Here is a 144179-nt window from a genome sequence, read left to right on the forward strand (position 1 = left end):
TTTACAACAAAAAAAATTCCTTAATAATTTTTGTTGGAATACAAAATTGTTTTGGTTCAGTTAAGTAAGGTTGTGTTTGGATCCTCTAGAGTTTTACAAGAACTCTACAATGTAGAGTTTGAGCAATGTCAACATTGAATAAAAAAATCAATAGCTCATATATTATCTTTCCAAAACCCACTCTTCATTTTCTCATCAAAACCCACCCCCTTATTTCCCCCCTTTCACCAATACACGCTCTTGATTTTAAAACATGGTTCATATACAAATCTACCTTGCAGAATTTTATTAAAACTCTAGAGGATCCGAGCTCGTAAGACTAATTAAGGTTTTGAAAGATAATATCTTTAATCATGTAAGTTGAGAATATAATAAAATGCTATAGTCACATACATTACACTATAGTTATAACTATTATTATATTTATCTAAAAGAAAGATTAAATAATGTTTTACCATTCATCTAGTTAAATATATTTTTATGAGTTCTAAAACTATATTGTAAATGGGTCTTATTTTGAAGTATATTTCAAGCACTATCAAATGGTGAAAAATTATAATATTTTGAATTAGGTAGCAAAAATTATATTCAATTTATATAATATAATAATTTAGGTTGTTTATTCAAAAAAAAACTCTCATTTCTCGTGATCCACAACTCCTTTTATGTATTTAAATATATGTTCGACTCTATTTTTTAAAATATTTAAAATTAAAATTAATGACATGACAATCCTACGTAGTGCTCTCTATTTCATAAGTTGTAAACTATATTGTAAATAATCTGACTTGTGTGGACCCGGTTCACGTTAACATTAGTGTGCGCCAGGCGAAACAACATATCATTACTGACAATCCACTATATTATGCGAAAACCCACTATATTATGCAGAAATCCACTAGCTATATCATTCAGACCCACACTATATCATGCAGAAACTTACTATATTATTCAGACACACTCGCTATATCATACAGAAACTCACTATATCATTCAGACACACACTATTTCATACAGAAACTCACTATATCATTCAAAAACACACTATATCATGTAGAAACTCACTATATCATTCAAACACACACTATATCAAGCAGAAACTCACTATATCATTCAGATACTCATTATATCATGGAGAAACTAAATCATTCCATATGTTAGAACACGTGTCATGATATATACTACGCAACTTAGATATTCTTGTATGTTAAAACATTTTAATTAATTCCTCTATTATATTGCATATAATTTCACATTATGTTTTCCGTTAATGAAATATACTATATTGTATATAAGTTCACTATATCTCTGTAGAATTCACTATATGAAGTTAATATCTTACCAACCCGGTGCATACTAAGTTAGTGTGCACCGGGTCCATTTGAGTTTTTTTATATTGTAAATGAATCTTATTTAGGAGCATATTTCGAGCACTATCCAGTTGAACAAAAATTATAATTTTTCAAATAACGTTGCAAAAGTTATACATAATATAATAATTTAGATTGTTCATGCAAAATCAAACTCTAATTCTAGCTTATCTAGAACTTCTTATGTGTATTTAAATCTATGTACTCCCTCCGTTTCCTAAAGATCTTCCCTCTTTCCGTTTAAGTGTGTTTCCAAAAGATCTTCCCTCTTTTACTTTATTCCTTATTTAAAAAAAAATTCCCCCTTTTTACCCTCTTAGGTCCCTATCATATGGTCCACCATTAAATTATTAATTCAATTTTACTCCCTTTCGCTCTCCTACTTTACCCACCCCACACCCCCATACAAATGGATCCTCCTTGGTATCTGCAGGAACAGTAACAACGAAGATCTTTAGGAAACGGAGGGAGTAGAACTCTATTTCTAAAAAAATTTAAAATAAAAATTAATGACATGATAATCCTACGTGGCGCTCTCTATTTCATAAGTTGTGGAACTATATTGTAAATATGAAAGAAAATTATAATATTTTGAATTACGTAGCAAAAGTTATACACAATTTAATAATTTTGGTTGTTCATCCAAAATCAACTCTAATTTTCATTTATCTAGAACTCCTTATATATTTAAATCTATGTAGAACTCTATTTTTGTAAAAGACTTCTCATTATCCAAAACTCCTTTTATGTATTTAAATATCTGTAGGACTCTTTTTTAAAATATTTAAATTAAAATTAATGACATGACAATCCTGCGCGATGCTCTCTATTTCATAAGCTGTAGAACTATATTGTAAATGGATCTTATTTCGGAGCATATTTCAAACACTATCAAATAGAACAAAAAATATAATATTTCAAATTACGTAGCAAGACTTATACACAATTTACATAATATAATAATTTAGGTTGTTCATGAAAAATCAAACTCTACTTTTAGCTAATCTAGAACTTCTTATGCGTATTTAAATCTATGTAGAACTCTATTTTTTAAAATATTTAAAATAAAAATTAATGATATGACAATCCTATGTGGCAATCTTTATTTCATAAGTTGTAGAACTATATTGTAAATGAATTTTATTTTAGAACATATTTCGAGCACTATCCAATGGAACAAAAAGTATAATATTCCGAATTACGTAGCAAAAGTTATACATAATTTACATAATATAATAATTTAGGTTATCATGCAAAATCAAACTCTAATTTTTTAGCTTAGAACTATTTAAATCTATATAGAAGTCTATTTTTATAGAAGATTATAATAAAATTTGATGACATGACAATCCTACGTGACACGCTCTATAACTCGAAATCTTGAGAAACTCCCTATGCTCCCGAGAAGTTTCTCCTTTATTTATATATATTGATTTTTTGAGTTCACAATTACCGTTTACATTAGTTGTGATTTTTAGGTTAATATTAAGGGCTTTTTAGTTATTACTGTAGTTATCTTTTCTTGCCATTAGAATATTAGATATGGTTTTTTTTTTTTTTGACATCGAGAAAATTTACATTAATTAAAAAGCGAGGTTACAGCCTAAGGATATTGCATCCATTCTAAAAAACAAAGAAACTAAAGCAAACAAAGCATTACAAGCTCTTAAAGAACAAGTACAATAATGTAAATAACGGAAGCTGCGAGAAATCTGCTTGCATTGGAGGTCATGAAAGTTGGATAACTGGATGACTTTGTTGCTGACAGGATGGGAGCAACAAAGACCTGAGCAGAGGAGTGGGAAGGGTGAACTTGCTCCACGATCGGGGCGACAAAGAAACAGCGAGTTGAGAAACTCGCAACAGAACCAAGTCACAATCCTTTGTGACTGAATACCCTATGGAATGGGTATTTCTGGCTTCTCCGGTGAGGAGAAGCTCGAATTCGTTGACGTGCTATAAACCCAATTAACAAATTGGGGAGCCGTCTTCAGATATCGTTTTGTCAAGGCAATGATCAAGTAGGTCACTACCAAGTGAGACAGAGATCTAAACATTTTTAGATCTCGAACAAACCTCCGATTCACAAAATCGGAGAGAACAAACCCCATCCATGAAACCACGTGCCACACCAACCTAAACCAATCGTACAGACCAGACCCAACAATTTGACGATAAAAACTACCTCCAACAAGAACCAAAAATACCAAGCAGATAAAGAAAGCAAAACACATTACCACTACCAAGAGCCGGACAACACAGAAAACACCTAGGGCCGACACTAACAATTCGAACCGGGGACGGGGAAGGGAAGCCACCAACTAAGACCACAACACTGACAGGGGGAGGGGGAGGGAAGCCCAAGACAACTACACCGAAAAGTTACAAGATAGGGTAGGGGAAAGGGGAAGCCCACAGCACCACCACTAATACTGACCGGGGAAGGGGAGGGGATACTAAAACAAAAACTAACTCTAACCAGGGGGATGGGGGAGGGGAAGCCAAACCAACACAATAAGAAAATAGGGGAGGGGGAGGGGAGGCCAAACCGACAGCAACGTTAACAACAAACACCAACGAAAAAAAAACTAACCTTAGGCGACGACTCTGTGTGGCGATAAACGAGAAACAAGGGGGAAAAGGAACCGAAAACAAACGATTGAGGATGGAACCGGACGAGCTTGATGCCGCCACCGTCGGAAAGTGACGCTGCACACGGCGAGAAAGGACAAAGAAACGCGAAAAAGAAGATCGAAACCCATAAGCGCAAACGAAATTGCGTTTAAAAAAGTAAAGCAACTCGTCGGAGGGCCACCGGAGGCCGAAGCGGCACAGAAACTCTGGTGAGTTCCTAGGGTTTGTGTTTTTAGAGAGAGGTCAGAGCTTTTGGTTTTTAGAGAGAGAGTTTTTTTTTTTATTAGATATGGTTTTAGTGTTGTTAGTTATGGTTTTGGATTTGTCGTTAACGTATTTGCTTAAATAGTGTGCTTTCAAGGATCATACTTTTTGTTTTGGTTTAGTAGTGATGGTATTTGGGTAGCTTTTTATGATTTTTAGGATAAATAGTTTTTGTCATATCGTAAAGGATTTAGGGTTATTAACTATGAATTTGGAGTTGATAGTTACAGTTTTGGGTTAATATTTATGGTATTTGGTTAATATTATGTTTTTGACTAAATAGTTATGGTATTTGCGTAAATACTTCTGATTTTTAGATTAGTAGTATAGCTTGTATAGTTATGATTTGGATTATTTGCCTTTTAACTAATCTTGTACAGTTAATTTTATTTAAATAACCGCATTATACACTTTTATTTAAATAACCATCTTAGATTTTTTTTTTTTTTAATTTTAAATTGTCAGCACTTGGTAGATGCTGTGAGAAAGATGCAAAGTTTCTCATGGGCTAGTTACACCAAATCATGCATGCATCAAGTATTCAAGTATAAATAAATTCACCATAAGACCATTTTACTCTTAACCCAAAATTGTCACTTTTTAATCAAAAGAAGTGTTTTTTCAATCAATGCGTCTTTTTCAGACAAAGATCGCCTTCACATTTTATCTTACAAGAGTCACTTATATCATGAGTGTTAGTTTACAATTGATTAAAATCATATTGAACAAGTGAGCTAGCACTGGACCAGCAGACATAAGGGCCTGAATGACGTGCCTGGGGCACGGTTTGGCTTTGCGGCTGGAATGGGACTACCGGGTTGTACGAGCTATGATCCCTGGCAATAAGCTGTGAAGTTACTCTATCAAAGAACACATAAATATGATAACAATAATAATAAGCACCAATAGCACGCATTATTCAAATGCAATATCTTGTTTAATCAATTGAAAGAAAATGTTACTGACAATGTAAAACTTGTTACTGAGCTTACATAATTTACAGGAGATATTTATAGAAAAAAAAAAGCCTCTAACAAGTGTGTTGAGTATACTGATACTAGAAAGATAGTGTGGCTGTGTGAGAAACAATCACCCAAGAAATTTGGGTTGTGTTGATTATGTTACTGAATTAGTATGAACAAGAGATGTTGGATCCCAGCAATTATGCTAGACCCAAGAAGATTTAATGTACGTATACTCAAGGCAAGACTGCATGTTGATCTTGCTCTTCTATTTAAAAAAAAAAAAAGGATGATTGATTTTTTATCTCATGATCCCACAAGACCTTTATAACGAGCATATGAAATTATGAATATAAATAGTATCGCAGAAAGAAATCCTGTGATGATGACTACCTACAAAAAGCACATGAAAACTCGATTAATATAGTTAAATTGGGCAACATCTAGTAGCTCAAGATATATAAGCTCCGATTATATGTACCCATTTGAAGAGGAAACCGTAATTCTCCATCCAAGTATAAGGTATATTCATGCCAAAAATTGCAGCCACCAAAGAGTAAACAGATAAGCAAACTGTTCCTGAACTCAAGAAGAGCTCCAACTGCATGATAAGTAGCCACAAACAAAATTAATCACAACATAAATCAAAATCATAATAAACTAGTAAGGTCAATCTCAATCATCAGATGACGCGAAGAATCAGATATGTTCGAGTTATGGAACTTCTTGAATTACAAATAAAACCCAATCACAAACCAAGTTTCCAACAATGAGATATGTTGCAACCTCTCAAAACAATCACACTCTTGTTCCCCATAGTGCCATTAAAGACCAAGAACCGACATTCCTAGAACTTCCTTTGAGATTCAAAATTCATAAGTCCCTAATTTTCTCGCTAAAAATCTGTAAGGAAGTGTCAATCTAGGTCTTAGGCACACAAGAATTGGACCATGCCCACACTCACCTAATTTTCCTTTATTTCATGAAAGGACCATATTAGTTTAGATAGATTAAGTTCATGCCAAAAAGAGCTACCTAACTTCAAATTTCAATACGCCAATATGATATTTAAGTTCCGATAAGTTTACACAAGTTCAGGGACAAGATTTCAAGTGGTGTATTTATGGGTCTTTAACACACATGAATCTTTAATCTTTGGCCACATCACTCATATGACTACTCCTGAAACACACATGATCCCAACTTTAATATCGTAGTGGATTCATCTTTAAAAGGAAGGCAGTGATCGAGAAAGTTGACAATGGAGCTCTTTATATTGTCTAACTCCTCTGCACTTAATTAGATTACCCAAGCACTCTTTGCAGAGGTCTTGAAACAAAAAAAAAATGACGTTATGACCACTAAAAAGTTCTTCACCACAACTCCGTTCTCCCAGTGGTTTCATCTCAAAATGTAGAATATACAATAATCATTTTCCTATTCTTCTAACTTCAACTATGCGTATCTCTCCAAGTTTACACTTTTTGACATTGCAAATTCTGTTACTCAGAGACCTTCAGTCATACTCTTGGGAAGGACAAGCGCAGAACTGTGAAGCAAACTTGAACATAGTGGTCACTGGCATTTATCAACTGGAATTACTAGTTTCAAGTATAGTTGGCAAACTAGGATGGGAAAAATCTGAATTTATGATGCTCATCCTCTCAACAAGTAGCTGTCACGTCCACATGGTTACAACACGACTAGAATAAAAAAAATAAAAGAATAGATGCAAGGAGTATGGAGTGCTCTCAGCTTAGCACAACCACTGCCACCTGCTTGTGTTAAAGGAGAAAGATCTACGGTTTACATTCAAAGACCTTAGACAAAAAAAATGACCAATTGAACAACAAATGTAAAAAGGGGATATAAGGAGATTTGATCCTTAAAGAGGGGTACAGTGAGAGTGCTATTCTCGAGTATGGATGTATGTGCATTTTTGCCATGTCCTAATGTTGTAATAATCAATATCCAAGTCCAATAGCCGTATCATGGGTGGTAACACCAAAGGATAACATCTCAAACTATAGTCAGGTAAAAAAAACTGGAAATTAGTACCTCAAATTGAATCCCACCACTAATACAGAAGGTAGAGAACAGAGAAAAGTAAGCAACCCCCTGGTCCTGACTCTCAGAGCATGTAAACTTGTAAAGGAAAACCATGTTTTTTTTGGTGGGGGGGGGGGGGGGGGGACGCACCTGAATTAACTGATTTCGATGATTGTCGAGCTGCACAAACAAGATCAAGAATCAGTACATGCAACGTATTCATATTTCAGAATATTATATTTCAAAACATTATTTTCTAGGTTGAAACAATATCAACAGATTGACTCACCTGAATGTTAATGTAATCCTCAGTGTCATCTATGTATTCACGAAGCTGCAAGTTCCAGTTCAAGATCATCAACTAATGGTAAAAAAAGATTGCAGTATGCAGAATGCAAACATCACGATCCAGAACCAACTTCATTCACTCCTAACTCCTTTACCAAAATAACCAATAACCAACAATGATATGCTACATCCAACCAATTCAAGGTACACTCCATCTTCTTCCCTGGCCCATGTGAAGAGAAACATTGTAGGTTATATTTCTAGTAAATAAGCTATTTGAAAGATAGAACGGTGAACCATTTCCCATGAGGTTAATATCATCATCTACCAAATAGATGTTGACTCAGTCCCTAAGATGCTAGAAATTGTGTGCAAAGCACGAATCCTTTTCTGCACCATAGGCAACAGTGACGGAAAAAGGAAATAGCGACTTTTATTGGCAAAATATGGTTGAAAGGTGAGTTGCACAGCTGATACTTCAGAACTTCCATTCCCACTGAACCAAGGCATAATTTGTGTGATGAACAATGAATCTCCTATTGAACAAAGCCATACTTCTCCTTACTATAATAGTATTCAGGGTCACTATTACTAGCACATTCTATTATCACTCTACTAATATTAGGAAATTTGCTGCAACTCACAGACCAGCAACCACTTCTATTGCAACTCAGAAAGACAACAGAAATTAGCTCAAAGTAAATAAAGCAAGCATGGCACCATATTATGAGGTTCCATTAGGAGTTCACACTTACAGCCTCTTTGGTTTGTTTTCAGTAAAGAAAAGGAAGGGAAGAGAAAGGAACGGAAGAGAAAGGAACGGAAGAGAAAGGAACGGAAGAGAAAGGAAGATAAGAGAAGTTTACACAATTTCCGATGCTTGGTTTAAGTTTTCTCTTTCCTCGCGAGTTCCTCCAATTTTGGGAGAAGAGGAAAATGAAACTTTTGAAAAGAGGCTTTTACTTCCACTTCATTCCATTTCCTATAACTTATAGTGTTATTTTTGAACCAAACATTCGAAACTAAAATATACCTTCCAATTCCTTTCTTTTCTTTCCAAGTGCCTTCTACCAAACAAGTTGTTAAACAACTTGCAGCACATCAGCCTAACACTAGACAGCTCATCACATATACGAGGAGGGGCAAGAATGACAATAGACCAGAAATAGACAAATGACGTAAGGGTCACTCGTCAGAAGATCCACATGGCAAGAATAGAGAGGTTTAGGACAACTGCCAGGAGAGAATTATTCTCCACTACTACCTGGTACTGATTTTGGCTAATGATTGCTAGGTGAGAGTAGTGGTGCTGAAGTAGTATAAATAGTAGGAAAGAAGAAAGAAGGAGGCATCCAGAAAATTACTTGTTTATGTTATAGTATATTGGGAGAGTCTCACCTCTCGAATGTGAGCCTAGTTGTGTAAAAGTGTTGATCTTTGATCCATTTAATACAACATATCTTAACCTTTCTGCCTAATATTTCTTCTGTCTTGAGTATTTGAGCTGGTTTATAGCAGTTGGTATCAGAGCAAGGTGGTCATCCATGGCTCCTACGCAACTACAAAGGGTGGAACAGCTAGAACAAGACTTCGCAGGGTTGCACGCCACCTTCAATGAGGTGATGTTGAACAAGCAAACCATGGGAGAGAAGCTATCTGGAGAGATGGCTCAGATGAGTCAACGCTTGGAGGGAAGAGTGGACAGAGATAGGGAGAATCATGACTTGGCAATGAACCAGTTGAGAGAAGAACAACGAAAGTTCATGGCAGACATGAAGGAGGTGCTTTCAAATGCGAGAACACCAGGCCAAGATTCTTCGGCCACCCACAGCATCCGACAACCTCAGGCCTTCCAACCCCAACTCCACCCTAACCCCCCATTTAATCCTCCGAATCGACCCACTTTTCAACATCAGCCACCACCACCGCCATACAATCAACCCACCCCACCACCTAACCAACCACAACCCACATTTCAGCCCCCAAATCCTAACCAAACCTTTAACCCCCCCCCCCCTTCAACCCACCATTCGTACCGGAATATCAAGAAGAAATATTCCAACCCCCACCCGCATACACCCCAAACACCCCCGCATCAACCCTAGGCAACTGGAGATTTAAAAAATTGGACTTACCTCTCTTCGACGGAGCCAACCCAGATTGGTGGATATTAAGAGCTGAGAGGTATTTTCGATTTTACCGACTTGAAGTAACGGAGAAGGTGGAGGCGGCGGTCGCCGGTCGTGTCCTTAGAGGGCGACGTCTTGTTGTGGTTCCAGTGGGAGAAGGAAAATTGTAAGGTGGGAAGAGCTCAAGGGTTTGATACTCCGGCGGTTTCGACCAGCAGCACAAGGAGTTTACACGAGCTCGCCCATGAGCAGGAGGGAAGCGTGGTAGAATACAGACGGAGGTTTATAGAACTCTTGGTCCCTTAGAGGGAATACCTGAAGAGGTGGCTAAAGGTCAGTTCATCAATAAACTGAACGGAGATATTAGGGCTGAAGTAAGGCTCCTAAACCCTTCTACCCTGGATATGGCAATGGACATGGCTGTTAAGGTAGAGGACAAACTCAAGTGGGCCGGCCCACGAAAATTAACCCCAGCCCAAAACCGCTCCCTAAATTATCACTCAACCCAATACACTTACCCAAAGCCCACCACCACAAATTACAACCCCAGCACCCCAAATTACAACCCGTACCAAAGTGGATCTAACATTCTGCCCAGATCCACAGCTTCGTCCCAACCACTCTCTTCAAGAAATTTTCCCACCACCCATACCGCGTGAGGCGGTGCCGAAGTGAGGAGGCTGAGCAAACGAGAGATGCAACAAAAACGAGAAAAAGGCTTGTGTTTCCATTGCGATGAGAAGTGGAACGTCGGACATAGATGTCACTGGCGAGAATTGAATGTTTTAGTGAGTGCTGAGGAGGAAGAGGATGAAGTAGAGGTAGTTTTGGGTGACATGGAGGTCGAGGAGGTGGGAGAAGACAACCCAGCAACCCAACCGGAGATCTCATTAAATTCCGTGTTGGGGATCAACACACCCACGACGATGAAGATGAGGCGGCAGATTCTGGGTCAAGCAGTGGTGGTCATGATAGACGCGGGCGCCACACACAACTTCTTGTCCAAGGCCACTATACAGAAGCTAGACATCCCTATCACTCCTACCAAGGGGTTTGGTGTAACCCTCGGAATTGGTGAAGCCATCCACGGCCAAGGTGAGTGCAAATTTGTCCCATTATAATTGCAAGGAGTAGAAATAGTGGAGGATTATTTACCCCTTGAACTGGGAAATTCTGATTTAATTTTGGGTATTCAATGGTTAGAAAAACTTGGCACCATGACCAACAATTGGAAAACTCAAACTCTAAAGTATAATGTTGGGAAGGAGGTAGTGACATTAAAAGGGGACCCTTCTCTGGGTAGGACCCTTATCTCTCTGAAAAACATGGTAAGAACCCGGGCTGAGGAGGGAGGAGGATACTTGGTGGAATTAAACCGAATGGAGGGTGATGGAGTTGACAGGCAACCTGAGATTCCTTGTTTTTGAGGAAGGTAGTGCAGGAGAATGAAGGGGTTTTTGCAGCCCTGGGGGATCTGCCACCTTACCGGGGACACGAGCATGCCATCGTTTTGAAGGAGGGGTGTGATCTGGTGAGTGTTCGCCCATACCGATACCCACAAATCCAAAAAAAAATGAGATTGAAAACCTTATTGAAGACATGTTGAAAGCTAGCCTCATTAGACCCTCAAGCAGCCCCTTTTCTTGCCCGGTACTTTTAGTGAAGAAGAAGAATGGGAGTTGGCGATTTTGTGTAGACTATAGAGCCTCGAACAAATCCACCGTTCCCCATAAATATCCGATCCCCATTATTGATGAGCTACTTGATGAACTCAAGGGTGCAACGGTGTTCACAAAGCTGTATTTGAAATCCGGGTATCACCAAATTCGAATGCGAGAGGGGGATGAGCACAAAACAGCTTTCCGAACCCACCAAGGGCACTATGAATTCATGGTGATGCCCTTTGGTCTCACCAATGCCCCGGCCACCTTTCAATCCTTAATGAACGATGTGTTCAAACCATACCTACGGAAATTTGTGTTGGTTTTCTTTGATGATATTCTTATTTACAGCCCCACCAAAGAATCCCATAAACACCACTTATACATCGTACTCCGGACATTAAGTCACTATAAGTTGTTGGCTAACCGCCAAAAATGTGATTTTGGTAAATCTGAAATTGCCTACCTAGGCCACACCATATCTGCCGCTGGGTAGCAATTCACCAGGAGAAAATCAGAGCCATGACATCATGGCCCTTCCACAAAACATTAAAGAGCTTCGAGGTTTCCTTGGTCTCACAGGCTACTATCGGAAATTCGTGGCAGGTTATGCTAAAATCGCCCACCCTCTCACCCGACTCCTCAAGAGAGACAACTTCTCTTGGTCTTCCGAAGCCACACAAGCCTTTGACAACTTGAAGCATGCAATGACCACCGTGCCCATATTAGCCCTTCCGGATTTCACAAAGGTTTTTACGGTGGAAACCGATGCTTGCAGCTATGGTCTTGGGGCTGTCCTATCCCAAGAGAATCATCCAATTGCATACTTTAGCGAAACCTTGGGGCCAAGGGCCAAGCTTAAGTCTATCTATGAAAAGGAGCTCATGGCGATTGTGATGGCAGTGCTGAAATGGAGATATTACCTCCTAGGGAGGAGATTCGTCATCAAAACAGATCAACAAAGCCTCAAATTTTTGATGGAGAAGCGGGAGATTGGTCCGGAATACCAACGTTGGGTGAGTAAACTTATGGGGTTTACATTTGACATTAGCTACAGGTCGGGCGTCACCAACACAGTAGCCGATGCTCTGTCAAGGCAAGTAAACCATGCTGTTGAGTGCAGCACTATGAGCACTTCGTACAAATTTGCTTGGGATCAATGGCTGCCACAAATCAAACAAGACCCCTTTGTGAAGCAGGTTACTCAAGACCTTTTGGCAGGAAAGCCCACTCCCAAGGGATACTCGGTTCATCAGGGCCAATTACTATACAAAGGCAGGTTAGTTTTGCCCGCAAAATCCCCCCTTATTTCTCTATTGTTAAGGGAATATCATGATAGTCCCACCGGAGGACACTCGGGAGACTTAAAGACGTATTAGAGACTAGCCACAGAGTGGTTATGGCTAGGAATGAGGAGAGAAGTCTGGAGGTATGTGCAAGCTTGTAGCGTCTGTCAACAAAACAAGAACTCATCCCTTAGCCCTAGGGGCTTACTCCAGCCCCTGCCATTCAGCAGCAAGTTTGGGAGGAAATCAGCCTTGATTTTGTGGAAGGGCTACCACCTTCCCATGGGAAAGATACAGTATTAGTGGTGGTTGACAGACTCACCAAATACAGTATGAAACAGTATGAAACACCCCTTCACAGCACCAATAGTGGCAGAAGTTTTCACGAAGGAAATCATTCGGTTGCATGGCACTCCCATCAGCATAGTATCCGACAGAGACAAGGTATTCCTTAGTTTATTTTGGAGAGAAATCTTCAAAATACAAGGGATCTCCCTTGAGTACAGTATAGCCTACCACCCTCAATCACATGGGCAGACTGAGGTGGTAAACAAATGCCTTGAGTTCTATCTTCGATGCTTCATCAATGGGAAACCGAGGACTTGGAGTAAATGGTTACACTGGGCAGAATACTGGTACAACACCAGAACTGCACCCCCTTCAAAGCTCTATATGGGAGAGACCCCCACAACTTACTAAGTATAACAGGGGTCAAACACCAGTTTCAACTATGGAGGAACAATTGGTGGAGAGAGATGCAATTTTGGATGACCTTGAAGCCCACCTACTGAAATCTCAGCATAAGATGAAGTTGTATGAGGATGGCAAAAGGAGAGAAGTGAACTTGGAGGTAGGTGATATGGTGTACCTCAAACTTCAGCCCTATCGATAGAGCTCTTTAGCCAAGCGAGCTAATGATAAGCTATCAGCAAGGTACTATGGACCTTTCCCAATTCTGCAGAAGGTGGGCAAGGTGGCCTAAAGGTTACAATTGCCGAAGGAAAGCAGAATACATCCTGTGTTCCACATATCACAGTTGAAGATAGCAATTCGTACCAACACAGCCAATCCCAACATCCCTCCCCAACTCTCCCCTGACTTAGTCATGGAAACTGAACCTGAAGAACTCTTGGGCATCAGATCAAAAAACCACACTCCCTATCATCCTTCAAAAGTTTTGATTAAATGGAAACATTTGCCTGCATATGAAGCTACATGGGAGAACTTTTCAGCCGTTTCTGACAGATTCCCTAGCTTCCACCTTGAGGACAAGGTGGCTCTTTGGGGGCAGGGTAATGCAGCACATCAGCCTAACAATAGACAGCTCATCACATATAAGAGGAGGGGCAAGAATGACAATAGACCAGAAATAGACAAATGACGTAAGGGTCACTCGTCAGAAGATCCACATGGCAAGAATAGAGAGGTTTAGGACAACTGCCAGGAGAGAATTATTCTCCACTACTACCTGGTACTGATTTTGGCTAATGATTGCTAGGTGAGAGTAGTGGTGCTGAAGTAGTATAAATAGTAGGAAAGAAGAAAGAAGGAGGCATCCAGAAAATTACTTGTTTATGTTATAGTATAGTGGGAGAGTCTCACCTCTCGAATGTGAGCCTAGTTGTGTAAAAGTGTTGATCTTTGATCCATTTAATACAACATATCTTAACCTTTCTGCCTAATATTTCTTCTGTCTCGAGTATTTGAGCTGGTTTACAGCACAACTCTCTAGGAGTAATCATAACAAGCTTCATAGACTATATTACTGGGGTTTACTATATAATAAGTTAGATAAGCTTCCAAGACAACTTAGATGGAAAAGACCAAGAAAGCCAAGAACAAAGTCGATAGAAATAGAGCTAAAGGCCTAAAGATGATGCCTTATATGATAAGTTCATTGAGAATATTCTCTTCTTTGCCTATTTCTCTCATATCTTCACTAGTTCAGTCTATTTCCTTCTAAATCCCCTTATTTTTTATGGCATTCAAACTTGTCTTACTTTCAGCTGCCATCCCTGAATCTCTTAGAGTTCCGACCAATCTCACATCTTCTGCTAACGTTCAAGCAGACTCTAACATGATTAAAAAAAAAAAAAGAACATATTTTCACATTGATACAAGCAGAGTCACTAAGGAATGATATTACAAAATAAATACATACCGTAGTTAGTTTATTCAATGTCCCGTCAATTTGCATGAAGTAAGCCTGCAAATCAAATTCCTTATATGATCAAGATTATAGTTCTTCACACCACAGTGGGCTCATTTGCGATTTAAACTGATAAGATAAATAATGCATGCTAAGAGGCAGAATTAAGTCAGTCATCTCTTTAACATAAACTACAGAGGACATTATTAAAACCTCGAGCAACATTTCAAGTTCCTCAACATCATTCTCATCACCACGAGCTGTGACCACACTTGCTCTGCTTGCTCTTGATATCTTAGATCCAAAGGTAGGCGAACTGGGGAACCAGGCAGCTCCTGATCCACTAAGTGGTGAAGCAGGTGCAGCCTTTCTCGACAAATAAAGGTCGGCCATATCATCATCATCATCCAAAAGTTGTTCAAGCTCATCCCTCACCTACAATCAATCAGATAATTGAAATCACAAAGCATAAACAAACATACAAATTTAACTACATTCTAATGGGTAATGAAAGAACAAAACTTCTAGTCTTAAAGCTCAAACGATGAACATGATAAATGTGAAAACAAAGTCCCTTTTTGCACAAAATTAGAACTACCCCTACGTTCAAGGATTTTTCGCATCAACAAATCATCATTGTAGAACACAATTAACATCTCTAATGAATAGATACTATAGATATCTTTGTTGATCTCAAGCATACAAAGACTAGAAAACTCAGAGCACCAGTCTCCAATCACCTTATAAGTTATAATTGGTCAGTATATAATAGAGCAAACACCAGAAGTTGTATCTAGCAAAAAATGTAACGATAAAAGAGAAAGTAGCACCTTTTGAACACGAGCAGTCAATCTTGTCATTGCACTCTTCAATTTTCTTACTCTGTCCAAGTTCCGGCTGCTTATCTGCAAATTAAACAAGACATTATAAAAGGGACAAAGATTGCATAAAGATTGAAGAGTAATAATAATCAACAACAATTTCCATTACTAAATCTTATATGAAGGACAAAAAAGAATCATACAACACATCATCGGGAAAAAATGGATTAGCTTGATAAAATCATTTTTATTAACCTATAAATTAATAACAAAATTGTATCACTTAAGCGAGCAAAAATATGTAGCTTACATTAGCTTTTTGTACGATTAAGGTATTAAGTACAACAAAAAGGATGTAGCTTCCCCAATGCTACTAAAAATATAGAAAGGAATATCGTACCAAGGGTGGACCAATAAAGCAAAAACTTATACTATAACTCTCCAAGGCCCAATTGCATGAAAACTTAATTAACTTAGAGATAATTAAAGATTTTGCAACCAAAAAGATATGGCTTATTCAAGTTGGTATGTCCTCATAGCCTTTTATGAAGTGATGTTTTTTTCAATATGAACACACGGCGGAAGCGTAATCAAAATTTTCTTAGAATCTATCCACATTCAATTAAGAATGCCCCACATTTGCACATTTATTGTCATTTTCTTTATATGAAACAGATGAGTCAAGGACTTCATTAGGCTATTACTAATCTAATGGACAACAAGTGTTTCATGCGGCAACCAACAACTATGTGGCCACGCGCGCGTGAAAGACAAACTAACTATATTAAGACATAAGTAATCCCTTCAAGTTATATATGTAATCACTAATAATTGTGAGAACCCCAAAAAATATAAGAAACCCCAAAAAAATTATAGGTAACCCCTAGTATACTAAAAACTAACCCCTAAGATAAGTAACCCCGACAATGGACATAAGTAACCCCAACAATTATAAGTAAGCCCTACTATATTAATAAGTAACCACAAGAATTATAAGTAACTCCTAATATATTAATTAGTGACATCAAGATACAATAATTAGCCTTATATGTGTACTGGCTGCATCGTTAACTAACGGTATAGACGGCCACATATAAAACCTAGCGATTCGTATATGTATACTCCATACATGTTAAAAACATAGCTATTTCAATCAAAATGGTTGTCAATTTTCATACACAAAAAAAATCTCACAAGTCACATTAGGATAACTAACATAAGGCTACAATTAACACTATGCAAACTAGTCTTATATGCAAGCTATGTATGCGAAATCATTATCAAAGTAATATTAATTGCGTAATTACATCTAGCAATAGTTTGCAAAAGAAATTGTTTACAAAGTTTTGTCAAAGTAAAACATTTCATAGTGCAATAATATAATAACAAATAAAGTAAATAAACATTTGAAATAGTTAAGCTACAACTGTACTTAGGTTACCTAATAAGTCATTGTCATATTACAACTATTCAAAAATATTAACACCTATATGTTTATAATTATGAATTTTAAAGTTTTTATAAGGTTTTTGGTTGCTTTATATGGCTTTTTGTTGTTTTTGTAGTAACCTGATTCGAATTGTAGTCCGAGCTCAATACTTCGATTATGAGTTTATGAATCAAATGACATTCACATTTCCAGTATAAAGAAATAGGCATTTATTAAATCATTTATCACAAATAAAGTCGATACTTGACCTTTTTAAATTGTTAACTTTAAAATAGGCAACTTAAATAGTTCATTCAGATTAAAACTTCAAAATTATTTTAAAAATAATTTAAACTAATTAAAATATATTATAATATAGGGTTTACATAACCCTACTACAGATTAATGCAACTTATAACCTATCATTATTCTAATATTCATATAAATATCTTATGTCCAGTTGTAAGATTAAAATTAATGAAGTGCAAGTTGTACCAAGGTACAAAGGTTTTATATTTATTTTTATTTTTCCAAATTAAAATTAGCGCAATTTATAGAATTAAAATTGAAAAAACTATGAATTTAGTCGTGTACTCGTGTGTAAGAAAACAATGCAGTTTTACCAAGATATCAATTTGAAGTAGTGGTATCTTGTACGGTTGTACTTTTATCATGTTGTGCAAAATTGCAAATTATACTCTCCCTCTCTCTTTGTTTTACCCAGTTCTCTCTAACATCAATCATATTCCCCACCCCTTCTCCCTTCCACCTCCACAACCACCCCACCTTCCACCACCACTGAGTAACTAAGTTTCTCCTAAAAAAAAAACCCTACAAAATTAGTCAGCCCTCTCCTTCACATATCTCTCCCCCTTCGCTACTCTAATTTGTATATGGCTATTTCTTTCTATTTTGCATATAATTGAATGGAGATTTTGTAGATAAAAAAGATGGAGAAGAGGATGTAGAGAAACTAACATTGGTTTTTTTGTTGTGCTCTAGTTGGTTTTTTAAATAACAAACAGCACGGCATTTTTTTCTTTTTGTGTTGTAGTTAAGTTTTGTATTTCCTCATTTTATCTGGGCATATATTGGGAAAAAAGGGTGGACACCAAAGTCCTCCCCTCTTCCTATATATAATAGAGATACTTAATTTCGGTACATTAAAAAAATCCATCAATTTGTTACAGTAGAAAGATAAAAAGATGTTTTTGGGATACTTAAGAGTTTCCATATATAACACAATTAGATGTCGTCACAAGTGATCCAAAACCAGACATAAAAAGATAGAAATTCTAGTATGAACATGCCAAACATGCAATGCGAAAACAAATTTCATACAAATTACATCCAAAATTTTTCTGATGCATGAATCTGAATTTTAGAAGCAGTCATCAAAATCTTAAACAACTTTATTTAAAGTTCTCATAAGTTTAGCATATTCACCTTGGACGTCAGCTCATCCAATGCGGGATAAGCAGCAGTTTCAAGTTCAGTAGTACGTGCAGCAAGAAAGCTACATATTGAATCCAAAGCCACCTCAAGAGCACGAAATTCAAAAGGAGATTCTACAACATTGATAAAGATGGTCAGCTAAAATAGAACCAAAATAAAAGAGTGAATCACTTGAATACGAATTACCATAAAAGCCATCATTATTCATTCCAGCCTCATGACTGAATTGAAAAAAAGTGGCTCACCATCTTCATCGTTAGCTTCAACATCATGTCCCCCCGACTCTTTCCCATCCCCTTGAATTCTATGCTGAGCACTTTCAGGACATAACCGCCTCTGAAGTTCCTGAACAACAGGAATTACATTTTCTTCTGAAGGATCTCGAAGTAAGACCTATTAGTATACAAGCAGTTCACCAACCGTAAGCTTCACTTTTCACACAAATAACAATGTTTGAAAATGAGAAACAATAAGTGGGCATCAGCGGCATGGAACTATACATGGTCATTTACACGATTGCTACCCTCCCAAAATTACCAACCAATATAAACCCAAAACTAGCAAATAATTTGTTAGAATGATTCAATTTATAGTGTCATCCGTGAGCTAAGCACCATACGAAATCACTTCCAGTGTGACTATAAAGGGTGGCTTAGACAATCTTCCCCTAACCACTCCCTAGTCCCTCACCCTTACCTCTTAAAAAACGTAACAAAAATAACAACAGTAACAAAACTGACCTCATAAGTAATGCAATAACATAGGGAACTAAATTATCAGAATATCAAACAGATCTTCCTGCTGAAAACAAGATAAAAAGCAAATATATATCACATGTTTTTGTTCAGTGCATTATTATGGAGAAATGCCCAGTTAAAATTTACTATAGATGCTACAATTTATAACAATGTTTGCTAGCATATTGTGTAAACAAAAAGGCAGTATATAATGTAGTATGTTAAATAAAAAATAGTAGTATTCAGAGACAAACACAATATAAACATATGTTAGCAACACTAAGACAACACTATTTTGGCTGATGCTATGAGGGATTACTTGGTGTTTAGTTAAGGCTTTTAGCTATTCTATATTGTGTGCTCTTGGTTGCTCATGTGCTTTCCTCTTGTACAACCCTTCCTAGAAGGTAGAAGGTAGAAGGTGAGTACTTAGGAGCCTTTTGTGCATCATTCGCCTTTCATCTAGTGTATTGGTGCTTGTATCTCTTTCTTTTGGTCATTAATAAAATTTTAATTGCCGAAAAGAAAAAGAAAAAACACAGAATTTTTTGTTTCACTATAATACATTTCATTGTAATATATTACTTTCTTGACATAATATATGGTCTACAACTTATTTTGTTGTTATAAACATTGTAGTGTTTATAGCAAATGAAAAAATAAGGAAAGCACATTATCACGTAACACAAAAGTTTAAACACAATCTTGCATTAAGTTAGGCAAATTAAAAAAGGCGGGACATTAACACTTTTTTTTTAATAAGAGGAATTGGAGAGAAAGAGAGGGAAGGGAAACAGAGGAAATAATTTTGTTGTCTGGATAAGAGGTTAGGGAAAGCAAGGGAAGGGTCCTCTTTAACAAAGACCATCACTCCATCATTGCAGAGATTTAGAGAGAAAATATAGCTCAACCATTCACCTCCATTTATCTCCGAAAAACTAAAGACTCCAAGAAATGCATTTTGGTAATTTTACGGGTTAAAGAAATAAAGATAACAACTTAGAGTGGAGTTAGTATCAAATTTTTTCTCTTTGGTATGGTACCATGTTAGAAATTTGGTACCAAATACGAGAGCATGATTCTAATTTGGAACCAACTTAACTCAGAAATTGGTACCAAATTATTATTGGAGTCTCCGAAGGACTCCAACTATTAGACACCACTCAAAGCTCCTTTCTTCCCCTTCCCCTTCCTCCTCTTTCCCTCCCTGTCCTTTGCTTCTATATTGGTGTCCTAACAAAGTGTAAAATAAATTGAACAAAACCCACAAAAAATTTACTTAAAAAGAAAAATCAAAACAAATAGTAATTACTGGCAGTACCTCATCAGCAGTAATAATTGCCTTAATATGCTGCACACCCAAAAAAGACAAGAGGAATTATATACAATATATATTATAGCACAAAACAACCCAAAACAAAAAAATTTAAAAAAATAAAATAATTAGAAAAAAAACCTCCAAATTGAGAACAATGGCTTTCTCACGTCCCAAAATAGTGGAAGGGTAAGACAGAAGAGGATCCAAAATCCGAAGATCACGAGCATGGATATGAACACGGTGCATAATAGCGTATTTATCAAGATCAAGAACAGTACCCTGGCCCAACAAATCAAGTAAAACCCAATTGCGCGACCCGACAGGTTTCTTCTTCAGGCCTACACTCAACCCCATTTGAGGGTCCACTGGAACTATGTATCCTTCTTTCCCCATCACTAAAAATTGTCTTTATTTCTCTATCTTTGATGAAGAACTGCAGTGGCGGATATAAGATTTCAAGTGAGGAATGGCGTAATTTTGTGATACTATCAAATACCCAAAAAATCAACAGCTACTAAATTCAAAATGTTACGAAATTCATATACAACCTCGAATTACAATAATAAAAGAAAATTACAATTGTTCATAATGATATCTCAAAATTATGGAGCCCATTTACAATCCAAATACTACTTGGTGGAGAAGAATTTTGTTAGCTCGGTTGTTTTGGAGGAAGTTTTGGATTTGACTCAACTTGATTTTTAATCTTCATCTCCCCGACTCCATCTTTATCTCTCTCCCCTCACTTTATGTGTTATTTAGCAAAATGGGCATCCCATCAAATTAGAATCATCATCCTAAACTATTAGTCCTATTTATTAATTTTGCTCATCAAAAAATATTAATCTTATGATTGATCAAACTTGGAGAGATAATCTGTCTTCTCCATCTCTATTAATTAGTAAAATGCTCAGTGAGTTTGATAAGAGTAAGTATGGGTCTGAAAAGCTATGAAAATCCTCAGACATGCTTCCACATTGAGTTAATTTTCAAATAACAATGGAAGAGAAATTGTCGAAATGTAACATTATGTCTATTTCTTTTTGCATGGAAAAAAGTTGATTTTAAAATAAAGAAGACTTCTATCTCCTTCCTCAAGTGCTCATTTCCCTGTTCTTCTTCTCTTGGGTCCACCATTAGTATGACTTATTCGTTATATACCTTTTTTAGAGGAGTTTTCTGTTATATACAATGGTGGATCCATGGTTTTGGTAGAAGGGTGGCATAACTTTACGATAGTATGAATTTTTTTTAAAAGAAAAAACAATTAGTACTAAATTCAAAATTTTACAAAATTCAAAGTACTTTGATAAAAAAAAAAGGAAAATCAAATTTAGTTCACGATGAGGTTTTAAAATTAATATGTGGTTTACAAGCACATTAATACTTAAATTTGTAAATAATATCTCAAGATAAGGGACTAAACTACTGTTAAACAATTCACATGGGTTTGCAATTTACACAAATTCATAATTCACTACCAATTCAAATAAGTCGTGAAATACTAACAATACACAATTAATAATTCACTAACAGGTAACAATTGACCAACTGTAAATTTGAAGACTGTAATTAAAAGTCTATAAATTAACAAATTAAAATCAACCACAACTCCACAACTCCACAACCACACAATTGACAATTCAGTAACAATTCAAACTGTATATCATAAGTCTACAAATCAACAGATTACAATTAGGTAGAATAAGGAGTGTAAGTAATTATAAGAAAGAAAGAAAAAGCACACTAGCCAGCACACAGGTGATGCAGATAATAAATAAATAACTAATTGACAATGAACTCAAATCAAAATTAGCATCCTTGTTAACTTGATTAAATTTGATTCACTTACAGCAAGCAATTGATAACCCTCGGTTTATAATTTCTTAAAATAAAAATTCGATATGAATCCGTGGCGGACTAATGAATTTAAAAATAGGGAATGTTCAATACATAAGTCTTACCACCAAAATATCCAATATTTGTTTCTTTGGGTCTATATGACTATATCTCAATTATGATAACCTGAATGATTTCTTTGTTTAACTTAATCTTGTCTCATAAATATTCAATGTCATACTCTTTGTCATTTTAAAGTATTTAATTGTTTGTAAACTACTCTTTGACAGTATTAAATTTTATGCAATAATATACATGATTTTAATTTCGATTTCAATATTGCAAAATGATCCCCTAACTAAATTGCAAAATCCTAAAAAGTGAAAATTATATTGATTTCAATTTCAATAAGCCCCTAATCAATGAATAATATCAACAATTCAAATAATCTAAAATGCAATATATATAAACTAAAATAAAACTTATTGTTTATGGTGACTGCCAACGGCGACTGACGGGCAGCTGTGACGGTCGGCAGTATGCGGTCGGCCGTGACCGTGGTGTATTGTTAACTATAGTACATGTGTTTGAGAATTAGAGAGGGAAGAGGGTTTTCAGTGAGAAGTTAAGCGTGATTAGTACAAGAACACTTGAGAACAACGAGAGCAGTGGCGGATCCAGGAATTTTTTAATGGTGGTTCACCATAAATTACCGTTCACTAAATCAAAATAATTTTTAATAAAAAATACTCCAAACTAAATTTCAATCGAAAAGAAAATAAATATATATGGAGAGGAATGTTGTTCGCTTGCTAGTTGAGGAGACAGAATTTGTTCACTTTGTGTTGGATGTGGAGGAGAATTTGGAGTTGGATTTTTCTTAGTGAAGAAACTAGCAATGTTTTGCATTTTGTTTGGAGTACGTTTTCTCTTCATTATCAAATCTGAAAATCAAGTAACAATTGAACTAAATTTGATGTATCTCACGAAATGAAACATATGTCAATTTGTCATAACTCATAAGCCATAAACTATCATCAACAAAATCAACAATAAAGTGATAACACTCAATTTAAATATAATGTAATTTCAATAATCAAACACCTATAACACACAAATCAAAATACAACAACAAAATCAACATTTATAACAATTCTACATTACATAATCTGATATATAAACACCTATAACAACTGAAATTGCAATTTATTTTTCAATTCTCATGAAATTGATAAACCCTAATCTATAAAGTAAAACAAGAAATCAAGCAAATTGAGCAGATTAAGATGTACCTAGAGTAAAACAAGAAATCCGGCCACTGTCGTCCACCAAGGAATCTGATTTCCGACCACTTGAAGAGTTGAAGCCACGAATTCCGACCACGTACTTGAAGCCACGAATCTCCCACGAAGGACGAAGCCACCAGCCCACCAGCAGTGACGAATCGACCACGAAGGCGCCGCCGGTGAGGTCGCCGGACGAAACCAGTCAAGCCAGCAACGAAAACGTTTGAGGTTTTATGAGAGAGAAAGAAGTCTGCGATTGTGAGTGAGAGAAAAGAAGTTTGTGACTACAGCCAAGAGCCAACCAGCGTGATTTTTTTGAAATTTTTTTAATATTTTTTTTTTTTTTTATTGCTGGTGCACCAGCGTGGTATGAGGTAAATCCGCCACTGAAGAGAGAAAGAAAGGGAAAGAAGTTCAATTAGGAAAAAGGGGCGAAGGAGGCTACCTGATTATGTAATGTACCCAATTAAATTTATGAGTGACGAAACAACGTTTTTGTCCCAAAAAGAATCGGATTCTGATACAAGTATAACTGTACAAGTGTACAACTAACCCCAATTTCTAATTTCTTATTCATATTTATTTACTTAATGTTGGGTTGTTATTTGGCATTTTACTACTACTTTAGGCTCATATTTGACATCTTAGGATCGTTTTGGTGTTTTACTTGGCTTTTTTTCTCTTTGGCATCTTCTGTGTAATTTTATTGATGATCCTGCTTTTTGTTCAGTAAATAACAATAAGAAAACCGAAATTACTATTTCGTCCTACACACTTGAAACTCTTAAAAGTTGTTATAGTTTGTTATATATTCGGTTATTCCTCATATATTAACTATTGTATTTGAGTTTTCTAATTAATATTTCCTCCGTTTTTTAATAAGTGATATAGAGGGAAAGTGGGGGAATACCAAGGAGTTTAGAGAGACAAAGTTGGGACCATTTATACAACCAATGAAATTTGAGTATTGGATAAAGTGGGTTGGTGGAACAATTAAATGATGGCAAAGATATAATAAAAGAGAAGTATGTTTTACTACTTTGAGCTATGTGTCACTTATTATGACATTTCCCTAAAAGGAAAGCGTGTCACTCATTATAAAACGGAGGAGTATATTAGAGCCTAGAGGTAGATCATTCATCATATACGCGGATGTACTATGTGTATGGTATATCAAGACTAATTTTTGTTCATGGTTCATTTGTTCATTTGAAACTCTTCTTTTCTACTACATTTTTGCTCAATTGGATGATTTCAAATGAGTAATAAGCAAAAAAAAATAATTAACTTTGGGTGTATATGCTCACGATACACTGAGGGTATGATAATAATTTTGTATCAAAGGTTTACTTTATAATTGTTGACTACTTATAAATATTAGGGTTACCTAAATCTCTTGTTACGGTTTGTTATAATTTTTCAAATGTGTAGATGATGCACACATCCATATGTAGAGGACCGGGGCACGAAACAAAACGCAGCCTGAAGGAATATGTCCTTAGACATCCCGACAATTACTAAATATTAATAGGAATAATATTATGAAGATAATAAAGTTAATTATTTTAGTAATCGTATTTTTTTGCTAGAGAATAAATATAATTAATAGGACAATATCGATTGGGCCTATAACTAAAATAGATTAATCCTATGAGGTCACACATTGTAGCACAAGTTAGACAGAGCATTCCAAATCCATTTAGGATTAGGAATGGGTCGATCCAAATGGCAATAGGAAGAGAATTAGTTCTCGTAACTATCCTATGACTCTTCTATTATATATAGTGTTGTAGCCTAAAAATCAACGGCTATAGACGTGACACATGGCCTCATCACAGCCTTACAGTGGCACTCTTTTTGCTGTTGTAAAGTACATGGACCAGAAGTTCATCGCAGGATGGGGCGCCGCCCAATATCCAAGGCCGCTACAGGAAATTTGGCCGGCTTCTCCCTCGAAGAGGGAACCTCTGGATATTATTGATTGTCCAGAAAAACAACAGATTGATTCTCGGACGAATATCGTGGGATTGAAGAAGGTCGACCATATTGATTTTTGGTCCTTTTTCGTTTTAAAGAGAGGTTCGTCCAATCAAATTGTTTCTTGGACGTCTTCCGTTTTAAACAGAGGTTCGTCCCTCAAATTGTTTCTTGGACGCCTTCCGTTTTAAGGAGAGGATCGTCCACAAAATTGTTTCTTGGACGCCTTCCATTTTAAGAAGAGGTTCGTCCACAAAAAAAAAGAGAAAAATAATATATATATATATATATATATATATATATATATATATATATACTAAGCACAATACCAAGTTGTCCGTCTTCTTTTCAGAATCGGACTTGATGTACTCCTTCCATAGATTATATGTGAACTTGGACATACTAACGTTTCCCGTCCAAGATTTCTTCAAGGCAGCTCTAGCCGAATCGGCATGAAAAGAAAGGACATGGTTAGGCAGCTATAGTCATTGGACGAGGGCATTTACTTGGAAAAAAGAGTGGTATACCTCTATCCTCGGCCTGCGGCGACCAAGAAGTTATCATGGTAAAACATCTCTTTAAAAGGAATCCAGTTGGACGGACCCTTAAAAGAGGAATTGTTTATAGAATACTCCGATACTCTAATGTATTCAATCATCTCCTCAGCTGAATCGTTCTCCTGCTCGAAGTAAGACGTCGTTCGGCCAGTATTGGTAGTCGCCTGGCTAAAATATCGATACCGTCTGGCCACAACTTCGTTAGGCGCTTGGACGAACAAGGATTCTTCCTCTCAGGCATGGATCTTAGATGTTTTGTCCCAAGATGTCAAGAAGCCCTGGCGGTTGCATACACTAAACCAGGCTCCGTCCACGGTTTTAGGAACCTTAGATACGTAGTGTATTTGGGAGAAGGCAGCCAATGAAGGGGCGACGCCTTTCAGCTCGCAAACGGCCAAGAACATCAAGATGTTTTGCCAGGAATTTGGGGCAAGCTGGTTGTGGCCGATGCTGTAATATTGAAGAAGGCGACTTATAAAAGGATGCAAGGGAAATCGTAACCCTGCATCCAATGCCAGCCGGTAGACAGCGAAATGGCAGGGAGGAGCACTAAGTATAGTGTCTTCCCGGCCAGGAAGAACAAAGCGGTACCCCGACATAGGCATAGCAGCGGAAAAGTGTTTAAGGTCTGGGCCTACTCGTCCGAGCCAACTATTGTCGGCCAGGATGAACCTAGGGTATGACAGAGGGTCTAGGCGGCGTCTAATTTCAGAAGATGTAGTGGACGGTTCCTCCGAGTCACAAGATGAGTTAGAGGAGACCTCCACTTCATTGCCTCGTCCGTCGCCATATCTTGTCCGGACGGGCTGGGTATTGAAGGCTTTTCGATGATACTTTCCTCCTGGACGTTTTCCGGAGAAGTATTTTGGTTCGCTGGCCGGGCGCTTTGAACTTCATGTTCCTCGTCAGCTGGAATTCGGCCGGTTAATACCTCCATTTCTGAGCTGGAGGCCGGAAGGTTCACCCCTCGTCTAATGCGAGTTGTTTGCTTGACGCGCGCCAGATTCACCCAGACTGGGTCGTCTGACTTTGCCGTCCATGTCCAAAATTAATAAAATACATGGCCGGCCAAGATAGTCCCAAGTGTAGAATGTGCCGAAGAAGAAAGGCTCTTTGTTCTAGGGTCAAGACCACCTTGAGCGGCCGGGAATATTTGATGAAGAAGACGAATCTATTTTTTCTTAAAAAGTGTGAAAGAAAAGTGCAAAATAAGAATTAAACAGGGGAAAGGGATACCTGTTGAATTACTCGGACGGATGGAGAGAACGAACTAAACGTAACCTTGGACGAATTAAGGAAACTTAGTAAAATCTTGGACGAATGCTCTTTCTCTATCAAAAGTTCAGTAAAAATGGGGCAGAGTCTCTCTCTCTAGAAATTCTCTAAAGGATGTAAAAGTGATTTCAGAAACGACAAAGGGGCATATTTATAGAGAGGTAAAAATGACCTCCCCCTCCGGTAATATGATCGTTGCAGGCCAAAGGCCTCTTGAGGGTTGACTTGTTGAGACCGGCTAGATGGCACCCTTCCTATTTTGAAAAAGAGTGGGGCAGTTCCCATCGGTTAAAAGAGAATTCCAACTGTCTTGGCGCTTAAGCGATAAAAATCCTCTTTCAAGGGGCAAATGTTGTAGCCTAAAAATCAACGCTTATAGACGTGACACATGGCCTCATCACAACCTTACAGGTGGCACTCTTTTTGCTGTTGTAAAGTAATGGACCAGAAATTTATAGGGGGTAAAGTACATTTTTCTGAATAAAGAAAGGTATACTAAGCCTTCTCATGGCCCAATCTGTACTTAGGCCCAGTAAACACAAAAAACACCTTTATAAAGGGTGATGTGTACTCTCCAATCAGTGATTGTCACGTGTCATAGCATTATTGCTTAGCCAATCAGGTGCTCCCAAATTAGGGTGACATCAAGGTACAACAGTCATTTCAGACACTATAAATAGTCCTTGAAATCAGGGAAAAGGTACGTTTTACGGAGCATAGTACTGTTATTTTGCCATAAATACTCTCTCTCTCTCTACTTTCTCTCTCTAAAAGTTCATTTTCTACTCCTGATACCTGACTTAAGCTTCGGAGGGGAAATACCACCCAAACCTCCAGAGTGGGTCCCTTTTTGCAGGTCTGAAGGCGGAGCTAGGGTTCAGGATTTGAGCTCTGACATTGGTGCACAAGTCTCCTATTGTTCAACCTACTGTTGGGGATAGTCACTAGTAGAATAAATGCTTATTCATGCGGTCACTAAGTGGCCTATTGCAGCGGTTTTGACCGCGCAACAATTAATGGAGCAGCAATAGGTAAATAATATATTGCTACGGTTTCTAGTGTAAACCGCAGCAATATAATCATTTTATACCAGAAAAATCTAGTATATTGCTGCAGTTTCTAGCCAAAACCGCAGCAATATGTCCCTGTACAGGTAATTTTTTTTTTTTTTTTTTTTGCATTTGTCAATTAAATTTGAAATATTAAAACCAAACAATTAACCCATTCATTTTCCATTAAATTCGCAGGCAAACTGAAGATAAAATAACATGAATCTCATTAATATATTAATATATAAAGATGAAAAATTTAATTACATGAATATTACAAAATAATAAAATGTAAAATGAAAAAACAATCTAAAAAACTATCTAAAATGAAAAATATAAAAGCAAAAAAAAAAGATCTACAAGCTAAAAAACAACAAACAGATCTAAAAAGTAACCGGAAATAAATGAAAAAAAAAATGAAAAGACAAAATCGAATATCTACCCCCAAAAAAATGATCGCATGTGGAATTTGGCGATCGAATATATACGAAAAACGAAAAAAACGATCGAATATCTACAAAGAAACGAAAAAAAGGATGTACAAGGAAAAACAAACACAACCAGATCTAAAAAGTAATTGAAAAAAAATGAAAAAAAGGAAAAAAAAAGATCGAATATCTAAATGAAAAAAAACGATCGAATGTGGAATTTGGCGATCGAATATCTACAAAAACTAAAATCACGATCGAAAAATAAACGATCGAAACAAACAGATCGAATATCTAAAAAAAACGATCGAAAATATTCCAAAAAAACGAACGGCTTGAAGGTTGAATCAGGCGATTGAAGACGAACGGTGTGAAGGGTTGAATCTGGCGATTGAAGACGAATGGCATGAAGGATTGAATCTGGCGAACAGCCAACACGCGTAAAGATGGTTGAAGACGAACGGTGGTGGTTGATAAGAGGCAGATAGGAGGAGAGAGAGGGGACCGGTCTGAAACTGATGATGAGGAAAAGAGAAGGAGAGAGAGAAAGGGGAACCGTCGTGAGAGACGAAAGGAGGAGAGAGAGAGAGAGAGAGAGAGAGAGAGAAGAGAGGAGAGAGAAAACTTAAGAGGCGTTACATGAGGAGAGCGATAGAAGTGCTTAAAACCCTAAAATTATTTTATTATTACTTTTAAAAACCTATTGCTGCGGTTTTTTGTAGGAACCGCAGCAATATGTTCAAATTATAATTTTTTATTTATTTAAATATATTGTTGCGGTTCTTACCGAAAACCGCAGCAATATTTGGTCAAATAGTCAAAAAAATTCGTCTAAACCATATTGCTGCGTTTTTTTTTGTAGAAACCGCAGCAATATGGTTATTTTATATTTTTTTCTTTTTTTTTACGATATATATTGCTGCGTATGGGTAAAACCGCAGCAATAAACAATTATTCTACTAGTGAGTAGTATTATTTACGAGTCTAGCACTATGTAACATATAATATATTATAATAGGGTTTAGGGGATCGATTCAATTAATCAGTTTCTTTTTGCAAGAGAGAGAAAGTGAAACCCTAAAACTATTCCGTCTAATAGTCCAGAGCGTATACCATCAAAAGCAAGAGAATTTATACTCTTCCGTTCTAGCAAACATTGGTGTTCAACTGGTGCTCGTGGAATGATTAGAGGAGCAACGCTTGGGGGTCTCAAATCTTCAAAGCTCGCATACAATAGGAAAATCACGCTACAAAGGTTTGATATTTAATCCATATTGAATGATTCATGTGTTTGATTATTTTTGCAATTCCATGATAGATGTTAGGAAATTGTTTCTTGAAATTCCGCTATATGCATCTAAATATTCCTACAGTGGTATCAGTTTTGCCTAATTCATAATATTCATATGATCATGTTTGTATGCAAAGTTATTATTTTTATTCAATTAAGGGGGATTTATTTATGGCTTGAATTTGCATAACCAATATTTGATATTAATTGATACATACTGATTAAGAATTCAAGAGCATTCGAACAAGTAAGTAAGAACAAAGAAAGAGAACATAAGATGTTTGTAACAAACCGATTCAATTAGATTGAACAACCACCACTTTCACTAACCCAAATACCACCAATCAAAGACTAAGCTATAACAATAAGCTTCTAGCTTGAGTCTACTTTGTGATTCAATCACTAAATCAACGTTTAAGTGAAAGAACTAAGCAAAGATTTGATAAAGGTCTAAACTGACCCGGTAGAACACTTAGCACACAGCTGAGTATTTTGAGCATAAAACTCTCAATTTTCATTCAAATGATCTAATTCCAAAAAGAGTACAAAGCTAACATATTTGTTTACATTGTGTCCAAAAATCAGCTGATTTGGACCACAAGAGCTACGCCAACTAAGCTAATAAAAAACATGAAACAAATATTACAACCATTCCAGCACACCTCCTACAAACTAGCTTAGCCACCCTATTGGAAGTACAAAACAGAAGAACTACCAATGGAATACTAAAGTAAACATATTAAACTATAACTCCTCAAAAGCTTGTACCATTTGCAGCACAAATCATTGCTGCCCAAAGCTTCAAAGAGAGCATGCTGGGACGCTGGAGCTGGGCAGAAGGCATTCCTTGCCTTGAAGTCTTCTTCTTTCATTGGATATGGCCTCCCTTGCCCATGTGATCTTCATATGGGTTCATACACTTCCCAAGGACTTCAATTCAGCTGGAGGTGGCAACCAAAAGCAGCAAAAACATCTCCTAAAACTAGCTTAAAGAACCGGATTACAAGAGCTTAAACTAGCTTAGCTCCTAAAGCATGATTAACATAACTTAAGCATGTATTTAGGCTACTAATCACTTACTAAACTTGATTACCAATACATAATGATGATTAAGGTGTCATTAGTATTAGCTAATCTTGCTTAAGTAGAGATTAACATAGGATTAGCCTAATCAAGTTGCTTAAGTAAGGTTTTAGAATAAACCGAGCTAGTTAGGCTTAGAAATTGAACCTCCTTTACCATGTTCTCCTTTTGATCATGTAGAAGAAGACCTTAGTTGCTTAAGCTAGATGCTCCTGCATCTTTAATTAATTGGAAATTGTAAATAATCGATTTATTTGTGATTTATGCTCAAAATAATTTATAAAGGTCCGAAATTTTTATTATTTATAATTTTCGGATTTAAAATATATAATTTATTAGATTTAAAATTATTTTACGTTTAATTTGATTAATCATTGAAATAATTTGTTAAAAATTAAAGATTTCATTTTTGAATTGTTAAAGAAATCTAATGTTCATCACCAACATATATATTGAATAATATGATAGCTTAAAATATTTTTCGGAATTTTCCCACTATTTTTCGGAGTATTTATCATATTATTTGTGATTTTTTGTTAAATTTTATGTTTATTTTGATTATTCATAGAATTTAAGGATAAAAATTAAAATATTTGATTTTATATGTGAAGTTAATTCAGAAGATCACCCTAAAAAGTATTTTCAAATTTTTCAAATTTTAATTGTTAATTTTCTAAATTTTTTTGATATAATTTTGATTTTTGCTCTTACCTTGAATTCTTGTTAGATTTAGTTTTTAATGGAGATATTCATTAAAATCTAATCTCAACAAACCTAATAATTTATTTAAGATTATGATTGATTCAAAAATTTTGCCATAATTTTTGGATTACTAAAACTCAATTAAATCCTAAATCTTTAAATAAATGGTTGGTTAAAGATTAATTGGAATTTTGGTAAATTGTTACAAAATTCAAAAGGGTTGCCTACCATGGCTGGGTGGTACCAATAGCATTGGTGGAGCCACGGTGGAGCGCGATTTTGGGTCGGCAAGAATAGGGGTTAAGTCGACGGCGTAGAGTGGTGGGGAAGAATGGGGACGCGCGTGCGACGGATGCTAGGCTGGTTCCGCTAGCGGTTTGTTCTGCTAGTGAGGGACTCGACGGTTATGACAGGCGAAGCTATGTGGAGGTGCGATGTGCGTGGGTTTTGGCCAGCGGTCTAGTTTCGACAGCGGGTTGGTGTCCTAGTGCTGGCATGGCAGGCGGTGGTGGGCTTGGTGTCTACTGTTGGGCTTCCATGCTTGTCATCATTTACAGGCAGTAACTGACTGTAGTTTTAATAAAACAAGAAAAAAAATTGGGAATCCAGTTTTTAATGTTGAGCATAAATCCATAATTTCCTCTATTTTGCAAATTTGTGAATATTAAAGATTATGGTCATATTTAAATAAGTAATTGAATTAAAATAATAAAGTTTCCTAAATAATTTCTATCTTAAATTTGTTAAGTTTTATGATTATTATGAAATGTTTTATTTGCTTATTAATTGTTAATAAGTAAATAGTTTGTGTTTATTTTATTTTGATATTATAAATGTGTGGATGTTGAATATAATATGTACGATATTATACATTGCATGTGATGACTAGTATGGCCCAAATTAGGATAGTAAATACGATATGTGAATAATTATATTTGAATGTAAATTAGATACGATATGCGAATCGTTTGTATTTTTGTAACTTTAAATTTTAGATATTTATTTAATTCAAATTATGTAATCAAGCGTGAGGATCCAAGGAGTTTCAAGGATGGTGATCCATGGAGATTCAAGAGAAGATTTATCGAAGATTAGTTTTCCTCCTAAGTTTAAGGGGCATAGTAGATCATTTTAATTATTACTTCTATTAATTTCTTGCATTTATTTTGTTTTCACTGTTTAAGTTTGCTCGTTCTTCATCTGCTCGCCAGCGTCATCAAAGAGTCGGCGCTTCGTTCTTCATCTGCTCGCCGGCGTTTGCTTTTCTTCTCGCAAATCGTCGTCGCCCAGAAGACCTCACAAGTCGTCGTCGCTCAGTGCGAAGCCTCGCCGTCGCTCAGTCCGAAACCTCGTCGTCGCTCACAATTCGAGATCTCGCCATTGCTTTCTTTAGATCTGATTTTTTTTCCTTTTTCTAAGTTTTTTTCATTTTTATTTAGATCTTATGTTTAGATCTCTTTTCCCTTTTTTTGTTTTCGATAAATTATGTTAAGTGCAGAGTTATTGATAAATTAGTTTAATTTTGGCTTTTGATGCTGATTTCATTTTTTAGATCTAGTTTGGTTATTGATGTTAATTTCATTTTTTAGATCTGGTTTGATTATAGTTTGGTTTCATTTTTTAAGATCTGGTTATTGATGTTAAATTATGTTCGACATTGTGGAGTTGCGAATTGAAATCGCAGTTGCGAATTGAAATCTGGGTACCAACGACGATTTTCGTTTTTTTCTTCTATTTTTTAATTTTTTTTAAGAATAATTTTTTTTTTACCTGTCTAGTGCATATTGTTGCGGGTCCTACCATATAAACCGCAGCAAGGTTACCTTTTTGTTTTTTAATTTATAATATTGCTGCGGTTTTGGGCCAAAAACCGCAGCAATATTACATGTTAAACAGGTAAAAAATTATAATATTGCTGCGGTTTGACCTAAGAACCGCAGCAATATTTGAAGATATTGCTGTGGTTTAAAACCGCAGCAATATTATTAATACCTATTGCTGCCCCTTTAATTGCTGCGCGCCCAAAACCGCAGCAATAGGGCACTTTTTAACCGCAGCAAATAGCAATTATTCTACTAGTGTTAGGTCCCCAAAAGTAATATTGAGTTATAATTGCTTTTCCAAACAACACCTATAAAGCCTTAGATAATGAGTGATAGGTTCTGCCAAAGTGGGGTCTTACTCATAATTTCGGGGATAGTAGGGTAGTTTTTTGAAACTTACATGTTAATGTTTGGTTTAACTCAAGAAAATCATCAAAAGACAAAGTTTTGGGTTTTGAAGCTAAGAGATAAGAGTAAACAAGGAGTTGTTAACCTGTCTATCAAGAATTATAATTAGTAAAGTGTTTACTTACCTCAACTACTATAAATTGAAGGCAGGGCCAAAGTTCGTTTGATTAAAGTGGGAGAAGATCTTAGTTATTTCTTTATTCAATAGGGGACTTTCATATTGAATAAAAGGGTAGTAATTAATTAAAATTTGTTTAGTTGTTGCTTTCTTGATAAACATTGATTGAATCTTGCTTTATTATTTTGTTGTAGTAATTATGTCTAGTTACAACAACATCAACACCAACAATTCTACTTGTAATTTGTGCTCCATCCTTTCTAAGGACAAATTGAATGTTGAACGTTTCATTGCAAGTGAGAGGGAAATGATAATCGTTCTTAGAACTGATAAGTTTAACGACTTTCACATGCAAGGGGAGGAAGCAACAATGAAAGAGATGCATGAAAGGCTAACTCAGACTGAGCAAAACATCCCTAACGAGCCAGGAAAAGAATATGAGGATGTTCTCGTGGTTAGTAAAGGGAAATCGCTTAATAGGATTGGGACTGCTATTAAGAAGGACAAAAGGAAACAAGTTGCCAAGTATGAAGCTTCTGAAAAGCAAAAGACTAGACCAAAACCAAAAGTTGTTGATGAGCACTATTGTTACACCTGCAACAAGGTTGGTCATTGGAAAAGTAGTCGTCGCAAGTATCTGAAGGATCAAAATAAGGGAGTTTCTAGTTCAGATATGTATGTTATAGAAGTTAACTTAGCAACTTCTGCTTCTTGGGTATTTGATACCGCTTGTGGTTCACACATTATTTGTAATATGCAAGGCCTCAAAAGAAGTAGAATATTGGGAAAGGGAAAATTAGATCTTCGCGTTGGCAATGGAGCACGAGTTCTAGCTATATTGGCACTGTGGGTATATAGTCTACTTTTACCTTCAGGATTAATTGGTTTTAGAACTTAATAATTGTTATCATGTTCCTGCTATCACAAAGAACATTATTTCGATTCCTATTTTGGATTCTGAAGGTTGTTCATTCACAATAAAGAAAAATTGTTGTATTGCGTATTTGAATGATATGTTCTATGTATCCGCTAAGTTATCAAATGGCTTATATGTGCTAGACTTAGAAACCCACATCTATAACATAATCGACAATGCCATAGGTATGTAGGGTTTGAATCATTTGCTTTATGTTTCTAGCAGCACATAAGCTCAAAGCGCATTGAGAAGCTCATAAAGATGGAATTCTCAAATCATTTGATTTCGAATCATTTGATACTTGTGAGTTTTGCTTGATGGGAGAAATGACAAAGTCTTCTTTCACAGGTTCAAGTGAAAGGGCCAATGACATTTTAGCCCTCATACATACGGATGTGTGTGGACCTATGATTAATTTGGCTAGGGGAGGGTACATTACTTCATTACTTTTACTGATGATGTAAGCATATTTGGATTTGTTTACCTCATGCGACATAAGTCAGAATCCTTTGAAAGTTTTAAGGAATTCCAGAATGAAGTACAAAACCAACTTGTGAAGAAAATTAAGGCAATGCGATCCGATCGTGGTGGTGAATATTATCTCAAGAATTTGGTGATCATTTGAAGGATTATGAAATACTTCCACAATAGACTCCACTAGGTACACCACAGTTTAATGGCGTTTCCGAAAGAAGGAATCGAACTCTACTTGATATGGTTCGATCCATGATGAGTCTTGTTGATCATCCTATTTCATTTTGGGGATTTGCGCATGAAACAATGACATTCACACTTAACAGAGCACCATCCAAAGCAGTTGAAAAGACACCATACGACGTAATGATTAATTTAATTTGTTATTAGAAAGGAGTTAAATGTTTATCTTATAATTTTCTACAAAGTAATAATATGATATGTAACCATACATCGCATGGGTATTAGACTAGAAATAAGGATACTATTTGAGATAGATGAATCAACAAAATGAGATAATTTTTTAGCATTATATGTCAAAAGAGGGATTGTAAATATTCAATATTAGTTGGTTTTACTCCCAATAAATAAATATTAAGTTTGGTCACTTTTTAAGTTTATGGTTTTCTAGAGAGAAAGATGAATGGAAAGAATGAATCCGTTTTTTGGGATGTTGAGAGACAAAGGGAGTGTAACTGTTTTGAAAGGATTAGATAGAGTTATTGAATTGGAGTTTCTATTTTGCCTATATACTTTTGTTTTCACTTTTTCTTATACAAAGGATAGCCATGAAATGTAAATTATATTGGGAACCTATAAAACACACATATACAATACACTATTACGTATTTATATGTTCTAAATTAGTTTAATAAATATTAAAACTTGTGTTGACTTGATTTATTTACAAAAATTCTACCTTCATGTTTTTAGTTCTTCCGAATTGCTTTTTGGAAGAAATTAATGAGTAAGGCTTGACGGTGGGCTATTGGAGCCAGTCGGGATAATTTTTCGGAGGGAAAAGTCAAGTGGGAAGAACGAAATGTTAAACCCAGAAAAGACATTATTAGGAGGAACAAAAACCAACAGCGGAAAAATTATATTTATCATTTTTTTAATCACTCCGATTCATTATATGTAGTATCAAAATTTTACAATAAATGAAAATAAAAATGAGAGTATAGCACTAAATACTAAACAAAGATTGAAATTTGTACACAATAGTAACCTTTTAAGGGTTCACAATATAACATAAAAATAAAAACAGGGTAATGACTAATTTTGGATTGTAAATAGTAACGTAAACTATGATCAATATTCTGATTTGATATTTTGATCAGCATCCTTGTCATAATAAAACTATGGATGATAGGTAAGTTATTCAACTTTACACACAAGACTAAATATCATGGCAAGGGTTCTACATACTCATTGTCAATTTTATAGATGTTGGAAGTGATCCTATATCAAGGTATAGTGGAAAACATATATTTGGCCACCTTAAGGATCATTTAGAAGAACCTAATTATTTTCAAACGGGGCTATTCTTGATTCGACTAATGAGATGGTGAAAATGGTGAATGATCATGGGTTGTCTGAATTACCTGAGAAATTACTATAGTATATTTAAGTTTGAATGCAATTTCCAAAGAAAAGTGCAACTTAAAAGTACATGAAATCTACTCTACTAAATTCCTAAATACTATTTGATGTTTCCGCCTACTGAATCACTATTTAAACTGAAAAAGTGAAGTTTGGTACACCAATGATGCTACTAAGAAAGATTGACGCAACATGTGGTTTGTTTAATAGTATTAGGCTAATAATCAAGTATGTAGGAAATCATCCAAGTTGTGGTCATTTTAGGTAGTAACAAGGAATAAGGTATTTATGACTTGTATGATACTCATTCTGTCAGATGGAACATAATTTCCTATGAGGTTTCAAAAAAGGCAGTTTCCTTTTGCAGTGTTAGAAGTCAAGGACATATCATATCATATGGTGGGTTTTATCTCCCCATACCAGTTCTCGCCGTGGCCAATTTTATGTAGTCATTTCCAGAATCACGAGTAAGTGCTTAATAGTACTAATTTGTTAGAAATCATATGGGATGTCTAATACTACGAGTAATGCAGCATATAAGAAGTCTTCCAAAATATAAGAGTATTATGTATGTGCTAAACAACTTTATAATTAATATAAATGTGCATTTCTATTATACAAGAAAGTTTTTGATCGAGTAGTGTTTCAATGTAATTGATTTATAAATATTCTTATTAAGCTAAAAAGTTATTGTGCATTATGCATAGGTCCAGGACCTAGTTTATTATATGGGGGTGTGTAAGATTGGTAGGAATATAGTTCATGGCACTTCATGCAGCAGATGTCTTAGCTATTGAGGCGAGGGCATGGTAGGATGATGTTGTTTTTGTCTGTTGTATTTGCTTTTTTTTTTTTTTGCTTGACTTTTTGTTGTATGTAGTTGCCAAAAAAGAAAGTTTAATTTTGTTAATTGAAAGTGACCATCGGCTTGTTTCTCATAAGAGCATTTCCAACATTAGAAAACCCTCTAACCGTGATTTGAGAGTAATTTATCCTAGTTCTTGCAAGTTTTCCGATTCTGTTCAAGATTGGCAAATTACACAACTCATCTCATGTCACTAAGGCAGTAGGCATAAATTATTTTTTTGTCCAGCAACATACCGCCTGCAACGTTATGCTGGGTAATATGTGTGCATAGGCTTGGATCACCAAATCTAATACTCATAGTCCCTGTTGCCCTCCGAAACAAAAATATTGATTGTGTGTGCCTTCATTAGTCACTATGTAATACTGTGCAATCACATCAATTACAGTTCAGTTCACTATTGAAAAATCTCATTCAACTTCTAAACAAAAACAGAAGCTTCATGAAAAAAAAGATGAAAAGTTACTACAGAAAGCCTGTACAGTGTATTCACATCAAAACTGTTTACACTTTCACAAATGAAAACACTCGTTCAAGTTCTAAACCAAAACAAAAGCTTCATTAACATAACATATGAAAAGTACCTAAGTCAGCATGTACAATGTATTCAATCCTCATCCATGTCAAGTACACAGAGCTGTTCATCAGTCCATTCCTGAATTGCAGTTCTAGATATCAGTGCCAACCTTTGCTTCTTTACTCCATTTGCTCCTCTAGAATCTTGACCATCGTCTTTGGTCTCTGTCTGCTGTGTCAACTTTACACCACCATTTAATTCAAACACGTCTCTCTTAGCCAGGTTCTCAGCCATGCCTGGTGCATAACCAATGCCCCTGAGCTGTTGTTGCTTGTCGAAATCATCTGCACTACATATGTGAAGATCATCAGCATTCTTAGGCATCCTTGAGCTTGTGCCAGCTGGCGCATGCACAGTAGTCTCAACTTTCTCAGTTGCACTCATGCTACAGTTATTTGCCCGCAGCAGCCTTTCAACTTGAACAGCATTTGCCTGCCAGTTTCGGTCACCCAGGTTCTCAATATTGCCAGGGGCAGAGCTATGTTCTCTCATCTTCCTATGCTTGGCATTAGTATCAAGGTCCTGAAGGTTCCTAAATATCCCTTCCAATGAGCCAGGACCTGGTTGTCTGGTTCCAACTGAGTTGCATTCTTGCTGTTTGTTGTAGCGACCATAAGCACTATAGCCAGAATCAACTAGATCAATATGAACGGTATGCTTGGAGTTATTTTCAGCTACACTTTTGATCTGTCTGCCGTTATTGCTGCTGCTGGACTGGGTATAGTTTTCCTGTCCCGTAAGCTCTTGAATTATTTCTTTTCCTTTTGAATTAGAGATTCGACGCACATCTCCAACAACTCTTTCAGTTCTTCCAGATACAGGGGCAAAAGTGTTTTCTGGTGTTACTGATTTTATGCTTGGTACTAATAATAAAAGATTGGTGTTATTGACCAGTAAAGAGGATTGTAGAACCTCAACAAGTAGCAAGTTAAATTGTACTTAATAGGATCAGGTAAGAGATCAGTAGAAGACTGTTTCCAGTTCATTAAAAGTGAATTTGGCATGAGACTTATAGTTTAATGATACTCATGGGTCACATAAGTGTCACAGATGAATCTACAAGCATAATTTGCGTTTTTGTTTATGAAAGCTGACTATTGGAGCATGTTCAAGTATAATTGGTAGCTGACCGTAAAAATGGGAATATTAATTCAACTCCAACATTGGTAATGCATGACAATGTTTCTAATTTTAGTTCTGATGGTACAAAATATGCCCATATATGGATATAATGAGCAAATTCAGTGTTCATAGGGAGAATACTGATGAAATTCCAAAAGGCTCTGCTTCTGCAGCCCACAGTTTTTGGTACATCATTAAACGAGCAAGTATAGGAAGGCATATCAGCTTTGCTACTACTACCTCAAATCAGCATCAGCAGTAAGAGAGTACCAGATATGGACAAAGAAAATGATACACGCAATGAAGCTCTATCTTCTCACATAAGGGTTTTAGATCAATAATTTATTTCTTAAGACAACGCAATATACAAGGTCATAATACTGGAATAGTTTATCCTGATGAGCTACTAAAAATATCCTAGAGCTCTGATGCAGATCTCCTACAGCTCTTTAACTAGTCGTAGATACAAACAGGATATACATAATAAATGCAAAGAAAAAAATTGAAACGCTTCCCAAAGATTGTGCTGCTCGTAAAACACCCAAAGTAGGAGATTTTATTTACGTTAGCATCAAATATATCAGAAAGAGGAGATGATGAATGCTACCTGGAGTACTGTCTAGGTTAGCTTCAGGAAAATTTTGGACTTCACAGTCTACAGAAATTACCTGCAGTGAGAAGTGGGTATTCCTTGAGATATTTGCTGGTACAAGTTAGCAATAGATACCAGTCCAAACGATGCAGCAATTTAGCATAATGTATCATCATTACTCATATAACTGCATAAACAGCATCAGATGAATGCCTAAAAATACGTTAATAACTTCAATTTCAAGTGGCAGATGCTGTATTATCCCAAAGTTCTCAAAGAATATGGTCTTCATGTTTCAAATTATTTCTATCATCTTCTCATTACACCCCTCTAAATTGCACCTTTATGTACCATTGCTTTGCCACTAAAATGCAGTAATACAGAACTCAGACTAAGACACATATACAGCTCTTCACTTATCAGCATCAAATTTCACATCAAAGTTTACAAGTATTCCAATTTCCAAGCTCCTGAAATCAATCACATGAGAGTACCTTTGCAATATTGCTTCTCGTAATATTAAGATAGCAAGATCTGCATGAAGAGGAAAATGCAACAACCTGGAATTGTCCTGCTTCATGTTAGTCCCAAAAAACAGCACATAGTGAATGTTTAGTTGCAATTTAGAGCAAGCCACTAACAAATGAGTACATAGAAAAAGAAATACGAGGAACTGATAATTCACCAACCACCAATAACATTAAAATCAAACCTTCTTCAGTATCAAAACTGAGCCAACAGCAAGCATTTTTCCAAACTCTTCTAAACTGAGAACTTTCCTATGAATACTAGCACTAATAGTACCAGTTGGATCCTACAAGTCAAGTTGCAATCAACCATTAAAAGACAATAGAATGTCAACATTAAATCAGACATACACATGTAGCCTGTAGGAGATGCAAAAACATGAAAATCTTAGGACAAAACATGGTGTGTATACCTTAAGAGTAATCATCACATCACCCAGACCATTTGGTGCACAAGATTTCACAATTGCAACAACCTATAAAGCAAAGAAAGCCATGACAATAACTAGTAAGATAGCTGCGTTGAGAGGACAACTAAGTTAACTGGCTAACTGCTGTAATCAGTTCGAAACGTACCACTCTAATATAGTTTTTTCCATACTACCCAAAAGAACCCATATGATATGTTTGATATGTTTTACTTATTCAACAGAGAAGTGTTTTACTTATTTCAGAATGGAGGAAGTATAACAAACAGTTAGGAATTGAGAACAAATTGGATAAAGAAAACTCACAGGAAACCGCATATATATATATATATATATATATATATATATATATATATATATATATATATATATACTTCTTCCGTTTCTAAATAAGTGCAATATTTGCATAGTGTTTACTATTCACAGTTTAAACTTTAATTAGCTTTGGTGATTTACATTTTAGGAAAAACATAGTCATGTGGGATCTTGTTAGATTCGTTTGAATGTGAACTTTTTTAATATCAACTTTTTATTATTATTACTTATTGATAATTGAAGATATTAATGGTTAAAATAATGCATTGGCAAACGTGAAAACAAAGTGTTGCACTTATTTAGCGGATGAAGTATATATATACTTACATAACCTTTGTGCATCAGGATGAAGGTAACAAGACCACACAAGCAACTAATATCACTCAAACCCTAATTAGGAAAAAAAAAAAGTTTGCAATGCTAACCCAGTAACCCAAATTATAGTTGAAACCTAAAAAACTAGATTTCGCATTGAATGAATCACATACGCCATTTGACCTAATTCTCAATTCTCATACATAGAAAATAAGTTTACAATACCTTGTCGATTCTTTGAGCATTCACACACTTCTTGATTGCACTTACAGGAGTCGTATCAGCCATACCTTAAAAATGAAACCACAATAAAGGAATTTTAAAAGATGAAAAAGCAACTAAATTATGCAGAAATGAAATTACCATGACGGTGAAGAAATTCAAGGGCAAAAACCCAGGGACGTCGGGAAAATTCTTCCCCAGAATCCTCCTCAACTCTGCGAATGTACTCCTGAGTAGAAATCTCTGAGGGTTGATTTGCGTTGTTGTGTCGATGCATAGCGGCTTGGATGGCCGCAGCAGGGCCAGGAATGAGGCGATGGATGGTTGATGGCTGTTGTTGTGGTGGTTGAGAAGTGATGTTAGAGAGGCGAGGTTGGTGGGTGCAATGACGGAGTAACGAGGTTGAAGAAGAGAGGTCTGTGTCGTCTGTGTCTAGCGCTTCCCATGGCTCCTCCACCTCCATGATTTCTACCACACTCTTGGAGTGGAGTCGATTTCCCGCCCTTTTATTGAGTTTCTTTTTTTTTTCTAAAGTAAACACGATTAGGGGGCAGTCTTTGTTTCAAAATGCGTACAACGCGTGATAACAAATCTATCTATATCTATATTCTATATATATATATAAAGCAAAGTCATATTAGCTTACGTGTCAACCTCTTAAACAGTTTGCCAAATGTCGCTTCTAAATTGATCCTCCACTTTCAATCGCCACGTGTATAGTACCATTCATGTCCATATTTGTTGATGTGTCGGTTCCATATAAAAATAGGCGTGTGCCACTCAATCTATATTTTAGGAAATCAATCCCCGCATAATCCTCAATTGCTTTAAATAGGAATGGTATCTTTGGACTCCCTATCATATCCCATAATTCACGGCTATGATCTTAATAACATTGAAAAACAGTGAATTTCATATACAAAAGATTATGCACGGAAATATATATATAAAGCAAAGTCATATTAGCTTACGTGTCAACCTCTTAAACAGTTTGCCAAATGTCGCTTCTAAATTGATCCTCCACTTTCAATCGCCACGTGTATAGTACCATTCATGTCCATATTTGTTGATGTGTCGGTTCCATATAAAAATAGGCGTGTGCCACTCAATCTATATTTTAGGAAATCAATCCCCGCATAATCCTCAATTGCTTTAAATAGGAATGGTATCTTTGGACTCCCTATCATATCCCATAATTCACGGCTATGATCTTAATAACATTGAAAAACAGTGAATTTCATATACAAAAGATTATGCACGGAAATATATTGATCTTATTGGTAAGTTTCTATTTTCATTGTTGTAATTATGCACGTATGTAAAATGAAATTAAGTATCAGTAATAAAAACCATAATAATTTTTGCCTCCACAAAACCGTATTATATTGGTCAAGTTATGCTATAAATAGCTATTATTTGCTTAAATTATTAATTACGTTTTTTGGCAGAGCAAGTAAAATTAAATATAAAAAAATGAAAAATGTCAAAGCTAGCAATAGCAACTTGCTTAGAAGTTGAGGAAGAGATAACATGAAAAGCCCGGTTGAGATGAACAGGAGAACAACCAACAATGCAAGATCATGGAACAATTTGAGTGTGCAATGTTTTATTGACAATTTTATAAGTTTGGTATACGTTTAACTCAAGCAAATGGAGTTTTTGGAGCCTAATGATAAATTTGGTAAGTTATAGCTGAATCTTTGGAGTTCTGCCTATAACTTCTATACAAGAAAAGCATAAATCTTTATAGCATTAATTTGGTAAACAAGTTGCTATTGCTCACGGCACAGTTGCATAATATTAACAAATAATATTAATATTGATTGATATAACTTACCATTATTTTACATTACCATTTATGTAACTTACAAAAAAAAATGTTATTATATAAGATGTTCATGTACAAACCCTAATATAAACTTATTTTATTCCACTTCTTTCTTTACACGAAAAATTAAAAAAATTCAAATTGACAAAATGCTCCAAGACAAACAAGGACGACCTACAACTAAGGGTCTGTTCTCTTTGGCATAAAACAGCTGAACTGAACTGAACTGAATTGAACTGAACTGAATTGAACTGAACTGAATTGAACTGAACTGAACTGAACTGATCTGAACTGAACTGATCTGAACTAAACTGAATTGAACTGAACTGGACTGAAATGAATAGTGATATGTGAGAGTAAAAGTATTGTCAAGAGCTGAACTGAACTGAACTGAACTGAACTGATCTGAACTGATCTGAACTGAACTGAACTGAACTGAACTGAACTGAACTGAACTGAACTGAACTGAACTGAACTGAACTGAACTGAACTGAAAATAAGCTGGGGAGAACAGGCCCTAAAGGAGTTGTCAATCTTCGCAGAATCATGTCCATTGAAAATGTTGAACATGTATTAATAAGTAAGTGATTACTACTATTTTGATAAATTTTACTTTAATCATGTCCATTTGAGTTTTTTCTTTTTGAATGCTAGGTATAATTGGTATTGTTATATATGCAAGCCCCATCACATTGGCCAAAGATAATGTCACATACCTACAAGATATTGTACTAATTGATAAAAGGTAAATTTTTTCTCAAAGTTTTTACTGTCAATACATATAATATAATTATCAATTACATAAAAGTGTAATTAAAATTATGACTTATATGAATTATGTGTTTAGTTGCTTTGCAGTTATGTTGACTATATCAAGTCATTTCATATATGGGCCGAATGCACTGGACAATATTAAGGATGCAATTCCTTTCTTAATATGTGGATTAACTGTGGAGAAGAATAATGGTAATTGCCTACTCACTATATAATATTCATTAAACTTATTTTACTAATGGTGTTGTTCCAACATTGCGGTATCAATAATGTGACATGTGACATTTTTTATTGAAATAGATGGAATTTCATTACGTTGTGGTATTGATACAACTATAACAATTGATCCAGATGTAAAAAGGCAAGAAGAAGTTCTATGTATAAACTATTCAAGCGTAATGGCGCAATTTATCATTTTTTCATGATCTCATCTATTTTAATTGAAACAGGTTTTTGAAACATCGGTTTGCCCAACACAAAGTAAATTGGATAAAAAGAAACTCATTTTCGTTATTTATAACTCTAAAAATATCTAATGCAAGGCGAACAACAATCAACGAATTCATGAACATGGACCATGTATGGCTGTATTTAAATTATAGCAACTTGAAGTTAAGTTTTATACATTCTATTGTTTTAATTTTTAACTAATATACAAAAAAAAAATTAATGCAGGAAATCAATTGTCGAATCATTGGACGATTAGTTGGCGTAAATTTGGAGAGTATGCAATGGTGTGATGCATGTTTTTTTTGTAATCAAAGAGTCAATTTTGTGGGCCCACAAAGTAATTGTGTTTTCTGCCGCAACAAAAATTTGCCCCAAAAAATGGTATAGCTACATATGTCCCAATTTATTAAAATTATATTTTAAACATAATATTTGTTATAACGTACTTCTTCCTATTATTTGTTTTTAGCATGTCACTAAAAGTTACAATTAAGGACAAAAGTGGAACTATAGATGTCACTCTATGGGACAAGCAAATTGATTTTTTATTACCGATGTATAAATCGGTATTACAATATGACAATGTTGAGGTACCATGTCATTTCCTTTTTGTCCTTTTAGTTTTGATTCTAATTATATCATAATCATTTCTACACTCAATATTCATTTTTTTAATTCTTTGGCACACTTAGTGTATAGGACTGCAAAATACACGTAAGATACTCGAAACACGTATAGGAGACGGTTTCATTTTCTTACTACGATCAACAATCTGTAATTCAAAATTACCAGATTTTAAGGTTATTCACATAACACATGTTGATTGGGCTGAAGAATGTGCTTATCTTTTTAGGTATGTTAATATATATATATATATATATGCAATTTGAACTTTTTTTTATATATAGATTCATGTTATTTTGGATTATTACTTACTTTATTAATTTGGGTTTGTAAATAGGGATCGAAATTATGTAAACAAAAAGCAAGGAACATCTATCCAAGGTAAATCTATAAAAAAGGAAGTTATCATGCACGTGAAAATCAAGGGATATCTAAAGAAGCTATGATGGATTATGCCAACTCATTGTAATTGAATGGTGTACTTATTCACCAAATCATTCTATTGATAAATATGAGACAAAATTACCATGATTCAAGGAGATTTGATTCCAAATTTTAGAACTTCCTGTGATTCACGGATATGGTGATTAAGTTGGCATATTTTGATGATTTGAAATCATATAATCTAATTTCAAAGATATGTAATCTCATTTTATAGAATATTATCTAACTCCATATTATATCGATCATAAATCATAATAAAATCATACTTTTATATACTTTCCTAATTGACGGATTTCTAATCATCTATTAGATTATAATGTATGAGAATCAAACATAGCAGAATATCTTAACCTTATATATAATATATAGATAAATATAAATTCTAATTAAAATATCTAGACATCATACCCTAGCAGAACCTATGTCTATATATATATAGATAAACATAATTTTTTTACCATACTATCAATTCAACATTGTTTAGAACTCTAAAAAACTTTTAATTATCGTCTTTAAACTGAAACAAAAAATGTCTTCCGGTGAAGGGAGGAAACCAGATGTGATGAAAATTGCTGACATAACTAAGACTACCAAACGCAGCACAATCAAAGGTAGAATTATAAGGAGTTGGTCAGTGATGGATTTCAAGAAGCCCGATGTTGTGAATAGCATGGATATTGTGCTGATGGATATTCAGGTATATTATTATGATATTTTATTTTAATTTTAAATATTTTGTATTACCAATAAGTTATTCATCTTATATTATATAATATACATCCATTTATATATGAGTATTACTTATACATGTCTAAATTTTATAGGGAGGAAAAATCCAAGTTTCTTGCAAGAAATCCTTAATGTCGACTTTTTCTGGAAATTTGAGTCACGGGATGTTCATTGAGATTACAAATTTCGGAGTGCGTGAAAATACCGGGCTAGATCGACCTACTAAGCACTGTTTCATGTTACACCTTAACTATTCTTCTCACATTGAACAGTGCGAGGCCTTGGAAATTGACTTGCATGGATGGGATTTAGTTTCTTTTAGCGATTCATTGTCTAAAAAAGAGTCTGATGTTTATTTGCTAGGTAATTTTAATTTCGATTCAGTGTAACTAAAAAAAAAAACTACACTGTTCATTATCATATATTTCAATTTATTTTTAATAAAAACAATGCTAATAAACTAACTTTTTATTGTGTTTCAAGATTTTGTTGGCGAGATCATTGGATTTACTCCGATTGAGAAAAAAACAAGTTCAAAATTGATGACTATAGAGCTAATGGATCTTGAGTAAGTTGGTATTATTGAAAATAGGTATAAAAATATCATCTTGAATAGTTTGTAAATAATAATTAAAATCTTTTTTTTTTTTGCAGAAACAACTTTGTTACTTTTGTGTTGTGGGGTGAATATGCAGATCAACTAACTTCTTTTCTTAATAAGAGAAATAATGAGTTGAATATTGTTATTGCAGTGCAGTTAGCAAAGCGTATTATATACCATGGTATTTGTTATTTACAAATTTAATTGATCTTCATAAATCATTGCTTCTGTTTTTAAGTACATAATCTTTGTAGTTCTTTTTATAATTTTGTTTTGTAGGGGAGGTCCGTCTTACAACCTCGCGATTTGTGACAAAGTTGTTCCTAGATTCTGACATTCCACAAATAACCGATTTTAAAAAAAGGTATGACATGTATGCCATTTTCGGATGATTCTGTTTTAAAAAACAAATATAATTACGAACAATGTTAATGTTCAAAGAATAAGAATAATTCCAACGTGGACTATATTACCAACTTCTTAAATAATGCCTAGGTCCACGTTTCTTTCAATACATAATACTTATAGATGATATCCCCTTCACATATAATAACATATAACATATAAAATATACCTTAACCAAATGGTCAAAATTGAACAAAATCTATAATATTACGTTTTATTGTACTAAAGTCCACTAAAAAAAATTTCACTAAAAATTTTCCTCCAGATCTTTCGTAAACAATTTAAATTAATGTATTCCATTCAACTACTTTAAAAGTCAACATATTAATTGAAAGTATAGTCAACTTATATTAGACCTCAAAAAATGATCAAATTATATTAACGATATACTATATATATGATCACACAAGTAAACATATGATCACACAAGTATATATATGATCACACAAGGTCAATGAAAACTTTTTTGTTCACGATATAGATGATGCTTCATTTGTGGAATTATATATGGTGGTAGTCTGTAGGTATATAGTACTTATTAATAATTATATACATTAATTTTTTGGACAAGTTTTTCAATATTCTTTTTACTCTTATGAAACATAATAGCTCTGACCCAAAATTATATTCATATTAATAGTATTATGTTCTACATCCACCAAACCCTAACCCATATAATATTATTATATTTTACCTGAATTATTTAACATACTTTTCATACATGTAAGGAATTATCTTTATCATTAATATTACAGCAAGACTGCTAAAGGAGACTCGGCCATTTCACAAAAACCAAGCGAATTTTCAACAGGGACATCAGAGTTTTTAAAGGAAGACACCATCAAAGATATTTGCGATCTTCTAATGTCTGAAGGGGTATGGAAAAAAACATATTTTAATTAACAACCATAGAAAATACAATTATGCGAAATGCACGTGATTTTTTGTTCTTATATTCTAATCTCATTTATCTACCTATAGCCTGGGATGTGTGTTTGTCTTGGTACTATTGAAGACGTTGACACTGAATTCAATTGGTATTATGAGGCGTGTAAAAAATGTTGTAGTGCTGTCAAAAAAGAAGGTGACATTGTCAAGTGCAAGAAGGAAAATAAAGTCCTTAAGTCAACCGTGCCAAGGTAAATATTTATAAATCTATTCTCATACACATTGATATAGACATTGTACATGATGTATAATGTACTTTTTTCGTATTATAGGTTTAGGTTGAAAATAATCGTGTCTGATAACACGGATGATGCTACCTTCGTGCTTTTTGAAAAAGAAGTTCAAAAGATGTTGAATAAATCTGCTTCTGAACTATTAGATATTCAAGAGATGGTATTGATTTTATTTTTCTAAGTAAAACATAAATATTGTTTTTTTTCATTCGTATACATGATCCACTAGAAGTTTCATATTTAGTTAATATTGATCTCATTTCAAATTCTACTGTTTAATTTTATAGAAAGGGATAAGTACGGATTTCCTGAAGCGTTTACACAGCTCCTTGGCAAAAAGTTACTATTCAAAGTTGATATCCCATCCAAGCATACATCCGGTACTAATAGAAACTTCACTGTTATAAATTCTACGGATGATCAAAAATTAATTGACAAATGGATGGGGCTCTACATGAAAATAGAGGTTTGTGATATTTTTATATATAGATTGATACTGTAGAGTTACTATTTGGTCTTCTTATTTTTTTGTGTTTATTTATGTACTAATATCTTAAATTAATAAAACAAATATTTACTCACTACGCACTAATATTGACTTATTTTTACCATTAATGAAGTCTGAAAGATACAAGCAAGAGCAAATTGAATATGAGAGCGTAAAGGATGTTGAAGGAGAAAATGTATGTTATCTATTTATATTTAGATATTTTAGTTCTTATTAAATTTATTTGAGATTCAATTGATTTTTATGTGGTAAAATGTATTCTTATTTGGGTAATTCATTTACGTAGGATACCAAATCAATTGATAATGAAGGTTCGCCAAGTTCCATCACACCTCAAAAAAGAGTCCATGTTGATAATGAAGGATCATTAGCAAATTCTCCATTGGATGCACAACTCTCTACTAACAAGAAGCAGATTATTGCAAAAGAATGAGAAGGATTTAAAGAAGTAGATACAATGCAATGACACCATATTCGAATGATGAAGTTTTTTGAGATACTTTAAATTTAAGGGCTTATGCTTTTTGTTCAATATGCTTAAGTACCTTTGTTCAATTTTGTGTTTTTCAATAACAGTTGTTAAGTTGGTTTTTGAAGTTTGTTTACAACAACTACTAAGTTGGATTAATAAATTTTTGGCTGTTAAGTTTATGTCACTTAAAAAAGTACTACTTATTGCTTAATTGTCCACAAAACCCATATAGGCCATATTGAGGTTTCCTACTTTCTTTGACTATCTTATTTAAAACATGATGTCCACTAAGCAATTGATTAATAATCTATTTTAAAACATGTTAGATATGAGCCAATATCCATCTTTGTAGAGAAAGCATTATCATCCACTATGTATGATTCCTTTTATTTCCCTAAAAAAAGTATTATTCCTTTTAAAAAATTGGTCAACATTAATGATTTTTAACATTCCAAAGGATGGATATCGACTCCCCTATATGTGCAACATATATCTGACTTACTACAATTTTTTAGGTTACTACATCTTTGTAGTGATAATGCACGTTTCTTTCAATACATAATACTTATGCAAATCACTATATATAATATGATATTTCACATATAATAACATATAATAACATATAAATAATTCACATCAACCAAATGGTCAAAATTGGACAAAAACTATAATGTTTAGGTTTTATTATACTGAAGTCGATTCCAATTTTTTCACTAAAAGTTGAAAGTAATCATATGTCATAGATTAATGGTTCTCAAGTATATAAGAGTAACTATAATATTTCCATTAATTAATATCCGTCTCAATTTCTACGGCAGCACACTAATAGTTATTGTTCGCATTCACTCTCTAAATATCCAATTCCATTGACTTAAGCCAAACACGAACGAACTATTTGATCCATCTAAAAGTTCAACTTATGTAAATGGATTACAAGGCAACAAACATAATCCATAATGAAAAAAAATTAAAGAATGAGATATCACTAAAACACAAAAATGATTTCAACCACCATGTACACGATTTCACATTGAATTTTTTTGATATACAAACTATCTATCTATATCTATATCTATATATATATATATATAAAACAAGGTTCATTCTTGCCACATGTCAGTTAACCAATTCATTTTGCCACGTGTCATGATTCTTGCTGCTACATGCCACGTGTCTTGCGGGAAGGAGTGCAAGTGAGCATCATCCTTCTTTAATAATGTCAATTATTACGGGTTTCCATATACGATTAGTATAACTGATTGACAATCATAATCAATTAATGCACCAATTGCAAATTCTTTTTATGGGAGGTTTTTTTTATATGGAATTTATTATAATGTCCTTCATTTAGCTCTATAAATATACATGAAATGATATTCAGTCTACAAAAATCAGTAAAGGAAAAAATAAAATAAAAGTCCCCAATTTTCAACCATCCTACTTTCACCATATCATTGCTTAATGCTTACACCTTTCTTTCTTAAATTGTTTCGTATAGCAGTAATTATGTAATCATATATAAAGGTTTACATATATTGCTTTCACCAATTTATTGCTTACATACACTTTCTTCTATAAACGCAAATGACTGAAAATGGTTATGCACCTTTTTGTGTGGTTATATCCATATTGCCACAGTTGGAAAGTAAGAGCTAGGTTATTGAGGTTATCTGATGAAATTTACATGGAATAATTCAATCCGCAAAATAGTTGATTTTTAAATGAACTATACTAATTTAAATTAAGCTGTACTTTTCTGTATAAATCTAAATATCATAAACTCAAATTAGATATGAAGTTATGTGCATGCGAATTAAGGTGTCATTGAGGTTACAATTCGTCAACAAATAACTTAATATGTCATTGAGGTTATAATTAGTCGATTAATGTATTATGGGTTTCTTTAACATGTGGAATTAGATATTAATTTGTTTTTTCTTTGCTCAACAAAATTGATATATATATATATATATATATATATATATATATATATATATATATATATATATATATATATATATATATATATATATATATATATATATATATATATATATATATATAATATCATAAATTACGGGTATTAATAAGTTGTATTTTACCCAGACTTTTAGCCTTATTTAATGATAGATAAACAAGACTTTTACATAGAGTTTTATTGAGTGATAGCCTTGAAATATCTTTTTAATTTTCATCAAACTTTATACATTAGAATAATGTTAATAGATTAAAAGGATTTTTACATTCCTTTAATTAAATGAACAAAAATTTATATTTCAACGTGAATAATGTAAAATTTTGATTTTGTGAAGTACTTTTAGTTGTACTTATAGATAGATAACATTTTGGAGTTATTTTTCTAAAATAATATGAATTTATTTATCAATTTTTAACTTCTAAATCATCACTTATGATATGTAGAACCATGGGTATGGTTTCTGACATTACTGGGACTAATCGTAATGCGTGGGTGCAACCATAAATATTTCTCTAGGCTAATACACTTGCTAACAAGATAACATATATACATGAGTTATATTATCACACCATGCACATTTGACATAATATCCATAGACTTTCCACACCGAGGTCTTTTTTTTTGCAATTTTAATTAATAGTTTAACACTAACTTAATATATCAAAATCGAACATAGTTATTACAACTTAGAAAATTCATGATAACAAATTCATTAGAACATAATAATAAAGCTATAACTTCTACTTTACTCATGTTGCTCTATTCATTTATTTAATATAAATTATAAAGTTTTTGTTTCTTTTAGCAAACTACCTGTTTTATAATTACAAAAGTCACTGAGTTGGTGCTTGAAATCTTGATCTCAATTTTGTAAGGAGCAGTCAATGTGAGATATAAATAATGAAATATATTGTTTATACATGTAATAAGTCAAACTTATTTTTAAATAAATTTAATTGGAAAATGTCTTTTTACTTTATTTTTTGTTAATTTATATTTAGTACATAGGATAAATTACAATGTCACGACTTTTAAGTCAACAATTTCTAACTAAATATTTATTATTTACACAGGATTTCAAGGAACATATTGTAAAATATTTAAAAACTAAAATTTGAGGTGAAATATTAATCAACTTTTCGATCTGATTGAACACAAGTAACCATCACAACATATATATAAATGATGTAAATAATATCGAATCTCAAATATCAAACAAACTGAAAATAGAATTGATAAAAATTAAGTATTTTTTTAGGTGCAAAAAATCGAAATATCATTTGTCAAAAAATAGATCAACAAATTTAAGGTTGTAATTTTTGGCAATTTCGTACGAAAAAAATTGAGTTTTGACAATTTTGAAGGGAAAGATAGAGAATGAGGGAAGAGGAACGGGGAACGAGGGTATATAACGCAGTGGTGGATGATTAGAGTGTTAGGTTAGTAGGTTTTATATTCAATTACTATTATGTGTATTGGGAGTACAATAAGTTTATGTCTAAATATTTCACTTTTGGTCAAAACAAGTCACTTTCACGTCCAAATGAGTTACTTTTAAATTCGGAATGGGTCACTTTTAATGTTAAACAAGTCAGTTTTGTATAAGTAAATTGATCCATTTAGGGAATAAATTACCCATTTTTTTCAGCTGTGTTATGTATTCAACCACGGACAATTATATGTTACTATTTCAAGAGTTACAAGCAAAAAGGTTATGAAAATCTTAATATGTGATAAAGATTGCGGAAACTCATATGTTTCAACCAATGTGGTTTATAAGGAAGTTTCTCAAAATGTTTAAATTGTGTTGTAATTGACCCAATTTTATATGTATCAATTTAGATAGTGTAATTATTTGTTTGGTTTTTAATTTTATCATAATGTGTTGTCAATTCAATTTGATTTCAATCAATCTCATTAAAGAAAAATGTTGCTGACATTAATAAAATTTCTCTTTTTATCTGATAAATAATTTATAATATCACATATAAATATGGCCTCCCGTGCATTTTTGCACGGGTTAAAAGCTAGTATATTTATAAAATAAGGTTCATTTTGCCTATGTGTCAAGTTAAAAATGTATAAAATTTTCATGTAAAAATGTAATCATCGCAATTTTAGTTAGTAGGTAACATAAATGTGAAGTCTATATTGTAATATATTCTCTGTATATCAACAAATATATTATTTAAGGGAAGTAGAATCAATATCATGAGATACATAATCAATGCCAATTATAATTCCTACTTTGCCGCACATATATGATAAAGTCAATCATATATTATTACAACAACCAATCCTCTAATCATAAAACACTAAAATAATCAACTCAAAATAGTGTGGAAACACAATCATATTCAAGAGTTTCAAAGGTATATAGTTAGTGCTTCAACAATGGATGAGCAACGAGTGAGGAACGCACGTGAAAGAAGAAAAAAATTGTTATCAGAAAAACGGTGTAAATCCATTAAACAAATACAAGGTAATAAATTCTTTTCATTGACAATTATAATTGAACATGAAAATTACCAAATTATTCGTATGAAATTATTCTGTCACTCACATGCGAACATATAAAAATCATCCTAATTTCAATCTTAATTCTAAATTCCTAATTGACAGTTATACTACTAATATATCGAATTAATTTTCACTAACGGTTAGAACTGCACCGGATATTGATTTTTTCAATAGACTTCTCACATGAAAGAAAATGTATCATAAATGATATAAAAATTGCCAATGAAAAGGGTGATGTATCAACGCAGTTTGATAAATAACTAAAAAAAGCACTTTGTTTTAAACTTTTCATACCCAAAAAAGAAGAAAAAAAATGTTTAAACATGCTAAAAAACTACATGCATTTTTTACCCTTATCTCAAAGCAGTTTACCAATCCTTTCGCAGAAAAAGACGAGTTTTTGCCCAAAATCATATTTTTAGCAGTTTATAAAAAAATTCAGAATATTTCATTGTATAAATTTCGTATATAATATTGATTTGGAAAAAAATCAGTATAAATGACCCTAAATTAAGAATAATTCCGTTTTTAGCATTATTCAATGTATATATACCTAATGAGGAGCAGTTGACCTGGCACAATTCAGGAACACTTGGATATGAGAAACTAAATTAAAATCTAATTTAATAGCATACAATTAGAAAGTAGAATATGACAAAACCTATGATAGAAGAACTATAATCAGTGGAGTAAAATAAACAAGAATAATAATGCAATGGACCTTGGATTTATCTATAACATGAATTCCACTTAAAATGACTTGCAGTTCCCATAAATTTTGTCGTTTTGTTGCATGCAATTTGACAGATAAATTATTCAAAGTTCCAACTCTTTTTAACCAAAACAAAAGGAAAAATAAAAAAGATACTACAAACAAAAACAAGAGCTTCTTTTCAAAGAATTAGTTGAATCCTGATAAGACTATGGTGTATTGTAAGCCCGCCACGATGTGGTCCTCTATGCAGATCAGGATCGAAAACCATATAGCAACAAATAACATATAATATATTGAATATTGGGTTAGAGAGAAAATTGCATAATTATATTGAAGCCCGCCACGAGTTTCTGGGTATCAAATATGCTAAAAACTACATGCAAACATAAAATCAGTTCAATTTCATCATAATTAGTCAAAAATCAGATTTATTTTTTAAAAGAACTTACCAAATAATTTCAACCTATATTGACCCATTTAGAAAATTTCTTCAAACTCCATATCAATCCAACTCGATATATTTGCGATTTTGCATGCGGTCTTTAAATCTTCTTCACTTTGTAGATCAAATGATTCTACACCTTGGTTGTATCAAGGAATTATAGTAACCATGCTTCAAATGCAAAGAACATGAAGATCAAAAGCTTAATTTCTTCATAAAACCCACATGCATGAGTTTTATATTTGTTGTTGATGCAAAAATCGATGACTTAGAGTATAATTTTGATGGATAATTTGTGGCTTTAAAGTATAAAAAAAATGTAGATAAGAGAGATTTTCAAAGAAACGTATGTAGAGAAGGTAATAAGATAGGTTTGGGTTGTAGAGAAGGTATATAAGTTACGTTGTATGCAAGAGAAGGTAATAAGATAGATTTGGGTTGTAATAAGTTTTAGAATCATCTAGGTGTGGGTTGTAATAAGATATAGATTGTATGTAGAGAGAGATTTTTATGGAGAAGATGATGTATGTATGTAGTTGTAATCATCTTATATGTATGTAATAAGATATGTATGTATGTAGATTTTTATGGGTTGTAATAAGATTATTTTATGGAGATTTTTGGAAAAAACGTATGATGTATGTATGTAGTTGTAATAAGTAGATTGTATAATATTTTTTATTAAGTTAGAAAACATAGTGGATTTGGAGCATCATTTTACAACCAAGGCCCAAATTATTTGAAGCATCAATATAGTAAAGTGGTATGCTCATTTATGGATTGTTTTTGGAGCAAATGTTGGTAAAAAGTTACGGGTTGAACGAGAAATGTGAAAGTTAGCGAGGAAAAATTTGAGCCATTGTGTCCAAATATAAGAAAATATAACTTTTACGATTAAAGTTAATCTTTAAATAAACACTATTTTACTAACATTATATGGACTTGGTCCACACTAAAATCGTACGGATCTATGCTAATTCATGTTATTTATAAAAAAAAAGTCACTAAAAAAAATAGATATAATATGAGAGTAAATATAGATTGTAAAGTTTGATGCTGTGTAAAAAAAAAAGAAGCTACTATATCACAACAGTACGTAAAGGTCATTTTTGTTCTCTTGATAAGACGTTCATAAGCGGTAAAAGTTATTCAAATCAATTGCGTTGTCTAACTGATTGTGTCCAATGTAATGCACATATCATTGCTATTGTTAAAGAAATTGTTGCTCATATGTTTACAATTCTGACTATCGGTTTTTTTAATTCATTGAAGTTTGCACGCCAACAAGCATACAAGCAACAAGCGGTATGAATTAATGTACAAGTGTTGTGATCTAATATAATGTCTTTCTTTTTGGTTCATGTCATGTTTTATATGTCTTTGTCTAGGTGAAAAAAATAATCCAGGCCAAGAAAATCAATTACATACACCTACAAATGTTTTTCGTAGAGATCTAACACCGCTAAACAACATTACTAATGGTGAGTGTGGGAACAAAATATGATTTGTTGTGTGATTATGTTGAAAGTTTTTCTCAATCAATTTAGCTATACAATTCTCAAACATTCTTCTTTAAAAATAGGGCTTATGAATATCAGTTCGGCACATAGCGAGTCAGCGAAGATTGCGAGACAAAAAAGGAAGATAATATTGAAAGAACGGCGTGATGGTCGAGTTCGTTCACCGGAAAACACAATGAGAAACGACAAAAGTTCTCTTACTCAAATTAGTTGTCTTACAAATAGCCTCCATTGTAATGCGCATATCATTAGTGTTGTTACCAAAAATAATTGTTGTATAGCTAATTCTATTTCTAACTATATTTCCAATTTTCTTGAATATAAGTTTGCACACCAACAAGCTTAGAAGCAAGAAGCGGTTTCGGTCTCCATACAAGACAAATCACAAATAGTAATGGTTTCTTATAAATCCATATCACCATGAAATAATATGATAATATTAATGATTGTTTGATTATAATATATATGTCATTCTTCGTACAGGTGGAAGTTATTTTTCAGACAAAGAAAATCAATTACATCCAGCTGCCAACATGCTCAATATTGATGTACCATCCGTCGGCAACATTTCCACTGGTGAGTATATAATAAGACAAAATGAAAATTGTTATTTGAGATCAACGTTATACTTAAAACAAATAGGAGTTTTTGTGCTATAGAAAATAATATTTTAGTTTTTGATATTATCATTAATGAAGGAGACTACCAAACTACAAAGGTTAACAAGCACAAACGAAGGGCATTAATGAATGTGAAGCATTCCACAAGTAAGTACTTAAATATAAAATATTAACGTGAGTTGTATTTCATTAGGAAAATCAAATATACTATGTTAATTTAAATTATGTTGTTTACTAACTTGGATGGTGTTTTCTCAACTATTCATAAAGATATTGAGGAAGCGTGCATTTATCCAACCATCACAAGTGAAAAAAGTTACCCTCAAAAAGGTGCCCCGCAGAATGGTATGAGTTATATTATCATTGTGCCATTTAATGTGTTGAATAAAAATCAAATACATAGATTGTTCAAGAATTTGTGAGTTATTAAGTGTCTTTCCCTTGCAACACACTTATAGTTGTTTTCATGTTATTTTAATTAACAACAAATATCTTTGTCATAAAGCTAAACAATATATATCGAAGATTGCAAGGCAAAAAAGAAGGCTCATACTAAATGAAAAACGGAATTTCGGTATGTTTTATTATACAATAGATGTTATTTTTTTTGTTGTTTATTTATACACATATCAATGTTCCACATTGATTTATAATTAGTCACAACCTAATGTCATAGTTTTCAAAGAAAAACAAAAAATCACATTAAGTGGTGTTGTTTTATTGAAGCAAATGAAGTGCGCGAAATAAATCTGTTTCAATCAGACGAAACAAGTTTAGCATTCAGATCCGGAAAAAATGTAATTCAAAGCAAGAACATCCTCAAACAAATTACAAGAAGGATTGATTTAGGTATTTTAATTATACATTTTGCCTATGTTGTCTTATAACAATTTTTTAATTATTTGTGCAGTTTGAATATATAGATTTCAATAGTTTTCTTCATAAAGTATTAACACCATCTAATATGTACAGAAAATAATAACGAGGTACATAACACAGACCATGCAAACGATGTATCAGGTATGTATATATATATGATTCATTTACATGTGTATATGAAGTTGATTTTTTATCATAAATTGATAAGTAGTTTATATTACGTGGTTTATTTTACTTTTGCACCTAACTCAATTAATAATTATTTATGTTTAGCTTATTGGGATATTGGGGATCCAATATGGGAGTGTGAGCATTGTGGAGCGATGATGTGGTTTGAAGAAAGAACAAATAAACGAGGCAAAACAAACAAGCCAAAGTTTTCCCTTTGTTGTATGCAAGGGAAAGTTCAACTCCCTTTATTGCGTCGTCCTCCAACTCTTGATAAATCTGCTAGAAGGAAACCATCCACGAAGCAAACACTTCATTGAGAATATCAGACCATATAATATGATGCATTCATTTACGTCGATGGGTGGGAAAATCCAAGCACCACCTGAGCAGGGACGTGGACCATATAATTTCAAAATAGGTGGGCAGAATCACCATTTAATTGGAAGTTTGTTGCCAACTCAGGGTGGGCGTCAAAGTTTTCTCAGTTATACATATATGATACGGAACATGAAATTGACAATAGAAAAATGCTGTAAGGTATAACATAATCTATTCGTTTTTTGTCGTAATTCATATATATCTACCATGCATTTCATTCTGGACTATAATGTATGTAATTGTTTTTTTCATAGTGGACGCTCTGGTAATCCTGATAATTTTGAAGACCAACTAATTGCGGAAATACAAAATATGATCGATGAACACAATCCTCTCGCAAAAAACTTTAGGATGGCACGAGATCGCTTTAAGACTGACGTGTGTGATAATGTTAAGCTGAAGCTAATTGGAAAGAGGACATCTGATGGAAGGACATACAATCTGCCGACAACATCAGAAGTGGCTGCCTTGATAGTTGGAGATGTTGATACCGCAGATAAAAGAGATATTATTGTTGAATATCAAAATGGCAAATTAAGACAAATATCCGAACTTCATCCTGTCTATTTGCCTCTACAATATCCTCTTCTATTTCCATATGGTGAGGATGGATATCGAGTTGATATTTCACATCGAGATAAGGCTCTACCTAGCGGTGATTCAAAAAAAAGGGATAGACTTACTATGAGAGAGTTCTTTGCATATCGCATGCAAGATCGTCAAAATGAAGCACCAACTATATGCTCTCTCGAAGATTATGTCAACAATTTTGTGTTGATGGTTATACAATGATGGAGGCAGAAAGGTTGTCGTTTGTGAAAAATAATCAGAAGAGTTTCAGGGCTGATAATGTGAAGAATTTACGAGGTGCAGCAGATCGAGGAGATACGGAAGGTTCATCAACCGGTAGTCGTATAGTCATACCCGCTTCATTCACTGGAGGACATAGTTACATGAGGGAAAACTATCAAGATGCAATGGCCATTTGTAGATGCTATGGTTACCCAGATTTGTTTATAACGTTCACATGTAATCCAAAGTGGCCAGAAATCAATCGATTTGTGTCAAAGAGGGGGTTAAGACCGGAAGATAGGCCTGACGTAATATGTCGAGTCTTTAAGATGAAACTCGATCAGTTGGTTAAGGATTTGAAGGACCACAATATATTTGGCAGAGTTAGAGCTGGTAATGAGATATTGAACTACAAACTTCTTATGATTACTATATACTGTCTATGACTTTTTTACCTAATATATTAATGTAGACATATGTGTTACTAATTTGTTGAACATATCATATTATTTTGCTTTGTAGTTGTTTATACAGTGGAATTTCAAAAACGTGGTCTGCCACACGCACATATACTTCTTTTCTTGCATCGTGACGATAAGTTTCCTGATGCCGAAGCAATAAACAAAATTATATGTGCTGAACTTCCGGACAAGGATGAAAATCCAGAACTATACGATGTTGTCTCTGAGTTTATGATGCACGGTCCTTGCGGTGCTTTGAATCACAATGCTCCATGCACGACAGATAAGAAGTGCACGAAGCATTTTCCAAAGAAATTCACTGAACAAACAACAATTGATGAAGACGGCTATCCTGTGTACAGGAGAAGAGATACTGGAGTCAATGTTGAAAAAAATGGCGTTATGCTTGACAATGGATATGTTGTCCCTCATAATCGTGAATTACTTTGTAAGTATCGTGCACATATAAATGTCGAGTGGTGCAACCAATCTAGGTCCATCAAGTATTTGTTCAAGTATATAAATAAGGGGTACGATAGAGTAACAGCAGCAGCATATCAAAACCGGCAAAACTCTGATGATCCCGAACAAATTGATGAAATTAAAATGTATTATGATTGTCGTTACATATCCCCATGTGAAGCCATGTGGAGGATATTCGGGTTCCCGATTCATTACAGAACTCCAGCTGTCGAACGTCTAAGTTTTCATCTACCTAACGAGCAGACTGTTGTTTTCACTGATGAAGATCATTTAGGAGATGTCCTTGAAAGACCTGGCATTGAGCGAACGAAATTTCTGGCGTGGATGGAGTGCAACAAAAAATATGCTGAGGCTCGAGAATTAAGCTACGTTGAATTCCCTACAAAATTTGTCTGGCAGCAAAAGGAACGTGAGTGGACACCCAGAAAACAAGGCTTTTCCATAGGAAGAATCTATCATGTAAACCCTGGAGCAAGTGAAAAATTCTACTTAAGGACATTGTTGAATTTTGTGAAAGGTGCAACATGTTACGAAGACATACGCGTTGTTGATGGGGTACTACATCCAACGTTTAAAGAAGCATGTTATGTCAGGGGTTTGTTAGATGATGATAAAGAGTATGTTGATGCCATAATAGAAGCAAGCTTCAGAGAATCGGGACAACATTTACGTAATCTTTTTTGCATGCTCCTATTGTCGTGTAGTCTGACAAAGCCTAATCTTATCTGGGAAAAGACATGGCACCTTCTTTCTGATGATATCCTTCACAGGCAACGCAGACTCCTACAAGACAAAGGTATTCAAATATTACTCACTATTGTTTAATTTGTAAAAATATTAATCTATTTGTATTTTATAATATTTTAACCCTTTTCAATTACGAATGAAAATGGTTATCAGATTTGCGCCTAAGTGATGAACAACTGCAAAACTTTGCGCTAGCAGACATTGAAGCTAAGCTACAAAGTAATGGCAGCACATTACGTAAATTCAGCGAAATGCCATATCCTAATGATCTGATCATAGAAGACGGTCAAAACAAAATGATAATGGACGAGCTTTCCTATGACCGAGGGAAGTTAGAAGAGGAGTTCCAGCGACTGTTTCAAGGATTAACAACTGAGCAACGTGGAATTTACAATGAAATTATGTCAGCTGTATCACGAGGAAAAGGAGGGGTGTTCTTTGTATATGGATACGGAGGAACAGGTAAGACGTATCTTTGGAGATTGTTGTGTGCCTCATTAAGGCGTAAAGGAGATATCGTTTTGCCAGTCGCATCAAGCGGAATAGCTTCTTTATTGCTTCCTCGAGGAAGAACTGCTCATTCCAGGTTTGGACTTCCGTTAAATGTTGCTGAGAACTCAACATGTGTTGGCATTAAGCCAGGCTCGGACTTAACTGGACTCCTTATGAAGACAAAGTTAATCATATGGGATGAAGCTCCGATGATGCATAAATACTGCTTTGAAGCTCTAGATAGGAGTTTAAAGGATGTTATGCGGTCTGTGAATCCTGCAAATCAAGATATCCCATTTGGTGGCAAGGTTGTAGTTTTTGCTGGTGATTTAAGACAAATATTACCCGTGGTGCCTAAAGGAAGCAGACAAGACATTGTCTTCTCGGCAATAAATAGTTCTTACTTATGGGACTTTTGCCGAGTACTTAGGCTGACAAAGAACATGCGCCTCACAACAGGTTCAAGTAATTCAAATGTTGATGAAATTAGAGAATTTTCAGAATGGATACTCAATGTTGGAGATGGCAAAGTCGGAGATCCAAATGATGGTGAGGCCGATATTGAAATACCCCATGAAATGTTGGTAGATGGGGGAGATGACCCTATTGCGACAATAGTAGAAAGCACATATCCTGACATAGAGGATCACATTTGGGAACCAAGTTATTTTCAAGAAAGAGCTATTCTTGCTCCAACCAATGAAATTGCTGAGACGGTTAACGATCACGTGTTATCTCAATTGCCAGGTGAAGAAAGAGCTTACTTGAGTTCAGATGCAATTTCAGTGGAGGAAGGAAATTTTGGAATTCATGAGATGTATTCAACAGAGTTCCTAAATACAATAAAATGCGGAGGATTACCAAACCATAGTATACGACTGAAGGTTGGAGCACCAGTGATGCTCCTAAGGAATATTGATCAAAGTTCTGGGCTATGTAATGGCACAAGATTGGTCGTTAAGCACTTAGGCGATCGTATTATAGAGGCTATTGTGGTATCTGGTAGTAATTTGGGCAATAAGGTCTTCATTCCACGAATGACGCTTACTCCGTCAGACTCAACAAAATTTCCCATCAAGTTCCAACGGAGACAATTCCCTTTGGTTGTGTGCTTTGCAATGACAATCAATAAAAGTCAAGGACAATCACTTTCTCATGTTGGCCTATATCTTCCTCGGTCTGTTTTCAGCCACGGACAATTTTATGTGGCCGTATCAAGAGTTACTAGCAAGAAGGGTTTGAAAATTTTAATAGTTGATAAAGAACGTGGAACATCAAATGTTACCACGAACGTAGTGTACAAAGAAGTATTTCAGAATGTTGGTTAAATACTCTTATTATTAATGTTACTCAATAATTAATTTTTATTTTCATCCACTTTGTTGACATGTATTTTTTTTACCTCAGATTTTCATGATTTATATTGCATGCGAACTTTAAGTGCTTCAAAATATGTTGCAAAATATTTACAGATATTACATTTGATGTACACAATTATCTCAAAAAATAAACTTCCCGTGCATTTTTGCACGGGTCCAGAAACTAGTACTATTATCTAAAGCAGAAGACAAAAGCTGACGTAGCAAGCTCACATTAACCGAGCAATTCTAGAGCTTCTCACAATTAAACTCTCAATGAGAGTGTCCACGTGGCAATGCAGAATATTTTGGCCGAAAATTATATGAAAAATGCAAAGGAATTCGGAAATTGATTGATTCATTTTTTAAATTAGGCAATTAATATTATGATCTCATAAGAGATTTCCGGAAATCAAGGATATTCCAAACATATAGTATTGTGATTGAGAGTTATATATGGGTACAATTTCGTAATTCAAAATTCAAATTACCATTAGTGTTGGCCGAATTTTTTTTTTGCCATATTGGTTTATTTCGAATATTTTCTAATCAACTAAATACGGGAAGTAATTTAAATTATCAATCAATCTTAATTATTGCCTCGATTAATGGTAATTGTCAATCAATTAGTTAATTTAGATTGATATTTTTCGAAATTATATTACTAATCAATCAATCAATAGTTATTCTGATTGTCAATCAACCATAATTAGCTAGATAACGTATTTTCAAAAAAAATAAAAAAAAGGTAGATTTTTTAGTATAAATAGTGTCGTTTTCTCTTCAAACATCCCAACTCAATTTCGGACTTTCAATTTGCATATTGATGTCAACTTCTTCCCCTACTTCTACATCAATATTATGTTCTCCTCCAAATATAATAGAAACCGAAAATCCATCAAAAAAATGGCCCGCTAAAGTTGAATATTCGATTTTCTTAGATGTTGAATCTATGGTTTTAACACTCTTCCGTGGAGGCTATCTTTATTTCCACAAGGTGTCCAGTATGTTTACATATGATTTTAATAAAAGCAATGAAGTTTGGGTTTATGTTGAAGACGTTTGGACAACAATACATGGTTATCGTCCATATTTTGATTATTCGAATATGATGTTATATGATCTACAATGCATTCCATCAAGAGCTTACAAGATTGATGATGACTATTTTGAAGATTGTGATTTAAACAACATGGAATGTTGTGGCGTTAACAACAATGTATTAGTTGATTATCTATCAATTGATTAAAACGTAGTAATTAAAGTTTGATTGTAATTGTCATTACCATTTTAATAATCGATAACATTATTTAATTTCTTTTGGTTCAATTTTTTATTTTAGTACGTTGTTGTAATAAGATGATTTACATATCTTTATGCGCTTTCTTTATGTACTTATTTATTTTGTTGTCATGTCATTATCAAATTATTAAGTACTTTGTCTAATGTATTGATTTTGATGATTCATTATTCAAATACTATGACCTATATAAAGTCCCCACCATCTTTTCAATCAAAACAATGACCTCCTAAATTTAATGCAAAAGTCACATTGAATGGCAATATATTTTGTACTCAACTACATATCTATCTCTTTATATATATTCTCCACCATCATACAACTTATATTTCTCTGAAGTTTTATATGTCCTATTTAATTATGCCACTAAACAAATTGTGTTTTATTTAACCATAACTAATTCGAATTTCATAAAAAATATGTTTAAAAGATATATGTCGATTTTTTGGATCATCAATATTATTAATTAAGGAATGTTTAAAAAATACGGTTTCTTTTTGGTATTTATTGAATCATCAATATTATTTATAAAGTTACCTTATTATATGTATAGTATAATAAAAGATATATGTCGGTTTTAAAAATAAGGAATGTTTTCCTATTAACTTGATATGTTTAGTATGGCAATTTTTTGTGGTGTTACATATATATATATATATATATATATATATATATATATATATATATATATATATATACTATATATATATATATATATAATATTGTATATATATAATATTGTATATATATATATATGTATATATATTATATATGTATATATATATGTATATATGTATATATATATATATTTATGTATATATATATATGTATATATATGTATATGTATATATATGTATATGTATATATATATGTATATATATATATATATATATATATGTATATATATATATATATATATATGTATGTATATATATATATATATATGTATGTATATATATATATGTATATATATATATATATATATATATGTATGTATATATATATATATATATATATATATATATATATATATGTATATATATATATATATATAGGTGTATTATTTCGAATAATACATTCAAATATCTCATATATTCTTTAGCAATGAAGAGAAAATCCGAAAACAAGAAGAACTCATCTGCAATGAGAAAAAAGTCTCAATGTAGGCGCAATATTTTTGAAAGTTTACCTATTGAGATAACAATTAATATTTTTGGACGTGTTGCTTCACAAGTACCATTCAGTTTGATGTGTTGCAAATTAAGGTATTTCTAAATAATAACATATTTTTGTAATGTGTTAGTTAATGTGAAAACGTACTTAATGGTTATCTATTGTTTTATCAGTTGTAAGATTCTGAATACACTATCAAAGGATGAACATGTGATGAAGAAAGTTTACGTTGAATTTTTAATTAATGGTGGAGAGTTGGTGAATAGTAATGCCAAGTTATTTTTCTCGAAATGCCTTGAAGTGAAAAATCCTGCTGCACTGGTTCGTGTTGGATTAGTAAGTCACTTTATTGTATATATATCTTTATTTAGTTAATTTCATATTAATGTTACATTATGATATAACGTTTATAATATTAATAGATAAAAATCAATATTTAATTTCATATTAATAACATTGTTTGTTAAAAGTTTTTATTAACTATTTACGAATTAAAATTAAAATAAATTAAATTTAAAAATCAAATCGTTTGTGGAACGTTTTTATTATTTTGTTTATGAATTAAAATTAAAATAAATTAATTTTAAAAATCAATTCGTTTGTTAAAGTTTTTATTATCTATTTTACGAATGACAATTAAAATAAATTACATATTTATTATCTATTCGTTTGTTAAAAGCATATAAACTGATGCATAATTTAAATAAAATTCGTTTGCTTATTAATTATTTGTTTTTAATATTGTTAAAATAAACTTTTTATTTCCTTATATGTTTTTATGCAGATCCAAATTTTTGAAGAAAAACAATACGATACTGGATTTTGGACTTTGATCGAGGCCACCAAAGTTGGAGACACTATGGCATGTTACTTGCTAGGCCTAATTTGGCTATCATCAAATTACCCGAATTATATAAAACTTGGTCATGATAAGCTAAAAAAAACACTTTCGAGACTAAATATGGCGAATATTATTGAATGTAGAGATATCTTTAAAATAATGTTACGGACGATAAGGATTAGACACAACGAGAATTTTGCAAAGGAGCCACCATTTGTTTGTTAAAACAACAATAAGGATCATATGAAGGCAACATGTGGGCTATACATGATTACTATAATGTTGCTAATGCTTATAGTAGATTGAAGTGTTATGATTGCAAGTGTGATAGAGAAGTTAGATTTTTCTTCACTATCTTGAAGGGTTGAAAAACATTTGTTGCTTTATATAATTTTTATTAATCAATGTTGTCATTTTTAATAATTATGAATAAAATCTTATATCCAATACTGTCTACTTTTATATTATCTATATTTTTTTTGTCTGATTAATGTTATTAGTATTTTATTGTTATATAATATTTTTTTGATATAGTTGGAAGACACTCAATATTATTTTGAGTTATCAATATAAAAAAATAATTGGCTATGTGGTGATTTTAGAATTCTTAAATTTTTCGGTTTTTTGGCCGAAAATTATGGGTGATTGAGGTACTTAATGATGATTTGCTTAAATTGTGGAATAAAAAAAGGCAAGTTTGGATTCTAAAATCTCCAATTATGATATTTATTGTCCGAATTTTTTTTTTCGAATTTTTTTCTCTAATGCTAAAAATTCTATAAGGGAAGGGGGATCAATGGTGTATTTTTAGAATTTTTTTCGAATTCTAAAATCTCCAACTATCTTGAAGTTCGAATTTTTTTCTCTAATGCTTATAGTAGATTGAAGTGTCATGTACATACGTTTTTTCCTATATACTTTATATATGGTAATGAAATCAAAATATCAATCAAGGATGATTTATAGTTAATTGTCAATCAACCTTAATTTCGGCCTATCAACTATTGAATTTTTTTAAAAATGCCGAGATTAGTTACATTATACATAGCTCCCTTTAAGTATAAATAGGACCGAATTTTCATTCATGAATACAATAATTTGTTGTGCTTTCAACAATTAGTATCATGCCAACTTCCTCCTCTGCCTCAAAACCAATACAATGTCCTCCACAAAATATTTTAAAATCTCATATTCGAAAGGAAAAATGGCCCACTAAAATTGACTATTCTAATTTTCTTGATGTGAAATCTATGGTTTTAACACTATTTCGTGGAGGGCGTTTATATTTCCACGATGTGTTGAGTATGTTCACTTATCATATAAATAGAAGCAACGAAGTTTGGGCTTATGTTGAAGATGTCAATACAACAATAGATGGTTATCGTCCATATTTTGATTTTTGGAATATGATGATTTATGATCTACAATGCCATCCTCCTAGGGCTTACAAAGTTGATGATGACTATTTTGAAGACATTGATTTAAACAATACGGATTGTAGTCGTATCAGTAATAAAGTTTTACTCGATTATATTTGTAATGAAACGACTCATGTAGAGTTGAACAATAGTAATTTTTAGTGTTGTTTTATATTGTTTTGATTTTTATTATGTTTAATGTCTTAATAATGTCGAATTATGGAATTATAATAAAGTAATGGTGTATTATTTAATACTTTGTGCACCTTTGACTATGTTATTTGTTGGTCTAAAGTCAATACCTATCAAGGTACCTATCATAGTTAATTGCATTGCCTTACTTGCAATAAATTAAACCTAGAAAACCGGTTCTACTTGGCCTATATAAAGATCTATTTGGTATTTCTATGTTCATCCCATCACCTCCCAAAAAACGATTTCTTTCATTCTTCAAAAAACTCCTTATTTCATTTTACATTTCATTAGTTATAAGTATAAGATATATAAATTATCATCTTATAATGGATCCAAAATGTCTCAAAGATGTGAAAGAAGTTACCAATGTTATGTTGGAATTCTTGGACCAGTGGTCCATGGTTGATGATAAACTAACTACATGTCTTCAAAATTTAAATAAAATTCAAGAAGAAGAAGAAAAAGCAAGTGAGAATGCTATGGGTTATATTGTTATGATAATCGGATTTCGTAATGAGATTGAACTTGCTACCAAAGAAGCAAAATGCACCGTTGAGTATTTGGATTCTCTTATTAATAAGTGAAAAATTAATGAAGAACTATTTGGTAGGTAATACTAAATTATCTAGCAAATAATATTAACCTATGTTTGTATTATTCGTAGTTGTTTAGAATATTAGTTTCGTATTTTCAATGTCTAAGTTATTAAGTGCAATTAGTTTTTATGATATATTTTATGTTCGGTTATGTTAAAATGTTTTGTATTATTCGTAGTTGTTTAGAATGTTTGTTTTTTATTTTCAATGTTCTAATCTATTTAGGTGCAATGAGTATTTATGATAATATATATATTAATTTATTATATATTATTTCGTCGATAATATGCATATCATAAATTGTTATAATATAAGTAGTTACTTACTAATCACGCTTTTTCATAAAAATATATATATAAATTGTTTTCGGATTTTTTATTTTCAATGTTCTTTTATGTATTATTTGTCATTTTCAACTTTGACTCCAATTGGTCAATGATAATAAATGCCATACCAACTTATATCAAACATTCATTATATGTTCCTCAATATTTCGTTTTTTATAATTACAAATGAGGTTTTTTTTTTAAAGAATATATATATTTTTATATATATGTAGATCCGAAAATAATTGAGAGACATAACATATTTCCTTAATAAATAGTGTTGCTTCCAACATATTCAATGCAAAAAAAAAAAAAAAAGTTGTAGTCAAATCTAGCTAATGTGTACTTCATGCAACAATATCATTTTCAATTTTGACCACACTTTGTCAATCCTTATCAATTCATATATACTTCCACCAATATGTAATAAATTGCCTTAATCATAATAATTCGGCCAACCTATTATAAATAAGGTAAATTTGCTAATTTTGTTAGCTAAACATCTCCTATAAATTACCACTTAACCTATTCGTTTAATATGTAAAATATCATTCTATATTATTTAAATTTTGAATTAATTAAATTATATAATCATGTTCAATTTCATAACATCTATGAAAATTATTCCTAATATGAATAAACGAATATTTTTTGGATTGACTAAATCATACTTTCGATTTCAATGGAAAAAATCAATTATTCTAATTCAAACTTTAATTAATTTAAGTATTTAATCATGTTCAATTTCATAACATATATAAAAATCATTCCTAAATAGATAACGTAATTTTGGGGATTAACTAATTTTAAATTTAATATGGAAAGTATTTTGAAGTATAATGTTTGTTTCATACGGAAAATATCAATTAATATTCTTTAAACTTTGAATTACTTAAATTATATAATCAAGTTCAATTTCATAACATATATCAAAATCATTCCTAATTAGATAACGTGGTTTTGGGGATTGACTCCAGTTATGAACGAAATTATTGTGTATTCTCATATACGTTCGGTTATGTTAGAATGTTTTGTATTATTCGTAGTTATTTATAATGTTTGTTTTTATTTTTAATGTTCTAATCTATTTAGGTGCAATGAGTATTTATGATAATATATATTATTCGATTATATATTATTTCTTGATAATATGCATATTATAAATTGTTATAATATAAGTAGTTACTTACTAATCACGTTTTTTCATAAAAATATATATATAGTTGCTTTCTTTTTGTTTTCGGATTTTGCATTGATTATTAACTTATGGTGAAAACCATAAAATTCGTTTAATATTAAAAATATAAATTAATGTTAATTGATATAAGATTTATTAGTTAATCGAGTTCAATCTCACAACATATAACAAAAACGTTTTTTAGGATATTTCTCATGGTTGGATTATATTATTAGTCCATGCAATACATTAAATTATGAATTACCAACCAATGCATGCAAAACATTAAATATGAACTACCACCTAATGCATGCAATTCATTAAATGATGTTTTCATGCCTATAAAATGCATAATACTAAACCGGTTTTTTGCACAACCACACTAAACAAAAAAACACGTTCAAAAAATTGTCTAATATTGGTAGCCATCTACTTTCTGAAAAAACAGAATTACTCTATTAGATGGATCCTAAAATTGCTGAACATGTCAATGATATTAATGATGCTATGATGGAATTATTTGAAGCATGGTCTGCCATTGATGAGCAGATTGCAAATTCTCTAAAAGCACTAGAGAAATTAGAAGAAGAAGATCTGGAAACCATGGGTTATGTTGGTATGATTATCTCCTTTCGTAATAAGATTGAACTTGCAACAACAGAAGCAAGGAGAACAGTTCAGTATTTGGATGATCTAATAAATCAGTAATGTAATCAATGGTGTTGGGATAAAAAAATTAGATTATGTATTGAATAACATAGCTACTATCCTTTCTAATCTCATATTTTTATTTGAAGTTACTAATTTTATTATTCTAGCACTTATGTATTAGTTGTCATTTTCAACTTTGACTCCAATTGGTCAATGATTATAAATGTCATACCAACTTATATCAAACATTCATTATATGTTCCTCAATATTTCGTTTTTTATAATTACAAATGAGGTTTTTTTTAAAGAATATATATATATATATATATATATATATATGAAGATCCGAAAATTATTGAGGGACATAACATATTTCCTTAATAACTAATGTTACTTCCAACATATTCAATGCAAAAAAAAAAAAAGTTTTAGTCAAATCTAGCTAATGTGTACTTCATGCAACAATGTCATTTTCAATTTTGACCACACTTTGTCAATCCTTATCAATTCATATCTACTTCCACCAATATGTAATAAATTGCCTTAATCATAATAATTCGGCCAACCTATTATAAATAAGGTAAATTTGCTAATTTTTTTACCTAAACATCTCCTAAAAATTACCACTTAACCTATTCGTTTAATATGAAAAATATCATTCTATATTATTTAAAGTTTGAATTACTTAAATTATATAATCATGTTCAATTTCATAACATCTATCAAAATCATTCCTAATATGAATAAATGAATATTTTTTAGATTGACTAAATCATACTTTCGTTTTCAATGGAAAAAATCAATTATTCTAATTCAAACTTTAATTAATTTAAGTATTTAATCATGTTCAATTTCATAACATATATAAAAATCATTCATAAATAGATAGCGTGATTTTGGGGATTGACTAACTTTAAATTTAATATGGAAAGTATTTTGAAGTATAATCTTTGTTTCATACGAAAAATATCAATTAATATTATTTAAACTTTGAATTACTTAAATTATATAATCAAGTTCAATTTCATAACATATATCAAAACATTCCTAATTAGATAACGTGATTTTGGGGATTTACTCCATTTATGTTATGAACGAAATTATTTTGTACTCTCATATACGTTTAATATGGAAAACATTAATTAATCGTATTAATTATGTAAGGTTTTCTATAACTAAGCTTATTATTCTTATTCCACCTTACACACTATAAAAATTATATTATTTAAAAAACGTGTACATTAATTTTGTAATAGTATGATGAATGACTATTTTTCTTTAGACTCACCTTCTTCACCAAAAGTTATAAAGACTTGGCATCCAAAAGTGGAACATTCTAATTTTTTTGATCATCAGGGTATGTTACTAACAATGTTTCGTTCCGGTGATATTAAATCTTATAAAGTTGACAAGAATGTTACGAATCCTGAAGGGTTGTATTCAGATGATTGGAATATGACGGAGTATGTGTTCTCTACAATCAGAGATTCTAGGATTTATATTGATCTAGAATATATGATACTACATTTCCTTCATTGCAATCCTCCACGAGCTCATTACGTATGTCGATATCCAATTGAAGAAATCAACATGAAAGATGGTGGTGTAATACCAACTACAAGAAGCATATTGTTGGATTATTTATCAAATTAAAGTGTTGTTGAATTTTGTTTTTTACGTTGTATTATCTTTAATTACGTAATATTGCTCATCTAAATTTCAATGGAATAAGAAGTTAGGTTTATGTTTCTATTTATGTTTTACTACATTTATATTAGTTGTCATTATAAAATTTGACTCCAATTGGTCAATGCTTATAAATGTCATACCAACTTATAACAAACATTTAATATGTCACTCAACAAATTCGTTTTTTATGAGGCTTTTTTTAAAAAAAAAATAATAATTATATATATATATGAACATCGAAAAAAATATTTAATTGTTCCTTAGTAATAACTTTTCCTTCCAACTTATTCAATGCAAATATACATAATGTGTAGTTCATGCAATAATGTCATTTTCAATTTTGACCACACTTGGTCAATCCTTATCAATTCATATCTATTTCCACCAACATGTATTAAATTGCCATAAGCCATGAATTTCGGCCAACCCACTATAAATAAGGTAAGTTTGAAATTTTTGTTACTTATACATTTCCTAAAAATTACCATTTCACCTATTATTATCAAACTTTTCCAATTTAACCACATCATACTAATGGATCCTAAAATAGCTAAGCATATAGTAGAAGTTATGGAGGCTACTTTCCAATTCTTAGAGTATTGGTCGACAATTGATCAAAAACTTTCTAATGCAGTTTATAAATTACGTAAATTAAAAGAGTATGAAGGGATGGAAACAATGAGTTATATGAGGCAAATTACATATTTTCGCAACCAAATTGAACTTGCTTCTCAAGAAGCAAGGAGTATTGTTGAATATTATCGTGATGAATTGGAGAGAGGTGATGATTGAAGTTGGTGTTTTACAATCTATGATTAATTAAGAGTTTGATATCTCTAATGTAGTCATTTTCATCATTTGTAGTTGGTTTTTATTTTAGTTGTGTGTTATGTTTTATTTGATTATGTATTTTGTTATGAGTTAAAGGATGCACTAGATTTGTTCTTAGACTACCTTATTGTATCTTTCTTACCATCAATGTAAAATATGTTTCCAAGTTTAAATTTATTGTTCTTATACTACTTGACAATTACGAATTTTTACTATATATGATTAAATATTTATTACAAATATTGTTATTTATTTAATGACAATTTAAGTCATTTATGATATGAAAATATAATTTTTACACATTAAACGGATTTATTTATGAAATATGTATATCACGATTTTATGAATAATTAAATAAACACTTCATATTATAAGTGTTTGTTCGTTTATTATTTGTTGTTTGTATTTATCCATGAAAAAATTGCACTATTTTGTATGGCAATTTGTTATTATCAATCTAAACACTTCATATACGATTTGATTGTCGTTATCCTAATAAATCAATCAAATAAGATTGGTTTTAGAGATTCATTCCACGAAATACTTCATTGTTATATATATATATATAATATAATACAATATAAACAAACATCAATCATTAATCTTTATACTTTGTTCAACTTTAATAATACGTTTTGTTCGAACCTCATATAAACAATTATGAGTCTTTTCATTACAAGTAAGAATGATTATTCTTCAAAGATCAACATATTACGCTTGGATACAATATACGATAACACAGTTTAAAAGGCTAATCATATAGTAGGTAATATATAAACTTTTTTATTCTTTTTATAAAGTATTATAAAATTTTTGTTATTAAATTGTCTTTTCATTTCGTTTTAGATATATTTGGAATTATCGTTTCATTTCGCGTACGAGAGTTAATAGTTATGGATGAAAGGTATTGTATTATATTTGCATTAAGTCTTATATATGTTATATATTAGTTTGAAATGTATTCTATATAATTCCTCTTTGTACATATTGTTCAGTTATATAGCTATGAAGATCAAACTTACTACTCAATTAATTGAAGAACATGAAAGTATAGATGAACCTATTTGTATTATAGGATGTGCCTTAGCCGTACGAAATGATGGAGGTATTATATTTATATTAATTTTTTATTTTTATCATGTAGATCCTAATGTTGCTCTTCTGTTGTTAAGGTGTTTACTTGCACAGTACAGATATTTCGAATATTTATGTTCGACCCCGTACAAAAAAAGCATCTAAGTTGATAAAATGGTAACATCTTACTTATTAATTCATAATAATTGCAAAAAACTTATTTCAAATAAAGCTAATTGTGTTTCGGAAATTTGAAAATTAATTAATTCCAACGTACAGGTTTAAAAACAACCGTTATGCGCAAGAAAAATATAAGTTCATACGTCATTGCCCTTTACCTATTACACGTATTCTACTTATAGCAAATGCAATCCGTTCATCAATATTTAATTTCATAAATATTATCCATGTAAGTTTTTCCTTTAGTGCTTACTTATTTATTTCTATCATTTTATAGTTTATCATGTCTCTTAATTGTATTTTAATGTAATATGTAGGACAAACCAATTAGGGTTATCGGGAATATAGTTGATATCAATATGGGAAGTTTCAAGTTGTTGAATAAATGTAACTTATCATTTATTGTCACAATTTATGATGCAACTGGAACTATGTGCATTGAACTAAGCGATAATCAAATCGAGTTCGTATTTAAGACAAGTTTATCTATCATAATCCGGTATTTAATAGAGGTATGTCTACCTTTATTCGTTAATTGTTCATTTTACATGTTCGTTTTATTTTAATTATGTAATTAACGTAATATTATAATATATACAAGGTTATGATATGATATTTCTTCGTTCAAATTTACTATCCCGTATAACAATGAAGTACGTATTTATTATTCAATCAAATATTGCTTACATGAACATGGGGTTGAAGGTGCATGTTGTTAGAGATATTACCTACGTGCGATGGTCAGAGGAATGTGCTTATTTGTTCAAGTAAAATTTTTACTTATGTTATAATTATATATTCTTTTTAATTATAATTATTATTATTATTATTAAATTTATTGACTATTATTATTGACTACATTTATATTTCTTTTTTGTAGGTCTCTATACAAATATTAATTGTCAGAGCACTACTATTCAAATAGTCATAATTTATGTTGTTCGAAAAATAAAAGTCGAAATAGATGTATTATGAATATTTGAAATTTTATTATTTCCAATATAAATTGTAATAATATTTTAATAAATATAGAGCATTTGGAAACGTTTCCTTCAAATTATTTGATATAGTATTGATCGAGATTCTTTAACTATATTGACATGTATATGCTTACCTTAATATATAATCCGTATTTCTTTATATATGGAAGTTTTTTTGAATTTTATTGAATTCATGACAATGGAAAGTTGTTTGAGTTAAGTATTAATCTATATATATATATATATATATATATATATATATATATATATATATATATATATATGTAGATAAAATCCTCTGTTAAAGGATCCAATTCGTTCAAAAGAAAAATGTCGAGTTTAAAACTTAATTTTTTCAACCGTTTGCCTAATGAAATAACAATCAACATCCTTGGACGCGTTGCTTCTCAACAGCCATTTGATTTGTTCTGTTGCAAATTAAGGTATTGTAAATTTGATTGTTTATAAACTATATTATTAATTATATATTGAAAATTTATTATACCGGAAATATGTTTGTTATTATAAACGTTTTTTCATAGTTTACTCTCACGCCTTATTTCAATATAACTTAGACTAATCATAAAATAATTATTAAAGTCGACTAATATAATATATTGAGGACTAAATTCAATTATTTCAACGTTAATATATAAATACGTTAGTAGTATTGTATATTTAATAAAGGTTAAAATTTTAAATGGTGTGTATTAACAGGAAGTATGTCTAATTTAAGGTAATGTTATCTTATAATATCCGTTATGATTCTAAGGTTGACAAAAAAAAATTAAAAGGTTGCATAAACCTTCCATATATATTACATGATGATTTAACCTAATCTCAGCTAGGTAATATTTGATAACTAAAATTAAGGCTAAAATCAGGATTGAAATATTTGCCAACTATACGTAGATATGTATTCCTATTACATAATATATATTTTGTATGTATATCAATTTTCATAGTTTATAATTTTCATTCAAATAATACATTAAGATATACTATGATTATTTATTTTTAACGTTTCAATTCATTCACCAATTCGAAATGGATAATGAAAATGATGATCCAAGTGCATCAAATCAATATCGTCATGTTAAGAAGGGAAGGGGTTCGAAACGACATGCATATCATACAGGTATGTATTCATCAAACCGTTTATAGTTAGGTTTTATATATGAATATATGATATTCCATCTTCTTCCCAATAAATACAATATAACTAATTATTAGATTATAATTAAACTATAAACAAATTACAATAACTAATTATTACATTTAACATTTCACGATATTAATGGAATATCAAATATTTCTTATAAAAACTAATTATAAACGGTTTAGTAATCATTTTTTAAAGCAAAGAAAAATAATATATAAATAGTATAATATATAAGTATTATGATTCTCACCTAAATTCTTCATATATTTGTGCGATGTGTTGTAAGTTGGCTGATTATACGAATGTTATTCGAATGCATATCCACATGAAAACAACAAAACAAATAAAATATTATTATTTCAATACAATATTATATTTAAGACTATTAATTACAATTGATGAAGTTTTAAACTTTCAGGAATATCAAACACTGTCTAATGTATATGTATTTTATTCCATGGCAATATGTTCCTTTATTAATTATAAAAGTATTGCTTCTACTAAATTCTATTTTTGATTAGCAGACTTACTCGAAATCCAATCCCATACTTTGTCGCCAAGAGTAACAGAGGATTTTACAAGTCAACGCTCTCATTTAAGCGATATTTCAAATGGTAAGATATTTATCATTATTTATAACTTAAATTTCATCATTTTTCTAATGTTTATAGTTGTGACATATTTGATAATTTTAAAATACATAGTTGTGACAAGTTTTGAAACACAAGTGCAATCAAATGCCAATCCATATTCACCAATTATATATGGAATTGGCAATACGCAAAGGGAGAAGTACAAATTAGCAAGGGAAAACAGGAAATCTATATTACATAAAAAGCGTAACAAGAATCATAACATGTTACATGGTATGTATTGTTCATTGTATTTGTCTATACATATTTCCTTCTAATATATGATTTAATATTTTTGGTTATGTGAAATATAACATTTTTTTGATGTTTTGCAGATAATGTTAGTCAAGAACAACAACTAGATTTGCATTCTCAAAGAAGTCACATAAGTTGTATTACTCAAATAACTCCTTTATGCGACATATCTAATGGTATTTCTATTCCATAATATTACCATTATAATGTTAAAATAGTTAAAAGTTCATGAATGTAGTTATTTTTTTGTACTACTCTATATGTAATTATATATGACATAAAATATGTTATAGTAATAATAGATGTCATATTTGTTTGTGTATTAGTTTTTTGAAAACTAAAAGAGACAACATTTGATATGATATCACTAAATACAACATTCTACGGTTATAAGTTTAAATAATATTAGGACTTTATTTATTATTTTCATTATGTTGAAGATAACATTTTAATTTTAAAGAAATATTAACATGCAATCTAAATACTCAATCACATTTGTAATAATAACCAATAATATTAATAATTATAACGAAAAAATTATGTTATCATAATGAAAAAATTATTTGGTACACATAAACGAAAAAAAACATGTTTAAATTAACAAAAATAATTGTTTCTTACCTTAATTTTCAATAAACATTAACATGCAATCTAACTACTCAATCATATTTTTATTAATAAGGAGTAATATGAATTATTATAATTAAAAAAAAAAATTAAATTATAGATTTATCATGTATACTATCATCGGAAGACAAAAATTATAAATGAAATAATTTTGTCACTTAATATTACACTTTTTTACTTATATTCACCGATTATTCATGATAATTTTTACATGCAAATCAAATTTCGAATATTCATTATTGTATTCGTTCATATTTTTATAAGCAAAAGCAAAAAAAAATATAAAACTACATATCCACATAACATATATCATATTAACAAAAACGAAAAAAAAAGAATATTAAAACTTACCAAAAAACTTTAATTTCCATCTTGAATATGTTGAGATGATGACATGCAACTATATTTTGCAAGTATTTCGCCCATAACAAATCAACATTTGAGAAATTCCCCAATTAAAACTTTGAAAAAATGGAAATATGAAGAATTTCTATATTATTTTCTACCGAGACATTTTGAACCAAAAAAATTTGATTTTTTTTTGTGTTTTCATGTTTTTATTAATAACCAGTAATATGAATTATTATAATTAAAGAAAAATTAAAATTTTAGATTTATCATATATACTATTATCGGAAGAAAAAAAAATATAAACGAAATTATTTTGTCACTTACTATTAAACTTTTTAACTTAAATTCACCCATTATTCATCATAAACTTTACATGCAAATAAAATTTCGAATAATAAAGATTGTATTTATTCATATTTTTATAAGCAAAATCAAAAAAAATATAAAACAACATATCCACATAGCATATACCATATAAACAAAAAACGAAAAAAAAAGAAAAATAAAACTTACCAAAAATCTTTAATTTCCATATTGAATATGTTGAGATGATGACATGCAACTATATTTTGCAAGTAATTCTCCCATAACTAATCAACATTTGAGAAATTCCCGAATTAAAACTTTGAAAAAATGGAAATATGTAGAATTTCCATATTATTTTCAACCGAGACATTTCGAAGCAAAAATCGTGAGAAATGAAGAAAGTTTTTTGGTGTTGATTTTGTGTATTTGAGTTTGAGAATAGAAAATTTGTAGGACAAAATCGTGAGAAATGAAGTAAGTTTTTTGGAAATTTTTTGAGTAGATGAAGATATTTGTAAAGAAGTATAGAGAGAAGTTAGAGAGATAGAGAAATGAAGTAATGGAAATATTGTTGTAATGAAATGAAGTTAATATGCAATGCATGTGAATCATCATAAATATAATAAGAAAGGTTGCTTATAAATGTTGTCTTGACTGAAGTATAATCACTACATGTTAGCTTATAATTTGATATTTCGTACATAGTCAAAAGGTATGTTACTAATGTTATTCTATGTTTTTAAAATAAAACAAATAATATATAGGTTAATTTAATGAAAGCAGTCTATTTTAATGTAAAAAAACATGGATTTTAAAAAGACTTTATATGTAAACATTTTATCTTTAACCCTCTGAATATTAATTTATTTGTGATACTATGATTACTTATGATATAGTCATAATAAAATATTATTATTCTAAACTTAATCAATTAGTATATTAACAAATTATATTTTGTTTTGGCTTTCATTTGGCAATTATATTGTCATTATATAAATTCACTTTTTGTATTGTATTGTTTTTGTTTGTTTGCAGTATCCTCAAGATCTCTAAATCAATTTGTATCAAAACAAATTGAACAACGATGTGCAAGGAAAAAAAGAAAACTAATATTATCGCAAAGATGTGAAAAAGTTTCGTCCAATTTAGGGACGCAGCAATCCGTATTGAATTCCAATATTTTTTGTCGTTCATTGAACGATATAGTTGTGTACTATGGAGGCTATTATTATACAAAATATTATCGTATGTTAAATATAAACTTATTTTATCTTTTCGTATTATATTCAGATGATCCGTTGTTAATTCACCGTCAATAAGCACAATATTTAATGATTCAAGTATTATTTGTACTACTCCATTGGGGCATATAGGTAAATATATAATAATTCCCTTTATATGGTAATTAAATTTGAATGTTTATATTAAGATAATTAATATACAAATTTTTATTTTTCTAGATTTGCAATCATCATCTTCTAAGTCGTCTTTTGAGGAACCGCTAAACACAGTTATTTCTAACAATAATCCTACCAGCATTGTTATTAATGGTATACGCTTTACATACATTCTGATATGTAATTATTATTATTTATATTAAACGATTAAATAAAATTAAAATGCAAAATCTAATGAAGATATTTATTTGACACTTACTTTAGCCACACAATCTCCTTCTAATATTGCCAGAAGTAATAGAAAGCAGATTATGTTAGAAAAAAGAGCTCGAGGTATGCATTATGTACTATTCAATGAATTGATTGTATTCTATAATTACATCGATTTTTTTTTATATTAACTAAAACATAATAATTAATAGGCAGCTCTATGATTTCTGGAGACATGTTGGAATTGGCACAATCTCATAGTAATGTTAGATCTAAGAGACGTGTGGTTCGAAGTTCAAATATCCTTAAATCAGTTATACGGAGAATTATAAATGGTATTAATTTATTACTTACTTATTAAATACAAGTATCTAATATTTGAAGTACTTTTAACATCGTATCTAAAATGTATTGTTTTTTATGACTGTTATATAAAGATGAAAATATTGAATCAAGTTCTCATGACCAATCAAATACTACCGTTCAAGATGACTGTGTTACAGAAGACGATAGTGACAACGACGTCAATTATATGGATATCGTTACAGGTTGGCATATAATTTGTAATAACTATTGCATATCATCACTAGGGGAAAAAAAAGGAAGGGCTGCGCAGGAAGGGCTGCGCTTTTTATATAAGCGCAGCCCTATAAATGAAGGGCTGCGCTTTTCTACAAAAACGCAGCCCTACAAAACAGAAGGGCTGCGCTTTTGTAAAAAAGCGCAGCCCTTCAGTTAGTAGGGCTGCGCTTTTTAAAAAAAGCGCAGCCCTTCTACTTGATAGGGCTGCGCTTTTTTTAATAGGCGCAGCCCTATTGGGCCTTAAAATAAAATCCCGCTAAACTTAAGACTCCTCACAAAAAAACCCTCGCTCATACGCTCACTCCTCTCATTTTCACGCCTCCTCACAAAAAAAACCCTCTTTCTCTCTCCTCTCATTTTCACGCCTCCTCACAAAAAAAACCCTCTTTCTCTCTTTCTCTCTCCTCTCATTTTCACGCCTCCTCACAAAAAACCCTCTTTCTCTCTTTCTCTCTCCTCCATTCAACCCTTTTTCTCCATTCAACAACTCTTAACATTTTAGCTTCTGCATTTTCAGTTCATTTCAATGGTAGTTCGTTGCTTTTTTTCGATTTTATTTTTGTTCATCGCATTTTCTGTTCGAGAAATTTCGTTCGAGAGCGCTTCTGTTCGAGTAATGATCTATAATTTTCGAGAAATTTGGAATGATTTTAGGGTTCACGAGAGCAACACAACAACAACAACCACGAGAGCAACACAACAACAACAACCACGAGAGCAACAACTTCAGATCTATAATTTTAGGGTTTTTTTTTTCATTTTCGTTTTTTTTTCATTTTTTGTTCTTTTTCAGATTAGTTTTTTTTATAGGTTTTTTTTTAATTTTCGTTAAATGTTCATATTAGTTCATTTTCAGATCTATAATTTTAGGGTTATTTTTTCATTTTTTTGTTCATTTTTGTTAACGTCTGTTTTTGTTTTCGTTCTTTTTCTTCTATTTTGTTCGTTTTTTTCTGGAATTATTTAATTTCTAGAATTATATAATTTCAGTTGTATATTACATTATTTTGGTTGTATGATATTAATCAGAATCAATAAAAATCTAAATTTTAATTCTGGAATTGCATTTACACGCCTGTTGTTGTTGTTGCTCTATGGATCTATATGATTTCAATTTTTTTTTTAATTTTTTTGGTCGAAAAGGGCTGCGCTTTTTCCATAAAAGCGCAGCCCTTCTTAAAAAGTGAAGGGCTGCTATTGAAAGGGCTGCTGTCCAAAAGCGCAGCCCTACATGTCATTTTCAGCGCAGCCCTTCTTCATTTTTCCATTAGTGCATGCGAAATGTCGTACTTATTATTATGATTTATTGTGTTGTCTTCTTAATTATGTTTATATCTCATATTTATTACTGATTTTGTTTTTTCACAGAGAGCTACTCAGATTTAGGAGACCCAACACATGTATGTGAGTTTTGTGGCGCGGAAATGTGGTTCAATGAGAGAGCTAACAAAAAATCCAAAAACATCAAGCCAAAGTTTTCGTTGTGTTGCATGCAAGGGAAGGTTCAGCTACCTCTGCTAAAACATCCACCTCAAATTATTTATGATCTATTGAAGAAGAAACATAATAGAAGCAACCATTTTCTTGAAAATATAAGAGGATATAATATGATGTATTCGTTTACATCAATGGGTGGAAGGATTATTGCACCTACATCTAAAGGTCGAGGTCCATATAATTATAAAATTGGTGGTCAAAATCATCACTTAATAGGTACTTTATTGCCTGCTGATGGTGCACGACCAAAGTTTTCTCAGCTGTACATATATGATACTGAGGATGAAATAAAGAACAGGAAAACAGCTGCAAGGTACAACATAGTAAATGGATTTAAGTATCATTGTAACTTTAATTGTTTAATTTATATATTCCTTTTCAAATCTCACTTATTATTCATTATGTCTTACCAGTACATCAAACCCAGACAAGTTTGAAGATCGCTTAGTTGCAGAATTACAAGATATGTTAGATCATAATAACCCTTTAGCTCATAATTTCAGAATGGCTAGGGATAGGTTTGCATCTAACACGTGTGAGAATTTGAATTTGAAATTAAAACTTATCGGCAAAAGAGAGTCTGATGGCAGAACTTATAATTTGCCAACAACATCAGAAGTAGCTGCACTTATCGTAGGAGATATTGATAGTGCCGACAAAAGAGATATAATTATCGAAACGAAGGGTGGAAAGCTACAACAAATTTCCGAACTTCATCCTTCTTACCTCGCTATGCAATATCCACTATTATTTCCATACGGAGAAGATGGATTTAGAACAGATATTATGCACAGGGATAAGACTCCATCAGACGGTTCAACAGGAAAGAGGTTTAAACTCACAATGCGTGAGTTTTTTGCATACAGAATACAAGACCGAGCTCTGGAGCGGCAACAATACTATTATCTCGAAGGTTGTTACAACAATTCATAGTTGATGCTTACACAATGATTGAAGCTGAAAGGTTGTCTTTTCTTAGACACAACCAACAAAGCTTGAGAGCTGCTAATGTCAAGAATTTAAGAGGTGCTGTCGAGAGAGGTGAAACCGAGGGATCTTCGACTGGAAGTCGTATAGTATTGCCATCTTCCTTCACAGGAGGACATAGTTATATGAGAGAAAACTATCAAGATGCGATGGCTATTTGCAGATGGTATGGTTATCCAGATTTATTCATAACATTTACGTGTAATCCTAAGTGGCCTGAGATTACTAGATTTGTAAAAAAAAGAGGCCTAAGGCCAGAGGATAGGCCAGACATCATATGTCGAGTTTTTAAGATGAAACTAGACCAGTTGGTGAAAGATCTGAAAGATGGCAAAATATTTGGCAGGGTTAGGGCTGGTATGTTAGACATCGTCCTTATTTATATTATTATTTTTTATTATATGTTATTTTTAATTGGATTGCTATCGTATTATCTTTTATTTAACTTGAATATCAAAACTATTTTGTTGTCTGCTTATTTTCAGTGGTCTATACAGTTGAATTCCAAAAGCGTGGTTTGCCGCACGCTCATATTTTGTTGTTCATGCATCAGGGAGACAAATACCCTGTTGCTTCAGATATTGATAAGATTATTTGTGCTGAGTTGCCTGATAAATCTGAAGATCCAGAACTATATCAAGCAGTAAGCGAGTACATGATGCACGGTCCATGTGGCTCAGCAAATACAAATGCTCCGTGTATGATTGACAAGCAATGCAGTAAGCATTTTCCCAAGAGGTTTAATGAGGCAACTAAGGTAGATGATGAAGGATATCCAGTGTACAGACGAAGAGATAATGGATCTACAGTTGAGAAGAGTGGGGTTCACCTTGATAATCGGTATGTTGTCCCATATAATGCTGAATTGCTTCGTAAATATCAAGGACACATAAACGTTGAATGGTGTAATCAATCTAGATCAATTAAATATTTGTTCAAATATATAAACAAGGGATATGATAGGGTTACGGCTTATCAAGATAAACAGAAAGAAGGTGAAGGTAAAGAAATAGATGAAATAAAGATGTACAATGATTGCCGATATATTTCGGCGTGTGAAGCAATTTGGAGGTTTTTGGATTCAACATACATTATCGAACCCCTGCTGTTGAAAGATTAAGTTTTCATCTACCGGGAGAACAAACCGTTTTGTTTAACGACCATGCGGATGTGGAATCCGTACTAGACAGACCTCATATTGACAATACGAAATTCCTAGCTTGGATGCAATGTAACCAAAAATATGAAGAAGCTAGGGAGCTTACTTATGTGGAGTTCCCTACAAAATTTGTTTGGAAACAGGCACAGAGAGAGTGGACCCCAAGATCTAGAGGTGTCACAATAGGACGAATCTACCATGTCTCACCTGGATCTGGAGAGAAGTTCTACCTTAGAACTTTATTAAATTTTGTAAAAGGCGCGACATGCTACGAAGACATTAGAACGGTTGATGGTGTAGTGTATCCTACATTCAAGGAAGCTTGCTATGCAAGGGGTTTACTTGATGATGACAAGGAATATGTCGATGCAATAACAGAAGCAAGTTTTAGAGAATCAGGGTATTATCTAAGACATTTGTTCTCTATGTTACTATTATCTGGTAGCATGTCGAAGCCGGAGGAAGTTTGGCATAAGACATGGCAGTTATTATCTGATGACATACTTTACAAGCAGCGTTGTCTTCAAAAAAATAAAGGTAAATAACTACGAAAATATTTTTAGTCAAAAACCATACTTTTTAGCAATTTGCATTCTTAATATAGGTTACTTTTGTTTATATGTTTCACAGACCTGCATTTAACCGATGATCAAATCGAATCTTTTGCATTGCTGAGATTGAAACCATGCTCCAAAGTAATGGTAGCAGCTTGCGTAGATTCAGTGAAATGCCGTTTCCTGATGAACTAATCATGTTTGAAGGACAAAACAAGCTTATAGCAGATGAGCTTTCATATGACATTGAGGAAATGACCGTGGAACACGACAAATTGTATAAAGGTTTAACTGATGAGCAGTCGATGATTTATCGAGAAGTATTGGATGCTGTCTCGAGTGAAGAAGGAGGTCTATTTTTCGTTTACGGCTATGGAGGGACGGGTAAAACATATGTTTGGAAAACATTATGTGCTGCAATAAGAAAGAAGGGCGAAATTGTATTGCCAGTAGCTTCGAGTGGAATTGCTTCTCTCCTCCTTCCACGTGGAAGAACAGCTCATTCTAGATTTGGTATCCCTTTGAATGTAAATGAAAATTCTACTTGCGCGGAATTCGCCCTGGGTCGGAGTTAGCTGATCTTCTCATCAAGACAAAACTTATCATTTGGGATGAAGCTCCGATGATGCATAAGTATTGTTTTGAAGCACTTGATAGAAGTTTGAGGGACATAATGAGGTCTGTTGATAGGGATAACTTGCATCGACCATTTGGAGGTAAAGTGGTAGTATTCGGAGGTGATCTCAGGCAGATATTACCAGTTGTACCAAAGGGAAGTAGGCAGGATATCGTGTTCGCCACCGTTAATTCGTCTTACTTATGGGATTCGTGTAAGGTCCTTACACTTACTCGCAATATGAGATTACAATCAAGTTCCTCAAAATCTTCTGTTGATGAATTGCGAGAATTCTCAGAGTGGATACTAAGCGTTGGAGATGGAAATGCTGGCGGTCCTAATGATGGTGAAGCCGTCGTCGAGATTGCAAAAGATATCCTTATAGATCCGGGGCCGATCCGATTTTAGCAATTGTTGAAAGCACGTATCCAGACCTACAGGAACATATTTGGGAAGCTAAATATTTCAAGAAAGAGCTATTTTGGCCCCAACAAATGAGATAGTGGAGATTGTAAATGATAATGTTCTATCTACTATTCCAGGAGAAGAGAAAGTCTATTTGAGTTCGGATGCTATAAGCAAAGAGGAAGGAAACTTTGGAGTCCACGAAATATACTCCACTGAATTCCTCAATACAATTAAATGCTCTGGTCTCCCAAATCATAGCATACGATTAAAGGTTGGTGCGCCCGTTATGCTTCTACGTAATATTGATCAAACATCTGGATTATGTAATGGCACGAGGTTAGTCGTCAATCATTTAGGTAATCGTGTTATTGAAGCTACTGTTATTTCCGGAAGTAATGTGGGTGCAAAAGTTTTTATCCCAAGAATGACATTGACGCCGTCGGACTCCACCAAGTTTCCTATCAGATTTCAGAGACGTCAATTTCCTTTAATGGTTTGTTTTGCTATGACTATAAATAAAAGTCAAGGACAATCTTTGTCTCATGTAGGCCTGTATCTCCCGAGACCTGTTTTTAGCCATGGCCAATTTTATGTTGTTGTTTCCAGAGTTACGAGCAAAAAAGGTCTGAAGATACTTCCTTTTGACAAAGAACACGGAGTGCGTACAAGTACAACAAACGTAGTTTACAAGGAAGTGTTTTCAAACATATAGATTGCGTTACAAAAATCATTTCTGTAAATAACAATTTGATGCCTCCATATATGATTAGTTAAATATGTTACGTTATTTTGATTATTTTTATTGATCATTAGTTATGCTATCAAGCAATTAATACTCCCGTGTATCATGCACGGGTCCTAAAACTAGTAAAGTAGAAAAAATAAAATTAATTGGATAGAAAAACTATCTTTACATTTTATTTTCTCAAAAAACTGATGTTGAGTTTAAATGTCCTACTTCCCCCTTTTTTCGTTCAAATGAAACAGTTAGGTATCCTCTTTCTTTCCTTTTTTTTCTTTTTTTCCTTTTTCTATTTTTTGGTGTCCTCCATGTGTTGCCTTATATAATAGAGATTGTGAAATAGAGGTATTATTAGTTAGATAGTATCCCGACTACTAAGATGTTTTGGCTTAGGCTCTGTTCTGCAACAGCTTTTGCATTAGCTTTTAGTGTTTTGACTAAGGCTATGTTTAGTTCACCTGAAATTTTCTGATCTGAACTTATCTGATCTGATCTGATCTGAACTTATTTTTTCTGATCTGATCTGAACTTATTTTTTCTGATCTGATCTGATCTGATTTACAAGATCTTATCTTTTATAAAATACTCCCTCCGTTTCCTAAAGGTCTTCCTTGTTACTGTTCTTACAGATACCAAGGAGGATCTATATGTGTGGGGTGTGAGGTGGATAAAGTAGGAGAGAGAAAGAGGTTAAGATAAATAAACAAATAAAAAGGGGTTAAAGTAGGAGAGATAAAGGGAGTAAAATTCTCTTATATAAGAAGGGGGAAGTGAGTTGTTTGGAGGGAAAAACAAAAGAAATAACTGATGTGGGTCCCACCACTAACGGAATTTGGCAAAATCCGTTAAGTGGTGGGAGTTTATAAAGGTTTTGTAAAGTTTAGGTGGAAATTTAGGAAAAAAAAACATAAAGGTGGGAGATTCTAAATAAGTGAAAACTTAAGGTGGTTTTGTGCAAATTTTCCTTAATAATAATTATTATTATTATCATTATTATAAGAACAACAATAATAATTATTATTATTACTAAAAATAATTATATAACTCAAGTCATTAATTATAAGAGCACTTATACACATGTTTCACACTTTCCCTTAAAAAAAAGTTTCACACTTGAGAATCGGAACTGACAACTCAACTTTTTTTTCCATATAAAATAAGATATACAAACAACTATGACTTGACCAAAAAAGAAATAAACATCGTGCAACTTCAAATAGCTAGAGAGATTTGGAATTCGGTAGGAAGAGGTATACCGAATCTATATTTTTAAATTGTATCTCACACTTAGCTTATTTTGAAATGTAATCCGAACTTAGTAGTTTCGTTGTCATGAATTTGAGATATTATATTTTATATATTTCTTATTTTTGAGTCAATCTTATGTTCTTAACACGTGACTTTTAATTTTCTATTATTTAATAACAATAAAATAACTTAATATAATGATAACAATGACATTTATAATGGTAACAACAAGAATACTAATAATTACCATTATTAATCATTAATAAGTACAATAACAATAACAATAATAATTCTTTTGAACAAATATACTAGTAAATAATAATACTCCCTTTGTATTTTTTTTTATCTTTCTCACTTAGAATCTTGACACTATTCACAATTAGAGAGAATCTTTTAGACTTTTCTCAATATATAAGAAAAAATATAGTCATGTGGGGTCTTGTTTGATTCGTCTCAATGAGTACTTTATTAATATTCAATTATTATAATTTTTACTAATATGTAATGAAAGGTATTTAGTAATAATGAGTTTTTAAATATAAGCATGATCTGATCTGATCTGATCTGATCTGATCTGAACTTATTTTTTCTGATATGATCTGATCTGAACTTATTTTTTCTGATCTGATCTGATCTGATCTGATTAGATCTGAAATAAGAAAAAATAAGGTGAACTGAACATAACCTAAGTCAAAACACTAATTAAGTGTTTGGCATAGTAGAGGTTGGAGTAGCTGTTGGAGTTTCAGATAGCTTTTGGATAGTTTTTCCCAAACGTTATATTTTATAGCATTTAGTTTCTATAAGTAGCTTTCTACTTTTTTTTTATTTTTTTTCCAAAGGAAAAAAATTCCACTTGTTAAGGATAACAATTTGGAATTAATAGAATATCATATATTTAAGATAAAAATTTGGGATTAACAGAAAAAAAAATCCCACTTTTTAAGGATTAAAAATCCCACTTTCTCATTTTTATCAAAGATAATTTTTTTATCAACTAACTGTTTTGTTTTCGTTCTCCTTATATTTTTCAATGTTGATTAGTATACTAATATGGCTGCTAGATACGTAGATGGCTTGGTGCATTATATTCTCATTAATATTTTTATATTATTCATGATTATGTTAGATACGTACATGGCTTCATCTAATAACAAAGAAGGGACGAGCGAGGTATTTAAGTGGACTGATAATGACACTGTCATCCTAGTATGAATCATATACTCCCTCTGTCCCAATTTAGTTGCTACATTTTGACTGTAGGCACTATTCACATCATAACTTTGACTATCTTTTACTCCATATACATAAGAAAAAACATAGTCACGTTTGATCTTGTTTGATTTGTCTCGATTAGTATTTCTCAAATATATAATTCTTTTAATTTTTTCATATATGTAACTCAAAATATTGGTGTTTGAAGTTGCATCTCGTAAACTGTGATAAAACAAATGTAGCAACTAAATTGGGACAGAGGGAGTAGTAATTAATCATATAATTATAATTAATATTATAATTAAAAAATATGTTATTTTTATCATATGTAAGCATAACAGCTACTTTTACCGAACACTTGTATTGTAAACAACTACTTTCACAGCTAAGAGCTAACAGCTACTAGCCGACAGCTAACAGCTACCCGAACAGCTGACAACTACTCCAACAGCCAACAACTACTTTTGCCGAACAGGTAGTAATTAGATTGAGGTGCTGCGAACGATAGGTTACATATTCGAATTTTTCCCTCCTTTTCCTCGTACTTTGGAGTGGCTTTGTGACTCATATGGATCAAAAAAATAGTATCCCGACTTCTTCCCAAGTTATCATTAGGACTTAGGAGACTATCTCTAATTGGCATTGTTTCTACTTTCAAGGTGAAGATTGTATTAGTAAAGGTTAGCCTTTTGACAAAAACTATTTTATAAACGTTCATTTTTGAAAATAACTATTTTATATAATTTTTTTTCTATATAAATTCTAAAAGCTTGAGTAGCACTACCAACTAACAGGATATGTTAGTCAATTTTGTCAACTTTTTAATTTCCCTCCAAAATACATTGTGAAATATCTCTTATACCCCCAATACTTTAAATTACCCATCTCTCCGCCTTCCATTGTCATCTTCCATTACTTCTCTCTCCGTCTCCTCAAAATTACCTTTGCACTAAAGATTCCCTGGTCAAAACTCTCAGTCTTAATCACTTTTCACTCCAAATTTCTTACATCATGTAGTGCGGTAAGTTGTCATTGTCATTGACCTAGAAGAATGAGCAAAAATGTGGTACAAAAGGGTACCAAGGGAAGAGGAAGAACTCGTTTTCAACTCAATAAAAGAGGAAAAACTACAACAATGGTGCGAAATTTACTCCTTGAATAGGTTTCTAAAATTTTGTATGATGTGGCATTGTTTATTCCAATATGAGGTTTGATGCCACAATCACATTTGGTTGGAACTCACAAGCTGATTGGTAGCTTAAATTTGACATGACCTCAACAAGACCAAAATCAAAGCAAAGTTAGGAATTTTGAACACTCACAAAACCTAATTTTAACATGATTAAAACAAATCCTAGCAGAAAACCCTAAAATTCACAAGTAATTGAAGAATATAAAGAAACTCCTTAAAGTGAATGACTAATGATGAGAAAACCCCTAAAATTGAGTAATTATTGAAGCTTCAATCCCATAATACATAGCTTCAATAGCAAGAGGGGGTCGAATTTCGCCTAATAAATGCACGCTGACCTTCAATTGGGTGAGAATTGGGTGAGATTTTAGGTGAGAATTAGGTGATTTCACAGGAAGAGGATCCTCTATTCCAAATATGTAAGATGAGAGAGGCACCACAAATTGGTATGAAAAATGGAGGGAAAGAATCATTTAATTTTAGAGTAGTTCACGGGCAGAACGACCTACTAAGCCCGCCCAGACCGGCACGTCAAAGTTGCGGACTTGGACAACAAATTTTGAAAAAAATTCTATATGGGCGGGCCAAGCCCGGCCCACTAATATTAATGGGCGGATATGGACAACATCAAACATATCGCGGGCTAACCCGCCCGACATGTTTATCATAATATCTATATTCTATGAAATTCAATTCTTTTTTTTTTTATCTTACTAATTTAGTGTTGATTTATCGTTTGGAATATATAGTTTATTGCACTAATATAGCTTTGGTAAAACATAATTATCTTTATTCTTACCTTTAGAACTTAATTTGTCGTCCTCTAACATTTTTTTTACGAAATTTTTGAACTTTCTCTTTATATTACATTGTGATAATCAAATTTTTTTTCTATTTTAACCAAAATTATGTTTTAATCTATTTATATATTAAAGAAAATTAGCTAGACTTATTTGAAAAAACTAAGGTATTAATAGGCCCGAGGGCAAGCCCGCCCGTTTATTAGGACGGGTCATGGACAAGTAGTTAAGCCCGCATAAAAGAGCTTGAACTATGCATATTAGGCCCGTTGGACAAAAATTTAAGGTTAGGCTCGGACCGCAACCCACCCAATCTTGCTTAAATTATCACCCCTAACAGAAACATACTAACGTTTTCCGTTAGTTGGTAGTGTTACTCAATCTTTTAGAATTTATAAGGTAGTTTTTTTGAAAAAAAATTATATAAGGTAGTTCAACAGTGGGCTTTTATAAGGTAGTTTTTGACAAAAAATTCTAAAGTTTACATATTCGGCCCAAATTAGTACATATACACGTCCTTATGAAAAAAGACCATAAGCATGATGAACATGAAGCACTAAATTACATACACAAAGACCAATACTAATGAACATGTACCAATAGAGATGTACCTATGTTCATTTGACTTGCTATCCATGTACATGTGTTCATTTGACTTGTTATCTATATAAATTTGTCTCGTTATCTATGTACCTGTTGTGCGCACCATACTTTATGTACTAGCGTATGCACCACCTAAGCTTTGCATTTTCGGTGATAGTTTTAGGTAATCTTGCAGTGGTTATAACATAAGAGCTTTAGGTAATCTTGGGTTTTAGAGTGCCTTGAGGGTATGCCACTGGTGGTTACTAATCTAGCAAAGAATTGTTAACATACTTACTACTAGTGGTTACTAACTTTAGCAAGGCATTGTTATTATGCAAGTAATATGAGTGTCAAATTTAAAAAAAAAACAGTACTTAACAAGAGTAAATAAAGGGAATAGCGAGAAATGAAAGAATTACTTTTATATTGAAGGACATGCACAAACGAATATAAGTTTAGGTTGTTGATAAGTGTGAATTATTATATATTATAATCTTCTTATTTCCTCTTACTAACTCCGTATTAGTATTATAAATTATAAGTTGAGGGTGTTAATGGATTTTATGAGTTATCTAGTAATTGTGTTTATATGATTATTTATTAGTTTGGTTATTAAGTTGATGAAATAATATTAGTGAAAGATTACATACTGTGATACTGGCATTAATCAAGTCTTGGAGTCCGCTTTCACTTGTAACACTAACGGAATGAGAAAGCCCACTCAATTACATTTGATACATTCACAAATTCGCACACACTAGTTTTGGTGGATAAAGCCCATAAGCCCACACACCATTTGAAGTCAAGAAGGAAAAAAAAGACAAAAAAACACCTTTGGGGCTATGAACCCTCGCAGCAAAGGGGTATCACATAACAGAACAAATACAAGAGGGTTTATACTAGAGGTGGTAAATACGGATCAGACCATAATCGGGTAAACTTGTGTTCGGGTTATATCCGGCTCGGGCCCGATCGGGTACATGTCCATGGGATTTTGAGCCATATCGGATCTGGTTAAAACATGTCGGGTTGAAATCGAGTCAGATTAAATTAAGTTTTCAATCTCGCAAATAAATAAAACACATATAAGACTATTGAGAGTAAGTTAAATAATTAATGAACAATGGCTAAATCATATATAGTATTTGATGATAATTTTTTCTTAAATTTGCTGAAAAAGTAACTCATATGACAAGTTTTCGGTTAGGGTTCGGGTCATCATTATCGGGTCGATTTCGATCGGGTAAATTCGGGTTCGAGTCGTATTCAAATCCATTTTACTTTCGGGGTTGGGTTTCGATCGGGCAGGGTTATTCGAGTTTTGATCTATTTCGGGTGAAAAACGGGTCTCGAGTCAGGTATTTCTGGTCGGGTCTACGGGTAGAGCATGTTTGGCAGGCTATAGTTTATACACATCAGTAGGAGTAGCACGAGACGGGAGAAAATCAATAAAAGAACGCGCAACACTGCAGTACGTAGGAGAAGAGTTCGAAGGAGAAGATGGCAGCAAAAGGAGAACAAGAGTTCGAACAACTAAGCACGAGCATTTAGCAGTCATGGTTTCTCATAATTGGGTGATGTTCTCTTTAATTATCAATAGCTAATTTCATTTTCTAGTACTTAGACGAAACCCTCTTATTATGAATTGATAGTTTAATTGAGTTTGAAAATCGATTCTTGGTTTATTATTGCATAACTATTGAGATCATTATTGGGTTGATTATTGTTTGCAATATAATTGATTATTATTCTTGTACAATTAATTATTAGGTTATATTGTTATCAAATTTAGATACTTTGTTCTTGTAATTCAAGGTGTGATGTTATGGTGTTTGAGGAATTGTGATTAAAAAGTTGAATAATTTATGCTTTAGCTAGATAAGTTGTGTTACCTAAATAACCACGATGCTATTTTTGTGAGTATTTTGGCTTGCAGTTTAGGATACTTGATAAACCTATTAATTCTCATCCCAATTAATCTACTAGTCATATTATTAGTGGTGGATTCAACTGTTCTAAATTTCATATTATTGTTTGTTGTCAGATTCACTTTTTATTGTCAAGTTTATATAGCCACTTTATGTTTCAGATTAATTTACAATCAAATCATTATAGTTATATTTAGGATTAAATTAGTAGACATTGTATTTAATTTTAATCAACTGTGGCATGTGATACGATACCTTATTATTTATCATTTAATACTAAGTCTTATACACTTACATGTTTAGGGTTTTAAAACTTGTCTGAAATTGCTATCAAGTTTTTGACGATGTTGTAGTATAGTTGTAAGTATTGTCGTCTGTCACGCGGGTGACCCAGGTTCGTTCCCCCGACAACGACGCCAAAATCTTAAATAGCGATTTAAACAAGTTATAAAATCCTATTCTTGCAAGTAGACTTAGTAGTAAATGATAAATGATCGGGAATCGTATATATAGGGAATAGTTGATTAAAATTAAGTATAATGTCTACTAATTTAATCCTAAATATAAACATAATGGTTTGTATGTGGAACTAATCAAAATAGTATGAAATATAAAATAACTAAATAAATTTGATGATAACAAAAGTGAATTGGAGAACACACAATAATATGAAATTCAGGACACTCAAATCCACCACTAATAATATGACTAATAGATTAGTTGGACTAATAATTAATAGGTTTATTAATTATACTAAATTACAAAAGGGAGGAAAAGATGAGAGAGAAAGTAAGAGAGAGAGTGGGTGAGAGTGCGAAAGCTAGAGTGGAGGAGATCCTTGATGAAGCAACATTCAACCCCTGGATTACAGTTCAAAGAAGGAAGCCTAAAGCCAAACCACTGCAAAACAAAGCAACGAGAACATGTTTCATAGACTTTCTTCCCCAATCCGTAAACAGTAAAGTCCTCTTCGACATTTTCAACCAATATGGAACCATTAACAATATCCAAATCCCTGCAATTCTCAGGAAAAACTGCAACCACAAATACGCATTCATCTGTTTCTCCTCTTCAAGCTCAATGAAATCTGCCATTGCTGGAGTGAATGGTAGACAAATTGGAACGGTTAAACTGAAAGTCTTCCCAGCCAAATATGATACCCCCCTTCAAAAACAAACTAACCCTATCCCCATCCAACCCCAGCCAAATCGTCCTCCGCACCTTACAGAGAGGAAAGCCCTGAGAAACTCCAGATCCTATAAAGAAGTTTGTGAGAGAAAATCCGAACCCATTCCTTTCCTAGCTACTTCTCAACCTTCTGAGTTCACAACACCCCCATAAACCCCCCACGGGAAACCACCCAAATCAACATCTCCCCTCAAGTGGAAAATCCCTCCGGAATTCCATTCCAAGAACCAGACCCGGTTCCGGAATTCTTTGTATACGAGCCAACCAAAAAAAGGAGAATGAGTTCAAGGGTCCTCGGTGAAATGGTGGAAAAAATAAGGGACTCTATACAGATCAGAGAATCAGATGATGGAGACTGTGTGGGCCGAATTAAAGGAGTCAAAAGCCAAGACAAAGAGGAATTATTTTTAAGAAGTGCCATTGCAACTGCCTACTCATCCCTATCCTCATCCCAGATTCTGGATGGAATTCTTCTGGAAGGGTAAATGATTTAACAATCAAATCCCTAGGAGGTCTCTCACATCTTATCACCTTCGCCTCAGTGGAAGATAAAAAGGCATTACTTGACAGCAAATGGCTCGATAAGTGGTTTATGGATATCAGAGATGTTGATGGATCATTTTCAACTATATGGAAGCAAACTTGGCTCAGCGTATATGGAGTCCCACTCCTTGGATGGGATCATGAAAACTTTTTCAATATAGGATGTGTTTTTGGTCGAGTTCTCTCAATTGACTACTCCAGTTTTGACTGTGCCAAGATTCTGGTAATCACAGATTGCCTATTCACTATCAACTGCAAAATGATGATAGATATTGATGGAAAGGAATATAAAATTAGCATCTCTGAGAATAGGTGCTTTGAAGTTCCAAAACCCAATCCCATTCCAGAAGAAAGTCCAAGTTCTAGTTCGAAAAACTCCGGTTCTGCAGAAGGAACTGATGGGTCAAATGAAGATCAAAATGACGTCACTGTCAGTGGTGGCGAGGTGGGACAACATTTAGTGGAGGACCTGACAAATTGCGAAGGTCTAAACGATCTTGTCTTCACTCCAGACAAAAATAACCTTTCCTCTTCTCACCAAAACCAACAAAATCCCTTCCAATCCTCTGAACTTCCAATAATTAATCCAATGATTAATTCATCTCCCCTTCCCAATAACTGCAGCCACCTTTCACCTCGAAAAATGAGCTTTTTGTCCCCTAATAAAAGTGCTGAATCAGCAGCGAAGGATTCAAACTTGTCCCCCATCCAGCTGGGCCAAACAAGCCCAAAGATCCAACCAAGCCCTCTATCAAAACACAAGCCCCACAGCCTAACCTTCCATTTCTCTCCTCCTCATATTGCTAATCGATTTGGGCCCCTCCTTCGCCCAAATAATTCAACATCCTCTTCCAGCTCATCCCTTCTTGGGCCCCTCTTCCCTCCTGGATTCGAACAGGATATTACCCCAATTCGAAAACAAGCCCATGAAAAGAAAAGGGCTCGCAGGCTCATAAAAAAAAGGCAAAAGCTTAAAAATAAACCAAAAATCCTCCTTCTTTCCTCTCCACCTCACCAACCACAAAATCCCTCCCTCAACCAATCATTCCACATTACTGCAGATGAAACAATGCAGTTAGCATCTCAAATTGGCCTTTCCTACGTGGGATCTCCATCTAGATTTAGAAGACAAATCCAAGGAATTATTGATAAGCAGCTTCAGGATTGGGAGGCTAATCAATCCTGAACTCCTCCCCTTCTCATAAACATTTGTTTTAAATGATAATACTATCGTGGAATATCAGAGGCCTAGGGGCTAGAGTCAAAAGAACCATGCTCAAGAAACTCATCCTAACAAACTCCCCACACTTTGTTTTCATTCAGGAATCCAAGCTTGAATCAATGAACACCAAACTTATGCTCTCAATATGGAAGAATGGCAACGCAAAATGGCTTTTCAGCCCATCTAATGGTAACTCAGGTGGCCTCGTCACCATATGGGATGAAGCATTTTTTGATCTAGAAGAATCGAAAATGGATCGAATCTGGATAGCGATCATTGGCTGTATCAAGACAGTTAATTTCAAATGCATTCTCCTCAACATTTACAATCCATGCTCGATTGAAGAAAGAGCTGAAGTTTGGAATAGCCTTTTTAACCTCTGGAAAGAACATAATCTCCCTTGTCTCCTAATGGGAGACTTCAATGAAGTATTATCACCTATGGATAGGGGAAGTCAGATCATATCCATTAATGGCTCAAATGATTTCCAATCTTTTTTGCAGGATTTGAGATTAATTGAAGTACCTCTGGACAATGGGTGGTTCACATGGCACCGAGGCAAATCTAAAAGCAAGATTGATCGAATTTTTGTAAACAATGAGTGGATCACTCAGTTTCCATCTTTCACTGCATCCTCTTTGCAAAGAAGTATCTCAGATCACCTTCCTATACTTCTAAACACAGGAATCATAAACTGGGGCCCACGTCCCTTTCGCTTTCAGAATGCCTGGCTCTCTCACCCGGGGTGCCTAAAAATTACTCAAGAGGTTTGGAGAAGTAGCACCCATATAACCTTCTCTGGAAAATTGAAGGACGTCAAAGAAGCCTTAAAGGTCTGGAATAAACAAGTATTTGGGGATATTGAGGAAAGAATATCAAAATGTGAAGCAAGAATCCACGAGCTTGATACTGCAGCAAATACGAGAGATCTCTTGGAGGTAGAAATTGAGGAAAGAAAATCAAGGCAGGTAGAATTGTGGAAGGGGCTTAGAATCAAAGAAGTCCATTGGGCCCAACAATCTCGAATATAATGGCTGAAAGCGGGCGACAAAAATACTAGATTCTTTCACACCGTGGCCACAATCCGAAAAAAACGCAACTCCATCCACTCTCTCCTAGTTAATGGGCTGGAAATTGACGACCCGGATCTGATAAAAAAGGATGCAGCCTCCTTTTTTAGGAATATATTTCAAGAAGAATGCACCTATCGTCCGACTTTCCAAAATCTTGATTTCAAAAGATTGACTGATGATCAATGCTCCTTCCTCACATCTGCCTTCTCTCATAAGGAAATAAATGAAGCAGTTAAATCATGCGATGGGGACAAAAGCCCTGGACCTGATGGATTCAACTTCAACTTCATTAAATCAGCATGGCAGTTCATAAAGGAAGAAGTATATGACATAGTAAACAAGTTCTTTGTTTCATCATCACTCCCGAAGGGCTGTAACACAGCTCTTATAGCACTGATCCCAAAGGTGGAAAACCCAACAGGCCTATCAGAATATCGTCCCATTAGTATGGTGGGATGCATTTACAAGATCATCTCCAAGTTATTGGCACGAAGACTGCAAAAGGTGATGGATCATCTAGTTAGAAACGTCCAATCTTCCTTTATAAAAGGACGTCAGATTCTAGACGGGGCACTCATTGCAAGCGAGTTAGTAGAGACTTGCAAATCAAAAAAAATAAAAGTTGCCATCCTTAAACTCGATTTTCACAAAGCGTTTGACTGTGTTTCATGGGAATTCTTGAATTGGGTTCTCACTCAGATGGGGTTTCCACTCCAATGGAGGAAATGGATTAGTGCTTGCGTATCCACTGCCTCGGCCTCTATTCTCATTAATGGCTCCCCATCAAAGCCATTTAAACTCCATCTAGGCCTCCGACAAGGTGATCCTCTCTCACCTTTTCTTTTCAATCTTGTAATTGAATCCCTGAATCAGGTGATGTGCAAAGCGATTTCACTGAATTTGTGGAACGGAATCGATATTGGAAAGGCGGGGCTAAACATCTCTCATCTACAATATGCCGATGATACCATTATTTTCTGTAATCAAGACTCAAAATATCAGAAAAGTTCTTATTCTTTTCCAATTAGCCTCTGGGCTACAAGTGAATTTCCATAAATCTTTGCTATTTTGCTTGAACGAACCGCAAAATTGGTTGCAGCAGGCGGCTCGAGTCCTTCTATGTAAAACAGGCTCTCTACCTTTCACCTACCTAGGCTTGCCTATTGGCGGGATTTCTTCAAGAATTAAATTATGGGATCCAATCATAGACAAAATGGTGAAGAAATTGGCGTCCTGGAAAGGAAGCTTGCTTTCCATTGGTGGACGCCTCACCCTGATCAAAGCCTCCCTCTCAAGCCTCCCACTTTACTATATGTCTCTTTATCCCATCCCAAAGGGGGTAATTGAAAGGATAGTATCAATTCAAAGAAATTTCTTCTGGAGTGGCTCCTTGGAAAAAAAAAAATCTTCCTCCAGCTGCATGGTCTGATATCCGAAAATCAAAAGAAGAAAGTGGATTAGGCGTGGGAAACCTTCACCACCAAAACCTGGCACTTCTATTCAAATGGCTCTGGAGATTTAGTTCTGAGCCAGATACCTTATGGAGACGTGTAATCGAAGATAAATATGGATATGGGCCTTTTTTCTCACCAGTGGATCTCTCAATTCCAAGGAAAGGTGGACCTTGGAAAGCCTTATGCTCTGCCCTTGTGAAGGATAAAACTGCCTATGGCCTTATTTCATCATGTATCAGGAAAAGAATTGGAGATGGGGCAAGCACGCAATTTTGGCATGACATTTGGGTGGGTGAAATTGCTCTTAAAAATCTATGCCCACGTCTCTTCAGATTAAGCACCACTCCAAATGGTCCTGTTTCATCCTTTGGCTTCTGGCAAGGTCATAATTGGGAATGGACTCCCTCATGGACCAGAATCCTACGCTCACCGGATTTGTGCGAATGGAATAAATTGGTCTCAATCTTGCATCGAGTAACTTTCGACCCATCTAATCCAGATACATTTGTCTGGACTCCATCAAAGAATGGGGATTTCTCGGTCAAATCATTCAAGACGAAAATGTCTCTCGCCTCACCAAATTCTCGTCTCTCTCCTCTCAGGACTCTATGGAAAAATCTGGTACCGCACAGAGTTGAAATTTTCACCTGGCTCGCAGTCCTTGGTAAACTAAACACGAGAGCCAAATTGGTCAAACTCCAAATAATTCCTGAGTCTGAAATCAACTGTGTATTATGTGGTGAGTCTCCAGAATGCTAAAATCATCTCTTTTTACATTGTTCCTTCTCCTGCGAAATTTGGCAATGGTGGTTAAAAATATGGGAAGTGGCATGGGTATTCCCTTCGGATCTCCGCAATGCATTCATACAATGGAAATCTCCATTGGTTAACTTGTTCTTCAAGAGAGTTTGGGCTGCAATTTTTTTCATAATCCTGTGGTCTCTCTGGAAAGAAAGAAACTCCCGTATCTTCCATCAGATCTCAATGACTACCAAGCAAATTGAAGATCTAATTCTACTTAGAATTGGATGGTGGATAAAAGGCTGGAATCTAGAATTCCCCTACTCCCCTGATGAAATTGTTCGGACCCCTCAATGTCTTCGTTGGTCTAATCTGACCCCTGGCACCTTACCTGCCATCCCAGACCCATCTGCTTCTTTGTGGATTCCTCCACCATCTCATTGCATTAAATGGAATGTGGATGCTTCATTGCACCCAATTCTAATCAGATCATCAATAGGTGGAGTTCTTAGGGACTCGGAAGGGAAATTCCTGTGTATATTCTCATCACCTATACCACATATGGAGATTAATATGGCTGAAGTCTTTGCAATTCATAAAGCATTGAAGATAGTACAAGGCAGCACAAGGTTGCAAGGGAGAAAAATAATCATTGAATCTGATTCAAAAAATGTTGTTGGTTGGTGCTGCGCACGATCTGGTGGGCCGTGGAATATCCAGTTCATTCTCAATTTTATCCGCAACATTTCATCAACTGGGCTTCAAGTTGAAATCTGTCACAAAGGGAGAGCTTCCAACAGTGTAGCAGACGGGCTTGCAAAAAGGGGTCTATCAAGAGAAGACGATTTCATTGCATGGCTGTAAATTAATGCGCTGCTCCCAGCTGACATTGTTCTAGCATATTTTGTAGCTTGATGGTATTCTTTCAGATAGCTAGAGCCCTAATAGTTAGTTTACTCTAGTCTTTCTTGCACTTTGAGGAATTAGAAATGAGAATGTAAAAGTGGATGTGGAACGCTTGTATCTGATGTATCCGTCTCAAGGGTGGAGTTTCCTCCTTTAAATTGGGTGTACTAAGGTACTATAAAAGTTTCCCTTTCTGAAGGGAATACCTGGTTTATTGGTAGAGGGTTCTCTATCCTTTTTTTCAGAAATTAATGAAAAAACCTGAATTATCAAAAAAAAAAATTATAGTAAATTACAAGCCGAAATACTAAAAAAGAAATAGTAGTGTGATTAATTAGATGACTATCTTTTTTTTTTTTTTTTTTTTTTGAGTGGACGTAACTTATCTAACCAAAGCATAATTTTTTAATCATAAATCTTCAAACACCATTGCTATCACACTTTGAACTATAATAACTAAATGTGTAAATTTGATAACAATAAAAACCAATAATTAATTCTACAAGATTAATCACTAATTATATTGAAAACAGTAATAAACCTAATAAACCAAAAATCAATTCCCAAACACCATTAAAATATCAATTCATACGAAAAGGATTTCATCTAAATGTTAGAAAAAGAAATTAACTACTCACAATTAGAGAAAACATCACCCAAATATTAGAAACTATGGCCGAAAATCTGCTTAAAAGCTTCGTGCTCCGTTGCTCTGTACTGCTGCCGTCTTCTCTCCTGTTGTGTGCTTCCCCCGTCAAACTCCTTTTCCAATCCCTTATTACTCTCGTAGTCGTATGTGCTGCTGCATGATGTTTTTGTTTTGTTTGGACTTCCTAACCGTCCGTCCTAGCCCAGCAAAACCATATTATGGTTTTGTCTCCTCTTCTTTAGTGGTGCCGTGTTATCAGCCCATCAACAATAGGCTGTTTTTCTTCTTTAAATGCTGTGTGTAATCTCGGCAGCCTTGGGCTTTAGCCTATTTCTTCTTTAGTTGAGTTTAACATCATCAAAGGGAATTAGCTTCCTCTTGTCTTGTGGTTTTGTTTCAAATGGGTTTAACCCATTAAAATTGTTAAGGCCGAATTGCGTTTCTTTCATTCCAACATTATAATTACATATCAACATTAGATATATTATTAATAGTATAAATATGGCATAAGTCAAACTAATAAATAATTATATAAACCCAATTATTAGGTAACTTATGAAAATGATTAAAACCTACAACTTATGGTTTATAACTAGTATTTGGGTCCGGCATTGCTCCGGAGTTGGTATTGTGTTTTCGAATTTCATATGCATTTTTTTTCATTCCCACTAAAATATACTTCCTCTGTTTAGAAATAGTTGCACCATTTCTACTTCTCACGCATGCCGATGTATGATTTCAACCATTAATATCTTTAATTATCAATAAGTAAAAATTATAAAAAGTTTATATTAAAAAAATTTACATCGAGACGAATCTAACAAGATCCCACATGACTATGTTTTTCCTAAAATATAAATCACTAAAGACAATCTAAGTGTAAGATGTGAATAGTGCACAAATTAGAAATGGTGCAACTATTTCTAAACGGATGAAGTATTAAGGAAAACTCAACATTTAAAAGGTACAAATATAATAATGTCAACTCTTAAAGCATGATTAAAAGTTGGTTGAGATGGTAATTGTGTCATGTATAAAAGCAATAGGTCATGGGTTCAAATCTTGTTGCAAGTTAATAAAATCTAACTCACTGTCGTAGGAATCACGATTGCACTTAAAATGTGTAATAAGCCCTTTAAACCCCTAGGCTGCCCTAATAGTGGACGAGTATGGTCTCCTGAGATTTTTCAGACGGCAACCCACAAAACCTTATTAATAGAGATTTCCAGACCAATTAGCAAAGGTGTGTAATCATAGACATTAGAACCTGTATTATTTCGAAAATATTTAAATGTCGCAATTAACAAGCACGAGTCAAACTTGGGCAAAGGAAGTGGCAACCTTACTTTAGTCATAAGTACTCAACACTCTCAAATGATAATAATATAATAGTGGTGGGCCATTTTTTTTAGACTCTGATCAACTTGATTACCAGCTCTGTAAGCTTGAATTGCATTTGAGCCTCCATCGAGATAAACTTAATCACATGTTTTAAATCATGAGTTCTTTATAATAGGTTATAACTGGACTAGGTTAATTAAGGTGGGAATTTATTTAGGAATGTGGTGGTATAAAGAGCTAAGCTAAATGGAGCAAAAATAACCTATAATATTTACGTCACAACAAACTCCAATTAACCATAGAACACTATACTCCGACGACTTTATTTATGCATTTCCTTCACCCTTTTTCCGTAACCATCTCAACTAGTTTTTTGTTTTTTTCTTTGTTGTATATTTGTACTTCATAATATTGTTGTTCCCTTTTGATTTCATACCTTATTCTTTCTTTTTTTTCACCTTTTGATATTTATAAATACTTTTTTTTTCACTGTATTTCTACGGTAACACATACTTACATCTCTAACATTAATAATTGCTCCATTTAGCTAGGCTTAAGATAAAATCAGCAGGAGGTCGCAAGCTTGTAATGTATGGTTAGCAAAGAAAATAGGATATTAAGGCTCAACAGGGCTATCAAAGTCATTATATGTAGAAATATTACCTATAACTTCTGAAAACTCTAATATGAAAAAAATGCCTCAATTATATTTTAAACATGAATAAGTGACAATTTTGGGGAGAAACAATGCAAACTCAAGATATAACTAAACAAAGAGGAGATATATCAGACATGAAAGAAAACAATTGACCGAAACACTATCGATCTCAAACAGTAGACGGCTCAAAATTTCCTGACTACTTTCAAATGTCACCACTAAAAGTCTCATCACCTTTGGGGAAAAATAAAACTATCGGTCAACAAAACCATGTCAAACAGGAATTTATGCCATCTTACATGTCATTTATAATAAATCCAATGCGAGTTAACTAATGACAAAACAAGAAAATATTTCTTTTTATGAATACACATATTTTTTGTCAATTAGTTTGAGAACTAGGTTTTAGGCTCGTGCATAATGCACGGGAACTATTTAGTATAATAACAATGTATATGTATCAGCTATAATGAAAACTTGTAAACGATTCTTACGTTAACTTGATAAAAAAACTTTGTGTTTAAGAGATATACACCTTTATATTAATTATAAAGTTGTTTAACATATAAATAATACTCATATGTTTTGGAAGACTTCATTTTAGTGCAAAACAAAATTTATTAAGAAGATACTCCCTCCATTCTATTTTTATAATATTGCAAAATGAGATTTTTACACTATCCATTCACCATCATAACCTTTCACTACACATTATGGTTTTTATGTAAGGAAAAATATTGTCATCTGGGGTCTTCTTAGATTCGTCTCAATATATACTTTCAGAATATCGATTTTTTATAATTTTACTAAAAAGTAATTAAAGATATTAATAGTTAAGATAGTGCATTGGCAAACGTGAAAATTACTCAATTGTTGCAGTAGAAAAAGAACGGAGGTTGTATAACATAGTCATAAGCAAACCAACAACACCTTAAGAGGAACTTTGAAATTCCATATTTTCTCCACACTTTCGATACAATTGAACCGCTAATAACTTATGTATGGGAATTCTTTGAAAAATTAATAAAGTGATGACATAATTGAATATAATATACCAATTTTGGCGTAGCCCCACAAAGCCATCATCTAAGGGTTGAGATGATAAAGGTAAATTAATGATCTCAACTGCTTCAAAAAGGGAGAAAAGTTGCACGAACTTGGTCTTATCCCACTAACCACTTAGGGGTCAATTGTCTTAGAATCCCTCTCCACACTACAGTCTTCATTTTTTACTCGAAATGGCCTTAAAGTGTTAGACTTCCCATGTTTCTCATAAATTAGTACTATTAGGCAATTTTTACTCGTGACTGATAAATGGCTACATAAAATTAGCCATGACTAAGAACTGGTCTCGGGAGATATAAACCTATCATGTGATACGGATTGTCCTTGACTTTTAACACATGGCTGAAAAAATGTCTTTTTTGAAACATCATAAGAAATTTTGTTCCAACTGACAGAATAAGTACCATATGGGGTATAAATACCTTATTCCCCGTTGCTACCTGAAATTACCACAATTTCGATGATATATTGTATCATACCTTATTCCCCGTTCCATCTGACGTAATGAGTATCATACGGGGTTTCCCACTTTACTTTTTTGCCTAAATTCCTTATTCCCTGTTGCTACTCGAAATAATCCTTACTCATTAGTTTCTTCCTAAAAACAATTTTAAAATATACTCCCTCTGTTTTTTTTTTATCTTTCTCACTTAGAATCTTGGCACTATTCATACTTAGAGAGAATCTTCTCAATTGTTTTCAATCTATAAGAAAAAGTATAGTCATGTGGGGTCTTGTTTGATTCGTCTCAATTAATACATTATTAATATTCAATTGTTATAATTTTTACTAATATATAATGAAAGATATTTAAGTTCAAAGAAGTACATTGGAAGATGTGCATAAAGAAAGTGAGAATGATAAAAAAAAACAGAGGGAGTATTAAGCCACCACAATTTTAATATTAAGAATGGTTTAGAAAATGATAATTTTGTATAGTAAACAAATATAAATATACAGTACTTGTATAATGTATGTGTGTTTTATAAGTTCTCCATATGATTTACATTTCAATATTATCTTTTATATCAAAAAAAAAAAAGAAGTTGTCAAAATAAAGTGCATAGGCAAATTAACAACTTTTCCAATTCGATAACTTATGATCTTTCAACGACGGTTTTACTCTCTTATAGACCAACTAAAATTGAATACTTATAAATCCCTCTTTTGATATATAATTAACTCATTTTGTTGATTCACCTTCTCAATTAGTGTCTCAAAGCTCATTAAAGAAAGCTATATTTTATAATTTAAGCACATGGGCCATGTTTCACTTTCTATGCTAATCCATTATTTTAGAATTTTTATATAGAATGGGCCAAATTCAAAGTGTACATTTTTTTAAAAAATGATATTAATATCAAGTGTAAGTTCATAAGTGGATGTATTTATAATTTTTGTTTCATTTGAATGTAAGAGCGTGGGAAAATTTTGAGCGATCCTAAGGTTAAACCCTCTTAGACACAATAAAATAATAATATTAATATATATACAGTAAATTGGAGAGAGAACAATCATAAAATTAATGTCTGAATGTACTATTGGCCAAGGAAATTTCAATAATTATTAGAGGGCTGACAGCCCGTTGGATCACCTAATCATCTAAATTTTTTCGAACTTATATCGTCATAGTTTTGTCAAAATAAGTTGAAGTGAACCGACCCTCTATGTTGGTTTTCACTTTTTTTTACCTTATTTAATTTCTTATTTCATATATTGTCTCTTGTCTTACTTCTATCACTTTAAGGTACTGTTCTCCCCAACTTATTTTCAGTTCAGTTCAATTCCTAAATTATTATCATTATTATTAGTTATAATTTAATTCAGTTCAGTTCAATTCAGTTCAGTTGTTTATGCTAAAGAGAACAACCCCTAACTCTGTTTTTTTTTTTAAAAAAAAATTTAGTATGTATTGGTCATGGATATTATTTGTTGAGATGATTCATATTAGCCCACCTTAGACCACTTCAGGACTAAAGATTAAGTTGTTATTGTTTTTATTATATGTAACCTCTGATCATAGTCATGGTGTGACATATTTTTTTTTTAACAAAACATCTTTTTATTTCTTATTTGACAATAAAATCGGACCTACTTTTTACATCTTAAGTATAAAGTATCCTCCGGATAATTCAAATCAAAGCAATTGGATGTCCAACCCGGGCCCATATGACCGATCAATAAAAATACTCCAACACTCCACCTTGGGGGAATATTTTATAAATTAAAGATTTTAGGATGTTTCTCATAAAATCATGGTTGAATAGTAGCTCATGAATTATTATAATAATATCGTGTAATTAAAAATATATCTTAAAACCGACTTATGACCCGTGTGTTCAGTGATTGATGTAACTAATGTCATGATAAAATGCACGGGAAGTTTTTTATTGATTAGAAAACTAAAAAAAATATCGATTGACTTTTTTATTTATGCAAATTCTTTAGTACCACAAATATACAGTAAGGGCCTGTTCTCCCCATCTTATTTTCAGTTCAGTTCAGTTCAGTTCAATTCAATTCAGTTCAGTTCAGATCAGTTTAGTTCAGTTCAGTTCAGTTCAGATCAGTTCAGTTAAGCTCTTGACAATATTTTTACTCTCACGTATCACTATTCATTTCAGTTCAGTTCAATTCAGTTCAGTTCAATTCAGTTCAGTTCAGTTCAGTTCAGTTCAATTCAGTTCAGTTCAGATCAGATCGGTTCAGTTCAGTTCAGATTAGTTCAGTTCAGTTCAGTTCAGTCCAGTTCAGTCCAGCTGTTTTATGCCGAAGAGAACAGGCCCTAAGTTATTGTTACTTGAGGGTAACTTTTTGTCACAAATACATCAGTTTTCTCAATCTAGAAGTGATCCATTTAAGATTAAAAGTTACCGCTTTTACCAATAAATTTTATTATTCATCTAGATATAATAGTTGGAAACAATTAGTTTTAACTTGTCGAAAAATTACATTTTGAACATATTGTGTTAGACCCTTGTAGATTATTGTACGCATAATTTTAATTTTTTTTTCAATATGTTTGAAGTTCAATACTATTTTAGGTATACTTAATTACATCTAATAGTTGTTTTTGTACTTCATGGTATCTTGTGTAAAGTCATATATATTATGTAGATTACGATCTATATTATATTACTAAAATTACACAAGAAACACATGTCACTTCGTACTATAATTTTTTCCCAACAAAATAATTTTTCTGTATTTTCTATTTTTTTCGCCTGTCCCTTCTACTTTATGGCAAGAAGTTATACGTTTGAGATATGATTTGGACTTGTGCATAATGCACGGGAATTGTTTTTTTAAGTAGTTGTTTTTGTTCCAAATTTATTAAATCCATAATAATCAGATTTCATGCATTTAAGGTTGAAATAATATAAAATATAAAATTATATTTCATGATATATACAACATTTTAAACAATCTTTTTAATCGTGATATATACATCTATAAATAGGTACGTAAATGAAATAAAAAATACATTAAAATACGGGGGAATATTTTATAAATTTAAGATTTTAGGATGTTTCTCTTAAAATCATGGTTGAATATTAGCTCATGATTTAATTTTTTATTATCATATCGTGTAATTAAAATATATTTTTAAAACTGGCTTATGACCAGTGTGTTAAGGATATAATTGATTTTATTTCCTTAAAGGTTACACTTATGTGGCAAGTAATTGATTTAATTTTAAAATCCTAACATCTAATTGATTTGTTGCCTAAAATGCTAGAATCATGGATAAAAGGAATTCAATTACGCCTAAAATTATGAGCTGAAAATGAGAGATCTTAAGGCTAATGACACGTGGCAGGTTGATGAAATGTAAAGGAGAAATCGAGGAGCAATGTGAGGCTTTGAATAATGGTGGCTTGACACGTAGGCAGAATTTTTGTTACTTTAATATTATATATGATGATGATCAAACTCAACTAGATTTTGTAACACACATCACAATAAAATTTGACAGCATGTCCCCATAAAAAAGACACGAGGGAAATTATGCCATGAACTCTGAACATGTAATTCACATATATAACATCATAGCATGATTAAATACATCCACCATTTCTTCGACATATGCTCCAAGAAGGCCATAGTTTTTGAAAATTTAACACATTTTCACCACATTAAGCAAATCATAAATAAATATAAATATCTATCTTCTCCTCCACACTTAGGGCATGTTCGGCAACAACTTTTGCACTAGCTTTTAGTGTTTTGACTAAGTCAAAACACTAATTAAGTGTTTGGCATAATAGAGGTTGGAGTAGCTGTTGGAGTTTCAGATAGCTTTTGGATAGCTTTTCCCAAACGTCATATTTTATAGCGTTCAGTTTCTGACTTTCTGTAGGTAGCTTTCTACTTTTTTTTATTATTTTTTTCAAAGGAAAAAGTTCCACTTTTTAAGGATAAAAATTTGAAATTAATAGAATATCATATATTTAGGATAAAAATTTGGGAGTAACAGAAAAAAATCCCACTTTTTAAGGATAAAAAATCCCACTTTATCATTTTTATTAAAGATAATATTTTTTATCAACTAACTCTCTTGTTTTCGTTCTCCTTATATTTTTCAATATTGATTAGTATACTAATATGACTGCTAGATATGTAGATGGTTTGGTGCATTATATCCTCATTAATATTTTTATAATTCATGGTTATGTTAGATATGTAGATGACTTCATCTAATAACAAAGAAGGGACGAACGAGGTATTTAAGTGGACTGATGAAGACACTGTCATCCTAGTATGAATCGTATAATAATTAATCATATATATAATTATAATTAATATTATAATTATAAAATATGTTATTTTTATCATATATAAGCATAACAACTACTTTTACCGAACACTTATATTGTAAACAACTACTTTTACAGCTAAGAGCTAACAACTACTAGCCGACAACTAACAGCTACCCGAACAGCTAACAGCTACTCCAACAGCCAACAGCTACCCAACCAACAACTTTTGCCGAACATGCCCTTAATCATGCATGACATTGTCCTCAATGTATGAGAATAATACAACCTGGTGGATTTATGCCTGGGGAATGTGAAAAACATTGTTGAACATTGCAAAGAAGATATAATGTGTTATATCATCCAGGCCGATGATAATTGCCTCATACTTATATTATGCAAATCTGCTAAACAAAACACCTTATAGAATGGCCAAAGTGAGTATCGAAGAAACTAAAAATTACTTAAAAATCTAAATGAGAAATAAATCTATACAAATATATTAAAAGGCGTGCGAAAACAAGAAACTGTGCCACGTGTCGCTCTCCCTAGGGAGTTTTAGTTCATGTAATCTATGTACGATAAAAAATTAAGAAATTGCATAGTACAGGGTTTGATCTCAAGATCTCAAGTACATATACTAAAGTTTTAACCACTAGACTAAGTTGTATTTAGTGTTGTCATCATAAAGTATTATATTAATAAATAAAATGTTTTCTTACCCGAAGCATAACTCGGGCCTAATAACTAGTAATATAAGTAGAAGCTGGGTTGCCTCCCAATTAGCGCTAAGTTTTATGTCTTGAGCTAGTCTTAGTCTAGTAGTAATTGAATCAACATGGATCTAATAAATTAGTTTAAAAAAAAACTTCATTTTTACTAGTATTTGCATTACCAATTTTCAAATGATGAGCTTCTTATCCATTACATGACACTTAGAATTAATCCCATATACGTTCCCTGCAAAAACTTGCAATAGACAATAATTAATGAGAAGTTTTACAAGGAAATGAGGTTCAATTTTAGAATTATCAAACGTATGTATAGCAAAACAAGCCGATTCATCTTCATTAGAGGAGAGAGATGCTGTTTTAAAAACATTAATTTTAACTCTCATGTTTAGAATATAAACATCCATCACTCCTGTCCTACAATTAATAGTCGCGTCTGCAGTAGCCAAGGAAGGACGACCCAAAATAACTGGAATGTTGTCTTAGGAAGGTGAGAGTCTATGTCAAGAACTATAAAGTCCACAGCAAAAAAAGCATTATCTACCTTAACCAACACATCATCAATTCTTCCCCGCGACATTCTAAATGAACTATCCACCAGTTGCAACGTCATATTATCAGGTTCTAAATCACCTAATCCTAATTTTTCATAAACAGAATATGGAATTAAATTAACATTGGAACCCAAAACTAAGAGTACATTGTCAATTTATAATCACCAATAAACAAGAAATGGTAGGAATACATGGGTCCTTAAACTTTGGTGGCGTATTATATTGCAAAATTGAACTAACTTGACCATATAAATTAACTTTCTCGAGATAATGACTCTTAGATTTTCGTTTGTAAGTACCCATATCTTTTAGAAATTTAGTGTTGACACATAATTGTGTTTTCCCATTTAGTACCCTATGATGACTAATATCCCGTTCCAATTGGTTCAGATCGAGGAAAGAATAAGAACGAGTCTAAAATGAAATAGTTTAAGCCCAAACCATTTTCTAACTCGTTTTATTAACATATTTCCGAAAACCATTTTCTAACTCGTTTTATTAACATATTTCCGAAAACCTTTTTTTTATAAATAATTTATACTAAGCCATTTCATAAAAGGTTTTTAAAAAAACTTTTATAAAGCCAATCTTCTAAAGCCTTTTAAAAGTAGTTTTATGAAAGCCCAATTTTATATAACCCATTTTCTAGCCCAATTCTATTACTTCCTCTGTTTTTTATTAGATGTTACACTTTTGAAAATTTGGGTTCCCTAGGCAAAAATTGAAAGAGTGATTAGGAGAGAATAAGGGTAGGGGATTAAGCATGTGGGACCATTGTATATGGGAGTTTAAGGGAAGGGAGGAGAGAGAAAAGAGGGACCCAACTTGGTTCCCCACCACCACCCCGCCATCCGCCCATCTGAACTCCCACCACCACCCAACCAACCACCCGAAAACACCACCCAGCCACCAACCCCACCCAACCAACCCACCCGAAAACCCCCATCCACCCGAAACCCCACCAACCCACCCAACCAACCCACCCGAAAACCCACCCACCCACCCGAAACCCCACCAACCCACCCGAAAATCCCACCCAGCCACCCAAAAATCCCACCCCACCCGCCAAAATCACCACCCACCCACCCGAAAACCCACCCACCCACCCAAAACCCCACCCCACCCGCCGAAATCCCTACCCACCCACCCGCCAAAATCCCACCCACCCAAATACCCCAACCACGCGCCAAAATCCCTGCCCCAGCCTCGCAAAACCCCACCTCTACCGCCAAAAACCCCACCCCAGCCTCGAAAATCCCACCTCTACTGTCGAAGATGGAGGACCGATGTGGTTTTGCGCGAAGAAGATTGCTTGGTTTTCGGTGGGTGGGGGTGGCGGTGGTGGTGGGGAAGGTTTTCGTGGGTGGGGGAGGTTCTGCATGGGTGGGGCTGCTGTGGTGGTGGGGAGGGGCTGTGAGGGGGAAGGGACTGGGCAGCTGAGGTAGTGGGGGGAGGGGTGGTAGAAGAGAGGGAGGATGTTTAATTAATTTAGATTAGTGTAACATGAGGTTAAATTAAGTGAGTTTAATTTTGGTTAATTGTTATAAGTAAGGGTAAGTGAGTAATTATGCAGTATAAAACTTTCCAATTTAGGAAATAAAAAAAAGTGTAACATCTATTTTAAAATATGCAATTTAAGGAAAGTGTAACATCTAATAAAAAACGGAGGAAGTAATAAAATTGATTAATTTAATCAATAATATCTAATCAATAAAATTGACTAATTTAATTAATTAGTTTATAAATACAAATATCTTTTTATAAAAATAATGTTTCTCCAAAGTGTTTTTTAAATATGTTTTTACTTCCTCCGGTCTTTATTAATTTACCTGTTTCTTTTGCACAAAGTTTTAGGAGAAACAATGTTGTGGGACATAGAAAGAAAGAGAAACTATTATTTTATGTTAAAGTTGAATGTATGTGTGATGAAAAGTTAATGGTCCCATTCCAAAAATAGAAACAAAAGAAATGGATAAACTAATAAGGGACATCCCAAAACGAAATACGAGTAAACTAATAAAGACCAGAGATAGTATCTAACTATTTTTCTAAAATCTTTTATAATAAAAAATCTTTTATAATAAAAATTCTTTTAAAAAAATACTAACTTTCAAAAACCTATTACAATACAACTACCTAAACTTACATAGACTATGTAACTCCCCTAAACCATATATTCACACTCAATTTTTCGGCCCCCTCACAAGAACACACGGCCAAACTCAAACAATCAAACCCCTACAACTCCAACATCATCCTACTGCCAACTACCTCACTCGCCTAATCAGCACCGTCATCATCTCGCTACACCTCCTGATCCCTCCATCCTCCCTGCACATTATCACCTCATCATCATACATCACCATCACCGAATTCATCCTAATATTCCACCGCCAATATTCATTACCAAGTCAAGTCCTCCCTAATGCGTACTAGCTAATTCCTACAAGGCTACACTTATAAAGTATACATCGTCAAAGCACCAAATCAAAGCTGCAAGACTTTACGAATAAATTATCAAAGAAATCCTATAGTTTAGGACATACTAATACCATACTATAACGGAATATCTGCAACAATTATTTCATACCATACTAAACGCGAAGATACCGAGGAATTGTTTATGCCAAATTCTCATCAGGCAGAACTTAGCTGAGGATCTACAACTAATGCAAATGCAGCTAGAAATGATAAGAGAAACTAGCTACGAAATTAAAGAAGATGCAAAGAGGAGACAAAGACACCAAAAAATGGTGACGCGGAAAACCCCAAGAAAAGGGTAAAAACCGCGGTTGGAATTGAGTCCACCAATCCACTATATGAGAAGATTACAACTTACAGCTAGTAGCTAGCAGCTTATACTAGATACACTTATGAATATTGTAAATGTAGAAGAGAGAGTATGAGAGTAAGAGCAATGTAAAGACTTGTGCTTTTACAGAATGTTTTCCCTTCTATTTATACTAATACATTTGTATAACGTTATTCCTTCATTTGAACGTTGCATAACAAACTTTCCTATGAAGGTGCCACAACTCCTAGAATCAAGGGAGATCTTCTATTCTGCTGGCTAACCACTTCTTTCTATTTCTTTGGCCTAACGTCATTACTTGACTTGGTCTTAGTTAGCATCCAATGTTCTTCCAACCAGATTATTTTGTACTCTTCATCTCTGCTTGCTGTAGCTGCTACCTGATGCTCTCTAGCTGTCACAAACACATTACCTGCAAGTTTCAGCTTAGGAAAATTCTAGGACATAACAATTGCCCCTAACTTGTGATGCCAACCTAGGCGCAGCTGAGTTAAAATCGCAAGTTACCAGTCAAAGCAAAACAATTGTTAGCAAAAAGATTTATCTCAAGATTAAGATAAGCTTATATTTTCTTAGAAGATTTTTATCTTTTTCTCCGAGGAATTAAAACGTTTGAAGATAAATTTTTTTACTTAAGAGATAAACTTCTTTAACCGCTAAAAAGATAATTTTCTTGGGAAAAGATAAACTCGTCAGGTAATTGACTACTAAGGCTTCTTCTCGCACCAACTCGATGTCGACAGGTAATTCTAGACTGCAAAGATTCTATTTAATTTATGACTCTTAGACATTAGGCCAACTAAGTTTTCCTTATTCATGCAGCTCCAGCAAGATCTAGCAACTTATCCCACGAAGACGCCATGGACAGGCTAAAGAATAGGAAGAGATCAGCCGCCTCTTCTGGGCACTCTCAGGTTGAGAGGGTTCCTCGCAAGCATCTACGCTCATCTACCCTCCCAGCTACAATTGACATCACGACTGACTCTCCTAAAGACGAAGTCCTTGTGAGTTTTCCTGCAGACTTCCTAGCCGAGGAAGGCCTAGAAGGTGGGATCTGGCCTGCAGCTGACAAGCTCGTGTTTCCAGCTGCACAAAAGAGGTTAAAAGGACAAGACCCTGAAGTCGTCTTGAACCATGCTGTTCAATTATCACTGCAGGTTAGAAAGAACTTACGAATTATTTTATACATCGATTATTATCGTTGCTGCTTATACTTACGCTTTTTCTTTATGTGCCAGCTTTCCCAGAGCTGCATAGCTGCTAGGGACAGCTTGCGGACTGTCGCCACCCTTCAAGACAAGGTGGCTCGCCTGCAAAAGGACAATTTGAGCCACCAAGCTAAGCTGGAGAGGGAGAAACAGTCCCGGCTGGATGCTGAGAGCAGGTTGGCTGCCGAGCAAAAATTAATTAAAAAAGAGAGGCTGGAGAAAGATGAGAAGATAGCTGAAGCGGAGAAAGAAAAAGCACGCCTGGCTGCAGCTGTCAGAGATGCTGAGGATAGGGCTTTAGACATTCAATCTAAAGCCAAAATTATTGAAACTGCTAAGCTAGCCTACCTGATAAAGTTCAAGAAGCTGGATGACAAGGGTGTCAATTTTTACATTGACAGATTCCTCAAGCTGGACTCTATGGCTGCACTGGAGGCTCTAGCTACAGGTAGCAAAGCAAACGACTCAGAGCAATCTACAGCTGAATCTCCTCCTTCACTTAACCAGCCAGAGGGTACTGCTCCGAGTGGCAAGGACAAAATTGTTGGCGATGATGCTAGCATAGCTTCTTAATTTCTTCAGCACTTTATCAGCTTTCTTTCTGGAACAATTTAATTTTAATTAGCTTTGGTACTTTTACCATTGTCCATGGGGGCAATGTGTTTTTGTAAGAACATATCTACTTTTAGCTATTTAATCGTTTGGACTTATGCTTTTGCCTTTTGATTTTAGCTGTTGATACATTGATAAATACTTATGTTACATGCATGCTTTTGTTCTTAGATATTAGAACAACATATTTACCTGGCGTAAGCGTTGTTCATCTTTGGTTGGGCCCGTTTCCTAGGTGCTACGACCATTCAGCTAAATTCTGGTGCTCTAACCCTTAGCTGCTCAAGCTGGTGCTACGACCTTGTAGCTGGACCTCGTTATTCCAGCTACCCACCTGGGTGCTGCGACCCCTTGCGTTTGCATACGTATGAATTTGGACTTAGATGGCATGCTGGTACAAGCAATAATCATAAAGTACTTAAGTCGTTAACAAAATTGATTCTTTGTTTACCTGGTGGACCAATGATTTATGCAAAACAATGGTTGCCTCACTTGAAGATTCTGGCGTCTATGGCCCGGTAGTAACCTGGCTAATGCCCCAGGTTAGAAATGATACATCTTGAGGTGAGAAGCGTTCCAGCTTCTGGGTACTGTTTTTCCATCCTTAGTAACTAGGCGATAAGCTCCTTTTCCAACTACTTGATCAATTAGATAAGGGCCTTCCCAGCTTATCCCTAACTTACCTGCGTTGATCTCTTGGGTATTTTGAAAAACTTTCCTGAGAACCCAATCTCCTACCTTGAATACCTGCTTTGACATTCTTGTTGAAGCTACGAGCCACTATTTGCTGTTGCGCAGCCATCGTATTAATGCATTGTCCTTAATCCTTCGATGGAATCAGGTCATAGCTAAGCTCTTTGTCGTTGGCTTCAGGAGTCATCAATCCATATCTAGCTGTGGGACAGCTACTTCGCAGGAACACCGCCTCGCACCCTACAAAGTGAGAAGGAGTTCTTCCTGTAGCGCCTCTTGGTGTTGTTCTGTTTGCCCATAGCACCTTAGGCAGTTCTTCTGCCCATTTTCCTTTCTTAGCTTTAGGGCCTTTTAATGCCATTGATAATTACTTTGTTGCTGGACTCAGCTTGTCCGTTAGCTTGCGGGTATCTAGGTGTGAGTTATCAGCTATGTTCCATTCTGAAGAATTGCCTTGTCTTGTCACTTATGAATGTGATCCGTTATCACAAACAATTTCGCTAGGTACCCCAATCTGCAGATAATGTTAGTATGCAAAAAAATTACTTCTTTTACTCTCACCTGCTGGAATGCCCAGCTTCGATCCATTTGGAGAAGTAAGTCTGTGAGTGCAGCATGAAAACTTTTTGCCCTGGAGCTACGGTAATTTTCCCCACAATTCCATGCCCCACCTCATGAAAGGCCAGGGTGTAAGGTGGGATGCAATATTCAGCTGGTGATGGATACCTGCTGTTTCTGCAGCTTTCGCATTTTTGCACATACCTCTTAGCATTAGCACGCATGGTTGGCCAATAATACCCGTATGCTAGGATTTTGTTGATAGGCTTCTCCCAGCTGCATGAGACCCGCATTCACCTTCATGGAATTCCTTGAGGTGGGCTCCCACTGTCTTTCTCCAAGCATCTTTGAATAGTCATAGTCTGGCGCAAGCTCTTTTGAATAGAGTGCCTGAAATAACATGATATCTTGTGGCTTTCATTCGCAGCTTCCTAGCTTCCAGCTTATCTTCTGGCAGGATGCCCCTCTCTAGAAAATCGATGATTGGCTGGGTCCAGCTAGCGTTTCCTGCCTGGCTGCTATCTGGCTGCACCATGTTTACCTCTTTGCTAATAGCTGGCTCAGCTAGGTGGGCTATAGGTATTGACTTGAAATCGCATTTTCTAAGTGCTGATCCGAGGTTAGCTAGAGCATCGGCCTTGGTATTCTGGTCCCTTGGGATCTGCTTTATGCTGAACTCTTCGAATAACTTGGCTTTGTCTTTAGCTAACTCATGGTAAGAGGCCATTTTTGAATCTTTAGCTGCGTATTCTCCTTTTACCTGGCTTACTATTAGCAACGAATCACTGAAGACATGCAAACTGTTAGCTTTTAAATCATGCGCAGTATCATACCTGCATTAAGGTTCATATTCAGCCTCATTGTTGGTAGCTTTAAAATCGCAGCAGATAGCACGTACTATCATGTCTCCTTGTGGCGACTTTAGCACTATACCTAGACCAGCTCCCCTGAAGTTTGAAGATCCGTCCACATACAGCTGCCAGGAGCCTGATTTACCTACTTTGTTAATGTGGCGCACCTCCTCCTCAGCGGTAGCTGCTAGGTCGGGACTAAAGTCAGCCACAAAGTCAGCTAGGGCTTGTGATTTTATAGCTGTCCTGGGCAGATATCTAATGTCATGTGCACTTAGGATATGGCCCATTTGGCCATTCTCCCTGATGCTCAGGTTTTCGTAATACTGCTTTGATGGGTAATTAGTCATAACATGAATGGGGTGAGACTCAAAATAGTTCTCAACTTACGAGATGCCATATAAAAGCTAACACTAATTTTCAAGTGATGTGTACCTGGTTTCAGCATCTAGCAAAGATTTGCTAACGTAATAAACTGGGAGTTGTTGATTTTCTGCCTCCCTAGTTAGTACCGCACTTACCGCTTTGCTGCTAACAGCTAGATACAGCTGGAGAGTCTCTCCTGCAGCTGGCTTTGATAGTAGGGGAGGTTGAGCCAGATAGGCCTTCAGATCCTGCAATGCAGCTTCATGCTCAGCTGTCCAGTTGAATCCTTTATTCTTTTTTAGCACGTTATAAAACAGGTGGCACTTGTCGGATGATCTGGATATGAATCTTTCAGCGCAGCTACTCTCCGTCAGCTTCTGGACCTCTTTCAGGTCCGCGGTGATTGAATATTGATTAGTGTCTGCACTTGGCTGGGATTGGCTTCTATTCCTCGCTGGGTGACTATATATCCCAGGAACTTGCCTACTGGGACACCGAAGGAACACTTGCTAGGATTGAGCTTCATCCCATTTCTTTAAGACTTCAAAGGTTTCTTGCAGGTGTCCACATGTCCTCTGCTTTCTTTGTTTTGACCAGCATGTCTCTATATAGACTTCCATCGTGTCCCCCAGCTGCTTCTCGAACATCTTGTTGACTACCGCTGGTAGGTGGCACCGCATTTTTTAGCCCAAAGGGCATTACCTTATGCAATAGATCCTCTTTCAGTCATGAAGGCGGTTTTTCTTGATCTGGGGATCCATTAGTACCTGATTGTAACCTGAGTATGCATCCAGGAACGTTAGCCTCTCGTGGCCAGCTGTAGCGTCCACCAATGCATCAATATGTGGCAGCAGGAATGGATCTTTGGGGCACGCCTTATTGAGATCAGTAAAATCAATGCACACTGCCACTTGCCATTTTTCTTTCCTACAACCACCATGTTAGCTAGCCAGTCAGGATATTTGACTTCTTGGATCTTGCCAGCTTTCAGTAGTTTATCCACTTCCTCATTGACTATCATATTTCTTTCTGGAGCAAACTTCCTTCTTTTCTGCTTCACGGGCTTTGAATTAGGATCAACGTTTAGCTTGTGGGTAATGATGTCAGGCTCAATGCCTACCATATCTTCGTGGCTCCACAAAACAGCTTATATTTTTCTTTAAGAACTCAACAATCCGCTGCTTCTCCTCAGCTGGCAGGGATGCCCCAATCTGCACGGTCTGCTCTGGCTTTGCTGGGTCCAACGCCACTTCATCTACATCTTGATCTGCTGGCTTGGCTGGCGCTGGACCTTGCTGTAATTGCTAGTAGATTCCTTTTTTGCTTTTAGAGATATGCTATAGCACTCCCTAGCCAGCTTGCGATCGCCCCTGATTTCTTGCACTCCCCACTTGGTAGGGAACTTATAGTCTGGTGATAGGTTGAAGGTACAGCTCGCATTTTTGGATCCATGGTGTCCCATTATGATATTATATGCTGAGGGACAATCTACCACATTGAACCTGGTTTGGAGGTTGACTCCTTTTGCATAGGTGGGCAGCACGATCTCCCCGAGCGTTGTAGCTGGCTCGCCATTGAACCCGAACAGAACAGTTGCTTTCTGAGGATATCAGCTTCCTGCAGCCCATGCTCTCTAGAGCGCTTTTGAAAATGATATTAGCTGAGCTGCCATTGTCTATCAAGACTCGCTTCATGAGGCAGTTGCTGACGGTGAGAGATACAACGAGGCCGTCATGATTGTCAGCTTCCTCATCTCCATCTTCTTCGTCGAAGCTGATGGTCATACTCCTGAGCTTTTTCTCTTCAGCGCTCCTCAGCGGGCTTGGTGCGGTTTTGGAACTTTATCGGGCAAATCTCTTGGCTGCAGAGTATGTTAGTCCACATATTTCTGAACCTCCGGAGATAGAATTGATTACCTTATCGTGTAGGGGCTCAGGTGGCGGATGAGGTTGTTGCTGGCTGGGGCCAGCTTTGTCTTCTCGCTGCCCCTTCTTCCCCATCAGGTGCTCGAGGTAGCCCTTCTTGAGCAGCCAGGCCACTTCCTTTTTGAGAGCATTGCATTCTTCTGTTCGATGGCCATGGTCGCCATGATAGCTACACCGCTTGCGTGGCCATCTAGCGGTTGTTCCCAGCTTTTCTAGTGCGTTTACTACGCCTCCTGCATCCACGTTAAAACAATAGGAAGCAATGGAAGGGTAATCGTTACTAGCTGATTTACCTGTGGCCTTGCTGGCTACATTATTACTTTCGCGCTTCTGATATGGCTGGTGGCGCCAATCATTCTTCTTCTGGTTCTGGGATTTCCGATCGTAGCTAGGCTCGCTCACGTATCTGGACGCCTCGTCTTCCTCGACGCGTATTTCAGCCATAGCCCTGGCCCTGACCTCCTCGAACGTGCCACATGGGTACCTGGTCAATTCATAATACAATCTAGATTTATAGGTTAGTCCTCTCCTGAATGCTTCAATAGCGGTGGGGACATCTAGGTTCTTGACAGAGATCATCTCCTTGTTGAATCGGTCCAGGTACTGCCTCACAGCTTCATTAGCCTTCTGGGTGATGCGGTACAGATCGCCGGTATGCTTCTCTAGGACCGTACTACTGGCAAACTGCATATAAAACTTGTTAATTAAAGCAGCGAAATTCTGGATGCTACCTGGCTTTAGACTTATCAGCCACTGTAAAGCAGGCCCGGACAAGGTGGCTCCGAAGGACTTGCACATGGTGGCCTCCAGCAGATGCTCAGGAATGGACAGGGTCCACATCTTCTGCTTATATTGAGCTACATGGTCATAGGGATCTGCAGCTCCATCATACAGCTTGTAAGGCTGGGTCACATTGATCTTCTTAGGAATCCTGGCTCTTGATGAGTCATATTAATATAGGCATTTCATGATGCATTTAGGTTGCATTTTAGGATCATTTAGTTGCATTCTTGGTCCATAATTGCATATAGTTACTTAAGTTGAGAAGATATTACTCTTGTGTGTGTTTTCGGTGTTTTTGATTGTTTTCAGGTATTGAGAACACAATTGGAGTATTATTGGACAAGATTAAGCATGAGAAGCATTTAGGAAGGAGCTAAGTCAAATGAGAAGTCCAAAGGGCATCTTCAAGTCGGATTGCAACTCAAACATAGCGGAAACGTATTAAAAGAAGTATGGAAATTGAGTCATGTTCACTCTTTTGATCATAACTTATTATCCTGAGATCGGAATTCAGCGATTCCAGTGGGGTTGGAAACTAGACTTGAAGAGCTTTCCAACGGTATATTACACGCCCCGATACAACTTCTAGTTTGGGAGATATGGTCTTTGCAAGTTGACGCTGTTTCGCAGGTCGAAAACCCGCGGCCGCGGGTTATTCCGGGTTTCCTAGTCGAATAAGGCTTTATCTTTTGACGAATTAGACTCTATTTTTCTAGTTGTTTTAGGAAATAGAAAGGTATAAAGACTCAAGGGAATATTATGATTTCCTACCTTATTTTCTATTTTGTTTTTTTTCCATAATTAATTCATTAAAGATTAGAACTCTTTTTCTCTGAATTATTGAAGAACCCTAGTTTTGCTTTTTCCCCAATTACATTGAATTTTCAATAGAAGCTTTGATTTTTGCAAGATTGGTTCTACAATTGGTATTATTTCTCTTCTCTTCTTATTCCTATTCAATCCTTTATTGTTAATTCATGTTTGCTTATTTATTTATGAATATGTTTTTCCCAAATATGATTGAGTAGTTTATTTCTAGGGTTTAGGGGGATCCATGATCAATTAAGAAGGGATGTTTATTAAAGTATTGATTTTTATTAATGCATGTTGATTCCTATTGAATGTTTTTATGTCTATTCAATCAATTTGGCCAGATTTGATTGTTATAGTGTTGCAATATTAGGTTATGCGCCGAGAGGTATAAACTTGATATTAAGGCTAGTTTCAATAGGTAGAGTTGGTATTAATAAATTGCGAGAGCCTGTTAATACCGTTCTATGATTTGATTTAGACTTGAGAGAGCGAATCAATCTATTTAACTGCATTATTAATTGTTGATTTTGTGTTTCATCCCGAAATATTGATCATTGGTGAACCTATGCACTAGAACTTTTATTCTTGATAATTCTTGATATAGTTATAGTCTAGTTTAGTATAATTACTCACAACACTCGTTCCTATACTCTAGATTTGACTGACAATTAGGAAAAGAACACTGTTTCTCTGTGGATTCACCCTACTTCCCTGACTACTATTTGTTAGAGGACTTTAGGATTACTTTTGATAAGGTGATACGACTTTAGCCTGTCAAAATTTGGCGCCGTTGCCGGGGAAACGGTTTTGTTCCATTTTCTTTAATTGTTTTAGAGTCTAGATTATATACTCTCGTCTCAGAGAACACTTGTTCTTTGGGACAAAATCTCTTAATTGTTTGTTCTTTAGTTCTTCTATGCGAGGAGTTTGAGTTCAGATTGCCTACAATTTGATCCTGAAATCGAAAGATCCTTTCATAGACAAAACAACTTTTCCAGACAGTTGCGAGATAATCCAAGGGAAGATAATCCTTTGGATTCTGACTCTGATTCTACAAACATTGTCTCTATTGCTCCACCAGAATCAGAGATGGCTCGGAGGCTTACTGACTTTTCCCAACCCTCTTTGGCTGAACTTCCCAAGAGCAACCAAATGCCTGAAATCGAAGCTGTAAATTTCGAGATCAAACCTGCATTGTAAACATGATCGAAAGAAAACAATTTGGTGGTGGACCTAATGAAGACCCTAATCTTCATTATCAGGATTTCTGCCAATATTGCTCTACCATTAAGCAGCAGGGAGTGACACAAGATCAGATCGGGAGATTCTTTTCCCATTTTCACTTCGAGACAAGGCAAAGATGTGGTACAATGGGATTAATCGAGCCACTCTTGGATCACTGATTGGAATACCTTGGCCTAGCTTTCTACAGAAAGTACTACCCTCCAGAGAAGACTGCTAGGTTGCGTAGTCAGATTACAAACTTCACCCAAGGGACTGATGAGTTTTACATGAGGCATGGGAAAGATTTAAAGATCTTCAGAGAGAATGTCCCCATCATGGTTTACAAAAATGGTTCCTAGTTCAGGGATTCTACAATGGTTTGGGGAAGAACTCGAGACTTATCCTTGACTCTGCAGCAAATGGGAGATTCATGAAACTGGAAATTGATGCTGCACATGATTTGATCGAGGAGATGGCTATCCACAACTCTCAATATGGTAATCCTCGAGGACTAGCTAACAAGGGTGGAAAGCATGAGATAGATTCTATATCCCTATTAGCTGCACAGATGAATGCCATCAGCAATAAACTTGACAATATGCAGCTCTCCTCTCCTGCAAGTGTTGCTGCTTTGGGTACTACCTCCGAGATTATGTGTGATAATTGTGGCATAGTTGGACATTGGGCACAAGAGTGTCGGAGTTCTCTCGAACAAGTTAATGCTTTTCAAGCATATCGGCCGAACAACCCATACTCCAACACATACAATCCAGGATTGAGAAATCATCCTAACTTGTCTTACAAGAGTACTAATGTCCTGAATCCTCCTGCACCACAACCACAAGCACAACAATTGAACCAGCGTACTACCAACAACCTTCCCAACACCCTCCTGGTTTCTCTAACACCTTTCAATCCATCTCAACAAGCACCTCCTGCCGATCCAATGATGGTTGAGATGAGAAACATGATGCTACAAATGCAAAAGGATCGACAAGCTGACAAGCACAAATTGAGTCCATTCTTGCTCACAATAAGATGTTGGAGAATCAGTTGGCACAATTGGCTACTTCGAACTCTACTCGCCAACAAGGTGCTCTTCCAGCACAACCTGTTCAGCCTACAGATTCGGCAAATGCCATCACTCTCCGAAGTGGTTCTCATTCAATGGACCACCCATGCCTATTGATGATACTTTGAGCGTGAAAATGATGAGGAACAGGTCCCAGCTGAAGCTAAAAATGACAAGGAGAACTCTCAGCAAGCCACTGAACATGAAGAGACCAATGAAGCCAAAAAGCCTGCTATTGAGGTTCCTCCTATCAAACTTCCTTTCCCCAATCGTCACCTCAAGAGTAAGCTGGACAAGCAATTTGGTAAGTTTTTGGAAGTCGTCAAGAATCTTCAGGTAACATTCCTTTCACGGAATTAATTACTCAAGTGCCTGCTTATGCAAATTTATGAAAGATATCTTGACTAGGAAAAGGGCTTTTAACGAGGTGGAGACAGTTGCTTTTACTGAAGAATGTAGTGCCATTTTACAAAATAAATCTCCACCAAAATTAAAAGACCCTGGTAGTTTCTCTATACCTTGTCACATTGGTAGTTTTTCATTGATAAAGCTTTATGTGATTTGGGGGCTAGTGTGAGTGTTATGCCATTGTCTGTTTCCTCAAAATTGAATATGGGAAGTTTGAAAGTTACCAATATTACTCTACAAATGGCCGACCGTTCTTTAAATACCCCCTAGGTATTTTAGAGGATGTACCTGTTAGAGTAGGTAAATTTTTTATTCCCGTGGACTTTGTTGTACTTGATATGGAGGAAGATAGGCAAATTCCAATCATTTTGGGTAGGCCATTCCTTCATACTGTGGTGCCGTCATTGATGTGAAAAATGGTAAGCTTACACTATCTGTTGGAGATGATGAGGTCATTTTTAATCTGAGCACTGCTTTGAAAAGTCCTATGCTAGAGGAAAAGTGCTATAGTATTGATGTGGTTGATGTAATTTGCCATGATAACATGCCCCAAGCTCTCTATGGAGATCCCTTGGAGGCGGTACTTTGTCTTGATTCTTCCACAGGTGATGGCAGTATATGGAGAATGAAGTAGATCTATTGAGAAGATGCTAGCAAGTGAGAATCTGACCTTGATGGATGCCAACAGGTAAAGAGGTTCGATCGATCTGTGTGTAATGTTGAGGTAAAGAAACCCGACCTTAAACTTTCCCCTCTCACTTGAAGTATGTCTTTTTAGATGAGCAAGAGTTAGATCCTGTAATTGTCAGTGCTGCACTCGATGATAGCCAACTTTCCAAACTTCTAGTTCTTCTGAAAAATCACAAGAAGGCTATAGGGTACAGTATTGATGATTTGAAGGGTATTAGCCCCGATTTTTGTATGCACAGGATACACCTCGAGGATGACCATAAGCCATGCATTCAACCACAAAGGAGATTGAACCCAAACATGCAGGAAGTGGTCAAGAAAGAGGTGATGAAACTACTCGATGCAGGTATTATCTACCCTATTGCTGACTCTAAGTGGGTAAGTCCTGTCCAAGTAGTACCGAAAAAAGGTGGCATGACTGTTGTGAAAAATGAAAAGAATGAGCTAATCCCTACTAGAACTGTGACTGGATGGTGTATGTGTATAGACTATAGGAGACTCAACATGGCCACTAAAAAGGACCACTTCCCTCTACCTTTTATTGACCAAATGCTTGAACGGTTGGTTTGTCATAAATACTTTTGCTATTTGGATGGGTATTCGGTTTCTTCCAAATTCCCATTCATCCTGATGATCAAGAAAAGACCACATTCACATGCCCTTATGGCACTTTTGCATATCGTAGAATGCCCTTTGGTTTGTGTAATGCCCCTGCCACCTTTCAACGCTGCATGATGAGTATCTTTTCTGAGTTCATCGAGTCTATCATGGAAGTCTTTATGGATGATTTTAGTGTGTATGGTTCCACGTTCGATACATGCTTAGTTAACTCACTAAAGTCCTGAAAAGATGTGAAGAGTGTCATTTGGTCTTAAACTGGGAAAAGTGTCATTTCATGGTGACTGAAGGAGTTGTCTTAGGCCATATTGTTTCTGATGGGGCATCCAAGTTGATCGAGCTAAGGTCCAAGTGATTGAGCAATTACCCCCACCAGCTAATGTTAAAGGGGTACAAGCTTCCTTGGTCATGCGGGATTTTATCGCCGTTTTATCAAGGATTTTTCGAAAATTGCTAAACCACTGACCCAACTCCTTCTTAAGGATGCTCCATTTGTTTTTACTGATGAGTGTCTTGAGTCTTTTGACAGGATCAAGCAAGCTTTAATAACTGCACCTATTATCCGCTCTCCCGATTGGGAACTCCCTTTCGAGATAATGTGTGACGCTAGTGATTATGCGGTTGGAGCAGTACTTGGTCAACGTAAGGATAAGGTCTTGCATGCAATCTACTATGCTAGCAAGACATTGGACGAGGCTCAAGTCAACTATGCTACTACAGAAAAGGAGCTTTTGGCTATTGTTATGCTTTAGAGAAGTTCAGATCTTATCTGATTGGCTCTAAAGTTATTATCTACACTGATCATGCTGCTTTGAAGTACCTTCTCTCTAAGAAGGAAGCCAAGCCTAGGCTCATTCGCTGGATTCTCTTACTCCAAGAGTTCGACATAGAAATTCGCGATAAGAAGGGCACAGAGAACGTAGTTGCAGACCACCTGTCAAGGATCAGGCATGAAGATGGTACGAACTCAACTCCTATAGATGATTCTTTTCCTGACGATCATTTATATGCAGTCACACACAATTCCTTGGTTTGCCGACTACGCAATTACTTGGTAGGCGGTGTGATACCTCCTGATATGTCCTACCAACAGAAGAAAAGGTTCCTCCATGATGTTAAATTCTACTTTTGGGATGATCCTCACTTGTTTCGTGAATGTTCAGATGGTCTTTTTCGAAAATGTGTACCTGAATGGGAGGTCAATGGAGTCCTGAATCGTTGCCATAACTCACCTTATGGAGGGCATCATGGCCCTTCCAGGACTGTTGCAAAGCTCCATGAGTCGGGTTTCTTTTGGCCGACAATGTTCAAGGATGCACAGTCTTTCATCATGTCATGTGACGCTTGCCAGAGGACCGACAATATTTCGAGAAGGCATGAGATGCCCCAAACCGGTATTCTAGAAGTTGAAATCTTCGATGTTTGGGGTATTGACTTTATGGGACCGTTCCCTCCTCCAATGGAAATTGCTACATATTGGTTGCTGTCGACTATGTCTCTAAGTGGGTTGAAGCCGTGGCATCCCCTACTAATGATTCTAAGGTGTCATAGCTTTGTTCAAGAAGATCATATTTCCAAGGTTTGGGTCCCACGAGCTGTGATTAGTGATGGAGGCTCCCATTTTCATGAACGACATTTAGACACCCTTTTGAAGAAATATGGAGTCTACCATCGTACGGATTAGCATACCATCCTCAAACAAGTGGGCAAGTAGAGGTTTCAAACCGCGAAATTAAGTCATTCTTGAGAAGGTAGTTGCAAGGTCTAGGAAGGATTGGAGCACGAAATTAGATGACACAGTCTGGGCTTACAGAACTGCATTTAAGACGCCCATTGGTACTTCACCGTATAGGCTTGTGTATGGAAAGCGTGCACCTCCCCGTTGAATTAGAATATAAAGCTTTTTGGGGATCAAGGAGCTTAATATGGATCAAAAGCTTCGGGGGAGAAACTCTTCTACAACTCAATGAGCTTGATGAGTTTCGGTTGCTAGCGTATGATAGTGCACGAGTATACAAGGAGAAAACCAAGAAGTGGCATGACAAAAAGATCCTCCTCGGGAGTTCACGATTGGAGATAAGGTTTTACTCTATAACTCTAGGCTAAAAATCTTTCTTGGAAAGTTAAAGTCTAGATGGTCAGGCCCTTTCACAGTTACCAGAGTGAACATGTTCGGTTCTGTCAAGATTATGAACGAAAAAGGTGAAAGTTTCAAGATGAATGGTCAACGTCTGAAGTTGTACTATGAAGGCGCTCCTGTGGGTCTAGTTGAGGTACTCTACCTCCAAACACCTACCTCTACTAGTCATTGAAAAGAGGTAAACGGTCGTGCGGGACCTGCATAAACCAGCGCTATTCAGGAGGCAACCCGAATCTCTAACTTTTTTCCTGGAAAGTTAAAGTCTAGATGGTCAGGCCCTTTCACAGTTACCAGAGTGGACATGTTCGGTTCTGTCGAGATTATGAACGAAAAAGGTGAAAGTTTCAAGGTGAATGGTCAACGTCTGAAGTTGTACTATGAAGGCGCTCCTGTGGGTCTAGTTGAGGTACTCTACCTCCAAACACCTACCTCTACTAGTCATTGAAAAGAGGTAAACGGTCGTGCGGGACCTGCATAAACCAGCGCTATTCGGGAGGCAACCCGAATCTCTAACTTTTTTTTTTTTCCTTTTACTCTTCATTTATCTAAACAAAAAGAAAAGAACAAAAAATATTTGCATATTGAATTCACTTGAATTCAATTTATTTTTCATTCTTTGTGTGTTTTTGAATTCACTTGAATTCGTTTCTTAATTTTTAGTTTAGTTACTTTCTTTTAGTTTTTGAATTCACTTGAATTCCATCTTCCTTTTTTTAGACTAACCATGCTAACAAGTGTTGTTTAGTGGTTTTGGTGTGCTATCTTTGACCCTAGGTGGAACCACAAGCTCCAACATGCACCCCGCGGGAATTCGGCTCTCTTATCACCCATTTTCCTCCAGCCCGCGGGGCTGATCCTGCGCCCACGGCCAAAAAGCCCCCATTACCCAAAAATCTGTCCACCCGCAGCCTTGATCCCGCACCCGCGGGCCTCCGATCCCCACATCCAACCTCCTCTGTCCGGCCACGGGCTGAATCCCGCGCCCGCAGATTTCGAACCTCCCACATAACCCGCGGGATTCCGCATCTCACAAAAACCCGCGCCCGCAGCACAAACCCCCCCAACATCACAAGGCTGCTATCCGCCCGCGGGCTCCAACCCGCGCCCGCAAGTTTTCGAAGTCTCCTACACCCAGCCAACAACACCCAACCCCACATAAAAAAAAATAAGGGAAATTCTATATGGTGACCCTCAATTTTTTTAAATTCTATTTGGTAGACAATTTTTATCTTTCCTCTATTTGGTAACCCTCTACTCTATTTTTTTTAATTTTATTTAACCTTATTGTATTTTAAAATCATTTTTAAATTTAAAAACTGATTTTTTTAATTACGAAAAACTGATTTTGAAAATTTAAAAAAAAAACCCAAATCCTCCCCACCATTACACCCATCCCACCCTCCTTTCCCCTCCCTTACCCTGTGACCACCGCAAATAGAGGCCACCCTACCTTCCTTCTCCATTTCCGGCGCCCCTCCATGTTCCGGCGACCCCTCCCTTTCCGTTCTCCATTTCCGGCTCCCCCTCCATGTTTCCATCGTCCCCTCCTCTTCCCTTCTCCATTTTCGGCCCCTCCCCTGTTTCCGGCACCCTCTCCCCTTCCCTTCTCCATTTATGACCTCCTCCCTTATCGAAAATAACCCCATCCCAGAATCCACTCTATTTCCCTACTCCTGCAAAACCACCTCGACGAAACCGATTCCCTGGAACCTTAACCTACAGGAAAAGCGGAAATGGAGTAGGGAGTTGGGGAGGGGGTCGAAATTGAGGAAGGGGTAGGGAGTTGGCGTGGCCGAGGTCGGAAATGGAAAATGGAAGGGGAGGGGGCACCGGAAACAGGGAAGGGGAACCGAAAATGGAAAAGGGAAGGGGAGGGGGCGCTGAAAACAGGGCTGGGGCACCGAAAATGGAGAAGGGAAGAGAAGGGGTCGCTGGAAATGGAGAAGGGAAGGGGAGGAGGTGTCGGAAATGGAGAAGGGAAGGGGAGGGGTGCCGGAAACAGGGATTGGATGCCGGAAATGGAGAAGGGAAGGGGAGGGGTCGCCGGAATTTGTTGTGGTCACAGGCTAAGGGAGGGGAAAGGAGGGTGGGATGGGTGGTAATGGTGGGGAGGATTTGGGTTTTTTTTTTGAAATTTCAAAATCAGTTTTTTGTAATTGAAAAATCAGTTGTTAAATTAAAAAATGATTTTAAAACGCAATAAGGTTGAATAAAATTAAAGAAATAGAGTAGAGGGTTACCAAATAGAGGAAAGATAAAAATTGTCTACCAAATAGAATTTAAAAAAGTTGAGGGTCACCATATAGAATTTCCCAAAAAATAATAAAAACAAAAACCACAAACACCAACCCCACCCCTCAAACTCTCTCCACCCACACCCTCTCTCACCTGCTGTACCGACGACCGGCGGGCGTTCGACCACCATCGACCCGCCGGCGACGCCTCACACCCCTCTCGACCGTCACACTCTCTCAGCACGTCTCACACCACACTTGACCCCACTACCTTCACGCCACTACACCACCCGCCCGTCTCTCATCGACGGCCTCTGAACCGAGCGACCGACCGGTTTCCGCCCGCCGGCGACAAGCCACCCTCGGCCACCCCCCACAAAGCCACCTTCCCCCTTCTTCCACTCACATAATTTTCAAACCCTTACTTTTCTCATTGAATTGGGGTTTCTTCTTGGATGTGCTTTGCAATTTCAATTGGGACTCTTGGACACATAATTGGATTTCCCCAATCAAGTCTCCTACATCAATCAAACGTGTCCTTCACGTGGTAGTAAGTTTTCGATTTGTTCACTTTCATTCCGTAATTTGAACACTTATTGGTTGTGCTTACTACTCCTTTTTGATACTCACTTATTGGTTGTGCTTACTACTCCTTTTTGATACTTGGTTGCTATTCAAGTTGTTTGTTGTTGATCAATCTTGATTGTGGTTTCGATCGTGTTGAATTTTTAATTGCAATTGACAATATTTTGGGTCTCTTGGTGGCGACATTGTTGAGATTGGATTAATGGGTATTACATTGGTTGTGTGGTCAAAAGCGTCATGAGATCCTCCGCGAGAGTCTTGTCTAAGCCTAAACCCATCTACAATCCCAATGAGCACTCACGCAAAATACAAAAGAAAACCCCCTCCAAACCACCTTCAAAGACTCCACAACTTCAAATCCAAAGCATCTAAAGACAACTTTAAATCCACCACTTCCAAAGCCACCACATCCATTCCACCCCCTCCACCTTCACCCCTCTCACCCTCCACTTCCCAAACACGCCTTGCTACACTCCAAAAGCGCACCATCGCCCCAACCCTCTATTTCTCTCTGAATGCCGTGAATAAGATGGCTTTGATTGGGCTTTTGAGTACATTGAGCAGACACATCATTGGGGCCGAGTCTTCCTTGAACGAGCGGATTTATCCTGAGCTCGTAGTTGAATTCTGGATTCCCTTGCAGTGGGAACATCGAAAGGTGATGTAGTATTCACCCTTGAGGGTACGAGCATATCATGTCTTGGGATGAGATAAATATTCTGTTTGGTTGGCCTACAGGGGGGCATGTCGGTCCATCTACCTTCATGCAATTACAAGATGGCTCCAGTTGTGATAAATTTGATCCCATCTCCTTTTGGAAGCAGATTACTGGGCGTTCTGATTGGGCATCGGGTTCTAGCAAGTCCTCATCTATTGGTTGTCCTGCTCTCCGCCTGCTTCACCGCTTTATACTTCAACTTTTCCGTCCCAAAGCGGAATCAGGGCAAGTCACTCTACAAGATTTGAAACTTCTGTGGTTTCTTTCTATGTCTCCCGCGACTGTGCACGGAAAATGAACTTTGCCAAGTTTCTTATGGGTGGATTTCTTTGGGAGCGGGATGTAAAAAAGGTGATATCTCCATGGGTGGTTTGTTTCTGTGTTTGCTCTGGATAGAGGCATCGATTTAGCCTCTAAATGACTTCTTCCTCCACCAACCTCCTTAACACCACCGCTATGGATCGATATGGATGGCTCGTCCACCAAGCTAAGAACAGGTATCTATGGTTCGTTAAGCCTTGTCATTCCACAGAAAAGCGCATCATCTACGATATTCTACCTAATGTCATCCTCAGGATTCTAGTGTTTGGTTGTGGAATCCCCTGCTATCTCTGAAACTATAGAGGTAGGCGGCAAGGTTCAGGGGACATTCCCGTGCCCTCAGTGTGTTGCATTATCACCCACAGCTGTCATCTCTCCCACACTCGAAGCACCCCACCTCCAGTCTCGAGGACCCCTCGTCCAGCACTACTGTGTCTCCTGAGAGCATGGAAGCCCGTTTCAGTCGCTTCATGAGTTCTTTTGCATCATTTCAGACGACGATTTATCTCGTCTCGAGACTGTAGCGTCATATGGAGGACCTTCGTGCCGAGGTCCGTGATCTACGTCGGCCGCTAGACGCTTCTGGCCCCATCGCTTCTGGCGTCGACACTACTCCTGAGCCATCCTCGATGGACGAAGCTCCCGTTGCGTGAGCTTTCTTTTTTTTCCTTTCCTTACTTTTTACACAGTGAGACACTGTGCTTATTTAGCTTGGGGGAGGGATATTCTATCCTTTATTGCTTTCTAGTGTAGTTTTTATTGCTTTGTAGTTGTTACACGCTTTTGCCTGTTCATTAGGAATAGGATTTTACGTGTAACCAAAAAAATGTACTGCTTTCTTAGTTGCATTTTAGATAGCTCATTTCATTATAGTTTTCATCTATGGGACTATTGTTGGCACACCTTCGAGAATTTTGTGGATATCTCTACTACAACTCTATAGCTTTGTTGTACAGTGGTTTCATGATTCTTCATAGCATAATTGTGATACGATTGATTGGCTGTGGTAAGACTGTTTGATCTCTCTGGCTGGCTTTAACTTTACTGTGCAGACAAAATTGACCCATGTGAGCTTCTGTGCCTAATAAACTGACGAATCTGTGTCAGTTATGTTCTTTCATGAGTGATTAGTTCCTCAGTTGATGTATTGATCTTGATTTTGACCTGGTACTCCTTGATACTTGATTGTGTACACTATTTGATATGATTGAGGCGTTCATTTCATGATTTTAGCTCCAGAGTTCTATTTGTTTACATATTTCCCGTCTCTAGCCCGCTGAGCTTTCTTGACCCTTGCTTGCTACTTTCACCCATATTACAACCCTTAACCTCATTTGATTATTGTCCCAAGCCTAGCTTGGGGGAGCAAGTGTTAGTTTTGGTCATACTGTATTACATGGATGTAGTTAATGCTGGTTTTGTTGAAGGAAAGTGTTATTAATGAGCTTTATCATCGAATTCGAATGTGGTTAAAGAGATTTTGGCAATATGAAAAAGAGTGAAGAAAAAGAAATGAAAGAACAAAGAAAGTGAACATATTTTGAAAGAAAATGAAAAGGTTATATATGGGTTACTATGCATGAAAGATATTGTGGTGATATTTGGTAATGATGGTGTTATATGAAGTTGTGATGAATGCCTTGTTAGGCCGTTTTACATTGATATTTGCTCCCCTTCTTGGCTTTTCCACCACATTTCCCAAAATATGATCCATACCCTTAACCCTAGCCTCATTACAACCCTTGAAAGTCCTCTTGATCTTTGTGTGTTACATTTTTCGTGTTGAAAGTGAGTCAAAAGGTCAAAGTTAAAGAGTATGCTTCTTCTGAGTTGATATATATAGGTTGAGATCGTTGAGTGTCATTGATTTTGCCCTAAACACAAGAGAGTTAGTTCACATACTATAGTGAGGTCTGTCAAGTTTTGTTAAGTCCAGCTTGGGGGAAAGGGTTTGTGGTAAGATTGTGAGTTGATTGGTCACATGACGTGCTATGCGGCTTTGTTTCATTGATACTCGATGCTTGGTTCATGTAGGATTGATATTCTCGTGTTTTGGATTGTGTGCTTGACCCTGTTTTAGTCCCATATTGTAGGTTATCATTTTCTTCCCGTGTCTATTGTTTGATTGCTTGAGGAAAGCAACAGTTTAGCTTGGGGGAGTTTGATGAGTCATATTAATATAGGATTTCATGATGCATTTAGGTTGCATTTTAGGATCATTTAGTTGCATTCTTGTCCATAATTGCATATAGTTACTTAAGTTGAGAAGATATTACTCTTGTGTGTGTTTTCGGTGTTTTTGATAGTTTTCAGGTATTGAGAACACAATTGGAGTATTATTGGACAAGCTTAAGCATGAGAAGCATCTAGGAAGGAGCTAAGTCAAATGAGAAGTCCAAAGGGCATCTTCAAGTCGGATTGCAACTCAAACATAGCGGAAACGTATTAAAAGAAGTATGGAAATTGAGTCATGTGCACTCTTTTGATCATAACTTATTTCCAGAGATCGGAATTCAGGATTCCAGTGGGGTTGGAAACTAGACTTGAAGAGCTTTCCAACGGTATATTACACGCCCCGATACGACTTCTAGTTTGGAGATATGGTCTTTGCAAGTTGACGCTGTTTTGCAGCCGAAAACCCGCGCCGCGGTTATTCCGGGTTTCCTAGTCGAATAAGGCTTTATCTTTTGACGAATTAGACTCTATTTTTCTAGTTGTTTTAGGAAATAGAAAGGTATAAAGACTCAAGGGAATATTATTATTTCCTACCTTATTTTCTATTTTGTTTTTTCCATCATTAATTCATTAAAGATTAGAATCTTTTTTCTCTAATTATTGAAGAACCCTAGTTTTCTTTTTCCCCAATTACATTGAATTTTCAATAGAAGCTTTGATTTTTGCAAGATTGGTTCTACAATTGGTATTATTCTCTTCTCTTCTTATTCCTATTCAATCCTTATTATTAATTCATGTTTGCTTATTTAATTATGAATATGTTTTCCCCAATTATGATTGAGTAGTCTATTTCTAGGGTTTAGGGGGATCCATGATCAATTAGGAAGGGATGTTTATTAAAGTATTGATTTTTATTAATGCATGTTGATTCCTATTGAATGTTTTTATGTCTATTCAATCAATTTGGCCAGATTTGATTGTTATAGTGTTGCAATATTAGGTTATGCGCCGAGAGGTATAAACTTGATATTAAGGCTAGTTTCAATAGGTAGAGTTGGTATTAATAAATTGCGAGAGCCTAAATTAAAACTAAACAAAAAGAAAGAACACATAATACGAAGTATAAACTAATAACTATAGAACTAATAACCAACTCATCGCATCACATTATCTGGATCCCAAGAAGCAATCAAGATACGCTATATACTTCTAATGTCGAATCAAGATCAACTAGGACGGAAATAAAGCATTGGGTCGAACTTTGTAATAGCATATGCCAAACATGAATACCTCCTGAAGCAACGGGTAGAACACCTGGTGTGGAAACCCAAGATTGAGTGAAATAAATACCGCGACTTCGGTCTTTTTCAGTTAATACCATTCTATAATTGATTTAGACTTGAGAGAGCGAATCAATCTATTTAACTGCATTATTAATTGTTGATTTTTGTGTTTCATCCCGAAATATTGATCATTGGTGAACCTATGCCCTAGACCTTTATTCTTGATAATTCTTGATATAGTTATAGTCTAGTTTAGTATAATTACTCACAACACTCGTTCCTATACTCTAGATTTGACTGACAATTAGGAAAAGAACGTTGTTTCTCTGTGGATTCGACCCTACTTCCCTGACTACTATTTGTTAGAGGACTTTAGGATTACTTTTGATAAGGTGATACGACTTTAGCCTGTCAGCTCTTGCAATTTCTTCCACGAAGGGGGATTGAGTATAGCCATCAGGAGATTCTTCCGCCACAGGTGTTGGTGCTCTAGGCAACTTCATCAGCATGCGAAGTATCTTCCTGTTCTGAGACTCTAGGAGCGCCATTTTCCTAGCTGCAGGATCAGCTTCATCTGCTTCATCGTCATACCTAGCTACTCCATATTCACCTTCACTGGCTTCGGAATCCTCGAGATCGAGAGTCTTAGGAACTGCGTTCCGGATACGTTGCTTAGGTGTTTTGCTACTTTTGACAGAATCCAATTCCTTTCTGAGACTATCAATGGTCTGCTGGGCTTCAGATTGAGTGCGATGAAGGTCTTCTTGAGCCTTCAGCAAGGCTGCTTTCATTGCTTCAGCAGAATCGTCAGCCATTTTTCAAAGTTGGGTTGAGGTGTTTCTTTTTGGGATTTTAATGAGAGTTTAGCTGTAGAGCCCCACGGTGGGCGCCAAACTGTTTATGCCAAATTCTGATCAGGCAGAACTTAGCTGAGGATCTACAACTAATGCAAATGCAACTAGAAATAATAAGAGAAACTAGCTACGAAATTAAAGAAGATGCAAAGAGGAGACAAAGACACCAAAAAATGGTGACGCGGAAAACCCCAAGAAAAGGGTAAAAACCGCGGGTGGAATTGAGTCCACCAATCCACTATATGAGAAGATTACAACTTACAGCTAGCAGCTAGCAGCTTATACTAGATACACTTATGAATATTGTAAATGTAGAAGAGAGAGTATGAGAGTAAGAGCAATGTAAAGACTTGTGCTTTTACAGAATGTTTTCCCTTCTATTTATACTAATACATTTGTATAACGTTATTCCTTCATTTGAACGTTGCATAACAAACTTTCCTATGAAGGTGCCACAACTCCTAGAATCAAGGGAGATCTTCTCTTCTGCTGGCTAACCACTTCTTCCTATTTCTTTGGCCTAACGTCATTACTTGACTTGGTCTTAGTTAGCATCCAATGTTCTTCCAACCGGATTATTTTGTACTCTTCATCTCTGCTTGCTGTAGCTGCTACCTGATGCTCTCTAGCTGTGACAAACGCATTACCTGCAAGTTTCAGCTTAGGAAAATTTTAGGACATAACAGGAATCTGTGGGGACCTGGCAAATATTTGTGGACGGCTCCGCGGCCCAAACAGGGACATGTGCCGGAGTGGTCATGACGTCTTCAGAGCGGGACACGTTTGAGTATACTATTCGCTTTAGGGGCCAAGAAAATAAGAATGACAACGAACTCCAAGCTCATATCGAGTTAGATCGAAGGCACCTACAAAGGTAGAGAGCAGGTAATGCAAAAATACTAGCCAAAGTAAAGCAAAGAATAGCAGGATTACAAAGTTTCGAGGTAACTTTAGTTCCACGAACGGAGAACATGGCGCCTGACTCCCTTTCCAAACTAGCCAGCTCAAGTACGACCGATCTAAAGCGCAGTGTCATGATAGAGTAATGTCGGAAAAGAAGCATAGACACCGGCAAGATAGAGGTCAAGACAATCAGTCAGGTAAAGGAATGATATGATGAGACAATGACATATAAGCTGACAGGTAATCTACATAAAGACAAGATGGCGGCGAAGAAGATCAAAAGGGAGGTCGTATGGTATTACATCTTATAGGGGTAACTATACAAAAAGCGTCTTTTACTCCCATTCCTAAGGCGCGTAACAGCTTATGAGACCACAAAAATTATTGAAGAAATACACGAAAGGGTGTGTGGAAACCATATCAGTGAAAAGACACTAACGCTAAAAGCCCTACAGCGAGATTCTATTGGCCGACAATGCTAGCAAATGCACAAGCATACGTGAAAAAATGTGACAAGTGCAAGAGATTTGCTTGAGTCATCCACCAACCGACAAATGATTCGCAATCGATCCTGAATCCAATCCCTTTTGCTCAGTGGGGGGATGGATATCATAGGACCGTTTACACGGGCATCCGGAGGAAGAGACATGTACACTTGTACTGTATAAGTTTTTTGAAACTTGTATTTTTGTCCACTTGGACTATCCTATATTTCCTAGTGAAGAGACCCAAACTACTTTCACAGATTATACATATGTGGTATTTTAAAGCTAGTTCAGAAGGAAAGTACTGTCTTGCAATGCATTCTCCCCATGCTTTGCAAACTATTAGGAGTTTTGATAGTTCTTCTTTTTCCATTCGTGGCCAGAGGTTTAGCGCTAGGAAGTCCACGTCACTTCCCACGATTGCAGCACTAGATCCTCTTTTATCCATATCTCTTATGTTTGGACCTTTAAGTCCTTCCCAAAGAGTTTGGCGATCTTGAATTGCCACTTACTCATCTCTTCCTCCTTGAATTCCTCCCAATCGTCTTGTAAGATGTTCCTATTAAATCCGTGCCTCCAACATTCTCCAGGGAAGAGTTGTGGAGGGGCAACTTGCTGATTACCCATCTCTTAAGAATTTTATGGGATTTTGTGATTAGATTACAAAGATTTTTTACGAATGAAGTATTTCTATGCTAAGGTAACATAGTGTATTTATAATACACTATATTAACCGTCATCCTTCTTTTTAGGGATAAGTGAAACGTTAATTGTTATCATTTTTTAGAATAATAACACGTTTTTTAATCATCCTTAACTACCCCTAAATTTCAACCCTTAGTGGGTAAACATGGGTATATATGGGCTTGCCAACTAACTCTTGATATGTCATATTATTTCTTTAGAGTTTCACCATTTAATGGTGTGTGCAAGTTCGACAATCATCATTACTTTTAGAAGTAACTTATGTCCATTTCTTTAATAATGGTTAGAAGTTTTAGCATCCCAAGCAATATTTTATTTAAGCTTAACCATTTTAGTATACATTATTTGATTTGATGGTTCATTTTTGAAAAACCCATTAAACTGCCTAAATTTGATTCGACAGAAATATAAATAATGCAACTAAAATTGTGAACCATTTATTAAAAGGAAATTTTTATATTTCATTAACAAAATGGGATTTACCAGCTAGGGCTGAAAATGTAAAATTTTACAACCTATTTAGAATTTTAACATTCTAAATCATAAGCCTAGTTCTAATCCCTAGGAGAACTTGGCCTATAGGCGTCTAAGTCTTCCTCAGAATCGCCACCATTGGCGTCTGCAACAGCATCGCTGGAGTCGTCGCTAGAGTGGAAACAGTCTTCACTGCTAAAGACTTCTTTCGGGAAGAATTCCTCTTGAATCCTCCTCCTTTGGGCAGGAGTTCATCTTCCTCGTCATCATCCTCATCATCATCTCCGTCAGATTCGTCTGACGGAGGAGGAGTTTAATTTTGGTTGTCTTCTCCATTAATACCCTTTTCAAGAATTTTAGAAAAATTTTAAATCTTTCATATCAATTTAATTCATTTTTTTAAGAATTCGCAACCATTAGCAAACTTCAATTCACCATGTCTAATGAAAGAACTCACCATGAAAATGAAATTCGTGAGGCACTTGTTAAATAGAGTGAAGCCATCCAATCTGAGGCAACTTGTAAATTATGCAAGGCCATAGAGTGAACATTGGAAAATACAAACCCCAAGTATTCTGGTATATGTGAATAAGTGCACTGATCCTAATACGCCTTTGGAGGAGAGAATTACCGCCATTGGTCCCGACATTCCTATCAGGATGCAAAGCCAAAAACGCCAACTCATTTTAGAACAGTGATTTCCGTTCTTGGATCATATCATTTTAGAAGATAATAAACCCAAAACGCTTCCATTTGCTTCAAGGTCTGCCCTCCACTTGCACTATCCTTTATCCAGCAAACCTTTTAAAGATTGGATTTCAGGATTGGACGCAAGAGCATGGTTTCTACGCATGCAAGCTTATCATGACAAATGGACCAAGAACAAGATACTACCTTTCTTCAAACTAGCTTCGTATGAAACTATTCTCTTTGATGGAGCTATATCCACAGCCTTATTGGCTTGTTGGGACCATGCCATCAACTGCTTGTCGTTTCAATGAGGACCAATGACTGTAACATTGGCTGATACTACCTTTATTACTGGGGCTTCTCGAACGGGTAAATATGGGATTGACCTCCCAATCTTCCACCATGTCCGGAGTACAACCAGCTATACAGTCAGTGTCTATCAATCTTTCGTCAAATTGCTAGTCGATCAGGTAGTGCTAATAAGTGTGGTTTTCAAAGATTGATTGATTTCTTCATCAATAAGGATCCTAGTGAAGCAGTAACTTCCCAAGAGAAGGTATTATTTATCACTTTTGCGTTTTCCAAATTAATGATGTCCAGGGCTGGAAGAGTTGTAACATTATGGCTATCTTTAGCTGTTAATAACTCATGTACTTTTGAGGAAGTAGTTATAGCTCCTGTTCTGTTGGGATAACTTTATAGATGTCTCTTTAGGAGTAGAGAATCCTTCAAAGGTTTTGGAATTCTAACCTCTGAATCCCTTATATTCTCTACTGATAAGGGATTTGGACCCTTGTGGCTTTTGACTTGCTGGGGCCACATATATCTACCCAGTCCGATGGTAATGAACCCTCCTTCTGCTTTTGAAGCATCTAAGGGTTCAGAGGAAAAAAACCTTCCTTTTGATCCTCTTTCGCTCCTCTCTAAACTTGAAGATTGTAGATGTTATGGTGAAGTCAGCTTCAATCTTGGCATCTGGAATATCTTCTCGGGTAAGTAGGCTATTTCTATTGAAAAGGACCCCAGACGCCTTTATGCAATGCTTGCTTGGCTACAATCCCTTGACCTTCACTCTAGTTCCTTCCAGAGTGGAAACTTTTGGAGTAGTGTCCTTAGGTCTAGGGTTTTGATAGCTGTTGAACCTGATTACTTTAGCTTTGAAGCCTATAACCCACAACTGGTAGCTAGACAATTTGGATTGTTCCAAATGTTAGTTATGCCTTATTTCTTGACTCGTAATGATCCTTGGATGTCAAGGGGACGTTTTGAGGAAGACAAAGCCCTTCGAAGCAAAACTCCGAGCCTTACTCTCATGTCCATCATTCCTTGGAAATGGGTCACTAAAGCTGTTTGAGGCTTCCAAACATGGTGGGATCATGTGTTCCCAAATGATTCAAAATGTGTTGACGCTTTGGCACACTTTGAGGAATAACTGTTTTTAGGTTGTAAGTAATTTCTTTCCTTAGTTGTTTATAACGTTCAAGAGGAATGCGTATTACTAAATTTTCCTTATGCTTTTCGTTGCTTTTCAGCTAAAGCTGGCAAGAAGAAGCTAAAAGTCCCTGATGGAATGAAGATGGACTCTAGATATGGCTGGATATATTGGACCATTGTGGACCAACGGGTTCCCCTTCCTGTTCCTTTACAAGATGAAGATAATGCTGCCTATGACCAAGGGATTTCCTATGAGGATGTCTAGACTGTGGAGGACATTCGAACCATGTGACCAATGGAGCAAATTGACCCTTTTAAAAGGGCTGTAAGGAAAAGAGATTATAATTATCTCTCTAAGGACACTCAATCGCAGGAATTAGTGGAGCAATCTGAATCTGTCCAGAAGGATACCAAAAAGAGAGATCATAGTTGTCATTCTGCTCCTAAATCCTTGAGGCATTCCTACAGGACACGTCCCAAGTTAGAAGCATCTTCTGAGGTACAACAATATGAGATATCTTCTGATGAGGATGATACTAAGATCATATCTCAAATCTTTCCCAAAATCAAACTTTCTGGAGTTAAAGCAGGTATGGATACCTTCTTTCACTCTCTTTTGTAAGAAGTTTCATTCTTTGGAATACTAACCTGTTTTAACTCTAGGTTCTTCTAGTTTGAAAGAGTCTAAGAACTCTAGTGATCCTTCTTTGAGAAGCCATCACCTCTTGACTTTGCCAATCAACCTTTAGTAGTTATTCCTACAGCGGTTGACCCAGGATTGAATCCAGAAGGTGGTTCAGCTGAATTACCCATCATCAATCATCCCACTTTCTTAAAAAGCAATGCTGCCCCCCAGTTGGAGTTAGTGGCTGCCCTTTCTTTGGAAGGGCATGGTGCCCCTCGTTGGAAGAAATTGAACATCTTAATGTGGAGTTTACTGATGAAGACTTGCTTCATCAATTTAACGAAGACTCCTTAGAGTCAACTCCCTTAGATATTGAATTTCCAAGCTCTCCTGTTGCTCCAACAGTTGTCATAGCAAACCCTTCTATTGCTAGAGGTGAAGTTCTTGAGGACTACGTTATTCCCTTATAGGTTACACCCTTGAGGAGCAATGCTGAGCTTTTGACTACCTCCATGTCCAAATGTTCATCATCAACTTCACAATCCTCTTTTGGGACTAGTTTGCCTTTCTATCCTCATGAATTCATTTTAGAATTCCCTTATATGAATCCAAATCCTCATAAAGTCACACTTCACTCTCTTGCTAACTTAGCTTCTCTACTTTATGATACAAAGGGAAGCACTCAAGAAGAAAGTGTGATGAAATAGTCTGATGGAGGAAAAGAGGCTAATTTGAATACGTCCATCGCTGTAAGGAATCAATCTACTTCTGCTAGCACTGATTATTCCTCCAACGACAAGTATTCTGAGCATATAAAATAAGAAGACAAGTTATGGGACCTCTGCTTGACCCTCATAGAAATTCCTTATGATCAGACTTCTGCGCAGACTCTCAAACAGATTTTGAAATCCCTGATTTCTCAAGGCTTTGAATATTGGATATCTTGCCTTGGTTATGTTACGAAAATCCTTCTTCTCCAAAGTTCAATCTATCAAATTCTCAGCTCAAAAGCTTCAAGAAGAGGAAGCTTTTTTAGAAGCTCAAGCCAAGTCCTTTAAAACCTTCAGTACACAAATCCAAGATTTTTTGACTTCTTTTGATCATAAGCTGAAGTCTCTTTCTGAGGAAAGGCATTCTCTACAGATCGCTTGGCTGAGATCAATAGAGAGGAAATCAAAATTATCAATGAGAAGTCCTCTATTCAAAGCTCTATTGATATTGAAAATAAGAGGCTAAACCAAGGGCGCACCAAGCTTGCCGATTTGAGGCAAGTGATGTTCAAAGATATGGCTGTACAATAAAGCTTGATCCTCCAAAAGGAGAAACTCAACGATGCTTGGTCAGCCATTAAAAACCTTAGTTTAGCTGTTAGACAAGTTTGAAACGTCTAAGATATACCATTATTTTTTAATACTGTAATCTTAATAATTTCTAGATGTTTGAAACAATTCTGCATGTTTTTGTTGAAACATAGGATCATGTTGTTCCCATATAGATGGATGATATTTCTTTAGAAATTTGTCATTCAAGGCTCTATCTTTTATGTTTCCATCTATATCTTTTAATAGGTATGCATTTTCAGACATTTTCTTATGAATGATAAAGGGACCTTACCGCGATAGAGCTTTCTCTAGTAGCAGTAGAGAAACTGCACTGTGGAAGTTCAACGGAGAGAATTTGTTGATCTTAATGATGAGAGTATGAAAGTTGATCTTAAAGGTGACCATTTCCCTAGTTGAGGATCTTTGTAAGCTGATTCTGGCAGAAATATTTTCCAAACTTTATCATTCTCCTGGAATTCTTTAGACACTACTTTATTTGTTAAGGCCCTAGCAACTTTTTCTTTTTGGATTCTGAATTTGGCCAAAGCTTCTTCCTTAGCTTCTAGAGCATCCATAATTCCAATATGCATTGCTTGTGCATAGTCATCTCCTGATAACCCCATTTGTTGGGCTACTACCCTAGATGATCTTACATTCACTTCAACAAGGATTACTGGAGTGTGTCAATAAACTAAGTTAAAAGGATTAACTCCTGTTGCTTCCTTTTTCGTAGTCCTGTATGCCCATAAGGCATATACCAACAATTTGTCCCATTTTCTTGGATTATTATCTATTACCTTTGAGAACCCTTTTACTATGATCTTATTGTAGTCTCAGCTTGACCATTTGCTTGAGTATAGTAAGGTGTTGAATGCAACTTAGTAATCCCAAATTGATTAAGATAATCCAGCAAGCCA

At 34.7% G+C, this 144179-nt stretch overlaps 7 protein-coding genes and 2 pseudogenes across 11 annotated transcripts; 5 read left to right on the top strand and 4 right to left on the bottom strand.

Annotated features, from left to right (window-relative positions):
• Nucleotides 1-4726: 4726 nt before the first annotated feature.
• On the bottom strand, nucleotides 4727-24105 carry LOC104907344 (magnesium transporter MRS2-I). 5 transcript variants are annotated; one of them, XM_048642924.2, is made up of 12 exons: nucleotides 23684-24105; nucleotides 20691-20985; nucleotides 20556-20585; nucleotides 18743-18890; nucleotides 18489-18610; nucleotides 15623-15697; nucleotides 15006-15227; nucleotides 14805-14849; nucleotides 7569-7640; nucleotides 7430-7459; nucleotides 5712-5831; nucleotides 4727-5104 (listed from the first exon to the last, which is right to left on the bottom strand). In XM_048642924.2, exons 2-12 carry the CDS (start codon nucleotides 20943-20945, stop codon nucleotides 5096-5098), a joined length of 1128 nt encoding a protein of 375 aa, XP_048498881.1. In that variant the 5' UTR covers nucleotides 20946-20985; nucleotides 23684-24105; the 3' UTR covers nucleotides 4727-5095. The 5 variants fall into 5 exon arrangements, with proteins under 5 accessions (XP_048498881.1, XP_048498878.1, XP_048498880.1 ...); XM_048642921.2 differs by lacking the exon at nucleotides 4727-5104 and adding an exon at nucleotides 5148-5623 and having other exon boundaries at nucleotides 23684-24104; XM_048642923.2 differs by lacking the exon at nucleotides 4727-5104 and adding an exon at nucleotides 5148-5623 and having other exon boundaries at nucleotides 7569-7613; nucleotides 23684-24098.
• Nucleotides 24106-34587: 10482 nt separating this feature from the next.
• LOC104907373 (uncharacterized) lies at nucleotides 34588-35286 on the top strand. Its single transcript, XM_010696301.2, has one exon. It carries the CDS (start codon nucleotides 34588-34590, stop codon nucleotides 35284-35286), a length of 699 nt encoding a protein of 232 aa, XP_010694603.2.
• A 3404-nt stretch (nucleotides 35287-38690) lies between these two features.
• On the bottom strand, nucleotides 38691-42897 carry LOC104907345 (hypothetical protein). Its single transcript, XM_010696260.4, has 7 exons — nucleotides 42485-42897; nucleotides 42347-42411; nucleotides 41477-41539; nucleotides 41249-41350; nucleotides 41031-41096; nucleotides 40552-40612; nucleotides 38691-39685 (listed from the first exon to the last, which is right to left on the bottom strand). The coding sequence occupies exons 1-7, from the start codon at nucleotides 42804-42806 to the stop codon at nucleotides 38853-38855; spliced, it is 1512 nt and encodes a 503-aa protein (XP_010694562.2). The 5' UTR covers nucleotides 42807-42897; the 3' UTR covers nucleotides 38691-38852.
• A 1775-nt stretch (nucleotides 42898-44672) lies between these two features.
• Nucleotides 44673-50533, top strand: LOC125496899 (uncharacterized). Its single transcript, XM_057393990.1, has 17 exons — nucleotides 44673-44751; nucleotides 44826-44916; nucleotides 45030-45137; nucleotides 45621-45985; nucleotides 46095-46248; nucleotides 46357-46400; nucleotides 47009-47160; nucleotides 47288-47555; nucleotides 47676-47760; nucleotides 47847-47974; nucleotides 48073-48157; nucleotides 48954-49074; nucleotides 49180-49337; nucleotides 49419-49539; nucleotides 49624-49845; nucleotides 50000-50062; nucleotides 50174-50533. The coding sequence occupies exons 7-17, from the start codon at nucleotides 47026-47028 to the stop codon at nucleotides 50318-50320; spliced, it is 1533 nt and encodes a 510-aa protein (XP_057249973.1). The 5' UTR covers nucleotides 44673-44751; nucleotides 44826-44916; nucleotides 45030-45137; nucleotides 45621-45985; nucleotides 46095-46248; nucleotides 46357-46400; nucleotides 47009-47025; the 3' UTR covers nucleotides 50321-50533.
• Nucleotides 50534-60373: 9840 nt separating this feature from the next.
• Nucleotides 60374-63934, top strand: LOC125496547 (uncharacterized). Its single transcript, XM_057393991.1, has 5 exons — nucleotides 60374-60767; nucleotides 60897-62114; nucleotides 62219-62741; nucleotides 62805-63181; nucleotides 63311-63934. Exons 1-5 carry the CDS (start codon nucleotides 60374-60376, stop codon nucleotides 63883-63885), a joined length of 3087 nt encoding a protein of 1028 aa, XP_057249974.1. The 3' UTR covers nucleotides 63886-63934.
• Nucleotides 63935-84208: 20274 nt separating this feature from the next.
• On the top strand, nucleotides 84209-87801 carry LOC104885264 (uncharacterized; annotated as a pseudogene).
• A 13462-nt stretch (nucleotides 87802-101263) lies between these two features.
• Nucleotides 101264-101884, top strand: LOC104903780 (uncharacterized). Its single transcript, XM_010691889.2, has one exon. The coding sequence runs from the start codon at nucleotides 101264-101266 to the stop codon at nucleotides 101882-101884; it is 621 nt and encodes a 206-aa protein (XP_010690191.2).
• Nucleotides 101885-120622: 18738 nt separating this feature from the next.
• On the bottom strand, nucleotides 120623-121546 carry LOC125496550 (uncharacterized). The gene has a single exon (XM_048642045.2). The coding sequence runs from the start codon at nucleotides 121544-121546 to the stop codon at nucleotides 120623-120625; it is 924 nt and encodes a 307-aa protein (XP_048498002.2).
• A 2223-nt stretch (nucleotides 121547-123769) lies between these two features.
• Nucleotides 123770-123868, bottom strand: LOC125497185 (small nucleolar RNA R71; annotated as a pseudogene).
• Between the last annotated feature and the right edge of the window lie 20311 nt (nucleotides 123869-144179).

Source organism: Beta vulgaris, chromosome 4, assembly GCF_026745355.1.
Source record: "Beta vulgaris subsp. vulgaris cultivar EL10 chromosome 4, EL10.2, whole genome shotgun sequence".
Lineage (NCBI taxonomy): Eukaryota > Viridiplantae > Streptophyta > Magnoliopsida > Caryophyllales > Amaranthaceae > Beta > Beta vulgaris.

What these genes read in the sequence shown, in the direction of transcription:
- LOC125496547 (XM_057393991.1), top strand. Translation starts at nt 60,374, where the DNA reads ATGGAGGCAGAAAGGTTGTCGTTTGTGAAAAATAATCAGAAGAGTTTC. An exon ending in ATTTGGCAGAGTTAGAGCTG is followed by an intron (nt 60,768 to 60,896) that starts GTAATGAGATAT and finishes TTTGCTTTGTAG; the next exon opens with TTGTTTATACAGTGGAATTT. An exon ending in GGACTCCTTATGAAGACAAA is followed by an intron (nt 62,742 to 62,804) that starts GTTAATCATATG and finishes TCTAGATAGGAG; the next exon opens with TTTAAAGGATGTTATGCGGT.
- LOC104907345 (XM_010696260.4), bottom strand. Translation starts at nt 42,806, where the DNA reads ATGGAGGTGGAGGAGCCATGGGAAGCGCTAGACACAGACGACACAGAC. An exon ending in ATGCTCAAAGAATCGACAAG is followed by an intron (nt 41,540 to 42,346) that starts GTATTGTAAACT and finishes TTTGCTTTATAG; the next exon opens with GTTGTTGCAATTGTGAAATC. An exon ending in CGAGAAGCAATATTGCAAAG is followed by an intron (nt 40,613 to 41,030) that starts GTACTCTCATGT and finishes TTCTCACTGCAG; the next exon opens with GTAATTTCTGTAGACTGTGA.
- LOC104907373 (XM_010696301.2), top strand. Translation starts at nt 34,588, where the DNA reads ATGTCTAGTTACAACAACATCAACACCAACAATTCTACTTGTAATTTG.
- LOC104907344 (XM_048642921.2), bottom strand. Translation starts at nt 20,945, where the DNA reads ATGGGGAAAGAAGGATACATAGTTCCAGTGGACCCTCAAATGGGGTTG. An exon ending in TGGATGAGCTGACGTCCAAG is followed by an intron (nt 15,698 to 18,488) that starts GTGAATATGCTA and finishes TTTAATTTGCAG; the next exon opens with ATAAGCAGCCGGAACTTGGA. An exon ending in AACTTGAAATGTTGCTCGAG is followed by an intron (nt 14,850 to 15,005) that starts GTTTTAATAATG and finishes TTTGATTTGCAG; the next exon opens with GCTTACTTCATGCAAATTGA.
- LOC125496550 (XM_048642045.2), bottom strand. Translation starts at nt 121,546, where the DNA reads ATGTGGACCCTGTCCATTCCTGAGCATCTGCTGGAGGCCACCATGTGC.
- LOC104903780 (XM_010691889.2), top strand. Translation starts at nt 101,264, where the DNA reads ATGACTACCAAGCAAATTGAAGATCTAATTCTACTTAGAATTGGATGG.
- LOC125496899 (XM_057393990.1), top strand. Translation starts at nt 47,026, where the DNA reads ATGAAAATTGCTGACATAACTAAGACTACCAAACGCAGCACAATCAAA. An exon ending in TATTAGATATTCAAGAGATG is followed by an intron (nt 49,540 to 49,623) that starts GTATTGATTTTA and finishes TTTCATATTTAG; the next exon opens with TTAATATTGATCTCATTTCA. An exon ending in AGGATGTTGAAGGAGAAAAT is followed by an intron (nt 50,063 to 50,173) that starts GTATGTTATCTA and finishes TCATTTACGTAG; the next exon opens with GATACCAAATCAATTGATAA.